Genomic DNA, 123,394 nt, shown 5'->3' with positions numbered 1-123,394 from the left:
ATATTTGTGACACTTACATGTTTTAGAAATTTTAATAGTGGACATAATTTGTATTAGAATTACAATTTTCTTTTTTTTAAAATGATTATCCGTTCCTGTATTAATGAAATAAAAGCTATCCAAACTACCCTGTGTGAAAAAGCAATTGCCCCTTAGAGCTGCGTACCCAATGGAACTGATTTGCAGCAACGTGGCAACCAGAGAACATAGAAAGTGCATGATTTTTGGTGACTTCAAGCAACTACGGAAGTTAACTTTGGATGGAAAGTGTGATGATGAGAGTGAAGAATAATGTTGATTGACATATGACCAACTGATAAATACATTAGCGGGTCATCTTGGGAACCCGAGCCTGTAATGTCATCAAGCAACCAGCTGGTGTGATGCATGATGAGAATTCACTTCCACTGTGTGCAAAGCCTAAACCTAATAACTGGTTGTGCCACTTATTTCAGGTACATTGACACAATGTGCTCTGATGCAACATTTAAAGTTGTGTCAGAGCATCTCAATCTGATGTAAGTCCAGACTTTGACTGGGGCACTGCAAAATATTCATTTTATTTTTTTTAACCAGTCTGAGGTGGACTTACTGGTGTGTTTCGCATCATTGTCCTGCTGCATAGCGCAAGTGCTCTTGAGCTTCACGGCATTAACTAATGTTTTTTCTGCTAGAGAGCACAATTCATGGTTCCATCAATCACAGCAAGTTGTACTGAAGCAGCAGGGCAGCCCCAGACCATCACACTACCACCACCATGTTTAAATGTTAGTATTATGATCTTGTTATGATTTTCTGTTTGATGTCTAACGTAACCAGACTCAAACTTTCCAAAAAGTTCCGCATTTGTCATGTGAGTCCAGCAAATATTTTCCCAAAAGTCTCAGGTATCATCAAGATGTTTTTTCTGGTCAGCAGTGGTTTTCTCCTTGGAAATGGATGCCATTTTGTCCAGTCTCTTTTTTATTGTTGGATCATGAACTTAGACCTTAACTGAGGCAAGTGAGGCCTGCAGTTCATTGGGTGTTTTTCTGGGTTCTTTTGTAATGTCCTGGATGAGTCGACGATGCACTCTTAGAGTACCTTTGGTACGTCGGCCACTCCTGAAGGTTCGCTGTTCCATGTTTTTCCACTTGTGGATAATGGCACTCACCGTGGTTCACTGGAGTCCCAAAGCCTTAGAAATGGTTTTAACCAATACAAGAAGTTGCTGCTGAAAACGGACGACTTGGAGAATCGGGGAAGACGATGCAACTTGCATATATTAGGAATGCCGGAGGGAGCCGAACAAGGGAATCCCACTAAATTTGTTGCTGATCTGTTGCACGTTGTACTGGGTGGTCCCAGCGGTTTGGAGCAGGCTCCGATCCTGGACAGAGCTCACCGGGCGGCGGTTGTGCTGCCCACGGAGGGAGGGCGACCGCGGCCGTTCATTGTTCGCATTCATTACTACCAGGAGAGGGAGCGGATACAGTGCTTAGCCAGACAGAAAGGCCGGCTGGAGTTTCAAGGGAAGCAGATATTCATCTTTCCTGACTACAGCGCCGACCTGGCCAGACGCCGGGCTGCTTTCAGCAAGTTAAAGGAACTACTACGGAAAAAAGATGGAGTTCACTACAGTCTTCTTTATCCTGCCCGGCTTCGGATCTCGTTTCATGGAGAAACACAGGTATTCGACTCTCCTAAAGCAGTGAAAGATTTCATTGACTCCAAGTTTGAGTCGTCTCCTGAATGACATTTCATAAGAACCACCGGGACTTTCATACCATCGTGACTATATTTTTGTCAATCAATAAACGGACGATCTCTGGTTTAGCTTAGTTTCATGTTCGATGTTCATTTAGAAATCTCAGATGTTGGTGAGCTTGCCCTTGTTTCCTGGGAGGTTAACTATATTCCAGTACTTGTCACTTAAAAGGGACTCCAGGGTCAGCTTTGATGAGAAGTGAAACAGGTCCGTTTTTCGGTTACAGGTAAATTTGACGTGGGAGTTTTTCTCTTTCCTTCTCTTTAATTATTTTACTCTATTATGTTGGACTTTGTGACTTTCTAATTTGAATATATTTTGGACTACATGTGTGATACATAGTTCAGATGCTTCTGCTTATGTGGGGCTGTGGTTATGAATAAGGTGAATGGGACTCTTAATAGAAGCAGGGGAGCTTTGGGAAATTGGTGTGTGTCGTTTGGGGACAACACTGAACACGGGGAGGTGGGTGGGAGGGACTTATCTATTCTTTCTTTCTTTTGTTGTTTTTTTTTTCTTTTTTGTTGTATATTATTTGCTCAGACAACAACATTTCAGTGTACACCCATGATAGAATTGGTATTTGCGTTTGGAACCGCCTTTTTCATCATGTACTTATATGGTGATGACTTCTGTTGATGACACTTCAACTGCTGTGAGTAATGGCTGCCATGTTAACTTTATTAGTTGGAATGTGAAGGGACTGAACCACCCAGTGAAACGAAATAAGGTACTCTCTCATCTTCTTTATCTTAAAGTACATGTAGCGTTTCTTCAAGAAACACACCTTAAGAATACAGATCATGCCAGATTAAGACGAAATTGGGTTGGACAAATTTTTCATTCCAAATTCAATGGTAAAGCCAGAGGTGCAGCAATTTTGATTAATAAGAATACTCCATTTATAGTCTCTCACACAATAGCTGACCCAAATGGTCGCTATGTAGTTGTGACAGGGTCCCTGTTTAATACTTCACTTATTTTAGCAAACGTATATGCTCCGAATTGGAATGACTCAACTTTTTTCAATGACTTTCTTAATTCCCTTCCACAGATCAATACACACCAATTGATCCTTGGAGGGGACATGAATACTGTTATGGATCCAGTACTAGATCGCTCCTCAGATAAAAGACTTCCACTCCCTAAATCCTCATTAGTGTTACAGTCATATTTACAAACCTATGGGGCTCTTTCTTTGTCAGATAAGGAGTTTGTGGAATATCTTTCCAAACAAATTGATATCTTTATAAGAACAAACATTACGCCTGGCATGGCCTATAGTACGATTTGGGAAAGCTTAAAAGCATTCTTACGGGGCCATATTATATCATACTGTTCATATACTAGAAAACAGAAAAAGAAACGCCTTTCTGAATTGATACACCTTATTTCGCAATTGGATGAGCAACACTCTACAACCCCCTCTCCAGAACTGTATAAACAAAGACTAACGTTACAAACTGAATTTAATTTAATCTCAACCCGGCAGTCAGAGTCTATGATTCTTAAATCTAGAGGAAGATGGTATGAACACGGAGAAAAAGCATCTAAAATTTTAGCACATCAGCTTCGTAAATCAGAAGCAACTCATATAATCCCTGAAATTAGGACTAAATCTGGACATGTCACCACTACTCCACAAAAAATAAATGAGAGTTTCAGAATATTCTATTCCAGTCTCTATGATTCTGAATCTTTAAACACGCCTGAACTGTTTGAGGCTTTTTTGATGGAATGACAGTTCCGACTTTAACCTCGGCATTCAGAGACCAATTAGAAGAGCAAATTACAGTGGAAGAAATTAAATTGGCAATTAGCTCAATGCAGAATGGGAAATCCCAGGTCCGGATGGGTATCCGGTTGAATTTTTCAAGACCTTTAAAGACAGTTTATCACCTTTATTACGGGACATGTTCATTGAGTCATTGGTTTCAAAATGTCTTCCCCTAACGCTTCGACAAGCAACCATCTCACTCCTATTGAAGCCAAATAAGGATCCATTAGAGTGTTCATCATATTGTCCTATATCACTCTTAAATGTAGATTTAAAAATACTGTCAAAAACACTTGCTCTCAGGCTAGAGCAATATCTACCATTGTTAGTTTTCCCAGATCAGACAGGTTTCGTGAAGGGTAGGCATGGTTTTTTCAACCTGCGCAGGTTTTTAAACATATTACACACCAAGTCAACGACAACCCCTGAAATTGCCTTATTACTCGATGCTGAGAAGGTATTTGACGGGGTGGAGTGGGATTATCTGTTTTATACTCTACATAAATTTGGATTTGGCCCTAATTTCATTTCATGGATTCGGTTACTTTACTCCTGACCTATGGCACGTGTTAGAACAAATTCGTTATTCTCTTCTTATTTCCCACTTCTCCGTGGTACGAGACAAGGTTGTCCCTTATCCCCTCTTCTTTTTGCTTTATCAATTGAACCATTGGCGATTAAACTGCGAGCTGACAGTTGCATTAAGGGCATCTTCAGAGGTGACCAGGAGCACAAAATATCCTTATATGCTGACGACCTCCTGCTGTATATGTCAGAGCCTTTATGCTCTCTTCCCCGTGCTCTTGCCATTTTTGAATGTTTTGGTAATATTTCGGGTTACAAGTTGAACCTACATAAAAGTGAACTTCTCTGTGTCAACTCTATAGCCAGGAAGATTTCATTTTCAGATTTTCAATTTAACGTTAAATCAGGGTATGTGACCTATCTGGGGGTTAAGGTTACCCACTCATACAAAGGTCTTTATGAAAGAAACTTTGTCCTGCTGCTTAAGAATACTGAGGCAGATCATCAGAGATGGAACAATTTACCACTGTCATTAATTAGCCGCATCAATTCTATCAAAATGAACATACTACCCAAGTTCCTTTATTTATTTCAATGTATCCCATGCTACTTACCCAATAAGTATTTTATAACACTGACTAAGCATATCTCTGCATTTATTTGGAATGGAAAAAGTCCACGAATTTGCAAAGATTTCATGCAGAGGACTAGGCCAATGGGTGGATTAGCCTTGCCAAACTTTCAGTCTTATTATTGGGCAGCAAATATTCGAAATATGCTGTACTGGATGAGTAATTTTACTACAGAGACTCCAGCTTGGCTCCAAACTGAGTCATCCAATTGTGGCAAAATTTGCCTATCAGCGTTGTTGAATTCAGCTCTCCCATTAGAACTATACACCCATAAACGTAACCCTTTGTTGTATGACTCGCTCAGAATCTGGGTGCAATGTAGAAAAAGGTTGGGGTTACACTTAATGGGGTGGCTGTAGCTCAGGTGGTAGAGCAGGTCATCTACTGATCGGAAGGTTGGTGGTTCGATCCCTGGCTTCCCCTAGTCTGCATGCCAAATATCCTTGGGCAAGATACTAACCCCAAATTGCTCTCCAATGCATCCATCGGAGTATGAATGTGTGTGTGAATGTTACCTTAGAAAGCACTTAGAAAAATGTGCTTGTGTGAATGGGTGAATGTAAAAGTTGTGTACAGCGCTTTGAGTGATCAGAAAGAGTAGAAAAGCGCTATATAAGAACCAGTCCATTTACCATTTACTTAATGTCAATTAAAGCACCTATCTGCTCAAATCATATGTTCCCACCCTCCATTATGGATTCTGCCTTTAAAATATGGGAAAGTAATGGCCTTAGAAATATCAAAGACCTTTTTGTAGATGGGATTTTTGCCTCATTCACGCAGCTCCTGAAGCAGTTTAATGTTCCTCGGCAACAATTTTTCCACTATCTACAAATTCGCCACTTTGTAAAGAGTCGATTTCCTTCATTTCCGGAACTTCTTTGGATAAAATTATTAATATAAACGTTCATAAGAGAGGGGCGATTAAAGAAATCTATGCTATATTATTAGATCTTCAATCTCCTTCTCTCTCCATCCTTAAAGCACAGTGGGAGAAAGACCTTGGGATGACTATAACAGATGAACTCTGGCAATCTTTTCTCCGGAGGGTACACTCTTCTTCGATATGTGCCAGGCATGGGCTCCTTCAATTCAAGGTCCTACACCGATTACATATCTCCAAGGAAAAGTTAGCCAAGTTCTATCCAGGAGCTGACCCTCTGTGTAACAGATGTAAAGCAGAAACAGGTTCGCTCCTTCATACCTTTTGGACATGCCCCAATCTTCATAACTATTGGGTGTCTATATTTAACACTCTGTCAGAGATGTATAACGTTAAATATGATCCCTCTGCTCTAACGGCTATCTTTGGGGTGATACCTCAAGACATCACTTTGCCAAAATACTATTCGAATTCTATTGCCTTTGCTTCACTTATCGCAAGGCGCCTTATACTTTTAAGATGGAAGCAGGAAGCTCCTCCCACACATGAACAGTGGCTTGCAGAGCTCATGAGGTTTTTACATTTAGAAAAGATGAGATATACACTGGCAGGTTCAACCACCAAATTTCTTAAGGCATGGCAGCCATTTCTGATGTACATGGAAACATTTAAAATGACCACCTTATCATGACCGGATGCCATATCTCTATATCACTATCATAGTTAACTGTACACTGAATGTCCCTTATACATTTTATTTTTATATTTGTTTGTTGTTGTTTGTTTGTTTTTTGTTGTTTTGTAGGGGTTTCTTTGGTTTGTTTGTTTGTTTTCCTTCTCTATTTCTGTTATCTTTTGGGGTATTGTAAATACTGAACAGCAAACTACTGTATGTTCAATGTTTTGTTATTAACATGCTGCTGTGACTGAAAATAAAATTTATAAAAAAAAAGAAAAAAAAAGAAATGGTTTTGATAGGTGTCATTGACTTTGATGCATTAATTTTTGAGAAACTGTAGCCTACTTCATTACCAGTTCTTGTGTGAAATACTAACACTGGCACAGTGCCAGATAGGTGGATACTTATTTTCCCTTAATAAATGAGGACAAATATGTTTTCAAGGTCCTATCTATTTGTAAATTAAATTGAAATGTGGTTAGCCTCTGTGACCAGCAATATTGGCACCTTCAAACCCTTTTATAGAAGAAACACTTAAATATGAAGGCAACCATCTAGATGAACTATACTCATATCATTTCTATACTTTTTAAATCCTCATTAAATTACAGCTTAATGTGAGCTTAGAATCAAAGTACCAACCAAGACAGACTGTTCACCAGAAATGTTGAACTATTGCTTTAAACTTCAGCTCTGCCCAAAGAGGCCCACCACTAACACCCCGCTGTTAGCAAACTACTACACACACACATGCACACACACTCCTGATTCATCTACACCTCTCGCGGCTTAACAGCTGGGTTCGCAGACACCTCCCTTCCCCTGCTGCTTTGACAAGGTTGTTGCGTGCTGATAGCGGGCAGCCAACTTTTGAAGCCCCTGCTTCTGAATCTCTAGCTGCAGAAAAAAAGGCACACTCATGCTCGCAGTATAGTCTGACCAGGGTTGTCGTGGGTTTTGAGGTTATAAGCAGACAAAAGCTTATAAAAGCTTATCTGTTTTGTTGGTTTATCATGTCAAAATTCATTAGCATCCCAAGCCTCCATTCTGCCCTGGGGCGCCTTGATACTTTTCCCTTCTTTCCCTCTGACCAGCCAGCCTATTGTTTTCTTTTTCTCCCCTGGTACTAGGCCACATATACTTTGAACATATACCAGCTCCAGAACACCGCCCAACCTCTGACCACCTCCTGCGGAGATTGCAAGGTAGATGGATCTGTGCCGAGAGCCCACTGACTATCACACTGCAGCAAGATTTTGCCGTACACTACCCCAGCAGCAGCAGCAGCAGCAGCAGCAGCAGCAGCAGCAGCACTCTTATGGCCATTTGCATCTGTTCCATGAGCTTTTAAACCCTTTCATCCCACAACACAAATGAGAGATTTAGTCTTTCATCCCTGCATGTAAGCTTGAAACCAGAAACAGTCAGCCACTTGCTGTCGTATATATATGTCCAGAGGGGAAAAAAAGGAAAGTTACAGCCTTATGCCAAAGCTCCACCAAGGCTTCAGATTCCGTAAATCTCGAGGGCAAACCCACATTTATAATTCCCCCCTCATTGCTTTCCTGTCTCCTGTCTGCAGTTCGAACCAGCCGCATCAGAAGGCTGTGACAGATTACGCTTTGAGAGCGACCTTCTCAAGAATGAAGTAGACCGGGGCAGGGCAATATGAGCCTGCAGTTACGGAGTGCTATTGTGTCCCGATAGGTAAACGGTGTCACTCGCTGTCTGGATCCCTGTGTATTCTGACAGACTTTATCAGCTGGCCTGGAGAGCACTCTGCGGCAAGTGTCAAGATAAAGCTGAGATAGATCAAACAGACAACGGGAAGATTTCAATGGCGGGCTTCAGCAAGGAGTTCAACAGACACACACACATTAACTCCATGGTTGCTTATCAGACCATCTCTGCTCTGAAATATGATGAGAAAAAAATACCCCAAAGCAGGGGTAAACAAACAAAACCCACAGGTGGACTTAATTCACAGATGGACGCACAGCAGCAAGCCTTGGCATAGAGGAGGCGGGTGTGCACACAAGCCTATACGTCCTCCTGTGTATTACTGCACATGTGCAGTTGCCTGTTTACTGCATTTTTGTTTTGCATTCCCATTTGTGGGTGCACGATTAAACGTGGCTTGCATGTTGCCAGTGTTGTGCTATAAATAGCCAAGATTTTATTTAGATGTTAGAGAAAGAGAGAGAGAGGGCTCTCAAATGAGTTGCCATAGCAACAGGCACGTTCAGGGGCCCTGCTTGTGAAGGAGGGCAGGACTGGGGGTGGGGGAGTGGAGGGGTGTGTGTGTGTGTGGGGGGGGGGGGGGGGCTGAAGACATGATAATATTAGTCTGTCTGCAGCCTCGTTTTCTCTCAAAGCAGTGAGCAGAAACCCATAAACTAAGCTTCATAATGTCAGCCCCTAAAAACACAAATTAATGCCTGCCTTTGTTTCTCATGCCCCAACTCAGTCCCTTCCTCATCGTCACCCTGACTCACTTTTATCGACCCCATTCTTTGTCCCTCTTTCCTCTACATCCCTCCATCCTTTTGTCTGCAGACTCTTGACTCTGTCTCGCAGCAGCACCCTCTGCTGTGGAAGAAATCACCTGAAAGATTACTCTTTCGGCTCAAGCACTTTCCCCCCAAGTGTGTGTGTCTGTGTGTGTGTGTGTGAAGCTGGCCATCTGTGACCAGGTTGGTCACAGATACTCACACACAGACAGACACCACAAGACAGGTTGAGGGGCGATCATAATGACCAGTGTAAACACAAAGTAGATAGCACTAGAGTGGTTTCAGTTCATTTTCACTGAGGCCCTCTTTGCATTAGCGGTCAACAGCCCAATCCATTGCAAACACTGCTGTGACAGACGTGGCTCTTGAGATAATAGAGACACTTTTAAGCACGCACGCACGCACACACACACACATATTGTTTCAGTGTGCTTGTTCCTCATTTTTGCGAGGAAAATACAGCTGTTTACTGAACATGAAAATGGAAACACAGTATATGAGGCAAAAACAGAGTTTGTATAATTACTGAATTTGAAAGTCAATATTTGTTCTGACCACCTTTATTCTTCAATACTTCAATACAGTCTGAACTCTCCTAGTCTCCCTAATCAAAATAATATCCAAACTTCCCTCAGATTTTAGTTGATTTTCAGATTTTAAAAGTAGGAATTTGAAATTTCTTAGGATGTCACAAGCCAGCTGCTGGTTACTAATTACTACTAAGTTACTAATTGATGGTAAAGGATCATCATGCTTTCCTGTGAAAATGCCCTAAAATATCTCTCCTTCCCTGAGACATCTTGCTTGTTCCCCATTAAGCTCTTCATATTCAATTCCTGCAGTGAAGACTGTTGAGGTGGATAATCCCACTGCACGGGTCATTGCGCCTGACTCACAAGTATGTATCTGCTGAACCTCGGAACATCCTGAATCGAGTTCCCGAAACACAGTTTCCAGTCCAAAGGCATCAGAGAGACAGGCAATCATGCAAGCAGCCTCAGTGAACAGTGGGAATGTTTTATTGGGAAAGAAACACACATCAATATAGTCTTAATCTATCCATGCTTTGTGGTGTTATTAATGGGGGGGTCTAATATCTCAAACAAATATGTAACATGGCATTAAATAGTAATGAAGCACACGCTCCCTTCGTGTCTGTGTGGCGTTGGCTCAGTAGTATGTCTCTTTCTCCACCCAACCTAGAAAGCAAAGAAGACACAATTAGGGAGTTTTTTATTTATTTTTATTTTTTAATCTTTCTCACGGTTTAGGGCTCAAATTTGTCTAGTTGTCTTTTACAGAGAAAAACAAAGATGGAATACAACACGACAGCCACATCTAAAACGGCTTTGGCCTCAAACCTCGCGCTCAGAAAGATTTCACCCCTCATGCTGGCTGACAGTGATTCGAAGAAATAAGACTTGACTGAGCTTGGGCCGTGTGCGAGAGACTGCATGCTAAATTTAGGGAAAATGCGGCCATTAGAAGATGTACCCTGAAGGGACTGGAGAGGCTGTGTCATTTTTGTTTCATGGTTGTTTATGAGGTTACACAATCAGTGAGGCCATGAATAATCACCCTGGGATAAAATGACTGAAAGAATCACATAAAATGACCCTGTAGCTCAAAAGCTAGATGTTTGGGTTTTATATCATTAGATGGACATAAAATCCAGTAAAAATGAATGGCGAGAGTGGTCCTAATACCAAAATTCTCCAATTTTGACACCAATTTGGTATTTGGTGTCAAACATAAGGCCCCAGGACTGCCAAAGATTCCAATCTGGCCCGCTGGACATCTTTGGACAATGTGAGGGAGGGCATAAATCTTGGATTTTTAACTGTATTTTCATAAATCTTTCAGTTTTACCTACTGATAAAGACCACCCCATGCATACTAATCATCCTACAGTGATAAAGTAAATAATAAAATCATGTCATAGATGACCACCTACTATAGAAATGCCTCTGTTTTGGTTATTATTTCACTTATTTTTCTTATATTATAGATATCAGAGGGATTAAATCTGCACTTAAACTTTGGTACAACGACAGAAAGGGCCCAGTTAAGATCAAAGGGCTGTATGTGGCCCTCGATGTAAAATGAGCTTGACATCCCTGCTCTAAATGCTTGAATTATACCATTTAGCATGTTGGGTTTCACTTTTGGGAGAAACTGTGAGTTAAAAAATAGTTTTAAAAAAGTTAAAAAAATTATCTAAGGGCAGTTCACTTTGGGCTATTTATGGAGGGGAAAAAGTATTTATTTGCTAGCGCTTTCAAAAAAAAAAGAAAGAAAAGGGGAAAAAAAGCTAAAGTTGCTAGAAACCATGTCAGCTCAACTTGTGTTTTTTCCTGTCTGAATGTAACACATTATTCACCATGGATGGGCAGTGGGATGTTCACTGATCTGTGCCGTGGGTCTCAGATGTAGCGCACACGCACTCTCACACAGCTGCTTCAGAGCCAGCCCTTCGTACAGGTTCTGTTCAGCTTTGTGGGTGGAATGATGCATTAACTACACCACGGTTGGGGGTTCAAATCCCACCGGGCTCTGCCATCTGCCTCAGCTCACTGGTCAGTGTAGGGACGCAGTTGTGGCAGCAATACTGGGCACGAGTATCCACGAAAAATAGACTCGCAAGAGGCAGACGCCACTTTTGCTGAGCGCGCATGCACACACACACACACACACCTGTGTCTCATTTTCACACAGTACAGTGGGCACCTTCACAAAGCTGCCGCTGCCTTTGCTCTGTGATGTCAGCCTCAATGAATCAATGAGACTGACATCAGCCGCTGGAGGGAGTTTGTTTGTTTTTGTGGGTTTTTTTAGAAGTTTCAACACCTTTTAAAGCCATCAATATTTCACTACTTTGCAGTCGTGTTTTCAATCCCGTGTGTTTGTCAAAAAATAGCTAAAAACAAGGTCTTGCATTCAGATGTTTGTTTTTTTTTAAACGTGGTTTAATTACGTTAAAGGGACACATTTTTCCTCTGCCTTCAGTGCTTTTCATGCATCGAGATTATTGCAATGTGTGGGGCGAATTTTTGAGAAAATCACCTCCCAAATATGCAAAAATATGATCCTCTTCTTTCCAAATGTGCAAAGAGCACATATTTTAAGCAACGCAGCACATTTTTCTGCATCTGACTTTTTGTCAAGTAAAAAATCGCTCTGTGCCCCACTACATTCAGATTAAAATACTGAGAATACAGGCAAAAATGTGTCCTAGGGGCCTCAGATAATTATATATGTCAAGAGTTAGTGAAGCTCTTACCTCCTGGGTTGCGTCTGAGGATATATCTTCTGGCTTCATCATAAACAAAGATGAGGAGGGAGTAGGGGAAGGCACAGAACCACCACAATGGCCTAAAGGTAAGGATGGACAGACAGGTTGAATTATTAATGGGAATGTGACAAAAAACCCCAACACAAGCAGGCTCTTCTCTTTTGAACAGAAAAGCTTTTGGGGTGAGCATTAGGCTGTGGAGAACCGGCTATTAAATGAATTCAGAAGCCGTTGAAACAAAATGAGGCAGAGAAATCTGACAGCTGGGTTGAGGACATATCCTGTTCATCTCTTTGAGAGTGCTCTCTGGCGACGCTAACGAGGCTGCTAAAAGCCCACTAATGCAAAGCCCTGAAAACAAATCCACAAAACTTCTAGAGGAGGTTTGTGTGATTCTATAAGTGTCTTAGAACTAGAGCAGGGGCCTACACCCCTGTCTTTACCCAATAAAATACCCCAGAAGGGCATAGTGTCAGACAGATATGCTCAGCACCTTTAATCTGCATAAGATATTTACAGAGGTAAAGAGAGAAATAACTTAGAAAGAACAAAACAGAAGCTAGAGTCTGGGACACACATGTAAACACGGAGAATAAAAAGCTGGGATTATTTGAACATCACAAGATACCCAAAGAAACAGGTGAATGAAGAAGGTGAGAAAGGAGAGACAGATCCATGGGAAACCGATGAATAAAGGTGACAGAGGAAAGTAGCGTGTGAACTCATGAGCTAATGAGCCTCAATGCTTTCTATTTTCCTCTTTTGGGCAAAGAAACTCATTAGTATAGCAGCTCTTGTGCTTCGCTCTGCCTCTGAAGTGGAAATTACCAGTGACACTAGATAATAGCCGTCTTATTTTCAACGAGATCATTACCAAACTGAAAACATGAAGCTCTCAAAGGGCTGTCTGCACTAAGTGATGTACGAGAAACCTCCGGAAGGATCCAACAACCAGAGATGTCTGCAAATTTGCAGAAAGAAGGCTTTTCACACTTTAACAAAAGTTGCCTTGTGCTCAGCGAGGTCCTCACATAAACTGAACAGACACACAAAGTGGGATATCAACAAAAGCCAACAGTGAAAAAGGAAACGTTCTGCATGATTATTGGAGCCTACGAAATTATCTTGGAAGCTAATTTTAAAGTCATGAGTCACAGGATGGTTCTGTTTGTGTACTTGACTCACTTCATAGGGTACATTCTGAGGGCAACGTCCATGCCTGGGCAGTATGAAAGGAAGGCAGCCAGAGCCGTCTCCTCAAAGAGCCCAAAGATGAGGATGCGGTTCCTGTGGGGATGAAAAAAAAAAGGTACGGGTCAATACAACAAAAGCTCCTACTCTTAAAATTACCTGACATATTGATGTTCTTGTCATAGGAAAGCATGCGACACAGTACCAAACTGTCATTGTGGCTTGAAGCCATCTCATCAGTAATGTCTTTGATTTTATTTACAGTTACTCAAATATAAAGACCCAGTTGTCATTTGAAGATCTCAAGCATCTCTATGTGTACATACGTCATTCCTTGCTGCACAATGGAGTTCCTCCTGGTCTTACAGATGATCAGATCGGCCCACTGCACGATCACAATACTGGCGAAGAAGGCTGTGTGGCAGCTGTACTCTACAATCTTTCTGCGCTCATATGTCTGGAACAGAATAAAATAAAAAGGAAAAGATTAAAATGTTTTCCTTTTCCTAGACTGAAACTCCAATTAAATTTAAGCATAAGTGTGACTGACCCACTGCTGCCCATAGCTGTCTTCCAGGTCATTTACATATTTGTCATCCCACAGCACTCTGAGTCCTATCAGGTCCATGGGGAGGAAACCATTTTCAGCCAGGATGACAAAATATGTGAAGAAGCCAGCTGTGGCCTGCATCATACCTAACAGGAGAAAAACAACAGGAAACGTCAGGAAATGCAAATCAGAAGCAGAGTTACAGTTTCTCTAGCTTTCATTAACAACTTTCATACTTGTCTCTGGTAATCAAGATGGAGATAAGACAACCAAATATAACATGTAAGTGGCATTCCCTGCAAAGCTAAGCCCCTGGAAAGACATAAAAGTAAGTAAATAAAGTAACATTTTATTTGTATAGCACCTTTCAAGATAAAAACACTGCTTCACAGAGAAGTGAAAACATAGAAACAAAAATCAACCAAAAGCAAGTTTAAAAAGATGAGTTTTTAACAGTATAAAACTATATGTTTGAAATTGTGAAGATATCCTTTAATTTGGTTTTCTTCTTTTTGAGGACTTTTAAAAACATGACTTTAAATGGATTTAGTCTCTAAAAATGTGCTGAACTAAAGCTGGAAGTCTGTGCTACAATCTCATCTTGATCAGTTGATTTAAAATCCAATGGGATTTTGGCGCCAGTGTTGGGGAGTAACGGAATACATGTACCGCCGTTACGTATTTAAAATACAAAATATGAGTAACTGTATTCCGTTACAGTTACCGTTTAAAAAGGTGGTATTTAGAATACAGTTACTTTGTTGAAATAAAGGGATTACACGGCGGTACTTCCCTGTTTCATATTGTGGCGGGTCAGGACTGTTTGGGTTTTGTTTGACAGCTACGTTCTGTTGTTCCAGGCGGCAGCGTTATGGTTGCCATGGTTACAGGGCGACGTGCACGCTCTCTGCAACTGTGTGTTTCCTGGGTGAGAGAGCGCCTTTTTGTTGTTGTTGTTGTTGTTGTGCTAAGCTAATAGGCAGAATGCTACAGGCATAGCCCTAAAGAATGTAGCATCATGGGCAGTGTAGTCCGTGCTGCAGGGAGAATGGACTGCCATACCTGTTATGTGTCTGTGAGCGCGAGGAGGGAGAAAAAGGATAGTGGAAAAGTACGAGTTATCATCGAGCAGAAACGGGAGCTGGAAGCATGTAAATATAATAATAACCACTGCAGCAAAAAAGAGTGCCTGACGAGCCCAGTTGTAAGTAAGCTGTTAAGACTCGACTGTACACCGTGTTCATGTTTTCCTCCGAAACAATAAGTTCCGTTGGAGCAGCCTTTCAACGCCTCTCTCTGTCTCAAATTTGACCCAGACAACAAAGTAAAGCTATTTTTCAGCTACGAGCCCGATATGGAACCCGACGTATTAGCCAGAGGTCCCTTTACGATGGTTCGGAGCCGCCGACCTTCAGTAATAGTTAGGGTTGCCAACCGTCCCTTAATAAACGGAATTGTCCCGTATTTAGAAACAAAAGTACACGTCCCGTATTGAGCTGAAAAGGGACGCACTTTGTCCCGTAATACAGTGAGAATCAAAAGTAGTCTATAAGTTTTAATTTAATTAACGCTTTGTTTGAAAACATAATTCCCAGCCCTGCTCCTGCTTTGTGACCAATGAGCTGACAGCACACTTATGACAATTCGAGTATGACAATTGAGATTACCGCTCATCTCATTGGTTGAGGAAAGGTCGCTTGCGGAGAAAATACCGGAAGACAACAGATGAGCACAACAAAAAGCATGGCCAACAGGGAAACAAACGCCGACACTGCAGTGCAAGTCTCAGACAACAGTACACCTGAAGCTGGGCAAACACTGTGCGATTTTCAAACTGCACGATTGGCTCGCATGGGTTATAAGTTCGTAGGTCACGATGCAGGGTCTCACACTATACCGCCCGATGCTCTGATGCGACCTGAGTGCTCACACTGTGCGTCCATAAAATGAAGGTTATAAGAGAAATTCTGTCGCTCGCTCTCCCTCTCTGTCTTTCACTCACACAGACACACACCACCATCAACTTTGCTAAATCGCTAATGAAAAACACTGATCAGGCAGCTGCGATTGAGCAGCAATGTAAATCCAACTATTTTCACGGTTGTTGTGGTCGTGATAATTTGGTGATGCCACATCGAAAAGGCTCGGATGAGCTTTCCAAAGTTCTACAAGTTGTGCCTCCATCGCTTGTGTCCAGATCACACGCTGCACAGCCGTGCTGCGCCGTCTTTTTCACCGACGTTTACGTGTTTGCGCGTGAGCAGTGTGAGCGGCTGCGGTGACACCCTCACGAGCGATTGATGATCGGGAGCTGGTCGTGAGGTGTTAATCGCTTCTCGTTACCCCACGTATACTACACGATGCACGACGAAGGCCAAAATCGGGCCGATCACCAAATTGGTCGCACGACTCAAAAATCGGCTCAAAATGGGCCACAAATCGCACAGTGTAATCCCAGCATTAGACCAGCAATGTTTGTTCCTCTCACAGAGAGAAAAAAAGACTTCAAAAGTACAGGAAAGAATGGGAAAAGGAAAACACCTAGCTGGAAAAGTGCACGATTACACCTATAAAGCGCACTGCGCTGTGTGCCGGCGCACTTTTTCCATAGGCATGCTTCTAATGGTGGGCACATGAAGAACATGAGGGGCGTGAAAGCTCGGGGAACCCTTAACCAATTTTTGTCCACCAGGCCACGGCAGAAGCAGATATGGTATGTAAACACTGGTTTGTTTGTTTTTAAACCCTCTGGTTAAGGTTAAAATGGGCATGTGCAGTGAATATCAGCGCTACGTGGCCAGAAGTGTGATGATATAATTTATTTTGTGTAATAAACAACTGCAAGGATAGATGATTACAACAAATAGATGAGTAATACATAAAAGTAATACATAGATGAATAATGATGATGAGTTATGATGCGTAATCATGGGAACAAGTGGGTTTACAAACGGGAGCAAAAGCTGAAATAATGCCTCTACTGAAGCCAATTGCACTAAATGCACTAAATGTGCACTGTTACAAGAATATTTTTCTTTCTATTGTTTTCTATTAATTTATATAATTTTAAGTTAAGCAGGACAGAGTTCTTTTAAAGAAAGATTTACTTTTATTCTCAAAAGTTAAGCATGACAGGCTTCTGTTTAAGAAAGAGACCTGTTTTATTGTGTTAATGTTGTCATTTTGAGCTAAAAATAAATGGCTAAATGATTTTTGTTTCCCATGTGTTCATATCACAAAGAATACGCATCTACTTAAATCAAATTCAAGTCAAATGGTTAAAAAAAATAATTTCACACACAAAAAAAAAGAGCTAAAAAATTACCACACTGGGAAGGGTGAAGACAACTGGGTCGCCCGGCCCTGGCCACGAGGTGTCCCTTATTTATTTCTCAGGGAGTTGGCAACCCTAATGATACCTGTGAGACACTACGGGTCGCTAATGAAAAGCTGAAGGCTAAGCTATCGGACATTGAGTTGAGAAACAGACGCTGCAATGCCCGTTATCGGCCTGGAGGAAGGGATTGAGGGTCCACAACCCTCTAAGTTTTTCTCACAATTGTTGCAAGACGTTTTTGGGAGAGACATTTTCCCCTCTCCCCCCGAACAGATCGTGCACACCGTATTTCGACCCCAAACCGGCCCCCGGAGGCAGACTGCGGCCCGTCATTATCTGTTTTCACCGCTACCAAAACAAGGAGCTGCTAATACGAGAGGCTAGGAGGAACGACCTGAAGTATATGGATAAACCATTCCGAGTCTATGAAGACTATAGCCCTGAGGTGGTGAGCCAGCGGGGAGAATACAGGTCGGTGATGTCAAGCTTGTACAAGATGGGCCTGAAACCATCACTGCTATACCCGGCGTGACTACGCATTGTTAAAACAGATGGTGTACGCCTCACATTTGGCTCTGTGGCTGAGGCCGAAAGGTTTGTGCAAGACTCCATGCGGGCTTAAGGAGCTTTAGGTAAGATAGTTATAGAAGTTTTTCAGTTAGATTGGGTAGGTGTGCTGTTTGTTCTGACAGCTTGTGTCACCTGGGGGTTCACGGGGTTTCTGGGAGGGTTTCTGTGTTCGACTGTCCAAGTTAAGAACCAAGTGTTTTATGTTTCTTGTCTGAGCAACCAGCTAAAATTTTTGATATATTTTCAATGGTTACCTCTATTGACTTAGTGACCTGGGATGTTAAAGGCCTGAACCATCCTATTAAAAGAAAGAAGGTTCTCACTCACTTGAAAAATAAGGGTGCTGATATAGCCTTTATCCAAGAAACCCATCTTAAAATGTTAGATAATACTCGTTTAAAATGTAGTTGGGTGGGGCAGCTCTTCCACTCACATTTTACAGCGAAGGGAAGAGGTGTAGCAATATTGGTAAATAAAAGGGTTCCTTTTACCCCTTCTTCGACTCTGGCTGATTCAAATGGACGATACGTTATAGTATCAGATCAATTTTTAATATTAGTGTTACATTAGCAAATATATATGGCTCAAACTATGATGACCCCAATTGTTTTTTCACGCGTCCTCGGCCTCCTGCCTTGTTTGAATACCCATTTACTTATTATGGGTGGTGACTTTAATTTGTGCTTGGACCCTGGGATGGATAGATCGCCTGTAAGAACTGGATACTCGACAACAAAGTCCGCTTCTTATTTACAGTCCTTTTTTTTTTCAACCTACGGCATCTTGGACATTTGGCATTTTTTACACCCACAAGACAGACGATATTCCTTTTTTTCAAATGCTCATCAAATCTACAGTAGAATTGACTTTTACTGATAACAAACTAACCTCTCTTGTTAAGTCATGTGATTATCAGCCTATTGTAATATCTGACCATGCGCCCTTAATATTGACACTGCACATACCCGGTATGGAGTCTCCTAAACGGATGTGGAGATTCAACTCTCTTTTGTTAAGTGATAAAAACTTTATAGAATTTATTTCGGATCAAATTACCTACTTTTTGGAATTTAATTTAACTTCCATCTTAAGGCTTATCTTCGCGGCCAGGTTATATCGTTTACAGCTAATAAGAAATGTACTTCTACTTCTAAACTAAAGGATTTGGAAAAGCAAATAGCAGACTTGGATAATAGGAATTCTCAGAACCCCTCACCAAATTTATATAAAGAACGTTTGACACTGGGTGCAGAATATGATGTGCTCGCCTCACACTCTATAGAATATTTATTGTTAAAGAACCGCAGTGATACCTATGAGCACGGAGATTAGGCGGGAGAGATTCTAGCAAGACAGTTGAAATGTGCAAGAGCCAGGCAAACTATTAATGGGGTCGCAACCCGAGATGGTGGAACTGTTACAGATCAACAGGGGATAAATGATGCTTTTCAGCATTATTATTGTAAGTTGTATAGCTCCGATAATACCAATGTTTCTAACCTCCTCTCTGACATTTTTAGAGACCTAAAGATTCCAGCATTGTCCCCAGACGAGGTTTCCACCCTGGATGCACCTCTGCAGCAGCAGGAGATCATAACGGCAATAAAATCATTACAGTCTCGCCGAACACCAGGCCCTGATGAGTTTTATGCCGCCTTTGCTGGAAAACTAGCCCCTGTGTTAGCTACATTATTATATACTGACTCTCTTGCCAAAGGTGTTTTGCCTGATAGCCTAAATCAAGCTTGTATAACATTACTTCCCAAAAAAGATAAAAACCCTTTGGAATGTGGATCCTACAGGCCGATTTCACTCCTGAATTCAGACTTTACATTGGCTCCCAATAGAGTTTAGAATTCACTTTAAAATTCTTGTTTTAACATACAGAGCACTAAATGGCCAGGCTCCAGATTACTTATCCAAGCTTCTTATAAAATACACTGCTGCTCGTCATCTCCGCTCACAGACTCAGAGTCTCTTAGTTGTTCCCCGTACACGACTGAAGACAAAAGGGGACAGAGCCTTTCAGTCTGTTGCACCAAGGCTGTGGAACAGTTTGCCACTACAATTACGTTTGCTTGACTCTGTGGATTCTTTCAAAAAACAGTTAAAAACTCTTCTGTTCAAACAAGCCTTTTGTTGATCTACATATTTTATATTTTTACATTATTTACATTTGATCTTTTACATTGTATATAATGTTTATTGATTTTACTGTTTATTTTAATATTTGTGTACAGCGCTTTGTGATTGTCTGTCTGTGAAAAGCGCTTAACAAATAAAGTTTACTTACTTACTTACTTACTTACTATAAAATACTAGCAAAGGGTTTGGCCAACCGATTGGAAAAAGTTTTACCCAACATAATCTCTTCAGCTCAGACTGGTTTTATTAAAAACAGGCACTCCTTTTTTTAGTATTTGTCGACTACTTAATATAATGTACACCCCCAGTCAAGCTGCTTCCAAATGCCTTCTCTCCATGGATGCGGAGAAGGCTTTTGATTGAGTAGAATGGGAATATCTATTCGAGGCCTTGCAAAGATTTGCGTTTGGAAGTTCCTTTTTATCCTGGGTGAAATTACTCTATGCCTGTCCTTCAGCTATGGTACTCACTAATAACTATTATTCTAAACCGTTACGCTTACATCGTGGAACCCGTCAGGGCTGTCCCCTCAGCCCTCTCCTTTTTGTATTAGCTATTGAGCCGTTGGCAATAACTATAAGAAGTAATCATGCTATTCAATTCAAATTTCGCGATATGGAACTGAGCTATCAGCACTATCAGCACGATTGCAGTGGACCCGTGTGGGTAGAAATGGAGAAGCTCTCTTCTGGTTCTTTCTTGCTATTGTCTGTCGTAGGTGCATCTATCCCGTTACCCAAAAGCCTGACAATTGAGAATCCTTTAGTTAATAATACTATCCAAATTTACTTTCAGTTTAGAAAATATTTTAATCTTCTGAAGATGTAATGGATGACATTATGTGTTTTAACCCGGTTAAGAAAAAGGCCATATCATCAATGCTTGTTCTGATTTTGCGCCTGGGTTCTTCCTCTATGTCTGCAATTAAGCGATCCTGGGAAGAGGATCTTAAAATCTGTATTACTGAAGCAGACTGGGGCAATGTTTTAAGTAATATTCACTCATCCTCCATGTGTGCAAGACATTGCCTTCTGCAGTTTAAAATAGTGCATAGAATACATCTCAGCAAATCAAAATTGACAAAGATGTATCCTCAGATTGACCCAACGTGCGAAAGATGTAAATTGGCAGAGGCCACCTTGATCCATATGTTTTGGTCCTGTCCCAAAATACAAAAGTTCTGGACGGATGTCTGTGAGGCTTTGTCATGCATATTTGGAATGAGAGTGTCACTCAATCCACTTTTATTTTTATTTGGGGTCAATTCCGATGGTCTGGCACTACCGGCAGGGGGTCAAAGACTTATTGCCTTCTCTACACTATTGGCAAGACGTCTAATACTTTTGAAGTGGAAGGACGCAGCCCCGCGCACGGTTTTTATTTTAATTTTTCTCCCCTCTTTTACTTTTATTTGATGTTTTGTATTTTTGTATTTCATTGAGAAAAATAATAAATATATTAAACACTAAAATAATCAAATTACAGCATTTACATTTATGTTAGACTACTTTTAATTAACTGCTTTATCCCACTTACAATGAAAAATCTTGTTCATGACCTGTTATAACTTGAACTCCAAGTTTGAAAACACAACTGTCTTTCATTTTTTTTTTTTATAAAGCTCTGACGTGTATTATGAGTCTGTGGTCTGGGAGAGAGTCCTGTAACTCTGTCTGCAAAATACAGTATATAATGACCAATGTTGGGCAATTAATTATACAGTTACTTCTTCAAAAAGTAACTGAGTTTTGCAAACAATGTTTTTTGCAGCTGTTTACCTAAAAATGCAGCCAAGGTGTTTTTTTAAAATAAACATTTCAAACTATTTACAGAACAATCAGCTGTTCTGCATCAAATCTGATGCCACACAAATTATTTGTGCCACTCCAAAAAATAATTTCTGTCCACTATAAGATAAAGGAGAACAACAGCCTGATACCTGCAGGCCTGCCAACAGCAGATGTATCACTCCTGTAACACCTGTAACATTCAGCAGTCGCCTCATTGTTCTGACGCACACAACACAACTATTGACTACACTACACACTAACTACACAAGATTTGCGCTAAACGTCGCAAATCTCTCACATCTCAAAACACCGCTGTCAGTCCTAAAACTTCCCCCCGTTTCTTAACAACTAAATGCCATGTTGCCATATCATTTTTTGATTGGTCGACATGGTACATTTTTCCACCAATAGGAAAAGGTGGGGGTCACAGGCAGAGAGTGCTTTCGAGCGTTTTCCTTATAAAACGCCGTTTTTACCATATAAACAACGATAGTATTCAGGAAGAAAACCAAACGTTGCAGATATTTTTATCATAACTCTGGTTTTACGTGGCCGATCAACACAATTTAAAAACTGGTATAAAGTCCACACTTTTTCCGTCAGTTGTTCCGTCTGTCCTGCTCACATCTCCAATGGTTGTACACGTCATTAACGTGGCTTCACTCCACATCAGCCACGCCGCTTTGCTAGCTAAAACACCGGTGTCGGCACATAAGGACGCTGTCGTGTCTGCGTATATACGAATGTGAATCGCATTATTGGCTGGACTGTGGGATAAGGTGGCATCGTTCTAATCCCATACGGGAGCAGCCAGTCACTTACTGACTAACACTGCAAAACAGAATTGTTAAAGTTTTAATTTTATTTAAATGCAGGTTAGATTTTTTTTTCTGTGCGCAACACAGATTTTCTGTGCGCAACACAGATTTTCTGTGCGCAGAGACCGTGCCAGGAGTGCGCAATTGCGCACAAGCGCAGCTTAGAGGGAACATTGGTCACAAGTCATGTATCGATTATAAAAACTGAGATTTATAAATAAATAATGTCTTACCAATTTGTCCGTAGGCTATACTGATGAGCCTTTCATTTACTAGCTTGTCTGTTTTGGGGTTTCTGGGCTGTCTCTTCATGATGTCGCTCTCAGCTTTCTCATAAGCCAGGGAGATGGCAGGGACCTGCAAAACCACAAGTGAATAAATAAATACATGAACTTTCCGCCCAAATTTGAGTTCATTTGAACCTCTCTATAGAACAGGATGAAGAGCCAAACAGCTCACCATGTCAGTTCCCAGATCAATACAGAGGATGGTGACGGTTCCCAGGGGCAGAGGGATGTTGGCGATGATGAAAAGGAGGAAGGGTGAGATCTCGGGGATGTTACTTGTCAGAGTGTAGGCGATGGACTTCTTCAAGTTGTCAAAGATCAGACGGCCTGAACAAAGTAGTTTAGACGTTTCAGTATTGCTTCGTATTTTGTATTTCCAGATTTCTGCAGGTGTAGGTGTTGATATAGATCTTACCTTCTTCCACTCCAGTGACAATGGAGGCAAAGTTATCGTCCAGCAGGATCATGTCAGCAGCCTGTTTGGAGACATCAGATCCAGCGATGCCCATGGCGACACCAATGTCAGCTTTCTTCAGAGCTGGAGAGTCGTTCACACCATCACCTGTCACGGCCACAATGGCTCCCTGGACAAGGAAGAACATGTTTTTACAAGTTCCAAACAAAACATTTGTCAAACTGTGTCTGTGAGAATCCCCCCTGATGCTCACCTGTCTCTGGCATCCTTCCACAATGATCAGTTTCTGTTGAGGGGAGGTCCTGGCAAATACAATTTCAGTGTGGTGCTTCAGCAAATCATCAAGCTCCTCTGAGGTCATGTCTTTAAGTTCACCACCATGGACGACGCAGGCCTTAGCATCCCTGAAGAAATTACAAACGCATTAGTACAACAGTAGGGTATCATCAGGAGATTAGAAAGAAAAAAAAAACAAAAAAATAAAATCAATTTGACCAAAACAAAGACAGCATCACCCTTAGGAAAAACTAGGACTCCCAATTATAGACAATGAGTTCTAGCTCCTCAGCCACACCTACCCTACAGCAACTGCTTTGTTCTAAGGTGGCTGTGGCTGAGGAGGTAGAGCAGGTTGTCTACTAATTGGGAATCCTCCATCTGCATCCAAGTATCTTTGGGCCAGTTACTGAACCCCGAGTTGTCACAAATCCAGAGTAAATGTAAGGTTAAAAGTTAAAATGGAAAGGTTAAAATGGAGTAGAGGTAAGGTTAAAAACACTTTTGGCATAGAAAAGGGTGCTTGTGTGACTGTGTGTTGAAGAGGTAATGAAGCTTGTAGTAGAAAAAGTGCTTTAAATGCTAAGGTAGAGTACAAAAGCACTATTTAAGAACCAGTCCATTCACCAGCTAATGGCCACAGAACATTTTTTACCAGCTGCTCCTTACGCTTGAGAGATACTAGCACAGTGAATCTTTGAAAGAGAACTAACCGAGGGTTGACCTCTGAAACTGGAACATTCAGGCGGGCAGCAATGTCTTCAACAGTCTCATTGCCTTCTGAGATGATACCCACACCTTTAGCAATAGCCTTGGCTGTAATTGGATGGTCACCTGTGACCATGATGACCTGAGAGAGAAGAGATGAGAAAAAATTGGAGTACTTTGTACAAACAAAAAACCAAACATCTGGTCATCCAAAAAGTTATCATACCTTGATTCCAGCACTCCTGCATTTACCAACAGCATCAGGCACAGCAGCACGAGGAGGGTCGATCATGGCCATGAGTCCGACGAAGCACAGGTTCTCAGTGGGGAAGTTCACTTCATCAGTATCAAAAGCAAATCCCTCTGGGAACTGGTCATCAGGCAGGTGACAGTGACAGAAACCTGAATAAGACACAAAGAAAATGCTAGTCAGGACTTTGCAGAACTTTGCCTTGTTTCCACTACCTAATAAAGGATGTAGCTATAGAAGGAATGTTCTGTACCCAAAACTCTCTCTCCAAGACCTCCCAACTCAACATAGGCATTCTGGAAAGCATCTTTCATCTCATCATCCAGAGCCTGCTCTTTGCCCTGAAGCACAATGGAGGAACAGCGGTCCAAAATCCTCTCTGGAGCTCCTTTCATCACCAACAGATGCTTGGTTTCCCCAGGAGTGGTGTTTTTATGGATGGAGAGCTGTGGGACAACAGAAAGACTGGATTTAAATTCAGGTTTTATCTATACTATCAGTGGTTTATGTAATGAAAAAAACTGGTTTACTCTAGACAGCTTTGATAAGAACTTTAGCCAAAAACAGCTTATGATTAACTCAACCACTAGGGGGCACAAATCAGCATTTACTACTAAATATGCTGTGCACTGAGACTATACATAACAGACCAAGATAACCAACAATTTTATTAAAAAGGGCATTCCAGAATGGCCTAAAACCTGCATGCCTTCTAATGTCCAGCAAGTCTGTTTGGATAAAGCAGTCTGTTTGTATTGATGACTGTATGATATTAAACCTGAGTAAATACTTTACTGATTAGTTTATTGTCTAACTCTGTTCAATTTGCAGATGCTCAACTGGCAAACCACAGCGTAATTTAAACTAAAATATATGATAAAGCAGGGTAGTGTTTAGGGGATTGCCAGGCTGTGATTGTCAAGTTGCCTTTGTATTTGGTTGTTGTGCTGTTTGTTTCACAGTCAGAGCCACAAGCCTTCTTGTTCAGGTTAAAAAAGAAATAAGATGGAAACCGCCTAATGCTCAAATCAATGCTTTAAAACAACACTTGAGTGGCTAAACAATCTGTGAATCAGTTTTCTTTTATTTTTGAGCTTTTTCACACTATCTGAATGGTTTACCTGGTATTTGTTTGTGGAATTGAAAGGGATCTCAGCAATTTTGGGGTATTTTTCTCTCATTTCACTGACAGATCCACAGCACAACTCAATACACTTCAGCAAGGCAGCTTCTGAGGCATCACCAGCGACATCTCTCTGTGGATTTTAGAAAAAACAGTCATTAAAATTGGATCAACAATCACATCCCATGCCTTCTTTATTACAATATGTTGCAAATGTAGACTGATGTAAACAGAACTATATATAGATAATTTGTTGTTGAATTACATAAAATATACAGCACCCGGGTCTTGATGAATACCACTCCCTAAACTGGGTAGATGATTTTGAGGACTAGGATTCAGTTTTAATTTAATTCCACAGTACAATATCACTTGTATCAAATGTTGATTTACTCTTACACTCTTATATAAGCTTATATAAACTCTAATATAATTTGCCTGCTATGCATTGCCTACATGATTCCCTCCATAATGAGCAGCACACTTGCCAGGATTCATTATATATATTAACTTATGGGTTTTTTCTGGCCAGCCATCGCTAAAGCACCAGCTGTATATTTAAAACAGCCTTTAATTATCTTGAGTGCTTTTCTAAAGATTTCTAGCGCTGATTGGCCGCATTTGTATTTGCTTGTAACCCAAAAGTTCCAAACCAAGTCATAACACTGCAGCACTTCACACATAGTCACTGCATCCCATGTTCACTGGGTATACTATCAAATTCCTTAAAATATTTAAAGGAATTAGGTCAATACACCACGAGGTAATAAGCTCTGTGCTTGTTTACAACCAGAGCTGTGAGGATTTGCTCCACTGAAACAAAGGTTCTTACAGTGGGGAATTATTTGGAGTCTTTCGTGATGGTCACGATGGATGAACTAGAGTACAACAGGTAGTACTTAGGAAGCTGAGTAGTTTTACAGATGAAGATTTCTCACCTTCAGAATGGGAACGTTGCTCTGGTCAGCCAGGAAAACGGCGCGGTTGCAGAGTCCAGCGATTCTGGACAGATTAGCCCAGGTGGCAGAGCTCCTGTCAAAAGAGGTACCGCTCTGGTTCTCAGTGGTGTCGGCCTCATGGATCTGGTTGTCAAACCACATGTGGGCCACAGTCATTCTGTTCTGGGTCAGGGTGCCGGTCTTGTCAGAACAGATGGTGGAGGTGGAGCCCAGAGTCTCGACAGCTTCCAAGTTCTTCACCAGGCAGTTCTTCTTGGCCATACGCTTAGCAGTCAGAGTCAGACACACCTACAGACAATTTAGGTTTTAAGAACCACAGTCTTTTTGTATCAATAAATATAAGGTATTTAAAAGGAATGCCATTAGACACCAAAACTCACAGTGACAGTAGCCAAAAGACCTTCTGGCACATTGGCGACAATGATACCAATAAGGAAGATGACAGCCTCCAGCCAGTTATATCCAAGGATGAGAGAGAGGATGAAGAAAGAAACACCCAAGAACACGGCCACTCCAGTGATGATGTGGATAAAATGCTCGATCTCAATGGCAATGGGAGTTTTTCCGCCCTCTAGACTGGAAGCCAGGGTGGCGATGCGGCCCATGACGGTATTATCACCAGTGTTGATGACGATTCCTCTGGCTGTGCCTGAAAAGAGAAGACAGACTGAGTCCATGGAAGCTTGGTGATGATTCATGATCTCTATATACATTTTTATGTCAACCACTAATTGTCCATGCTGTACCTTCAATACAGTTGGTGGAGAAGAAAGAAATATTCCTGGTTTCCAGTGGGTTTTCATTGGAGAAGTCTGGAGAACGAGTCTGGGGCTCTGATTCACCAGTCAGGGAGGAGTTGTCCACCTGAGGAATGAAAGCACAGAAGCAGGAATCAGTGACAAAAGACATCATGCTGATCAAGCCAGAAAAAGGATATATTGAGAAGCTGAGATGGAGGTGGGTTGCCAAACAGCTAGCAGGTGAGCAACAAATGTATGTTGGGTAAAGAAACTCAAACACAGTCTAGATAAGATTCCTCGTTAGGAAACATAGAAAGGTTTCTGATAAGCAATCATCCGATGCTGAGATCATGATGTGAGCTTGGCTTTAATGCTTCGTGGACTAACATTCCGCCCAATTACTCAAAAACCATAACACATGAATCAGAAACATTATCACAGGGCAGCTTGAGTGTAAAGAAATAAATTGAACAGCCTAAAAATATATATATTAGCTATCAAACCCACACTCTACAAAAGTATTTGTTGGGATTAACACAAGTAGTTGAGATACAGACCTTGCAGCCATGAGCAGAGATAATTCTCAGATCAGCAGGGATCCTGTCTCCTCCTTTCACCTCCACTAAATCTCCAAGCACCACCTCCTCAGCATTGATGTTCTTCTTCTCTCCATCACGGATAACCAGGGCTTGCTATAAAACCAAAGACTTAAGTTAAACATTATAAAACAATAACTACATTATAAAACATGTCAAAAAGACATGATGAATATTTCTTGTTTTTAATTCCCAGATGATTCACATGAGTGATGGTAAAAATGTATCATCATTGTTGAAATACTGATGACGAAACACTACTCCTTAGAGTTGTGCAACTAGAACTGTTGCTTGTTACCAAAGACTTTAGTTAAACATTATAAAACAATAACTACATTATAAAACATGTCAAAAAGACATGGTGAATATTTCTTGTTTTTAATTCCCAGATGATTCACATGAGTGATGGTAAAAATGTATCATCATTGTTGAAATACTGATGACGAAACACTACTCCTTAGAGTTGTGCAACTAGAACTGTTGCTTGTTACTACAAATCAATTTGAGACAAAAACAGTGTGTATAAATGAGCTGTTACATTAGCTTTTCTTTTTGTTTCTCACCTGTGGGACCAGGTTCTTGAACGACTCCATGATCTTGGAGCTCTTGGCCTCTTGGTAGTAGGAGAAGCAACCGGTGATGATGACGACAGCAGAAAGCACAATACCTAGGTACAACTACATGAAGAGAGACATAACCTTTGTAACTATTAATTCTTTAATTAATATGTCACAATCTATATAAAGAAACTATCATTACGTTATCATTTGTAGGTTCATCTTCTGAGGCAGCCTGGATACCGTAAGCCAAGAAGCAGAGGATAGCACCAATCCACAGCAGCATGGAGAAACCACCAAACAGCTGGGAACAAGAGGAAATAACCATCAGTCTTTGCTGGTTGTACTGGTTTACAGTGACACAGACTTAATTTGCATTTCTACTATTTGAATATTCAAAAACAGGTTTGTGAGGATGTTTGACTCTTACCTGTTTGCAGAACTTGACCCATTCAGGTGTTGTGGGGGGAGGTGTGAGGGCGTTGGGGCCATCTCGGGCCAGGATCTCTTTTGCTCTGGAGGAGGAGAGACCCTAAAAAGAAACACAAAGATAAGAAGAAGCTGTGCAAACTATAATATAATAAAATATTCATCTGTTCTCTAAATCTGTCTAAACCTTCATTTACTGGGTGAGAACCATAATAAAGGACAAGAACAAGAACGGTTTTATTTGGTAAACAGGTTCACTCTATTCCACAAAGACATGGTGGATTAAGATCTGGTTGACACAAAACAAAAGAAAACCCAAACGCAGGAAGAAAATTATCTCCCTAATCTTAAAATAAGAGCTTCCTCTGTTTTATGTGTGACTTGCAGTAAATGAAAACTCAACATACCAGTAGTAATAAAACCAAGACAGAGAAATATACCAGATGATCAAGTTGTATTTCTGTTACTTCATGTATGACTGAAAGTCTCTTTAAACAAATACCAGGATTAACAAGGAGCTTTTTTTCTCTCCTTGTTGGCAGGATCAATAAGTCTGGTGTTCTGGTGTGAATGAAGCCTTTGTTTTAGGGCAAACTCAGACAGATCAGATTTCAGGAGATAACCAGCGTCACTCAGGCATTTGGCCGTGGTGGAATTGTATTGGCTAGTGCAATTGGATTCTGTGTGTATGTAACCTTAGCTTGATGAGGAAAACATGAAGAACAACTATTGTGTAGGAGCTAGCTTTGCTTTCTTTGTACAGTGTGGCGTGCACTGATACCTTAAAGGGCTACTCTTTTTCCTCTTCCTAGAAATTTCTTGTGTCTTCTCTTAATTGTGGGAACATGTAGCATCATTGTAACAATGCAACAGCACGACTACTTTCTAACAAAGTAGTCTTTGACCTGCTTGCAAATCATACTCATAGCCAAGACCATTACAGTACTTTTAAATAACAGGGAAACTTTTTATTTCTTTCCAGTGTTTTGAAAAGTCACTTTTCACCTGCTTTTCATTGGGGGCAAGGAAGGAATGAGGCCAACACCTGTAAAACTAGGCTAAAAACCAAGAAATGAATTTCTTTGCTGCATGACTATCTGTGCCTCCACTTCTTTGCTCTTGGATAGCACACTACACTGCTGGATAAATACAAGAAAAAAGTGAAACTTTGTCCACGTCTTTAGTCCGCTGTTTGACCTCAGCTTGGATTGTGAAATCTTCCCTTACCTTTGTCTTTATCAGCTGAAAGACTCACAAAAACAAAGACACACATACACACATCTGGAATGCTCACCCTGGTTAGGTCAGTTCCATATTTTCTGTGAAGTTCATCCAAGGTTAACTTGTGATCATCCTATGGAGAGAGAAGGAAAGAGACTGAGAGACATTGCATAAGTGAGACATGAAGGCTGCCGTGAGCTCAGTGACATTCGGATTGGCTCAAGCAATCAGTTTGCTGCGAGCAAACACTCCGTCAATCGATGTCACCCAACTGATAGACTGATGTTTGCTCTCAAAAGTTTGTGCTCATTTGTTTGGCATTTCAGCAAAGCTCCCCAAGAACTCTGACTCAGAGGCTAACTCACGTCATTATCAGTGACATCAAAGTGAATTTGGTGCAAGATTTTCATAATGATTTCTTGTAGTGTTTAACCATGAGTGTTTGTAAGCCACCAAAAGTTTTAATCAAGCAATAATTCAGTTAATTCCAAATGCGATAGCGGCAGAAACTAAAGTAGCTCTGCAAATGAACCACCAGAGACGCATGTGTTCATTGATGCCTACAGTGAGATTATCTCATGTCATTCGGATGAGCTGCAGTGATATCTAACTCCCACCTTTCATTGACTGGAAACTGAGAGACAACATAGTCATGCGATCAAGAGTGCACTAAAGCAATTTAATTTCCATTTCCAGACAAAAACGAACAAAAACAAAAATTATTATTTACATAAATAAAGCAAGGATGTTGTTTTATACCCACAAATTTATATGTTAATGGTTTTAAAGATAGCGGCAGATACTCTTCTGGGACTGCTGTGTCACATATCATGAGGTGACGTTGCCTAGCAACCACCTATCAATGGGCTAAGATGACCCATTTCTTTTTTTTTTCTTTTTTTTGGTGTTTATGCACCTACAGCAAACCAGCTCCAGCATCGCTATCACTTTAATTTCACAACAATACCATCTGATTTGTATCCACAAAACCTGGATTGTGTATAACGTGGGTTGTGATGTCATCACATTGCCTAGCAACTGCCTACCAACAGACTAAAAATCATAGCACGTGTACTGTGGCATGGGCATGTGCTGGTGATTCGAGAGTACAGGATCACTTTGATTGTTTAAAGTGTAAAAGCTCCAGTCGTTTACTGCCTGCACTGTGAAAAGAGTGTCAGAGTTGTAGTTGCAGGTAAATGATTGTCACTCGGCTTTCTGCTTTAATAGATTGCAGTATCTTTTTTGGTTAACCTTTATTTAACAGAAAGAGTGCACATCAAGTTTCACTTACTGTGTGCTGGGTTGATCTTACTAGTTATGTTTTTAATTAAAAAAGTTAATTAAACCACTTCTCTTTCTTCACTGTGCTTGATGACATTTCTCTGCACGCTTTCCTGTCACATGGGGAAAGAAATGGGGGTAACCGCATGGTTCAATCAGCATGGCCACCTTTTTGCATTACAATAAGCATGCAAAGTGTTCCATACCAAATGTGCCACAGATACTGTGCTTACATTACATGCTACAGGCTAGCTTTCATATTCTGGTTTATAAAGACCTACACCTGGACCAGCTGAAGAAAGAAAATCTATAACTCAGTAAGACCTATATTTAGGACTTTCTGTTAGACTTTGTCACATTTTATCAAATCACTAGCTGCGTTGTGTTATTGTGGGCCTGTTCCCTTTGTCTTTAGCTGGACTTTGATGCCTCGGTTAATTGTATGATGATGCAATAATCATTAACAGATTGCCAGATCCATGGGTTTCATAGAGAGTCACCTACAGTTTTACTACTGAGCTGATACATTAATCCAATAACTTATTAATATTTAACTAAAGTTCAAATCTGGGGATTATCAATCCAAGCTGCCCTTTGACAGTAAATCTTCTTTTGAAATGCACATTCAATGGTGGCCTGACACATGAAAGACAATGCCTGCTTTTAATAGCAGGTCATGGGAGGTCATGGCACTTAGGTGATAGGGTTGCCATGGCATTGAGATGTCCTTCAGTGACAGCAGGACTTTGAGATGTAGTTAAGATGTACACGGGACAGTAATCATTCATGTGTGTGGAAGATGGGGCTTTTATTACCTAATAACCCTCAGTATTCTGTGACCTGCAGGATGACATTGGGAAGAAGGGACTGTCGCTTGTTTCAAGACAAAATCACAGTAGAAGTGCCAAAGACCACTAATAGCATGTTCTGTCAAAAATGTTGTTTTTAACAAGTTACTTTGGAGCCATGTTGGATATCTGGATATTACCTAACAATATCTCTCTACATGTTTCCTTTGTGACCTTGTGAAAGTCATTGACCAGCAACATTTAAAAAACACCATTCTGCCAAATAACTGATGGTTCCTCATGACAGAAGTGACATTTCAACACAGATCGCTCGCTAATACTTGACTGGTGTTTGGAGATGTTGGTAAACTTGCCTATGTGTCAACTGACCTTGTCAAGGACAAGGACAAGGCTAAAATATTTTCTAGAGTATAGATCTTAAATACACGTGAATATGTACATATATACAAATAAACGGGTAACCAGTGACTTTACGTGGTATTTTTAAAAGCGCACTAGTTTTACCCACTTTATCTGTTTTTGACTGATAACCAACAAAACTATGTTAATCCGAATGGATGGAAAATTTGCCTGGAATTGAAATGCATAATATTAAGTGTCTGAGATAAATGTTGCGCTGAGTTGTATCCAGTGGAGACGTGAGAAGAAAGGTGAATGCCTCCATGTGTCGGATAAAAACCTAAACACTTGAAACTTTTAATAAAAGCATCCCTGGCTTCTAAAATACCAAAACGACCGTTTTAACTGGTCATCGGTGCTCTGCAGTTGACTTTGTCGCAACTCACACCAAGTTCCTTGCTGACCTTGGGAAATGACCTAAGCAAGCTGCAGACTGTGACTGAGAAAAAGCTGACACCAGTGGAAAACATCTCAGTGTTCTGCTTTTTTTCCCCTCCCTCTCTCTCATCTGTCTACGCCAGGATGTTTAAAAACCTGTCTAAACTTTTAAGTGCGAAACTTCACAACTCCACCAGTCTCTACGTCATCAGAGTCCAGTGGAAAGAGTTGAACATTTGAAGCCTAACAATAAAAAAAATGCTGAGTGTTTGTGGAAGTTTATGCATTTGAAACATCCTGGCACTCCCACCCAGCACTGACGTGTTTGGTTGAGATCAGTCTTTATAGACATGGCTTGCAATTTAATTATAGCTGTGAGCTACACTATGCAAGCAGTCCCAATAATGTGTGACTGTACATGCAGCAGTGTAAGCACAGAGCTACGTCTCATGTGACCAGCCGTGAGGCCAAAGCAGAGGTTTGTATCGCTGGCAGTAACTGAGTGTTAACATGAACTGAGTGAATTTTCTAAAATGACTTGACTTTAACTAGTTTAGATGTCATTTTGTAGGCTTTAGTGTCACCATTTCATGCTTAAATCACATCAATCGAACCCTCAAGTGGCAACTAATTACAGACTGGCTTTGCACAAGCTCTGTACTCACAAGGTCGACTTCTTTTTTCAGATCGTCCATATCCTTCTTGGCCTTGGCCTTCTTGTCTTTCTTGCCCCCATCTTCCGAGGTTGCCGCCAGTTTGTATTCATCTTTCCCTTTCTGCAGTGAAGAAAAGGGAAACAAAGTTAGCCTCTGACAAAAAAAAAACTCAGAAAAAGCCTGAGGGAAGAAAGCCCTGGAGCTTCCGATTTTAAGAAGCGGGAAGCTATGTCAACTGTCCTGTTCAAACATGTTGTGAAACTCCTGTAAATTATTGTTAACACAAGTGAGATCTTTGAGTTCTGGAGTTCATAAACTTCCTAAAGCTGTAAAGAAAGACGTAGTAAGTCAATGTAGGAGAATTTGGCACTCACATGCAAAGTTAAGCAACCTTAAGCAAACTTGTGACAGAGTTCCAACACTTACCCCAAGCCCCATGACTGCAGCACGAGTCAGAGAGTGGTCAGTCCAATTGCTTTTTAAAACTGAAACTTCCCACTCCGCCTCTGCCTCTCTCTCTCACGCTCACTCTCTTCCTCGTTTCAGTCCTGCGTCTTCCACTCTCCCCAGAGCAGAGAAGGTAGAGGCGGTTGCAGAAATACACCTTTATACCTGGAGGAATAAGAGGAGGGGCTTGCTGTGTGGGGGAAGGGAGCTAAAACTGGACAGGTAGCTTAGTTGGGGGAAGTTTACTTGCATTGGGAGGAGGCGTGCCCGAGAAAGGGTGGGCTAAATCTTACTCAACTTCTCATTTTTGTTCCCACTGTAGCCGGTCTTCTCCTTCCCTCTCCCTTCCAACTGTCCTAAAATCATTTTTCGGCTTCTGTTTTTGATTAATTTCATCTGCAGTGTTATTCGTGCGAGGGCATTGTCTCAGGTTGTGTGTGCTTACCTCACACAGTGAAAGGCAAGATAGTGAGAGACACAGAGATAAAGCAACAGCTCCAAAGGTCAAAGTACAGCTTTGAAGGTGACTGATTGCCCAAAGCTTGAATAACAAAGACTGAAAGTAAAGTACCAAAAAACGAAAAAAAAAAGTGAGAAGCTGATTAAAACTGACTGACTTTTATCTTGCGAGGGCGCGCGAGATAGAGGGAGAACAAAACTGCTACTCAAAACTACGATAGCATGTGGAATGCAAAGGGAGTAAACCACTGAGCCTGAAGCTCAAAGCAACGCCCCCCCCCCTCCCCCTCTGAAAAAGAATCTAATTTGAAAGTGTTTCGAGATTAAAATTTTTAGCTATCTCTTGCAAACTTGGCCAAAGTTGAATGAAAAAGTGAATTTAATTGGTGCGGTCGATACACTTAACAGGATCCAAAGGGTTTGCAGCTGCCACTGGAATCCCCACCTCAGCATTCCTGAGGTTAGCAAAGTCTAAAGTAAAGCCATAAAGTTTTAACTGACAAGGTTTCAATGAATGATTAAGCAACATAATGTGCTTGCAATACTCCATGCCCTTGAACAGAGCGACCACTGACTGCTGACTTCTTAACTGAATGACAGTCCCTGTGAAGCAAATGCACTGCCCAAAAGTTTTCAGCACTAGCGCTCACAGAGCCACGGTGGAACTGAAGGACACCTGTGACCCCCAATGTCCCTTATGGAACCGACACGTGCCGTTAACGCAACTGAAACTTTAGCTGTGAGGATTAAGGGCTGTCCTTGATGGCTGACTGGTGGGGGTTGTTGGATGTGTTTGTAGTAAACTTACGACTGTTTGTAGTCACTCAACTATTGCAGGGTGGGGGGTTAGCAACGGAGTGGGAGGGAGCTTGCAAAACACTAGGGGGGCGTGGGGGCGGGTGGGGGACACATGGAAAATCTCAGAAATGAACATAAGGGCTTGTAATAAATGATTAGGCAACATGGTGGCCAAGAAATACTCTGTGCCCTTGAGCAGACAAAGTGATCTCTTGACTTGTTGTCAGACTGTTAGAAACAACAGAAAACAGGCTAAAATGACCCTAAATGATGAGATAATCCCACGTTTACCAACAAGGAAAGCCTGGAGAAAATTAACCACTATGCAAGCAGCGTCAGTGCACAGTATTTATGTTTTATTGAAAGCGCCACACATACATCAACATAATCTGACTATGACTTGTGGTGTTAGTGGTCTAACATCTCAAACATAGGTGTAGCATATGAAACACTCCTGTGTCCCATGTATGGCGCTGGCTCAGTAGTATGTCTCTAGCTCCACCCAACCTAGAAACCAAAGGAGACGCAATTAGGAACATCGCTTTTGTCACATCTCGCCTCACATGCACCAGGGTTGACAAACTGGTGCGTTGAAAAAACAAAAGGCATGGTTTCAACAAGCTTGCACTCAATCCGTTAAGTTTGTTGCCAGCAATCAAAAGAAAAGAGACTTGACTTGTGGAAGGGGGGGCGGGGCTTTGAAGATATATGTTGCTGAACTTTGGCCAAATGCCATCATGGCTTTGGTGGCAATGCTATTAGAAGATGTATCCTGCAGGGGCGGGAGAGGCTGTGTCATTTTGGTCTCACAGATGCTGATGAGATGACATCATCAGTGAGGCCATAAATAATCAGCCTGGGATGAAATGACTAAAAGGATCACAAGACACTGAAATGATCCTGTAGCTCAAAAGCTATGAGTGGAGTTTCATGTAAATGCAATTGAGTAAAACTGTCCTAACGAGACATGTTAGGACAGTCATGTTAGTCTAAATGTTAACTAGTTGGACGTCCTAAAAAAATCCAAGTATTTCTGGTGGAAATGCCAGCAACATTGTATGGGATTTGGCATATAGTAAATAATAATAAATTAAAAAGAGTAAATTAAATGAAATAAAAATCTGGAAAATGAAACACATATTTTAATGCACTGTTGTCCCATTTATCCACCCGTGTTGCTTTGGTGTGAACGGCCACTTTTGGAAACATCAGCTTCACAGATGTGTGCCTTGCTTAAATATAATGTAACTATTACCTGTTATTAATTCCACCAACTTTGTTCTGGTCAGAGTATCATAATAAAAATCCTTAAAAATCCTTGATGTGGGCAGTTTAATGCAGGAACAATTCCCATCAACTGTATGACTGTGCAGGAGAAAGAGTACATCTACTGATCACGGAGGGGCTTTTAACTGCAGCAGCTTGAGAGGACGTAAACATAAATGGTTCCCACCCCCTTCCACCCAACCAACAGCTGAGCTTTAATGCCAGCCAGCTGATGGGCTCCTTTGTTTCAGTGGATGTGGTTCAGTAGTATGAAAATAGTTCCCACATGAAACTGTGCAAAACAAGGTTTGTAGAGTTTTTGAGCAACCAGGCCCTGATTACAGGAAGGATACATAGGTGCCACTGGGACTACAAGGAAAATGTTGTTTAGTTTCATGACATTTAAGAGAATGGAGACATTTCCACAGCCTATACTGTATCACCAAATCTGGGCACTACAGGCCCAAGTTAGATTTTGCAGTGAAATATTCCTTTAAGTAGCAGGCTCGTCAAAGCACTTGATTATTTCTCTTCAAATTTGGATGTACAATAGATTTTAATGCAAAACGGCACATTTTGTGCTTCTGATTTCTCATTTGGGTAAAAAGGAGTTGCACGCTACTGCATTCAGATTAAAATGCAGAGACAAAACGGGGGTCCTGGGTGCCTCAGAAATATAACAGAGTTAGTGAAGCTCTTACCTCCTGGGTTTCGTCTGAGGATATATCTTCTGACTTCATCATAAAGGAAGATGACGAGGGAGTAAGGGAAGGCACAGAACCACCACAATGGCCTAAAGGTATGGATGGACAGTCAGGTTGAGTTACATGGCAAAAAAAGCAAAACAAAACACAAACACACTCGTCTTTTTTCTGTCAGGTTCAATAAAGGCACATGAAAAGCTTTTGGAGTGAGCATTAGGCTGCAGAGAACCGGCTATTAGAATGAATTCAGAAGCTGTTAAAGCAAAATGAGGCAGAGAAATCTGAGGACTCTGGGTCGAGGACATATCCTGCTGATGCGTTCATCTCTTTGAGACTGCTCTCTGGTGACTCTAACGAGGTTACTGAAAGACCACTAATGCAAAGCCCTGAAAACCAGCCCACAAAACTCTGGGATCTGTTTGTTATGTTTTTGTGCTTATTTCAGTGTCCTAGATCTAGTGCAGCTGTCTACATCTGAATATATCCACAGGTAAACAAAGAAATTAAAAAAAAATAAAAGAGAGTAAAATAATCAGAAATAGGGACAACAACACAGAGAATAAGAAACTGTGATTATTTAAACACCAGAAGACACCCAAAGAAACAGGGGAGTGGGTAAGTTAGGGAAGAAAAAGGGATAGAAATGCAAGAAAAAGGTTAATATTGAAAAGATGGCAAAGGACAGTAGCATGCAAACTTTTCAGCTAATGAGCCTAAAGTGTCCTCAATGCTTTCTATTGTTCTCTTTTGGGCAAAGAAACTCATTAGTAATGGCAGCTCTTGTGCTTCGCTCTGCCTCTGAAGAGGAAATTACCAGTGACACTAGATAATAGCCGTCTTATTTTCAACAAGAAGGTAAAGCAAGATGACACCACCGAATTAAACACAACAAGATCAACACTTTACCAGGGGATTGTCTTGTGTTCATGAATGTCATTGCATGAATAAAGGTGACAAAGAAGACGGCCACAAGAATAACCGTGGAAGAGCAAAAGTGTGCTTTATGAATAATTATTGAATTCTAAGGGTGTTTTCCTGGTATTACTGGATGATTAAGAAGAGCACAAGTTTGTCTGTGTGCTTGACTCACTTCATAGGGTACATTCTTAGGGCAACATCCATGCCCGGGCAGTATGACAGAAAGGCAGCCAGAGCCGTCTCCTCAACGAGCCCAAAGATAAGGATGCGGTTCCTGCGGGGAAAAAAAGTCAGAATCACCAAAACACTGGTGAATATTCTTAGATGTTCTAAAATCAAGCATCACAACATGGGAGGTCATTAAACTTTAAAGGTGCTCTTAGTTTTGATGTAAGTCCCGCCCTGACATCTCTTGTGTCTCCACATATACGTACGTCATTCCTTGCTTCAAAATGGAGTTCCTCCTGGTCTTACAGATGATTAGATCAGCCCACTGGACGATTACAATGCTTGTGAAGAAAGCTGTGTGGCAGGTGAACTCTACAATCTTTCTGCGCTCATATGTCTAGTGCACAAAAAACAAAATGATAAGCTTAGAAAGCCTTTTCGAGCACTGAAACTCAAGTGAACAACACAATAAAGCTGAATAATTCTCCCAGTTCAGAGTACATGTAGTAGCATTACTGTGACTGACCCATTCCTGTCCATAGCTGTCTTCCAGGTCATTTAGATATTTGTCATCCCACAGCACTCTGAGTCCTATCAGGTCCGTGGGGAGGAAACCGTTTTCAGCCAGGATGACAAAATATGTGAAGAAGCCAGCTGTGGCCTGCATCATACCTAACAGGAGAAAAACAACAGGAAACGTCAGGAAATGCAGATTGTATTGATTTTTCTTTTTGCATTCTGTAGTTTTTGGTGTCTAAATGGTTTCCCAGAGCTTGAAGGTCCACGACTACTTTTGATCATAAGGTGACTGCACAGGTCAGCTGATAGGAGGCAACCTTTCTGAAACCAGTAGTTCAGTCTGACTTGGGCTGACTGCTATGAGGTGCCGTAAGGGACATTATTACTGAAACGCTCTCACACACACTACTGAAATTTTAGCTCTCACACACACTACTGAAACGCTCTCACACACACCACTGAAATTTTAGCTCTCACACACACTACTGAAATTTTAGCTCTCACACACACTACTGAAACGCTCTCACACACACTACTGAAACGCTCTCACACACACTACTGAAATTTTAGCTCTCACACACACTACTGAAACGCTCTCACACACACTACTGAAACGCTCTCACACACACTACTGAAACACTCTCACACACACTACTGAAACGCTCTCACACACACTACTGAAATTTTAGCTCTCACACACACTACTGAAACGCTCTCACACACACTACTGAAACGCTCTCACACACACTACTGAAACGCTCTCACACACACTACTGAAATTTTAGCTCTCACACACACTACTGAAACGCTCTCACACACACTACTGAAACGCTCTCACACACACTACTGAAATTTTAGCTCTCACACACACTACTGAAACGCTCTCACACACACAACTGAAACACTCACACACACTACTGAAATTTTAGCTCTCACACACACTACTGAAATTTTAGCTCTCACACACACTACTGAAACGCTCTCACACACACTACTGAAACGCTCTCACACACACACAACTGAAACGCTCTCACACACACTACTGAAATTTTAGCTCTCACACACACTACTGAAACGCTCTCACACACACTACTGAAACGCTCTCACACACACTACTGAAATTTTAGCTCTCACACACACTACTGAAACGCTCTCACATACACTACTGAAACGCTCTCACACACACTACTGAAACGCTCTCACACACACTACTGAAATTTTAGCTCTCACACACACTACTGAAACGCTCTCACACACACTACTGAAACGCTCTCACACACACTACTGAAACACTCTCACACACACTACTGAAACACTCTCACACACACTACTGAAACGCTCTCACACACACTACTGAAACGCTCTCACACACACTACTGAAAAACTAAGGCATTTCAGTTGAACAGGAAGGCATTTCAGTTGAACAGGAAGGCGTTTCAGTTGAACAGGAAGGCATTTCAGTTAAACAGGAAGGCGTTTCCTTCCTGTTTAACTGGAACAGGAATGTTTAACTGGAACTGGAACAGGAATGCCTTCCTGTTCCAGTTGAACAGGAAGGCATTTCAGTTGAACAGGAAGGCATTTCAGTTGAACAGGAAGGCGTTTCAGTTGAACAGGAAGGCATTTCAGTTAAACAGGAAGGCGTTTCCTTCCTGTTTAACTGGAACAGGAATGTTTAACTGGAACTGGAACAGGAATGCCTTCCTGTTCCAGTTGAACAGGAAGGCATTTCAGTTGAACAGGAAGGCGTTTCAGTTGAACAGGAAGGCATTTCAGTTAAACAGGAAGGCGTTTCAGTTGAACAGGAAGGCATTTCAGTTAAACAGGAAGGCGTTTCAGTTGAACAGGAAGGCATTTCAGTTAAACAGGAAGGCATTTCAGTTGAACAGGAAGGCATTTCAGTTAAACAGGAAGTTAATTCTTGACAAAGAAACTGAAGGAAAAAGTGGTAGATTTCAAACAAACCACTACACAGATGTCTACTCAGCAACCTGCTAGTTAGGGGTGGGTTTTTATAATCGATTTATCAATTAAAATCGATTCTGGCTTGGATAACGTGAAATCGATTCATTAAAATCCTGAATCAATTTTTTAATATAAATTAATTTTGCCCGAAATGCCAGAATCTCAGGTGAAACCGCACAAAATTTCAACAACCACCAAACAGCTAAAACAGTAAATGAGAGCAGGAACAGGGATTCTGCACAAAGACGTAAACACACAGCGCGGACCCGCGGATCAGAATCAATGGGATGTCGCCTTTCTCACCCGACGGCACGTACACGGTCGGGGCTGAAAGCCAACAGCTGGCTGATTCTGATCTGTCGGCGGTCCGCGCTTTGTTTTCACGCCGTTTTTGTGCTGATTCTAAAGCTGTTAGTTTGATCTCTCTCCAAACAATATTGACTGAACCAGCAGCAAAAGAAGATCCAAACTGCGCTTCACATAAACATCGTCATGAATTCCCTCTGACGTTTACTGTTTTGCTTCCACCACGATAAAATCACACGTCATGCACAGCTCTCTCTCTCTCTTTCTCTCTCTCTCTGTACTTCAAGAACTGTTTCCCGTCTAAAAATCTGTTTTCTGCATTATTCACTTGCTTGTTATGCACAAGTCTACTGTTGTTTACAGCGCTGTCGGCCGCTGGTTTTTTTTCGTTTTACATACTTCCGAAAAGAAAATCTTATTTCTGCCGTTCAATACTGAACAAATTTAAACATTTAAAAATTATGCAAAATGCAAAACGCTTAGCCGTGTCTCTAATAAAACCGCTGGAACGTCAGAGGTAACGTTCATATGTTGATTAATGGTTTTCTTTCGTTTTTGATGTACTGCAGAATATTTTTTATAAAATCCCAGGCCAGGAAAAATCACCTTCATGTTTTTCTGTGTTTTATCTTCAGCTACTTTTACACAAAGGCATCTGCTGTGAGCTTACACCTTTGATAAAGTCTTGCGTGTGTCAGCTTCCTTTTTTTAGATACAAAAATATGTAAATGTACTGATCTGAATTATAATATTGCTGACTGTCAAAATTTCCCAGAATCAAATTGAATTGAATTGAATCGAATCGAATTGAATCGAATCATAGAACGATAAGTTAGACAGCTTAGTCTTAGTGAGACAGCTGCATTACTTAAAAATATATTAGCCTCAGCATAAGTCAAAATTTAGAATAGCAGGAGACGGGCATTATCCTGTTTTTTTTTGTTTGTTTTTTTGGCATATGTGCTTTTTGTCTTTTTTAGCAAAGAAAAAAATATCTTAAAATCATCAATAAAACCAGGGAGAGAAGGCTTAGCGTTCCTCCATTTAACACAATGGATATGATATTTACTCAAACGTATGATGATGTTAATAATGTCTGAGACAGATGATCCATATAAAAAAAATTATGATGTAATTCAAATAGTGACACATCATTAATATTTAGGAAAATCCAATTTTTTAAGTTGCACCAAATACATTGTGTGATAGGGCATAGAAAAAAAAAAGATGTTCTAGGGTTTCATTTTCATCAGTACAAAAAGAACACTGATCCACCTCAAAGCCAAATCTCTTTTTTTTAGAAATTCTGCTACAGGATAAATTTTTTTTAAAGTGTGTTTCTTTAACTTTAGGTAGAATAGGCTATTTCATAAATTTTTAGTATGCTTTATCCAGTGTATATGAAATAACTAAATTAGAACCATGCAATGTAACCATTCTGTTGTAACTATGAAATATTTTTGTCTTTGAAGAAACTACTAACAAATTTCTTATTGCATTTTTATCAAACAGCTGACATTGCCCTAGCAATAAATTTGGGAGCACTGATGAGAAATTATTGTATATCATAAAAATTTTAATCAAATGAAGCAGAGGCAGTGGGACCAGTTCACAAAATTTGTTATATTCTCTTTGAGAACAGTTTAGACAATATTTTTCTGAAAAGTCTGGGTAACTTAGAATTACACCGTTATCATCCAACAAATCTGTTATGAATATAATCTTTTTGTTCAAACCAGTCAGTCTTGAAAATTGATTTTTGATTAAGTGTTATTACCCTATTATTCCATAAGGTTGAATTATGGGGAGAAGTTGTGGGTAAATCTCATTTTCCCAAAAATGCACAGTCTGTTTTGGAAAGTTTGATATCTTTATGGGGATTTTATTTACCGCAAAATCACATTTCAAAATAAAGTCTAATCCTGTATACTATTTTATTAAACAAGGATCATAGGATGTGGAGCTAAGTAGAGTCTGGCTGTGACAGACAAGATTTTAACCATTTAATTCTAAGGGTGCCATCCATAAATTCTAATTCTGGAGTTTTGATACCACCTTTATTGTATTCCTTCACAAGCTGATATCTTTCTATGTAATGGGTTTTATTCCTCCACAAAAATTCGAAAATAACTGTGTTAGCCTTATTAATGCTTTTAGAGGAGATATATAGAGAGTGACAAGGATAAATCAATTTGGAGATGCCTTCAGCTTTAGATAGGATGTTTCTGCCAAAAAAAGCGAGGTCTCTGCTTAACCAGTGGCTAAGTGATTTCTTCATCTCGATGATACAGTTAGAAATATTGGTGTCTTTTCTGCTAATTGGGTTTTTTAGATATTATCAGCCCTATATATTTAACTTTAGATTCAACTCTAACCAAAGCTATTGAGGAGTCAGAGCTTGTATGAATCGGGAGAAGTTCACATTTTTTGATACTGAGAGATAAACGAGAAGCTTTAGTTTTCTCTACCATGTATTTATCTTTCAAAAACATAGATGTATCATCTGTGAATTGACTTATTTTGAAGTCTTTATTAAAAATTGATATTCCTTGTATGTCGTTAGAATTTTTGATTAATAGTGTTAACAACTGAGTTGCCAATATAAAAAGCTTAGGGGAAACAGGACATAATTGCCGAATTCCCTGTTGCACCTTGAATCCATTCCTTGATTCAAGGAAGCTAAAATATTGTTAAGTAATGCGGCTGCTTCACTTAGGCTACAAGCACAGCCGTCCCCAACCCCCAGGTCCTGGACCAGTACCGGTCTGTGAGTCGTTTGGTACCGGGTCGCAAGAGTTGAGGCTTGAGTTTAAAATTTATGGTTTTCATGGTATTTATCTTTTTTATTTTATTTTTATATTGTTTACGTGGCACAAAAAAGGTTGGGAACTGCTGTACTAGCAGGTTGCTGAGTAGACATCCTTGTAGTGTTTTGAAATATACCACTTTTTCCATCAGTTTCCTTGTCAGGAAACAACTTCCTGTTCAGCGGAAATGCGTTTCAGTTGTGTGTGTGAGAGCGTTTCAGTTGTGTGTGTGAGAGCATTTCAGTAGTGTGTGTGAGAGCATTTCAGTAGTGTGTGTGAGAGCTAAAATTTCAGTAGTGTGTGTGAGAGCATTTCAGTAGTGTGTGTGAGAGTGTTTCAGTAGTGTGTGTGAGAGCTAAAATTTCAGTAGTGTGTGTGAGAGCGTTTCAATAGTGTGTGTGAGAGCGTTTCAGTAGTGTGTGTGAGAGCGTTTCAATAGTGTGTGTGAGAGCGTTTCAGTAGTGTGTGTGAGAGCTAAAATTTCAGTTGTGTGTGTGAGAGCGTTTCAGTAGTGTGTGTGAAAGCATTTCAGTAGTGTGTGTGAGAACTAAAATTTCAGTAGTGTGTGTGAGAGCATTTCAGTAGTGTGTGTGAGAGCATTTCAGTTGTGTGTGTGAGAGCGTTTCAGTAGTGTGTGTGAGAGCTAAAATTTCAGTAGTGTGTGTGAGAGCGTTTCAGTAGTGTGTGTGAGAGCATTTCAGTTGTGTGTGTGAGAGCGTTTCAGTAGTGTGTGTGAGAGCTAAAATTTCAGTTGTGTGTGTGAGAGCGTTTCAGTAGTGTGTGTGAGAGCGTTTCAGTAGTGTGTGTGAGAGCGTTTCAGTAGTGTGTGTGTGAGAGCTAAAATTTCAGTTGTGTGTGTGAGAGCGTTTCAGTAGTGTGTGTGAGAGCGTTTCAGTAGTGTGTGTGAGAGCGTTTCAGTAGTGTGTGTGAGAGCTAAAATTTCAGTAGTGTGTGTGAGAGCGTTTCAGTAGTGTGTGTGAGAGTGTTTCAGTAGTGTGTGTGAGAGCTAAAATTTCAGTAGTGTGTGTGAGAGCGTTTCAGTAATAATGTCCCTTACGGCACCTCATAGACTGCTGTCACTCTCAGTGGGATTGTTGAAGGTTTGCAAATAACTGCAGCAAGAGATATGTATTTGTAGTGGGGCGTGGTCTGCAATGCCTCTCCTGGTGAGATGGATGAACCTGCGTGGCAACTGCAATCACGCTTCGTCAGCTTAAAAGTCTGTGACTGTTTAATCTTGTAGTTATTGTTGTTGTGGATGTGTGTGGTTGACAGCTGCAGAAATGCAGCCCATTGTGAGTGTACAGCAACTGTGTATGTGTAAAGCAGCTGAATAAAGATGCTGAAAGTATAAGAATATCATCAGGTCTGCCGTGTGTTCTTTAGAGTATTTTTAAGTGATGTATCATGGTTAATTGTCGTCTCATCAGAAACAGATTAGATTTAATTGCCAACTTGTCCCCATTCAATCTCAGACTGATTGCACATTGAATCTGTTTTATGGCTACACTTGTGGCAGGTTTTAGTGATATTGTTGTTATGTTTGACAATCTCATTTTTTCTGTTGTTTTCTGTGTAGTGCAATTTACTGTTTAGAAATGGTAATCACAATACTTAGAATACAGCAACATGTAAAAAAAAAATTATGTTGTATTGTGAGTAAAGTACTGTGATAATATTGGAACGTGGGGTGTGTGGCAATTCCCATCTATCAATAGCTCGCCTTTCATGATTGCAGACATTTTAGATAGACCATTCAAATGCAACTGATGGATATAAATAATGCACAAATGGGCAGAAGAGTTAGAATTAACTTTTTGAGGGTTTTTGGAAAATTATATGTCATATTGAAGGTGCAGAATTCTCAAATACTGCCACAAAAATATGGATACAGTATAGTTAAAGCTGAATAAATAAATAATGTCTTACCAATCTGTCCATAGGATATACTGATGAGCCTTTCATTCACCAGCTTGTCTGTTTTGGGGTTTCTGGGCTGTCTCTTCATGATGTCGCTCTCAGCTTTCTCATAAGCCAGGGAGATGGCAGGGACCTGCAAAACCACAAGTGAATAAATAAATACATGAACTTTCCACCCATATTTGAGTTCATTTGAACCTCTCTATAGAACAGGATGAAGAGCCAAACAGCTCACCATGTCAGTTCCCAGATCAATACAGAGGATGGTGACGGTTCCCAGGGGCAGAGGGATGTTGGCGATGATGAAGAGGAGGAAGGGTGAGATCTCGGGGATGTTACTGGTCAGAGTGTAGGCGATGGACTTCTTCAAGTTATCAAAGATCAGACGGCCTGAACAAAGTAATTTAGTAGATTCAGTGATGCTTTGTATTTTGTATTTCCAGATTTCTGCAGGTGTAGGTGTTGATATAGATCTTACCTTCTTCCACTCCAGTGACAATGGAGGCAAAGTTATCGTCCAGCAGGATCATGTCAGCAGCCTGCTTGGAGACATCAGATCCAGCGATGCCCATAGCAACACCGATGTCAGCTTTCTTCAGAGCTGGAGAGTCATTCACACCATCACCTGTCACGGCCACAATGGCTCCCTGGACAAGGAAGAACATGTTTTTACAAGTTCCAAACAAAACATTTGTCAAACTGTATCTGTGAGAATCCCCAGCGATGCTCACCTGTCTCTGGCATCCTTCCACAATGATCAGTTTCTGTTGAGGGGAGGTCCTGGCAAATACAATTTCAGTGTGGTGCTTCAGTAAATCATCAAGGTGCTCTGAGGTCATGTCTTTAAGCTCACCACCATGGACGACGCAGGCCTTAGCATCCCTGAAGAAATTACAAACGCATTAGTATAACAGTAGGGTATCATCAGGAGATTACATCAGGACATTTCAAAAAGTAAATTATGTGAACTTTGGTACTGTCAGCAAAAAAGTGTTCAATAACACTGTTACCTAATAAAATGTTCGATCCTCAGTGCAGACAGTGAATCCCAACCTTTTGTTTTTAGCATTTATTTAATCCAACAGAATGTTATGTCATATTTTGTAAACAGAGGTTTTATATGAGTTAAAAAGAGCCTAACAATCCTAACCCTGCAAAAGCGCTAAGGAGGATAGTAATTTTAGCGTGCTTTAACGTGAACACACACACACACTATAACTTGTTGATGAATAAAAAGCAAAGCCACCAGCTAAGCATCACTCCAAGATTTAATAGAAGTAAATTAATGGTAAAAGCCTTTTTGGCTGTGTAGCAGTCAGGACCTCTGAAATACAGAGTTAATTTAATTTAGCAGGTTTTGCAATCTCAAGCAAACTTTAAAGCTGTATCATTAAAGAGAGAAACATTTTGAACAGTTCTCACTTGTGGTCAAGAAACTGTCAAAGCTACTTCACTAAATCTTTGAAAGAGAACTAACCTAGGGTTGACCCCTGAAACTGGAATATTTAAGCGGGCAGCAATGTCTTCAACAGTCTCATTGCCTTCTGAGATGATACCCACACCTTTAGCAATAGCCTTGGCTGTAATTGGATGGTCACCTGTGACCATGATGACCTGAGAAAGAAGAGAAAAAATTGGAGTACTTTGTGCAAACAAAAAAACAAACATCTGGTCATCCAAAAAGTTATCATACCTTGATTCCAGCACTCCTGCATTTACCAACAGCATCAGGCACAGCAGCACGAGGAGGGTCTATCATGGCCATGAGTCCGACGAAGCACAGGTTCTCAGTGGGGAAGTTCACATCATCAGTATCAAAAGCAAATCCCTCTGGGAACTGGTCATCAGGCAGGTGACAGTGGCAGAAACCTGAATAAGATACAAAGAAAATACTTGAAAGATTCCCCTTTGCTAGCTAAAATTGAATATACAGATAGCGAAGGAGGCTAGCTGTACCCAGTACTCTCTCTCCAAGACCTCCCAACTCAACATAGGCGTTATTGAAAGAGTCTTTCATCTCATCATCCAGAGCCTGCTCTTTGCCCTGAAGTAAAATGGAGGAACAGCGGTCCAAAATCCTCTCTGGAGCTCCTTTCATCACCAGCAGATGCTTGGTTTCCCCAGGTGTGCTGTTCTTATGGATGGAGAGCTGTGGGGCAGCAGAGAGGCTGGATTTAAATGCAGGTTTAAGTGACTTACATGAAGCAAAATTAAAATATAATTTTACTCTAAACCGTTTGATAAGACCTTTTACTAGATTAATCAAAAACATTTAATAGATTCAGGTAAGGCAAGTTTTATTGCTAAAAATTCTGTTGTTAAAATTAGACTGGAATAAAATATATGTAAAATATAGACATGGCTTAGGGCCCTGAAAAGTAAGTTCATGCAATGTACTCTCACCAGCAGGGGCGACTCCCCTGGTTGAAACAAGTAGTATGATTGCAGAAATGTATAAGGATATTACAGTCATTTTGTTCCGATTTATAACTTCAGTAAATACTAGGGCTGTCAGCATTAATTGCATAAAATGACGTTAACGGCAAAACCGCATTAACGCGGCGCTAACACGTTAATCGAGCTACCCACACTAACGCATTGACGCCGTCCAGCCCCACACAAAGGGTGATCCACATTAACCCGTTAATGGAAATAAGTCGGGTTAATGTGGTTTTGGCATTAATGTCATTTTAACGCGATTAACACTGACAGCCCTAGTAAATACTCAATAGTTTATCATCCAAATCTCTAGTTTAAGTGTTATTTAATTCAATGTGATATTTCTTTTGTAAATCAAGCCCTCATTTATAGTGAAATAGATAATAAAGTGCAAAGGGTAACTAGCCTGAGACTGACAGCTTAGCACTATATTAGTGTGCAGTATCCCCCCAGATCAAATCAAGTTTAAGGAAATCAAGAGGGCGGTTCAAGATGGGATTGCCTTAATTCTAAAGTTAAGACTTTGAAACAAGGCTTTCTGCAACTTTATAGTATGTGTTTTGTCTATAGATGTGCTTTTTTTTTAATCTAAACATTTAAGGTCTTTATCACACTGTGTGGATGGTTTACCTGGTATTTGTTTGTGGAATTGAAGGGGATCTCAGCAATTTTGAAGTATTTTTCTCTCATTTCACTAACAGATCCACAGCACAGCTCAATACACTTTAGCAAGGCAGCTTCTGAGGCATCACCAGCCACATGTCTCTGTGGATTTAATCAAAAAACAGGGTTAGTAAAATAGGTTTATCATCACATCCCATGCCTTCTTTATAACAACATATTGAAAATGAGAATTGATGTGTACACAACTGTATTTAGGTAATCTGTTGCTGAATTACATCAAAAATATGGCAATCACATGGTTGTGGATGTAATTTACTAAATTGGATAGATGATTATGGAGACCATGACTTAGACGAAGTCTATTATACATCTGTATATTTAAAACAGACTTTAATTATCTTGAGTGGTTTCATAAAGATTTGTAGTGCTGTTTGGCTGCATTTGTATCTGGTTGAATCCCAAAAGTTCCAAGCCAAGCGATAATACTTCAGGACTTCCCACATAGTCACTGATTCCCAGTATTCATTGGGTATACTATCAAACTCAGGAAAGAGGGGTAATAAGCATTGTCTTTGTGTACACCCAAGGGTATGAGGACTTGTTACATGGAAAACAAATGTTTCTGATTTGTTCCTTCAGATGGATTATTTGGATGGGAAATTATTTGGAGTCTTTCGTGATGGTCACGATGGATGAACTGGAGTACAACAGGTAGTGCTTAGGAAGCTGAGTAGTTTTACAGATGAAGATTTCTCACCTTCAGAATGGGTACGTTGCTCTGGTCAGCCAGGAAAACGGCGCGGTTGCAGAGTCCAGCGATTCTGGACAGATTAGCCCAGGTGGCAGAGCTCCTGTCAAAAGAGGTACCGCTCTGGTTCTCAGTGGTGTCGGCCTCATGGATCTGGTTGTCAAACCACATGTGGGCCACGGTCATTCTGTTCTGGGTCAGGGTGCCGGTCTTGTCAGAACAGATGGTGGAGGTGGAGCCCAGAGTCTCGACAGCTTCCAAGTTCTTCACCAGGCAGTTCTTCTTGGCCATACGCTTAGCAGTCAGGGTCAGACACACCTACAGACAATTTAGGTTTTAAGAACCACAGTCTTTTTGTATCAATAAATATAAGGTATTTATATTTATAAAAGGAATGCCATTAGACATCAAAACTCACAGTGACAGTAGCCAAAAGACCTTCTGGCACGTTGGCGACGATGATACCAATAAGGAAGATGACAGCCTCCAGCCAGTTATATCCAAGGATGAGAGAAAGGATGAAGAAAGTTACTCCCAGGAAAACGGCCACTCCAGTGATGATGTGGATAAAATGCTCGATCTCAATGGCAATGGGAGTTTTTCCGCCCTCTAGACTGGAAGCCAGGGTGGCGATGCGGCCCATGACGGTATTATCACCAGTGTTGATGACGATTCCTCTGGCTGTGCCTGAAAAGAGAAGACAGACTGATTCCACTGACATTTCATTTGGCTTTGACTTGAGATCATCAAGCTTATGTTTTCTCTAATTAGACAGTAAATCAATTTTTGTGTCTGTACCTTCAACACAGTTGGTGGAGAAGAAAGCAATGTTCCTGGTTTCCAGTGGGTTTTCATGGGAGAATTCTGGAGATCGAGTCTGAGGCTCTGATTCACCAGTCAGGGAGGAGTTGTCCACCTGAGGAATGAAAAAAAGAAACAAACATGTTAACAGGGTCAGCAATAAGCTGTGATTGCTGACCAGTGGTGATGATCAGGTGATGCACAAGGGTGGAGGTTGATTTTGTCCCCCCCCCCCCCCCAAAAAAAAAAAACTATAACACATAAAATAAGATTTATATAAATAAAACCATAGCTGTCAAACCCCCACTCTAGAAAAATGTATGGTGTAATTAACACAAGTATTTGAGTTAAAGAACCTTGCAGCCGTGAGCAGAGACAACTCTCAGATCAGCAGGAATTCGATCTCCTCCTTTCACCTCCACTAAATCTCCGAGCACCACATCCTCAGCATTGATGCTCTTCTTCTCGCCATCACGGATAACCAGGGCTTGCTATAAAAATCAAAGATATTTTAGGAATTTTTAGGGAACACATCAAGCATACCTAGATATGTCAAAAGACACATGAATATGTATTTTCTTTCTTTTCCCATCAACAAAAAGTCAGATGAGTGATGGTAAAAATGTATCATCATTGTTGTAATACTGATGAAGAAACGCTACTCCTTAGAGTTGTGCAACTAGTACTGTTGGGTGTTACCACTGGGAGGCTACCAAGCAAAACAATACAAAAACAGTGTGTATAAATGAGCTGTTACATTAGCTTTTCTTTTTGTGTCTCACCTGTGGGACCAGGTTCTTGAACGACTCCATGATCTTGGAGCTCTTGGCCTCTTGGTAGTAGGAGAAGCAACCGGTGATGATGACGACAGCAGAAAGCACAATACCTAGGTACAACTACATTAACAGAGAAGGCGCAGTTAGGTCGTCTTTTGTGTTATACATTATTTATTTAACACCAGTGTTGGGGAGTAACGGAATACATGAACCGGCGTTACGTATTTACAATACAAAATATGAGTAACTGTATTCCGTTATAGTTACAGTTAAAAAAGGTGGTATTCAGAATACAGTTACTTTGTTAACATAAATGGATTACACGGTGGTCTTTTTCTGTTTCATATGCTAGTCTATGACCTCTTTATTTTTGGTAATTCCACACCGGTGGAAACCCAAACAAAACATGCATTAAGAGGCTCTAATGCCTGTGTCTGAATCTCGCAGCCCATGTCACCCCTACTTGCGGCCCGCATAATAGCATAAAGAAATATTTTTTAAATGATTAAAAAAATTATTTAATATGAAGGCAACAGGCAGAGTGTTACAGGCATAGCCCTAAAGAATGTAGCCTCATGGGCAGTGTAGTCCGTGCTGCAGGGAGAATGGACTGCCATACCTATTATGTGTCTGTGAGCGAGGGAGGGAGAAAAAGAAGAGTGGAAAAGTACGAGTTGTCACCGACCAGAAACAGGAGCTGGAAGCATGTAAATATAATAATAACCACTGCAGCAAAAAAGAGTGCCTGACGAGCCCAGTTGTAAGTAAGCTGTTAAGACTCCACTGTACACCGTGTTCGTGTTTTCCTCCGAAACAATAAGTTCTGTTGGAGCAGCCTTTCAATGCCTCTCTCTGGCTCTCGCTAGCAAAGCTGACCCAGACAACAAAGTAAAGCTAGTTTTTGGCTATGAGCCAGTCACAGAGCCCAATGTATTAGCCAGAGGTCCCTTTACTACGATTTGGAGCCGCGGACCTGTTTTATATAAGCAATATAAGGAATAGTTTTCAATACAAGATCGCTGCAAAAAGTGAAACCTTACATAATGTCCACCCTACTGTTACTCATTTTATGTTAAGATTCAAAAATCTAGTTGATATTGGTATTGGTATAACCAAGTAATAGTCATAAATCACACAGCAATAGTTCATTCATGTAGTTGTAAAAAGCATGATAATATATTAAGTAATCCAAAGTATTCAGAATACGTTACTCTCACTGAGTAACGTAATGGAATATGTTACAAAATACATTTTGGGGCATGTATTCTGTAATCTGTAGTGGAATACATTTTTAAAAGTGACCTTCCCAACACTGTTTAACATACAACAATCTAGTTGAAGACTTTATTTTTACGTTATCATTTGCAGGTTCATCTTCTGAGGCAGCCTGGATACCGTAAGCCAAGAAGCAGAGGATGGCACCAATCCACAGCAGCATGGAGAAACCACCAAACAGCTGGAAACAAGAGGAAATAACAATCAGACTTTGCTGGTTGTACTAGTTTACAGTGACTCATACTAATTTTGCATTTCTACTATTTGGATATTCCACCACAGGTCCGGTTTGCAAGGGGAGGATGTTTGACTCCTACCTGTTTGCAGAACTTGACCCATTCAGGTGTCGTAGGAGGAGGTGTGAGGGCGTTGGGGCCATCTCGGGCCAGGATCTCTTTTGCTCTGGAGGAGGAGAGACCCTAAAAAGAACGATAAAGGTAAGAGGAAAGGTTAAGCTGTGTAAAGCCTGATATGAAAATGTGTGATTCCAGTTTTTCCCTTGTTCCTAAAAAGTTTTTAATCTTTGCTGACTTGAGGACAAACATAATGAAGAACAAGAACATTTCAGTTTAATACGTACAGCATTTAAACCCAAAGAAATGGTGAATTAAGGCCTCATGGAAAACCAAGAAGAAAAAACAACAACCACAAGCCGAAATACCTCAGTAATCTTAAAATTACAGCTTCCTCTCCTTAAGAACAGACAACAAGAGAAATCCATGCTTATGGGAAATCAAGTCTTGTAATTAACAGTGGGCGCGAAGACTACCAAGTGATCAGGTTGTGTCTGTTTCTATGAAATCCTCTGAAGAAATACGGGGAATTTTTTTTACTACTATTTTCTTTGTTGGCATAAAGCCCGTTTCCCCATATGAGTGAAACTGTTCAGACAGGTCAGATTCCAGGAGATAATCAGCCTCAAGCAATCATTAGGTGGGTCCGTATTGGTGTATGAAAGTGCATTCTGTGTGTTTATCTGTAGCTTGATGAAGATCACATGGAGCTACTATTGAATAGTATCCAAGTCTGCCTTTTGTAGTGTGGTATGTATTGATACTTTAAAGGTCCAGTTCACCATCTGTCTAACCTGTTAATGTAACTGCCTGTAACTGTAAACCTGTAACACTTGAGTTGTTTAAAAAAAAATCTTCTTCATTTCTACAAGTAATCTGGGACTGTAAAGACAACGTATTTTGTTTGTGCCACTTGTGGCATTAAAAAGAGTCAAGAAGCAAAGCCTGGGATAGGCTCCAGTCTCCTGACGACTGGTTAAACAGAAAAGAATGGATGGATGTTACTTTACAGAGACAATATTCCTCTACCAGCTTTTATTGGAATGAATGAAGGCAGGAAGCTAATTACAAGTAGGCTAAGGAAACAAATAGCTAAGTGCCACATGACCCATGACTCAATCTCGGGCTCCTTCTGTCCATGTGTCAAAGCATCGTTGGGCAAGATACAGAATCCCAAGTTTACCCCCGATGTACCTATCAGAGCGTGAACATGTTGACATGTTAGATAAAAGTGCTTAGTAAAGATAGAAGCACTGTATTAATGTGTGTGTGACTGGGTGAAAGCAGTTTGAATGCCCATATTAAGTAGAAAGGTGCTAGATAACTGTTTCCCAACCAATGTGCCGCGAGAAATGATCAGGTGTGTCGTGGAATATTACCTGGTTCCACCTGATTAGTACTCTAAGCGTCCGGTGTGAGTAATGGGCAGAACAATTACATTCTCTTCCACTAGAGGGCAGTACAACTACCTGCTCTAATTGAATGGGTTGCCAACAGCCAGTAAAACAGAAGAAGACGAAGAAGAAATTACATAATAGTCATGCTCTGAGTGAAAGAATGCAATGCGTAATAGCAATAGATAAATATTTGAAAAGAAAAAGTACTCAATCTGACCTGGGTCTTGGAGAAAATTCTGACCCAGATGACGCCCCTAGCATGAGTAGTGGTCAGAAGAAAGCAAACTATACTGGGGACAAACTGAGCCAATTCCGCTATACCTGGTGCGCGGGGAAAAATGATCAATATGCTTTTTGTGACATTTTTGTTTGGTGGTGTGCCGTGTGATTTTTCTAATGTGATATATGTCCCGTGGATCCAGAAGGTTGGGAAACACTGCTACATAAGTACCAGTCCATTTGACAAAGTAAACTAAACTGTTGCCTGTCCTGAGTCATGTGCTTATAACTAGGGAAGGATTGATCCGATATACAGTATCCGTATCAGTCTGATCCTGATCTAAATTACTGGATCGGATATTGGGGAGAAAAAAAAAGTTATCCGATACATTAAATATCACAAAAACATCTCACAAAACTTGCAACATGGCGTAACCCACGTAGTGAAATAGCACGTCAGAGCAGTATGCGTCACATGATAGAGTGACTGTTGTGTGCGAGACCTGTTGGCGGTCTGGAGTTCACACTGAAAGCATTTGGAGCCTCGCTACGTGCTGCCAAACCAGGTGTTGTACCAAGGTAGGTATCCCTGACAAAATTCGTACCTCTTGCGTTGCAAGCATTCGCTGGGCACGGCGTGCCGATCCAGTTTTTTCCGCCTCCATTACAGACAATTAGACGTGGAAGTAGTGATGTTTGAGTGAAAAATGAGTGTCTTAACATTACCATTCAGTTTGAGGGTTACAACAGAAAATTATATATTTATTGTTCTCGCGTGGTATCGGATGGGATTATTTTAACAAATAAAGGACATTTTGTCTGATAAATAGATAACGATGATAACGTGATAAAAAAAATAAATAAATGATAAAAAAATAAATGATAACGTAAAAATAAACTTTACTGTATAAAGAGCTAAAACCTTCAAAGTTTTAGGACCAGATAGTCATTTAAGCGTTTGTGAACTAAAAATCAAGACTGTGGGATACTCTTTGTCCATGATTCAGGCAGGGGGGTACATATTGTGGCAGGATCAGCCTGATATTATTTGTATCCCACTATAACTTCACTGTATAAAGAGCTAACATCTCCAAAATTTCAGTATTTAGTCGTTATTAGAAGTGTTTGTGAACTTAAAATCCAGAATGTGGGATAGTGTTTGCCCGTGATTTGGAGAGCCCAGCGAGTGCTCCTGATGCAGGGGAAACAAATTTTGTTAGGGATATCTACTTTGGCACGACGCATGGTTAAACAGTTTCGTGGTTCGAAAACAAAATATGAAAAACACTTTTTTTTCATACTCATGTTTTGTATAGAAATTACACAAAATTCATTAGCTTACACTGACATCCATCTTGATAAAAGATGAGTGTCGTGAGAAGCCGTGTTTGCATTCATTTGCACTGCTTTCCACTCTGGATGTCTATTTATGTTAAGCTTTAAGTATAAAAGGGTCCATTCTTTTTTTCAGAACCAAAGAATTTTTGAAATCTGCATAAAACTGCATTTTAAATTAATTTTTGAATATTACTTTAAATACTTAGATTTAAAGTTCTGCTAAAGGTTTAAATAAAAAGATTAGTATTGCTGAACTGCGAAATATTTTGGGTGTAGTAGAATAGCTTTAGTGTTTTGTTTTTTACAGTTTTTAAAGTTAGCATGAACTTAAAAAAACAGTTTTATTGATTATAAAATAGACTGTATGGGATTCATATCGGTATCTGCAGATATCCAAATTTATGATATCGGTATTGGTATCAGACATTAAAAAGTGGTTTTGTGCCACCTCTACTTATAACCTCATGTTGGACTATGAAATCCTCCTTGACCTGTTGGATTATCTTCTAAAAAAAACACACTTCTAAAAAACTAGACACCCACATGCCCGTCTGAAGTGCTCACCCTGGTTAGGTCAGTTCCATATTTCCTGATAAGTTCTTCCAAGGTTAACCTGTGATCATCCTATCGAGAGTAGGAGAGGAAAAACAAAGAGATTGAGAAACATTGAGTAAAACAAGCCGAAATCCCACAGGCAGGCATGCATTTTATTACATGTGTTTTATTATGTGAATGAGTTGATGTGATCTAAGGAACCACAGAATACAACAACAACAGAGCCTCTCACTCACTCAGCATTAAAAACCAATCTAGATAAACATGACTTAGAAGGTAATTATAGCTGACAGCATCTTAATAACATGGGAGTGTACGACCAGCAATGTAAGCAGCAATCTTCATGAAATATGGCTCAGACACCTACATCTCATGAGACCAGCAATGAGGCCAAAGCAGAGGTTTGCCTCAGCCGTGACTGCATCATTGCTGTGGCCACTGGCAGCAATCGAGTGACTGTCATTAAAGTTCACGAACGTTTATTCAATGCCTTTTTCTTTCTGTGACACAGTCAAACTATTTATCAGTAGTTTTGCTTGCTTAAAATTCTCACTTTTCTTACATGACATCAAGCCAGTCAAGTTACAGATGATCACAGAGTGGCTGCACGTGAGCTGAGTACTCACCAGGTCCACTTCTTTCTTCAGCTCATCCATGTCCTTCTTCTTTCTAGCCTTCTTGCTTTTCTGTCCTCCATTTTCTGACGTTGCTGCCAGTTTGTAGTTATCCTTTCCTTTCTGGAGAGAAGAAAGTGGCACAAAATGTGGCATTAATAAAACTGAACATATGTGGGGGAAATTGCCCTGAAGCTTCCTCTTCTGTTGTGCAAAAGTAAGAGCAGAAAGTCAGGTCAGCCGTCCTGTTCAAACATGCTCTGACACCGGTGTTAATAACTGTTAGAAGAGCGAAATTCTTTAATCTTGATCCAGATAATCTTGGGTTTATAATGCTGCCAAAGCTGTAAAAATAAATTTAAGTTAGAAAAAGGAGAACTGACATTAACACGAAACGATAAATTGAGCCCTGTGAGATCTAGGTTATCACTGATGGTGACTCCAAACCCAGCCCCAAGAATAACCTCATGATTTGGAAAAGACAAGAAGTATTTTTGTTTTATCTCAAAAGAAATTCTATTTCTTAACCAAAATAACCAAAATTGAGCTCAAACCTGAAAAGAAATGCAGAACCTAATCTTAAGCTAAGTTTAAAGGCCAAAATCTGTGAGAAAATTTCAGTACTTACTCCAAATCCCATGATTGTATTTCAAGTCCAACAGCAGTCAATCTTCCTGCCTTACAAGTTAAACGTCCCTCCTCCCCTTCTCTCTCTCACACCTGCACTGTCTCTTTCACTCCCTTGTCTTCCACCCTCTCCAGAGCAGAGACGATGGGTGGCATCAGTTTGGCACACCTTTATACCTGACCTGGTGGAGCCGTGGCTGGGCAGGGCAGGACCATGTTGGGGCTAAAGATCACTCAAACCCTATGTGTTGCACAAACTGCCTCCTGTCTTCCACTTGACTTTCACCCCTCATTCTGCCATTATGAAAACAATTTACATTTTCTTGCTCATTAATTTTACCTGAAGCGTTTATGTGTTTATGATGTCTCCACCCGCTTGAGGTTGAGAAACACTGGAGTGAATCCAGCTATGAAGGTGACTTATTTCCTCAAATCTTCATTAACAATGGCTGAAAGTAGGGACTTGATGCTTAAAATGGACTTTTATCTTGTGAGGGTGCAGGTGAAAGGAGAAGTAAACTGGTGCACATAGCACAGATACAATCTGGATTGCAATGGAAGTAATCCAGTGAGCCTGAAGCTTTCTGAACTTCCCTTATCAAAAAAAGATCGTCCAATTCATTTCAAAGTTGCATTACTTTAAGAAAGGGCTGCTCTACAATGCCTTTTACAATGCTAAACCACTGTGTTTAACATAAAATGCTGAATGCCTTGGTTTGCTGCCTGCTACTCCCTTACATTAACTAAAGCCAAAAACCATTTGAGACTTTTTCTGCTTTCAGCTGTAGCTCACCGCAGTACAATCAAACCCAGGATAGGATATTGGTTTGTGGTGTAGTGATCTGAAAGTCATCGGGATGCTAATGAACAAAATGTGCCCGTCATGTCAACACCCAGAGATACCTTTGTCTTAACGACATATGATCACACCTTCTATCCAAAAACACGAGCACACACATTGGAAATTAGTGTTTAGACTTTCATTTGCAGAGTTTATACATGTGGATGCTTGAGTCTTTGGGATGTTCACCCCCCCACACGGAAATTATGCAATTCTTGCATCAATAAAACCAAAACAGTGAACCATGATTGAGCCTAAGTGGCTCCCTCAGAGATTTTATGGAGATAATGTAGGTTTTAGCTCTGCAATTAAGCATTATAGGCTCTTGTATAACCCTAAACAATCCTCTGTCATACACAAACAACGTGGGAGCTGAAAATGCAAAACATGGCCTTTGGAACGTTACTGTACTACCAACTACACGAGAGTTAACATGAATATTATTAGGGGAAACACCAGCAGCAGAGGCACAGGGTCCAAGCAATTTAAAAGAAACTGAAGTGCTAGATTAGAAAAAAAAGCAGCAATGTGAACAGCCGTACTTATGCTTAAGAAAAGTGATTATAACAGAAGCCAACTTTGCAAAATATACAGTACAATGGGTATAAAGCATTCACGATGCAGATTCACATAACTGTAAAGACACATGTCCAGAAATTAAAAAAAGGATGTGCAAAAATGTACATGCAAATACATAAATATAACCTCTTAAAGTGTTGTAGAGAAACAGGTCAACGTACAGAACTGTGTAAACGTCTTGAACCACCGTTCATTTCCTTATATTTTACTTCCAAGCAGCCAGGCTTGCTTGCTGGAGGTCTTTCAAAATTTGTCTTTGGAGAACTTTTCACTCATTTTGAAACCAGTGAGAAAAGGCCTAATTATGCCACATTCCACAAGAACTGGAAAATCACTGGCAATATGTCTGATGGAGTGATGAATCCAAATTTCACAGTTTTAGTTCAGACTGGAGACAGGTTCAACAGTGAGTGTCTACAGTCTATGAACAATGGTGGAGGCTCTGTCATGGTTTGGGCTGTATTTCAGTCAGTGATGTTGGAGATCTTGATAAAGCTAATGAATTATGAACACAGAAAAGTACCATCAGGCTTTCATTCACCATGCAATACCACCATCTGGAAAGCATCTGATTGGCAATGGCATCATTTTTCAGAAAGACAATGGCCTCTGGAATACTTCCCTAGATTTTTATGTAATGTAACATTTCAATGTAACGATTAATGTAATTATTCAGGATTTGTGAATAGGAGAGCCAAGAATTTAGACTGGCCATTCCAGATTCCTACCATCACCTGGGTTTATTGGCTTAAAGCATCACAATCAGCAGAAATGAGCTTCCTCCAAAGGGTGACTGGTCTTAGGCTAGTGTGAGGAGGTAATCCAGGAGGGGCTCAGAGCAGAGCTGCTGTTTCCCCACATTCGAAAGAGCCAACTGAGGTGGTTTGGTGATCTGACTGCAATCCATCCTGAACTTCTCCCAGTGAGGTGTGAAGCGTCTACCCAGGAGAGCACCAGGGCAGACCCAGGACTCACTGGAGAGATTATATCTCTCAAATGGCGTTGGAATACTTCCTTCAAAAGATGCTTGCCATCAAGCAAGCATTCAGGACTGTGCATTTAAAGAATTTCTTATGTCAGAGGGATTCAACACTGGGCTTGAATACACACTAAAATCTACCTTTGAAAATATAGCAAAAGGGTCTCAAAGTTCCCTAAACTGAGACTAAACCTGGATATGCAACATGTAAATGGGTGCTCTATAAAGTCCTGACTGGGGCAAGAAAGCTGACATTAAGCCGTCTATAGTAGTGCCAACATACTGACTGCCTACATGGACTATAAAAGGTAATTTCAGAATAACTTATCATGGCACACTCAAGTGCAGTACTTGTACAGACCAGTGATTCTTAAGATTTAGATTTTAGTGCTTTGTCCTCCTCATAGCCACTCCTGCAGTGAGGGTGACAGTCAAACCCATGTTGACATGTGAGAACATTTGCCTTGTTGTCATTTCTACTCCTCCAGAGATGCCTGACAAGTAGACATACATCTGTTCTTTACTTGAGAAGCTATCATATGATTACAGCTAAAATGTGTGACTGTTTGCTACATCTTATTCCTACTGTAGGCTTCTTCAAGGTTTCTTCAGGACCCCTTCCCCCGCCCAAGTTCTTGTACAAGACAGCACAAAGCCTACAGATACTTGGAATCAAAAATATCCATTAAATAAATGTGACTTTGTGCCGTTTATTTTTAATTTGATATAAAACATTCACTTGAGGAGTGATGAGAAAAAAGGCACAGATATGTAAAATGCAACCACAGTCGAACCAAATTACAGCCACGGGATAAGAACAGCATGTTTCCCACCCCACTGAGACAGTAAATCCTCGTGCTGTAACAGCACATATCATCATGTATATTTGTTCATCTACAACATGCTCGCAGTCAAATTAACTCTCTATGCATCAAAGGTTAAGGCTTTTAACTTAGCTTTTATTTGCTCTTACATTAATGTGACTTCTATTAATAACGATTTGGAGACATAATATGTTCCTGGATGCTGTGATTTTCCTGTAGTTGGTAAAGTTACCATATAAATATGCTTTTCATCAGCAGATTATATTTATGTGATACAGAATGTGAAGCCATAGCAAAATTCATGAGATACTTAACCTCTGTAGGAATCTGTATTATCTCAAGATGATGAAGATGGGGGCAGACCACCAACTGTATATAAAAGATGGACATAACCAACGTGAGCAATCACAAGTTTGTGAAAAACGCAGTTGACAACTGTAAAACTTTGGATTATAGGTCCGACAACGCTGTTAGAAGCTAATGTTGACATGCTTATTTTAGACCAAAGAAAAGCTGTATATTAATTTTTATTTATTTATGTATAGTAATGTTGATTTCTTCTGCACAGTCAGGGATTTTAACGTGTGAATATATGGTTACTGATGTGTCATGTGGATACCCAACAAAATGCAGTTTTTGATCGCTTGAGTCAATTTTTTTTAGATCGTCCTTAGAGTATCATGGTCTTATATTAAGTATTATTTTGAAAGATTATTTAGACTTTTAAATATTTTTTGAATCAGAATTATTACTTTCAGTTATTTTAAAATAAGTATAGTTTTGATTAATTTTTAAAAAATATTTACATTTTTTTAATGATTTTTTTTATAATGCAAATTTTGATTGGCAACTATCTTACCGTACCTGGTTATGTTTTTCAGGGCAAAAATAATGATGACATGGCAGATTTTCTCTGAGCTTAAGGCTGTTAAAACATGTAATGTGTGCAGAAGCATCTCCCTGCAGTGTACCCAAATATGAAAACACTGGCTGGTAACGCCTTCAATTCCCAAGGGAAAATAAAGGGAAAGCATCAGTATTATCGGCAGTTCCCAAGCTGTGGGGCAGGACAAAGCGGATGTGACATGGATGACCAGGTGAAAAACGATTTAAAATGAAATTAAATGCATCAGATTGTTTTAGGTAAAATAATTAAGAGTTTGCTGATGCTATTGCACCGACTTTTATTTTGTAAGGTAAAGACTGTAAAATAATAAAAGAGATATAATATAGAAAATAGATAGAAAACATGAACAATCACACAACACCAATGAGCAAGCATGCAAAAGTGGGAAGGAAAAACTCCCTTTTAACAGGACGAAACCTCTGTGTCAGGGACAGGCAGTCATCTGCCACGGCCTGTTGAGGGAGACAGGAAAAAAAGACACACTGTGGAAGGCACACAAATACTATCATAAAAACATTCAGGCCTAAACAGAGCAACCACAATATACAACACCAAGACCCAATCAAGCTGCTACCAATACCATTGAAAAATAAGAACTTTACACTGAATGTGAGAAAAGCTAAAATATTTCTTGCTGAAGAAATGAGCTGGAAGTGACAGCCGAGTCTCACTCGTGTCATTACTTAGTACTTCAGAGCACCGCCACCAAAGCACGCATTGCACCTAAAGGAGCCTTGACCAAACAGAAATAACTGACACCCCAGAGATAAGAACTGGCTGTACCTTTATAACAATATTATAAAATTCTAATTAGCTTTTAACATGCACTTCAAAGACAAGTAAAGATACTAAACAACCCAGCTGGATTACAGACTTCAGTAGATTATACCAATAGTTCCCAGAAGGTACGGTGGGAACATTGTGTTGGGACAGCCAGGTGAAAAATGTTGTTAGGTTTAGGTTAGGTTGTGGACAATAACACAGTTTTTATGATTTTGTCTCTGTACATGACATCAAGGTGGACTGCAAATAACACAATCAACATGCGACTAAAGTGCAGGCTTTCAGCTTTAATTCCAGGGCTTTAACCAAACTATTTCAGAGCCCTAAAAGTAATTGCACAAACTATTTTCATAAATATAAGAATTGTTTTTATTCCCTTGCTGCCAACAAACATCATGGTTCCTCTCTTGAGATGCTGTACAGTCACCCATAGTTGCTGCTTGTTTGCCGGTCTTGCTGCATTTAGTTTTGTTTAAAGGAACTGAAAAGCAGCTGCGTTGAGTTCAGATCAGGTGACTGAGTTGCCCATTGAACAATCTCCCCTTTCTTTGCCCTGAGAAAACATTGGGTTGCTTTTGCAGTATGATTTGGGTCATCATCGATTTGCAGACAGTATAGATTGTCTGTCATATCATTTATCAGCACCTTGTTGTAAACCTTGACAAACCTGTAGACCCTGACAGTGATACTTTGTCAGATGTTGTGAAGATGTTTTTCTTCACCATGGCAATACTTCTGTGATCATCCACTTCCTTGACTTCTTCTGTGGTCTTTAAGGCCTTTTGATGTTGCAGAAGGTTGAATTTGGCCGCTTTCACTTCCGCTTACATCACTTTGGAGCGAAGAGCTACCAAATGCAATTTCAACGCTTGGAATCAACTCCAACTCTTTTATCTGTATAATTGGTTCTGGAATAGGCAATAAGTCTCACCTGGCCATGAAACTTCTTATTAGCCAGTTGACTAGTGAAGAAACCATGTCTGTAATTCATAAACAGTTAATGCAAGTTAGATATTTTGAATTAAAGCTGAAAGTCTGCACTTTATTAACATTGTGATTGCTTGAGTTAAAATCCACTGGGGTGGTACACCGAGTCAAAATGAAAAGAAAAAAATTGATAACTGTATTGAGTAAAAGTAAGTTGAATGAAAATATTAGTTTTACTTTGCCAGCATTTAAGAGAAAACTTCATAATGTTAAGACAGCCTGACATACTCCCAGTAGGACTTAATAACTCCTACATAGAGACTTCACACACATACTCAAAATTTCCAACTTAGGTGTTTGTCTAAAGCTTGAAAAAAGGAGGACTGTAATTTATTCTTGGTGTTTAGAATTTAGCTCAGCATGTGCATTTTTAGGTTTCAGTTTTAGCAGTAATTTGGGGTTGCTTTTGATAAAACAGACACAGAATGGCCAATTTTCACAGAAAAAATAAAAATTTAAGTACGGCACAGAAACATGCTATATAGCCTCAGACATAAATGTTTCTTTGCAGAGAGTAATTCCAGATGAAGAAGTCAGAGACTCTGTGGACATGCTGGGATATCTGTGCCAAGGTCAACAAAAGAGAAAACAGACTCTTGTTAAGGCTGCCATGAATGACAAAAACAAAAAACAACTTTTTGTCTCTCTTGGTTTCTACTTCTTCTCCTCTCATACAAATATAGAAAAAAACCCAAATGAGGTCAGAAAAAAATATATGGATATGAAGCTAAATGCTGCATATTTGTTTTCTGTCATCAAACAGAGGACTACTGTTATAAAAAAAAATAACCTTTGCCCTAAATTAGTTGTACTAAATATGATTTTGTTTAAAATTAAAATCCTGCCATTTTAGCAAACTAATAAGTACTCAAAACCGGACTGTACTTGGTCCCATCACCTTAATAATTTTTTTAGTCTTTATCAGAACGTTAAAAAACAAATAAACAGTCAAAGTAGTTTTCTTAATCTTTTTTTAATCCCATCACTTTAGTTGGCAACATTTTACTTTTTAAATATTTTTGTCCATGCATCACAGCTCCCATTTACATGCTAAACACTACTATTTATAAGGCGCTCCTCTGTGAATATTTTACCTGGTAAGTAGTAAATAAATAACTAGAGTTTTTTTCTAGTAAGTCTTTCATCTCTAACTGCAGCTGGTAGTCTTTGGTCTACTTGACATTTTCAGTTAATTTATTACATTGGATCAGTTCTCTACCTCCTACAGGTTCTTGTTGGAGTCCATCAGCAGAACCAGTGCCTCCAGAAGAACACCACAAAAAGGATTATTGCTGCCAGATATAGTCCAAGATGGTGTTGAAGTTTGTCAGACCACATTTGGCACCAATATCAAAGACTGACATAACATCAACATGACTGGCAAAGAAGCCAGTAGGACAAAAACAAGATGGAAAGAAAGGAATCAAATTGATTATATGAATGAGGGGATTTTCTGATCATGAACTGATTGAGGATGGAGTAAACCAGACTCTCAAATATGTAGATGTATCACTGTAAAAGTGAAACATTTTCATCAATGAAGATACAGAGGTTTTAAAACAAGGTGTAAAACCTGGGACAAATGCTAGACCAAGGAGCCTAGGAATGGCTTTTGCAGAAAACCCTAAACCTCTAAAAGAGCCAGAAGGGGAAAAAAGATGCTTGGACAGATGAAACCAAGATAAAGAATGATGGAAAGAGAAAAATATGGAAAAGCAGAGAACAACACAAGATCAAGAAGCATATCACATCATCTATCAAACATGGTGGAAGCAATGTTATGGCATGTATTGATGATGTGACTTCTGATGGATGTATATTCTTCAATGGTTAAGTCAGTCACCTGAATGAGGAAATTCAAAAACCAGGTCAAATTGTGTACGAAAGGAGAAGATAAGGCATAAAACAGAGGGAGTCCACAGCAGTTTCTACACCCAACCATTTACCTGAAGCTTGGTTCCTTGCAGGCCAAGAGAGATGAAAGAATTTCTGAAATCTGTTTGCACCACAACAAAATGCTTGTGCAATTAGTAAACATTCAAATCAGCTGCAGTGTCAGCTAGAAATAGGCCAGCTGACAGATCAAAGTGTAATCAAACTAGGCTACAGCAACGCACATGGCATCCTCTTTGACATGAAGAAAATCCTAAGTGGTTCGGTTTAGCTGCTTTACAAGCTGCCAGATCGTATTCCTGGTACAAGTGGACGTCAGTGGAGAGTAAATTGGATTTGGATTCTCGTCAGTTTCACCCAGGGAGATGATGACAGGGATCATGTAATCTCTGAGAGATCTATGTGTCGTTCATTCAGACCACACAGGCGCACGCACATAGACCCTGCACATCCATTTAATCCGGTTGAGGATTACCCGCTGCAATTAAAGGAATGAAAAAAGGAAGATGGAGGGAGAAAGAGACAGACAGGGCGAGGGATGCATTTTTCCTTTTCAGGTTATTGCTATTGTCAGTATTATTGTATGGCTAAGGTCACTGTCAAATCTGCAAACAGGCAGTTGAAACTGAACCATGTTGGTACAGAAGTAAATAGGGAATCAATACTTGTCTTAATGATTTTGACAGATTTTTTTTCCTTCATGTGCAGTTTTCCTAAAGCTTGTGTTAATATTCTTCACAACTTCATACTCATCAAAGTCACAAATACAAATCCTTTAGCACATCAGATGAAGATTATTTGACACATTCCTTTATGTGCTTATAATGAGCTTGATGCTGAAACACATCCCATCCCTGATCTGAGGCCAATCCAGCACTATCAGTCATGGATTGGCCTCCCCAGAACTTGGACTTCAACATTATTGAAGCAGTGTGGGATCATGTTGACAGAGAACAGAACAAAAGGCAGAAACATCCAAAGAACAGCTTTGAATGTCCTTCAAGAAGCCTGGAGAACTATTCTTGAAGACGACTTAAAGAAATGACAGGAAAGCTGCCTAAAAGAGTTCAGACTGTGTTAAAGAATAAAGGTGGTAACCCAAATATTGACTTTCAAGCTTGTGGATTTTCACGTGTGCTGGCACATGTTTTAATACATTTCTGCACTAATTTTCCATTTTGTAAGAACTCACACCAAAAATTTGATATTTAATTTGGGGTTGATCACAACCGATGACAGAATGTAAAATATCTAATGTACAAATGATTTGAATCTTTTAAAATGTAACCACTGAACAAATAAAATAGAAATTAAAAGCTATGTAAGACTTCTCTTTTCAGCACTGGATGTGACGTTATAGTTTTACATTTCCCAGCACTGTGCACTGTAGTATAGTGGCACAAGGAACTAGTGAGAGAATAAAGGAAGAAAGAGTCACTGTAGGCACTTTCAGCCTGGCTGATCCAAAATCCTGGCAACAGCAACAAAGAGCTACTGTCTGAGCTCACTCTTTCTCACACATTCATGCACACATACTGCAATGTGCAAACCCCAGTGTGGACGCAAACTAGTTTGCTAACAGACACATACCAAAATGACCACCACATGCAAGTAATGTGCTAGTGATTTTCTTCTCACCACAAGTCTTATGGGTTTTCTGAATGATTCCCTAAAGACTGAAAGACTTCTAAATGCAGGCCTTTTTTGATGACAGTTTGGTTAGGTTTGGGTCAACATGGTAACGTGGGTTAAAATAGATTCTTTACATAATCTGAGGACACCTATCTGTCTGAAAGCACTGAACGTCTCTTTGGCAAGCTTTGCCCACATGCCTGCACTTGCAGCTCTAGCTCAACACTTGTCATCTACAGACAAAAAAATAACACCTGGAGTTGTGACACTGATGCATCCTGCAGGTAAAGTATTATACTGTTTTAGTAACTGTTGCATCATGGCAGTCCTTAGGGCTTTCAGTCTGTGGTGGCAACATCAGTCCAATGGCTCCTGGACTCAACCTTCTATTTTGGTCATGACTGGAATTAAAATATTCCAGTCATGACCAAAGTCATGGTGTACAAATAAAACTAATTCAAATCTGTTTTATTTGTACAGCACAACAGCAATCACCTTAAGGCACTTCAAACTGCTACATTTATCACAGGGTTTTTTTTATTTCGTTTTTTAGTCCTCATGAAATGTGGCTCTCTACGTCACATCAAGAACCATCATCAGGTAAACCTGCCAATATGTGTGAAAACAAACAAATACGAGCCAATCTCTGATGTTCTTTGTGTTTAGCAAATTTTAAGCCTTTTGAACACTGCAAACAAGCAAATGTCAGCAAGTGAGGATTGTTATTGTGAGCACGTAGACATGTAGGCATGCTGACGTAAATATTTAGCTCAAAGCACCGCTATTCCAGCGTTTCACCTTCTGCTGCAGAGGGACTAGCACATTTTTCATTACTTTAGTTTGTGTGTTTTAAGGTCTCCCACAATATCTCTGTGGCACCTCTGTCAAAAACTGCTTTTAAAGGTTTGTTTTAAATGCATTGTAGTTAAATGAAGACAGTACATTAGGAATATAAAGTCAAGACTGAGTATTTAATTTATTATATGTGTTATTACAGAATAGCAACATTGCAAATTGTTCAATTAAATTTTTTTCAATTAAATTTTATTTATACAGCTCCAAATCACAACGACAGTCGCCTCAAGCTGCTTTATATTGTAAGTTAGACTCTACGATAATACTACAGAGAAAACCCCAACAATCATATGACCCCTTATGAGCTAGGGATTTGGTGACAGTGGGAAGGAAAAATTCCCTTTTAAGTGGAAGAACCCTCCAGCAGAACCAGGCAAACCAGGCATTTGTTTAAAAAACTGAGTTTTAAAGACACAAATCGTGCTCTGCTTTACTAGACAACCACCCAAAGTGAAGTTTATGCCATTGCTGCCCTAAATTAACAGTACTGGTAATTACCAAAATGGAGAAGTCCAGTGTTTCGGCTCAAATTTGGGTATAAAAATGTGAATTCACTTTTTTGTTTGACCAAAACAAAAACAAAAAAAAAACATAGCAGTATTTCAAAAAGTTGCATCCTGACACCATGGTCTGTTTTTCTCAGCTGTGATGTTTCAGTCATACACGATTCAATCATAGAGTCAATATGCAGTCTGTTTGGGAGTCAAACTAAGGTCAAAAGATCAGGAGATTGGTTTCAGTGAATGTTTTTAAGAAAGACCATCAAATGCTGTTGCTTAACCGTCTGAGCAAATCTTGTGTTTGTCTCAAGAGACTGTTATCAAAAAATAAACATCCAGGGCGCAGGCCTTCAGCCAGCTACCTCTGCTGATTTCAGATATAGCTCTAAGTTGTTATTATGCCTTTCCATAGTTGTAAACATGCACCTACTCACTAATTATGGCTGCAGCTACCAAAATAAAATGACATAATTGTTGTCTTAAAACCAAGATTTTGTTTGTGCCAGCTTTGCTATGACAAAGGTTTTGCCTGAAGCAGAAAATGGCTACGCACTGTTGTATGTGTTTAAAGGCATCTCAGTTGCAACATATTCGAGACTAAATACATATTAGGTAAAAGAAATGTCAAAGTCCTGAACTGGGATGATCACAAAAAGTACAAACTGTGAAAAAGCACATGTTGGAATGCGTAACATAGCACTGAGTCATTGCTATCAGCTTCCTTTCAAAAGTCATACAGCGTTTGTTTCAGCTGTGTGGCAGTGTTTGTTGAGAAAGCCTTTAAAAAAAAATAAAAGGAGATTCTTGTAACTGCCTTCCACAGTAAAACTGCCTTCACTTCCCTGAATGACTCGGTCAGTGGTCACCTTTATGTCTGACATGAAAAGAAAAGTTAGCTTCCTGGTTAGCATGGTGGTATGGAGCTAAACACTGTTATCTCATGGCAGGAAGGTTCTGGGGTTGAACCTTCAGGTCAGTTTGTGGTTTTCTGTGTGTTGCACGTTCTCCCCAGGTATTCTGATTTTCATCACAAAGACATGCATGTAGGGTTAACTGGTGATTCTAAATTAGCAACAGGTTGTCAGTGTATACCCTAATCTCAAATATGTATTTCAGTTTCTTCTATTTTCTTGAAATTTGTTACAATCACCGCACCCACACACAGCGGTGTTTTTCCTGTTATTCTTGAGGTTGATGGAAATATTCTTTTCTACAATGCAATAAGCAGTGGGCATGAAACTGGCAGACCTGTAGTGCATGAGTTAATAATGAGTAAATCCCCACTAATCTTGGTGGTGGATTAGGGCTGATTACCCCTAAAGTGAAATGCTCAGTTTTCCAAACAATGGATTTAACCATATATTCCTGGAACGTTTTTCACTGGAAATCTAGAGTGAATTTACTTATTTATTTATTGGTCTTTAATCAAAGTTAAGGCAAAAAAAAGGTTACTGAGCCTGTATAGAAACCTGCAATAGAAAAGACATTTAAATGAAAGAGAAACATATTGAATGTTTGAACTGAGACATTTTCTTATTTCATGAGAAGTATTGTTTCATCTAAAAATGTGATGGCAGCAACACATCTCATTATGTTGGTAGAAGGACAAAGTAGAGGGACATAAACAGAAACAGCTGAAGGAACACTTTTATCTAATTTGGTTAATTAGCAAAAGGCCAATAACATGATTGGCAGCGTTTCTTAGAAGTAAGGAATAAAGAAAAATGGGTGGAGGATCATAACCAGAAATGTCACCATCTTCTCCGTGGCAAAGGTTGGTTTAAAATGTACACAGGCAAAGTAGAAAACTTCAGTGGTCAGAAAATTAAAATGAGTAAATCTGTCATCAGTTATCAAAAGTCTGACTTGGTGATGGTATGAGACAGCTTTATAGCCATTTTCCACAAGTACCTACTCAGCTCAACTCGACTCGGTTTGGGTCGTTTTCTGTTACAATCGAATACCACCTAATGTACGTAGGGTTGTTATAGCAACGTGGCAAAAAGTCCCAAGACGTCATATATAAGTGACACGAACACCATAACAATGGAGGACGTCAAGGCGATGGTATACCTGCTGCTTGGGCTTTGGCTTTTTATCAGACTCGGGGAACGCAGTGTTGTCTTTTGTGTAGCCATTTTCCTGGTTGCTGAGTTTCAAAAATGGCGGTTTTGATTTTTATAGAGGATGACTCACCGAGTGACGCCACTGACTAGCGAATCGATGGCATGCAGTATGTTGACGTCACATTTTTGGATTGCCTCAGATTGCTTGGAATCCCGGCTGGGATTTTAGGGTTTTCCACCTAACAGAATACCCTAAAAACCAAGTTGAGCCGTGCCGAGCCACCCAAGTAGGTTCTAGTGGAAAAGGGCTTTTAATGTCTATGGAATTGTCAGATTGCACATCTGGAAAGTCACCCTCTGCAGTGATGGTATATCCAGGTTTTAGAGCAACGCATGTTTCCATTCAGACAAAGTCTTTTTCAGGGAAGGGCTTGCACATTTCAGCAAGACAATGCTAAATTGAATCCTGCATCTATTACAACAGCATGACTTGATAGTAGAAAGTGCAGGCTGAACCCAACTCATTCATGAAATGAAAAATACAAGAAAGTAGATCCAGGACTGTTAAGCAGCTAGAATAACATATCAGACAAGAATGAGGGAAAGTGGCAAGCATGGTCCGGTCCTAACTTTTTTGAAATTGCTCCCATAAAATTCAAAATGACCTTTTTTTTTCTTAAAATGACACGTTTTCTATGTTCTGATGTGAATAAAAATGTGGGTTCACAACATTTTTTTAAATCATTAAATTCAGTTTTTATTTGTATTTTACACAGCCTCACAACCTTTCTGGAATCTGCCTTATACACTTAAAAGTTTCTCACCTTCTCATTAACCTCTCCTTCACCACAGTGGACAAAGAAAGGCAACTTGCTGGGAGAAGCTAAGAGCAGAGGAAAATGTCAGGGGAGGGACAAGATAACATCGGAAAGGAGGAGCCGAACAGACAAGAGAGGAGGAGACTTGTCACACGATGGTACTGGAATGTCATCTTGTCCTTGGAAAGGACACAGGCATCTCACAACAAAGGATTTCCTTGTCTTCATTTCTCCACTTTTTCTGTCTTGAGTTCACTCTCCTTCAAGAAGCTCTTATCTGTCTTCCATTTTCTTAAAGTCTCTCCTACCCAGCTGCTACTCACCTTTTGTACAATACCATCTCAGTTCCTGACACTGCACACGAGAAGGACACACACTCAAGATGCCCTTTGTACTCTAGAGCTTTCTTTTTTTCACTCTCCTGCTAGTTAATTCTTAGTAGGAGTTCATTCACACATGCGTGCACACACAACCACACACACACACACACACGTGCATACGCCTGTAACTTCCCCCACATCCCCCATTCCTCTTCATTATCATAATCATTTTACCTCTCTCTCTCTCTCTCTCTCTCTACCACACACACACACACACGCACAGAATTCCTACGCTGACTCCTCCCCTCTGTAAAGACTTTCCCCTGGGGCCCTCACAACCTTCCCTCATGGAAAACTACCAAGGTACACCACACACACACACACACACACACAGACACACACACACACAAACACACAACGAGACCTGTGTTAACAGTGGACCGCAGAGTAACGGGAAAAGAAAGAAGAATAGAGAGAGAGGGTGATGAGCGAGGGGGATGGGGGACGGAGGGCCCGTGACTGATAAAATTTGATGAAAACAAACGTAAATCTGTCCAGCTCTTCCAGTCACCCACACGTGACAACATGAATATTTATACAAGCGCCGTGAAATGCTTACCGATAGCCAAATGGTCACTGAGAAAGAGAAACTGAGCACGCCCACTCCAATCCAAAGCAACACCACCTCCCACTGGACTAATCCCCCATTGACCTAACTACAGCCGGATGGTACTTTGCTATATTATTCACAGGACTTCCATCTATTTAAATCTTAATGTAGCAAACTGCAGGTCAAGGGCAGATGAATTTTAGGTTAAAGTAGGTTTATTTTAGGTTAAGGTTCTATTTCATCAGTTACAGACATTGATTACCTTTGCAGAACATAAAATGAAATGATTATTATCACCTTAAAGATAAACTGTGGACATACCAGACTTATGTATGGCATACAAGAGGCCAGTTTTTACCCTCATTTAACATGTGTGTTAATCCTAAAACCTGTAGGAATGATAAAATGAATCAATGGCAAAATCATCAGGTCATTAAAACATCATTAAAACACTTAAAGGGTACGTAGAGTCCGCATGTTCTCACTACGGTCATCTCAGGGACATAGCACAGAAGCCCCACCCACTTGATGTTCAAACCCAGCCAATCAAAGGAAAGTTGGCTTCCACGGCAAGGTGCCTTTAAAAGAAGGTTAAAAACCTTGTTTCGCTACAGATGATCAAGTGAGGCTTTGTAAAACATAAGTCAAGATAATTTTGAACAGTGATTGATGCAAAGCTACTCTAGTGGATCTCCCCTCAAACAAAATAGAGCTGGAAATGAGCATAATAGGTACTGTTTAAAATTATTTACGTTTTCCTGTGAAAAGTGACCTTTCGCGTGAGTCAGCATGACCAAGTATTATTTTCACCAAACATTTATACTGTTATACAGTTCTGCAGCACTATATGCATATATATACATATAAATGCACATCCCTAAACAGTTAGTATCCTACAAAAACCTTCGTTTTTGCCAAGAACTCCTGGAGATACTTGCTGTTGCAAGTTTTACTTCGTGCACAGATTGGCCGGAGGTTCATGGAAAACATGCAGCACAGAAGAGTCAGAGCCAAGAATCAAGCACGTGCTTCCTCCTCGATTTCTGCTCACTGCAGTCAACCTGTACAATATTTCAGTGTTTGCAGTTCTTTTGTGTTTTGCAGAAAGGTAATCTGATAATTTCCCAACCACTATAAACCACATTCATTTGAATGTGATGGCTTTGTTAGATTTCATGTTCAAATTCAATTCAATCAATATTTTTAAATATAGTGTGAAATCACAACAGCAGTCGCCTTGTGGTCTGCTTATATTATTTGAGATCATTTGTTCTTTTATATCAGGGGTGTCAAACATAAGGCCCAATGGCCAGGATCGCCCCAACCAAGACTCTCATCTGGCTCAGTGGACAGCTTTAGAAAATGTGGAGTGCATAGAGTTTTACTTTTAACTGTATTTTTTATAAATTTTATGTATTATACAAATTTACCCCCTCCCCCTAGTTCCATTCATATTACACCAAAGTAATTAACCAATAGATAAACAATTAAATTACAGAAGATTTCCTGTTTTTTGACTGTGTACTATGAAAAGTCAGATTTTCTTTTTCTTACAGTGAGTCCATAGGAGGGAAAAAGGAGATTTTCTGTGAATTAATGAAAACTTTATAGTTTAAAATTACATGACAGTAAGGGGAATGGACTACCAGAACCTAATTTTAAAATGGTAAATGGCCTGTATTTGTATAGCACTTTACTTAGTCCCTATGGACCCCAAAGTGCTTTACACTACATTCACACACTGGTGATCGCAAGCTACATTGTAGCCACAGCTGCCCTGAGGTGCACTGACAGAGGCGAGGCTGCCGGGCACTGGCGCCACTGGGCCCTCTGACCACCACCAGTAGGCAACGGGTGAAGTGTCTCGCCCAAGGACACAACGACCGAGACTGTCGGAGCCGGGGCTCGAACTGGCAACCTTCCGATTACAAGACGAACTGCCAACTCTTGAGCCACGATCGCCAGATTTAACACATTTATCATGCTTTTTCACTGGTCTGACCAACTTAAGATCAAAGTCAGCTTCGCTCAGGACATCCCTGCATTATTATTAGTGTCAAAATTTTAAAAAATTCATTGTGAACTGTATTTGTTTCAAGCTTTAAAAATATACACTATATAATATATATATATATATATATATATATATATATATATATATATATATATATAAAACATTTTATAAAAGAAATGTTTCTTTTTAGTAATGTTAAAACGTGTTTAACAGTATATTTAGATTTAATACTTTTGATGCTGCAGGTTTAAAGCGTTGATCGTGTCACATAGTGTTGTTTTATTCTAGGGCGTAACATCCAAATGTGAGGACATGTGGTGCTTTGAGTTCAGCTCTGAAGCTTAACATGAGGATTAGATGGACAGTTTTCACTGTTCAAAATATAAACACCACATTGTCCCGCCCCCTGTCACTTCCTTCAGCTTCAAAATTATGTAATGTACAATGAGTCACACACACACACACACACACACACACACACACACACACACACACACACACACACACACACACACACACACACACAGATATCCTCATCTCCACCTTCACATGCCTCTTCTGATAAACCACCAATCAAACTGGTCTGCAAAACTTTTGCAAAAATACTACTTAAAAAAAAAGCACAGTCTGATCTTGCATGTAAAGACATTCTGACATAGGCCAGTGTTGCCTAGCAACAAGGTCTCATGCATAATAGTTGAGGTGTACTGTCCGTAACTCTAGCATGGTTGTGCGAGTGAGATAAAGGGAAACAAAATAAAAATTCTGACTTTGTGAAGACAGCAGGAGGTGTGCAGTGTTGGCGTGGTGAGCTGCATCAAAAAGCTTTAAATAAGAGACTGAAACAGTGCGCAAACTCCAGGTATCTGAACACAGAGTGGTTAAATCCAAGTTTGAGCTGGCATTCGCTGACCAGAAGTTTCTGTTCTTATAGCTCAGCTTCAGCACTGTAAACTTGAGGAATATCCTGACCTGACAGTACAGCAATTTTAGCAAGTAAGATGACAATTACCTCTGAGGTCGGTTTGCCCCAGAAGCGTTCACAGTTCAGGTTTTTACTCACGGAGAACTTCAGATGTAAAAGATAAGGCATACTGCCTCTGTAGCTACAGTCCTGGGAAAAGGAAGGTTTTCATGGGACCCCCATGTTCACTGTTTAGTCCATCCCGTGATTTAGTAGCTTGTAGAGTCACTTTTAGCAGCAGTAATGTGAATTCACTGTTTTCTGTATGTCTTTATCAGTCTCTCATATCATTGCAGAGGAATTCATTGAGGTTTGCACTAATTTGTTTATGCACAGCTCCCTTAAGGTTGCACACCACAGCATTTCACTCAGGCTGAGGTCTGGACTTTGATTGGTTCATTACAACACCTTGATTCTTTTCTTTTTCAGTCATTCTGCTATAGATTTGCTGCTGTGCCTTAGCTGTTAAACTCACATTTGACTCTAGAATACTTTGGTATACAGAGGAGCTCGTGGTGACTCAAGGTGCTAAGAACCCCTGGCTGTAAAACAAGGCCCAATCATCATTCCTCCTCCACTGTGTTGGTATGCTATATTTGGGTTTCTCCATACATGGTGCTGTGCATTATGGCCAAACATTCCACTTTAGTCTCATCTGTTCAAAGGACATTGTTTCCAAAGTCTTGTGGTTTGCTCAGATGCAGCTTTGCAAATTTAAGCTTTGCTGCCATTTCTTTTTTTAGAGTGAGGAGGCTTTCTCCAATTCTTCCAAACAACCCATATTTATTCAGTCTTTTTCTAATTATACTGTTAAGTGCTTTAACATGCTAACTGAGGCCTGTGGAGTCTCAGATGTAGCTCTTGCATCTTTTGTAGTTTCTCTAAGAATTGCACAGTCTGATCATGGCCACCAATTTTTGCACTTGTAAACAGTCTTTCTCGCTGTAGATTGATAGTCTTCAAATTTGGCCTCATAGCCAAACCCTTCCTAGATAGGCAGAAGCAATTGCTTTTCTAAGATCACAGATGATGTCTTTTCACCTTGGAATTGTCTCTCCCTTCTCCCAGTCGTCAGAAGGGAGAGAGGCTGGCAGAGAACGTGGTCATGAAACTGATGGAGCCGTTTTTGGATGATGGGAGAAACGTCACAACGGACAATTTCTTTATTTCACTGTCACTGTCACACAGACTGCTGCAGCGCAAAACAACGTTACTGGGCACGGTGAATAAAGTCCGGCGTGAACTTCCTCAACTTGCGCGGATGTATTCCGTAAGAGCAGCAACACGCAGGTGGCCAGTAGCAGTTTTCTAAAATATGCTGGACCTGGCGGCGGGGGATGCTTACATTTTGTACAAGGCATGTACAGGGTGGACAGGCAAAAGAAGATTGTTTCTGAGTCTTCTAGCTAAGGAACTTCGTTGCCGATTCATGCAGCACAAGGAAATATTAGCACAGGCTGCTGAAGCTGCTGCAGCTGCTGTGCCAGGGACTGGAAAGACAACGCAGTGCCAGGTGCAAGAGAGCTGCAACAGGAATCGCAGCAGGTTTACCTGTGCAACATGTCAGAAATTCACCTGTGCCAAATGCAGGGATAATGAACACTGGGTCTGCAAACGCTGTAAAGTCTGAAACACTTTGAAATAAAACAGACTTGTGTACCCATATATTGTGAATGTGTGTCTTTTGTATCGATATGGCAGGAATTTCTGAAGGTTGTAACACAGAGGTTTGGCTTGGCTTGGATCTGAGCAACTCTGAGTGAGCAAATGCAAATGTGCCAGGCCTCAAGGATAATGGGTGGTTTGCACAACAAAAGCTGGAGGAGAAACGAGCTGACGACCTGTGAAAATCTCAGCAGGGGTGATTAACACCACGGGACATGCACTAGAAAATGAAAAAAGCCAGTAATTCTAGTAGGTGTTGAGTTTAGGGAAGTTACGCAAATTTGCGCAGGTTTAGTAAATCTAGTGTTGCTAAGCTATAACTGGACAATCACTATACATCAGAGGTGTTTTAGAAATCAACTTGTTTTCAGTGTTTTTTTGTGATTTTTCTTTTCTTTTCTTTTTTTTTTTTTTTTTTTACAAATGTAATAACTAAAAAAATATACAGACTGTAAGACATGAGATGGACTCTCATACTGAAGCTGATGTTTCTGAGGCTGATCTTAACAAGGGGAGAGCAGATGGATTTCTTGGACACATGCATTCTGTCATGATCCTGGGTCTTATGACCCAGTGTTTTGAGTTTTAGTTCTTTTGATGTTTATAGTGTTTGTTTAAGCTTATTAGGTTTCTTATGTTCATTTGCTTATTAGCTCCCTCTTGTGTTTTCAACCCCTGTGAAGTCTCCTTTGCCCTTCATGTGTTTCATGTCTGTGTCTTATGTTGTCATGTCTGCCTCTCATGTTTCCTGTTTTATTTTGAAGAGATCTTGTGTTCCTGTGTTCATCGTGTTTAGTTTTACTCTTCCACTGTGACATCGTTATGTTCATGTGTGTCAGCTGTCCCCCATGTGTTCCCACTTCTCTCATTAGCCTCCTGTGTGTATTTAGTCTGTGCGTTCTCATTCAGTCTTTGTCGGATCGTCTGTGTTGTTCCCATGTCAAGTCCTGCGTTCAGGTTTTCATATATATATATATATATATATATATATATATATATATATATATATGCGCTCATCTTCATTGCCATGTTTAGAGTTTTGTTTGTTTTTCTGCCAGGGTTTTTCATAGTTCGTGCTTCCTTTCTAGTTTACCCAGTTTAGGTTATTGCTTAGTTTGCATTGTTTTTGCCCTTTTATTTTGTACTGTTCTGTCTGCCTTAATAAACAGCTCATCAGTTAAGTTTGAGTTTTAGAATGTCTGCACCTGGGTCCACTCTTCACACTCCACGCAGTTTGCCTCGGCAAACTGTGACACATACACACAAGAATTAAAATGGATTGACAACGTGAGCCTCAAGGGAACAAAATGGACTTGGATGCAAAGTAAAATTATTTCAGATTTCCTCTGAGTTTCTGCTGCAACTGAATTTCAGATTTCCACTTCACTTACTGCTCTGCTGGATCATTTCACAGGCCACACGTAAGAAACAGCATGGCCATGAATTTGAATTAGGACAGAGAACAAAAAAGCAGAATACCCATAATGCATGCACACACTGAGGAACGTGGATTTCTTTCTGGGCCCCCGGGGACTGGTCTTAGCCTCTTAATGATGTCAGAGCCAGAGAGCTGGATTTACTGTGGTGGGGAGGGCCGAGGAAGGACAGCCCACTACAATCAGAGACACACACAGACACACTTCTGGCTATTCTACTTATCATTCTATCAATCATGCACATATTCGTGCACAAATTAGCATTCGGAGAGGAGCGTGACACTGTACCACACTCCCAAAGGACGAGACACTCCTGTTGGGGAACAGGTAAGCACTCGCCATGTGAGTAATGACACGGCAAGATGACAGGTGTAAATATGAAGCTAGACAATAGAGTCAGTACAATGAGTTTTCAGAGCAACTTTGAAGCAGTTTGAGTGTATCTGGGATTATTGACATGATGGTGAGATTACAAAAGAACAAAATGTCACCAGCATCTGTCATCACACTGTTTAACTTTTTGTTCACTTTGTTTCTATTCCATCTATCAATGTGTGGATTTAAGGAAGTTAATCTATTACTAACTTATATAGTAAAGTTAATAAATCATTAACTCTGATTAAATAATCATCTGCTGTGCTTTGATCTTCTTTTATGTACCATGTGGTCAAACTTTTCGGCACAATCATGGGATTCATCTGAAGATTGAAACACATAGATCGATCCATTTGCTTGTGTGGTTATCTGAGTCATTTGCTAACATTGTTTTTTGTATTTCTCTCACTTAATAACAGTGACTGTAACTGTTACCCACCCTTTTCTTCATTTCTGCCGCACTCTCGTTTCCCTGCTTCTTTGTAAAGATTTTTTTTCCTTTCCTTCCAGGTTGAAAGCTTTATTGGTAGCCTGGTCCTGCGGCCCATTGTGTGGCATTTCACCTTACACCTTTTTGTTTCTCCTGATGGCAGGAGAGAGGGGCCAATCATCTGATAAGAATTTAGCAGTAACTGAAACACCCACTTTTTACAACCAAGGATGCAGAAGAGCATCTCTGAATGCAGAACTCATCCAGCCTTGAAGCAGATGGGCTATAAAACGAAACACCACAGACTAGATTCCACACCGGCTCACCAAAACTGGAAAAAAACGACCGTAAAAATGTTGCCTGGTCTGCTGCAGTTTTCAAGATGAAATTGTGGATCCATCCTGCCATGTTTTAACAAGCTGGTGTTGGTGGTGAAATGGTGTGGGGATATTTTCTCGGTACACGTTGGTTTTCATGGAACAGGAGATTCTCATCATGGATGAACACCCAAAAATTCTGCACCAACTGTGATGCTGTTATGTCAACATGGATCAAAGTCTCTGAGGAAGTTTTCCAGCACCTTGTTGAATCTGTGCCATGAAGATTTAAAGCAGTTCTGACAGCAGCGGTAGGAAAGTGTAGATATTAGAGTGGCTGATGAGAGTACGTCAATGTATTTTATCAGCCTTGAATATGAAAAAGAAGCATATACATGACTGCAGTGCTGTTGTAGAAAAAAGCAAATTTGTTGTGAGCTCATTCAGTCGATCAGGGCAGGATTTGTAGAAATTTTCAACCCTTTTTTATTATTACAGGCTCTTTGAGTTTAATGAGGAATAGATCTGTGTCATGCATTAATCCATATCGCATCAGGGTATCAGTTAAATATGATGAAAAAGTGAACTTGTTTTGAAATTATGTATTGATTTTTCCCTCCCTACTGTCTCTGCAGCCCTCCTCCCATCTGTCTGTCTGCCTGTCACTCTATCGCGTGCTCTTTGTGAATGAAGCGCTCACACACACGCACACACAGCAGCAGCACAGCATGTTGCATGGTGTGGGCAGCTGACATTTCACTGCAAGCAATCTGCCAGTCAGAGTTGGATGTGCTCGCGTGATCGCACACTAATACACCAAATCATACACACACGAACATGCCAAATCTTCAGTGAATGAATGAGGGATTTTTTCGCCCAGTTTACTTGATCATACACATGTGTGTGCTTGATTCATGTTACGTAACGCTTCATTCCCTGCTCTGACTTGCTGCCATTTAGTTATCCATGTGTGCAATGAATCACCAGGCTGCTTCACTTTAATGTAGCGAGCACGTGCAAGGGGTTACGTAACAATCTACTGTAATCTCATGTACACCGGCATATAAAAAAGGCCGCCTCATTCATATATTAATAATAACCTGAGAAAAATAATGGCAAAAATAGAGACAGCTGACAACTAAATAAATTCAAGTGTAAAAATACTGACTTATGCGTCATCAGGTATGAATAAAATATCAAATGTTAAGTACTAGTGTAGAAGGTTTATAGATGCTCAGAGGAGGGTTTAGGGATCTGTTTATAGTGTATGATGAGATTTAAATTATGTAAAATGTACGATTAAGGTATGTAAACATCATGCAAGATATTAAAAAGATTATTATGACTATTTTGTCTATTTATTTTATGTGATTTCTTTTGTTCTGTTCTCCAATTATTTTTTTGAATTTTATCCCCAGCGTTGAACAATGTTTTTGCTTTTTTTTCACAGTCAAACACCAAACACAGAGCTGCACTTATATAATACCGGACTAGCAGGGAATTTTGTTGGAGGCTATATGTAAAAACTGATTAACGTATACGGTTCTTTCGTTAGTATTCAGTGCAGCTAAATGCTGCATGAAAAAATAAACTACTGTTTACTGAGCTATGCTGCACTTGTCATAATGAAGTCAGAGTTTAACATAAATGAAACACAAAGATAGAATGACGCTTTTAATAGAAAGTAATTCAAATGGAAAAAGAGAGGAGAGTAGATGCAAATGTTACGTGTCTATTTTTGTACATGGTTAATGAAATGCATTCCAGTTTCATTAAAGACTGAAAGACATTAAAGACAATTTTTATTAAATGTAAACTCAATGTGCTTCACACTGAAGAAAAAAACATAAAAACCTGTGCAGGTTTATAATGCCTTAAAGCTTTAAAAACATCCAAATACATTCTGAATAAATAAAGCATCAGATTAGACTGCATGAAAATAAATGTTAAAATTTGTAAAAATATTATTTTTAAGAAAATATTATTGTAATTTTAGAGAAAGAAAAAACAGCATTACAGTGCTAACGTGGCTAAATTCAACAGCGCAATAATCGCATAATGATGTCCCCTGATGAAGCACAACATCAGCAATCCAAACCAGAGATCACGTTACTGCATCTACCCAGCGAAACAACTGCTCTTTTAAAATGCTAACCGTTTAACCCCTGCTATACGCCGCTTTCAAGTCATATAGCAAATACTCAGAGGGAGTACGCATGAATGAGCTTAAACTAGAGCACGAACTAATCCTGTATACTTATCATTACTGTAAAACTTAAAACAAGGATTTTGTGCCTGTCATTATTTAATCTACTTCTGTTGGAACTGTGGGCTTAAGATATTTAATGTAGCTTAGCAAAGGTTCAATCAGGAAGAGTACTTCATTCAGCCTCCCTTATGACTTCATTCATCACTGTGTCACAGCCACACCTCTCTCTCCATTCATAGTTTCAAATGTAAGAAAACATTTGCAGGTTCATTTCATCGAATCAAACAAAGGGAAAGCCAGTTTAAAGTAAACCATGACGAGCAATAATTATTCTGCCTTTGCATTTAGATCTAAGGTTTCTCTGAGAATATGAAGTACATTAAACTCCCTGAATGACTCGTACAGTGGAGATAAGTATGCAGGAGGCTCATCAGCAACAGCCGCTGTTTATAATTTTTAAGAGGGGGTGAGATCAGAGGACAAGATGTCATCACACATGCTATAATTAGCTTTGTGGGTGTGTTTCTTCCTCGCAGTGACAAAATTTAGGTGCGCATTTACAATTCGGAAATTGTCATAATTACACGAAGAAAACAGGATGTTTCTGAAAGTCTAAAAAGAGCGAAAGCTGCTGCTGGAGGAGAAAATCATCCACATGTGCTGTTTTTTGACCAGGAAGGCTTGAACTAATTTGGGGCTGTGACCATGTCAGTGTGCGTGTGTCTGCACATGACAGGTGTAGAGGTTACCATGGCAATCAGACAGCAAGAGTGCCGAAAAATGTTTATGGAAGTAGTGTGATGGCAGCGGAAAACTATCACCAGTTCCTATCTGCTATCTCACACAAGCTGTGGAAACATGGAAACGGTGGATGAGACTTTATTTCTTGTCAGTGCATTTTTTTCTGCTGAATCGACACTTTCAGTTAGATTGCATCAGTTTACCTCATCATGCGTGTGTGTGTGTGTGTTTTCCCTGAAGGGTTGTTAAGAGCAAATATGCCATGTGTGGTTTAGGCACCCAGTGTGTGTATATGTATATGGTTGCACACCATTGCCTAGAGGCAGCCAGAGTTCTGCCATCATTATCTCTCCTCGCTGGGAAGTTTTTGGAGAAGTGGGTCAACTTTGATGAAACGGTGCACAGACAAGTAGCAAGAAGAGAACGTTTGAAATCAAAAGACTAGAAAAGAAAATGTAAGCAATGTACTAGTTGTTGTTGTTTTTTAAAGACAACTAGCGACCGTCATGTAATTCCAATTGTGCATTTTCACTGCAGAAAAAAAGACCAAAACTCTTCATTTGTTCTACTAACAGAAAACATCCAGACTCTGTCTTCCTGCCACTGCAAGTGCATGCACAGTTTTTTTTCTAAGGTTTGCAGGTAAGGCTAAAACGTCATCTGATGGCAGAAATCCCAGATATCAATCTGAAACACCAGTAGCTAATCAAGTGTTCCTTGGCTTGGTGTACCAAGGCCATCTATGCACTGGCAGATATTTGAGATATCCCTCTAACAAACACTGGATTGGGTGGAAAAACAGCATCACATTTCTTGGTATTCTGAAAAAAGACTGGACTACTTTAGTTATCATAGTAATTATAGGTGCCCTATGAAATGTTTCATTAAAAAAAAAAAAAAACACTCCCTACCAGTCTACTCACTCTTTGTCATCAACACAGTGCTGGTACAGAGCCACCTGTTATTTGAAGAACCAGCCAACATTTTAACAGGTTTAGCAGTCGATTTTTACATAGCACCGTTTGCAGAGGTTGGGTCATTTCCATGGGAATAATATCATAATGGACAGAATCTGTGGGCAGCATCTTCCAATTATTTATAAGTTTCTTGCAGTCATATCACATTTGTCTTGCTTCTACTAGTACCTACTCGGCTCTGCTTGACCCGACTTGGTTTTTAGGATTTTACATTAGGTAGTAGAACCTGGTACCAGGTACTTTTTTAGAACCTGCTCGGCCTGGGTTCAAAGCGATCTGAATCAACCTGAAAACGTGATGTCAGCAGACTGCAACATGAAACCTGGCAACATGGTTCCTGCGTTTGACAAAATGTCATAGCAGCAATGTCCTAGCAGTAGATATGCAGTAGATATGCAGCCACCTCAACGTCCTCCATTGTTGTGTTTGTGGCATACAAACAAGTCACTGGACTTTTGGCCATGTTGCTATAACGACCCCGTGCACAATGAAGCTGTGTCCAGATTCATAGGCTGTATCCTCCTGAGGACCCGGCCTTTGTGGTCTACGTGGGCCGGGTCCTCCGAAGGCTGGGTAGGCCAGAATTGAGCGGCTGTGGTGAAATTGGACGGTCAAGCCTTCAGATTTGCATCACCACCTGTCTCAGTGGAGTTTCATAAACTCGGCTGTCTGCTCCTTGCTATCTAAAATATAACAGGACACTGGCGTAAATTCTCGATCACACTTCTGTTTAATCAGTTTTCCATTCGATGTTTATTCAGCTGTAGTCTCAGCCAAACTGATTAACTCATGAACAAATAAAACACTGAAAAAAGCCAAACAATAACATTTTAAAGTTATCTAAGTGACTTGCATATCATGTTTAATCTGAGTAATGGGGGCTTTGAAAACGATGTGCCGGGAGTTTGCCGTTCTCAGCAGCTCTAGTGACCCTCGAGCTCCCTGCTAGCTATCGAGCTGCTGGATAACAGACGTCTCTGAAAATGTCGAAGCACTTTTACAAATATGTGATGTCTTGATAAACTGAGCAGATATTTAAAGTTTACACAGCTACATTCTCGCCTGAAAATATCTTAAAAGTTTATTTTGTGACCCAGAAAAAGTAATAAGAGTAATATTAAAACAAAGTAACTGTTGCTATTGTTGGAATTGGCTGGGCCGCGCTATGAATTATGGGATATGGTGAGCCACGAAGGAGATACCTGACCCATCCTTCAAATCTGGTGAAATGAAAGACGCATTTGTTGGCCGCATTTGAAGGAGTCTACGAATTTGGACAGCCTTCGTCGGGTTGCTGTGATGTAATCGGCCTACAAATGCTGCCTCGGGAGGATAAAACGGCGGATGGCTGAAGTGGGGCGGCTGAAGAGTAAACCTTTAAAAGTAAGCACTGAATATTATGTCACATATTTATGTGCAAATGTTTAATAATGAAAAACATTAAAACATTACTGTTGCCACATGTCTGCAAAGTTATGTGACATTAGTGATGTGAGTACTCTGAGCATCAACTTGGTTTTAAAGTCTTTACTTTATAATATACACGGTTTAATAGTTGACCTTAATCCTACTGAGAATGTGATGATTTTATGGATAATATCCACAAACACAACAGGCTGAAAGTCAGTGATGCTGCTCGGTTTGCAGTCCTGAATATCACGGCACAAGCAGGATTCACTGCACTGTTAATGTTAGCTATGTTACATTGCTGCCTCTGTTCGGTGGTGTCGAGCCAAACGGACCTCAACGTTTGTTTGAACGAGCTGACGGTTCACTCGTTAAGCTGAAAGAAAGATGCCTTAATCACAGGAGTCACACATATGTCAGACTGTTCCCTGTTTGTGAAGGACTGCTACAAAAGTTTAAAATAACTAATTGTCTGTCCTGAATCAGTCTTATTAGGTAATGTTCAAATAATTTCAGTGTGGGAGAAAGTACTCAGGGCCTTCAAGTTCCACACTATGAAAGGCAGAAACAAGTTTAATATTCAGAAACCTAAAGTATGTATCAGCAGCAGAATGGACCTAAAAATAAATGTTTGTTTCAGTTCTATGAAGCTTTGAGTATTTTGGATTAGTAGCACTGCTGTGTTTGTTGCATCATATTGCTGTAATTGTTTATATGCTTTATATATTCTGAGGTAAGTTGATCTATAGTGTTACATCATATTCTATAAGGATGTTATGTGTTTGTATACTTTCTGCCCAGTTTGACCCATTTAGCAGAAGTCAGCCTGTTTAAGGCTCTGATATCTATTCTGTATGACTTAAAGCAGTTATGACATGGTCTGGTTTTCTCACCCAATAAAGGAATATTTAATATATCAGTCTACTCTTCATTCTATCAGAAACAGTTTTCACAGCTCGTACATTTTGTTTTTACACATATCTGTAAGCATTGAGCCAAATCTAGTAATGGCAACATATTAAAAGAACAATATTTGTCTCTTATACATAATATACACTATACTATATATTTACTATATATACACTGTCAAAGATACTTGTCTTTGAGCGAAGATTTAAGGTGACAGGAAATTTAAATAACTCCAAATTGAACCTATACTGAAGCTCAGTATTTGACACCTCTTCAAAATAAAACAGGAAACATAATGAGACGCAGGCATGAAACACATGAAGGACAAGGGAGACTTAAACACAGGGGTTGAAAACACACGGGGAATCTAATAAACAATGAACTGTAACAGCAACCTAGGCATAATAGGAATGAACTTAACCTAAAAAACATAAACATCAATATATATATATATATATATATATATATATATATATATATATATATATATATATATATATATATATATATTAGGGGTGCAACGATACACAAAATTCACGGTTCGGTTCGGTTCGATACTTTGGTGTCACGGTTCGATATTTTTTCGATACAAAAAAAAAAGTTCATGCCTTTTTAATTTGTCATTTATTAAATTTTCACGGCACATTCTGCACCATATCTCTGTGCGTTCATCATTAGTTTGAAGCCAGCTCACCTCCTGCAACCACTTTTCCGAGAATACGCGCTTCTTTTGTGGTTCGGACTCCTTCTGACATTTCTTTGGAGGCGGAGGTACATCACAGTAATTGCTTAAAGGAGCTTCTTCGACATCTTTAAGAGTTCTAAACAAATGTCTGTCCTCCTCCAGAAAATCTTATGTATGCAAACACGCGTTGCAACTTCTTATCTTGTGCACGTTTTTTATTTTGACAGCAAATGCGCACCTGCGGACCACTTATGTGCAGCCCTGGTTATTTAGCTCGTCATATTGCAGCCACAGAAATTCTTTTGTCCATGAAACCATAAAGCTGCACTTTCTTTTTGCCTTATAGTCTGATTTGTCATAACTTTTCCGTTTTGTGGTAAGCTTTTCTTTGGCTGTCACTTCTTCACGCTGACCTGTCTTATTTGGCTCAGCAGAACTAAAATATATATCCTGCTGCTTTTACACACGCACTCACTTAATGCTCAGCGATTCTCTGCGCGATCAACCTCTCACATGTTTAAGCTGCGGGAGATTTCACTTGTCATGTTTGCATAGTAAGCTAACAATTGATAAAACGATGTCAGAGGAATTGGTGCGCAAATTATCATCACTCACCAATCAGTACTGTCGCTCTCTATACACAGTTCACGCGATTGCAAAGTGAAAGCAAAAAACAAGCACAAATTCAAACGCGATTTCAATATGTCACATATTGACAGTGGCTCACCGATGCCAATGACATAATTACCCAGCTACATTTCTGAAAGAATGCAAAAGCATTGACATAGATTTTTCCTTCCTACGATAGGCCGACGGGCAGGGCAGGGCAGCCCGACTGGAAAAATCGCTAGCGATTTTGCGAGCCCTGTATCTGATTGAGGAATCACTCATCTTTGGAAAAGAGAGTTTATTACAGAGAAATGGCTCTTTCCAAAATAAAAGCTATACTATACGCTTCTTCTGGGCTATATTCTCAGCAGCATATTAAACATATCAGGTCCCCATAAGGAGAATCATGTGCTAACGGCTGTCTAAATGACTCGGGTAAAGTTTGTAGCATGCCTGCTTGTTGTTTTTCTCTGCTTCCACTTGTCTTTGCACTAGGATGATGTCGGCATAAATGTGCAGTCATATTCGTTGTGTTCCCACTAGTGCTGTCAGCGTAAATCTCATTGAAATGACGTTAACGCCACAACACGGCAAATCTCCGTTAACGAGCTACCGCGGATCGCCCCGTGCGTGGGGCTGGACAGCCAACACGTTAACGAGCTAACTGCGCTAACACACTAGTTCCCACCCATGTAATTGAGCATTGCTGGCACATCCAACATACTGTTTTACTTTAGTCCATGACGCGCTTACCTTCAGGGTCATACTGCACATGAAAACCAAAATAGTTCCAAACGCCAGATCTGAATGAGGGTGGGGGAGGTTCAATTTGCCATGTTGCAAGGAGAGCTTAACTTCTGTCTGCTAGCTTGCGCTGTGCTCAGTGAATCTGCGTTCGACTACTCCGCCTAGGCTGCACTGTCGAGCGCAGATCCACTGAGCGCTCAACACAGACAGCACCGTCAGAAGGAAAGTTGATAAAATAAATTAAAAATGTTGTATTGTTCGATACATATGCGTACCGAACCGAAAGCACTGTATCGAACGGTTCAATATCGATACGAGTATCGTTGCACCCCTAATATATATATCAAAACACTGGGTCAAAAGACCCAAGATCGTGACAGTGAGATGGTACTCAATTGTAGTGGAAAACTGTTGAAACCGAGTAAAATAGAGTTAAGTACAATCGAGTCGAGTTAAGGCAAGTAGGTGCAAGTGTAAAAGAGGCTATTGTACGTTTCCTGAATGTTGTGGCAACATCAAAAGTGTACAAAGGTGTAGAGCAGGGGTCCCCAATCCCAGTCCATGAGGGCCGGTGTCCCTGCAGGTTTTAGATGTGTCCTTGATCCATCGCAGCTGATTTAAATGGATAAATTACCTTCTCAACATGTCTTGAAGTTCTCCAGAGGCCTGGTAATGAACTAATCATGTGATTCAGGTGTGCTGACCCAGGGTGACATCAAAAACCTACAGGGACATCGGCCCTCGTGGACTGGGATTGGGGACCCCTGGTGTAGAGGATGTGCAGCTATGTACGTGACTTTCTCTACAGTGAGAGTGAAACACGCTCATGTGACTGACAGGTGATCATACTAGACAAACTTGTATATTTTTAGTGTTGTGGGTGTCTCACAGGGCAAGAGAGGCATGTCACCAGTCTGTCACAGGACTAACACAGAAAGCCAGATTCATGCTCAAACCTACAACCAATTTAATATCAGCAGTTAACCTAACCCAAGTCTTTGGAATGTGGGAGGAAGCCAGAGAGAAGCCACAAAGGCATGAGGAGAACATGGAGAACCACCACAGCACCACCATGCACCAACAACGACCTAAAAAAGTCTCTCAACGCCATCCATCCTTCCATCCAATCCATCCTTCTTCCGCTTATTCAATACAGGGTTGTGGGGGGGCTGGAGCCTATACCAGCTACCCCAGGGTGAAAGGTGGGGTTAACCTTGGAAAGGTTGCTCGTCTGTGGCAGAGTAACCAATCCACAAAGCAAATGTTTAAATTTATAGCCATTCATAACTAAATAGAAACCTTTAGTTAAAGTTATGCAAGGTCCCCAGAATGTCCCTTTCCACACTAAAACAATAGCGAACATTTATGAATGGCTAGACTAACCCCATTGCAAGATATTCTCAGTGTGGGGCGTCAACACAAGCTGCAAAAATTCATTAAAAAAAGTTCACAAACAAGAAAAGGTTAATAGTAGAAAGCTTGTCCTGTGTCTATTTTTCCTAATGAGAGCAGCAGAACAGCAACAAGTGAATTAGTGAGACCCAAGAAGCAGTTTTTAGTCTGATCAGCATCCTTTTCAGAAAAGAAAGTAAGTTAGCAGGGTTCATGTGGAGGACACGTGCATACACATGCTCACACAAACAGGTTGTCATGGTAACTGTAGCTCAAGCATCAGGATGTGTGCTTTAAATAACCCTCATCTATATCAGTGTGTCTGACTGTCGGCCTATCAAACTGAGAAGCTTCTTCCATCTAAGCAAGTTTGTGTATGTGTGTGTTTTAATTTAGAGTGGAGTGAAATGTTTTTTTCACACCACTGGAACCAGAAAATTTAGTTACACTATACCAAAGTTTTGTACACGCTCGTGTCATCAATAGGTGTAACAGATGTACTACAATTCGGGAGATCTGTCTATTCAGCAAATACAAACAAATGTCATATAATGTTTCTACAGAGAAAAAACACCTTTTTTTGTTTTTCCTGTTTTGCTACTTTTTGTTTGTTGTAGTGTTTTGCTTCACAGCGCCACTGTGCTAACCTGATGCCAAACAAAGTTTAAAAAAACATACATTAATAATTAGGTGTAAGAAGATCCTAACTGTGACGCTTTCTGCTCCCTCTACTGACCTCTTCCACTTGCTGGTGATATATCTTTTGCCCACAGATGAATTGCCACTGCTCATTAAACAGAAAAACAAGATAAATTATTATTGATTAACAATAATTGGAAGTCATTTTTGTTGATTTAGATTTTCTTTGTAAGAGCTTCAATGGACAGCATATATTCAATATAATTTTTTTTCGTCATAATGCAAGGAATCAGTTTAACTTCCCCAAAACTGCAATAAATAAAAACATATAACTTACAATATGTTATACTAAAGTTAAGTCCTTTTCATCTATTTGTATACGTTCATTTGATAACATCCATCCCTTTCTCTTTTTTACTTGTGTCAAGAATTTGTCTCCAAACTGCTTTGATATGTTGCTCATACCAAGGCCAGTGGTTTATAGCTGGCTCTGACGTCCGGGTAGCTTTAGCTTTTCCTTTTTTAGGTTCTATAATATACTGTAGCAGATGGCTGCCTGCAACCTAGAAGTACGACGGCATGTACTGCTCCTCTCACATCTGTCATAACATCCAAGAGTCATCTTGGATGTGTGTGTGTCATCATATGAAATTTGCATCCACATCTGCCCTTAAAGTCATTTTTTTGTACATTATTTGACTCCAGTAAAATCACTCTTCTACAAGTAACACCTCACATTATCCTCAGAAGTGAAAAACCCAACATCAGCAGACTGTCATGAGTGTAAAATGTACTGCAACATATGGATGGAAGAGAGGATTACTACAATGATGCAAACCAAAGAGATGCATATAAATCTAAATAATTTCATAATATTTAGATTAATGCTGCAATGCTTGAATATAAAGACACTGAACATTTTCTTTCTTCTTACTGTTTGCATAATGTTATTTGTTTCAGTGTTTGAAGCGCCTTGAGGCGACATGAAGCGCCTTGAGGCGACATTTGTTGTGATTTGGCGCTATATAAATAAAATTGAATTGAATTGAATTGAGTGCATCAGTGGGGAGAGTCAGAAACACTGATCATGGTGATGGCACCATGGATGGACCCATTAATGAAGTTAGATATATATATTCCAAATATCTGCTACAAGCTGTAAACCTTATTTTGTAAAGTCAGCAAAATTTGGAAAATCCTTTTAACTAAAGTTTACTGGTTAAAAATGTGCACTCAGATTCACTTCTGAAAAGATTATAAATTATATAAACTTGACTACATTTATTCCACGTTTACTTGTTACTCTGGAGATTTTAATAACCCCAATGCTCTAAAAAAAAAAACATTTAAAAAATATGTTATTCTTGGCACACCTCTAGTCCTTAGCAGCAGCTGAACCTAACTGAGTTTTGTTGCTGACCGTGTCCGTCCCTTTATGACCACAATATACCATCTCACTCATCTCGAACTGGTTTCTAAAACATGACAATGAGTTTACTGTACTCAAATGACCTCCACAGTCACCAGATCTCAATCCAATAAAGCACCTTTGGGAGGAACAGAAACAGGAGATTGGGTGAAACAGGAGATTCACATCAAATCTGCAGCAACTGTGTGATGATGTCATGTCAACATGGACAAAAATCTCAGAGGAATGCGTCCAGCAAATTGTTGAATCTGTGACACGACAAATTAAGAGAGCTCTGAAGACTTTAGGAGGTTTAACCTAGCATTAGCGAGGTGTACCTAAACAATTGGCCGGTGAGTGAATACTGCAAACTTGAAAACTGGCTCATCCACACAGTTTGCAAGGTGGGAAGAGAGTACAGTGCTGTACTTTTCTGCCTTAAGCAGGGATTGTGTGAATGTTCTCCACATCTGCTTCTGATCCCAAAAAGTAATGTAATATGTATCCATGCAACTGACCATCATTATTAAAGTAAGAACAATACGGAGCCAAATCCAGGATTGGACTGTACCAGCTCTATGAAGCAGAACACAAAATACAGGTCTGAGTTTACCTGCACTTCAGAGTTACGCCTATGATGTAGCTGTGAGATATGAACTCTCAAGAGTCCTTTTTGATTAAATGTAAAAAAGACAACAAACGGGATTTTCAAACACAAATCGTCTACAAATCAGACTCAGGAAAATGTAATAATATAACAAGATGATCTTTTACTTCTAAGACAAACTTAACCACTGCAGGCCAAAATGTGGGAAAGGAAAATTCTGCTTGATGCTCAGGTTTGTGGACAGGAATGTGAGAAGTGCTGGTTAATAATAATGGATTGCATTTATATAGCGCTTTTCGAGACCCTCAAAGCACTTTACAATTCCACTATTCATTCACTCTCACACACTGGTGGAGGCAAGCTACAGTTGTAGCCACAGCTGCCCTGGGGCAGACTGACAGGAGCAAGGCTGCCATATTGCACCATCGACCCCTCTGGCCATCACCAGTAGGTGAAGTGTCTTGCCCAAGGACACAACGACTGAGACTGTCCGAGCCGGGGCTTGATCCGGCAACTTTCCGATTACAAGACGAACTGCCAACTCTTGAGCCACGATTGCCCCGGATTTGGTTAGAGGTAGAAGCTGGACAGACTGTTCTATAACTGGAACACTACAAGTTTAAGGCCCACGCAGCAAAAAACATAGACTTCTGTACAAAAGTCTTGAGTCACACCCCATTTCTCTGTATCTTGCTTCCAAGCAGCCAGACTTTCTTGTCACTTTGTCAAGTCCCCTTGAGCAATAGTTCTCCAGGTTTTCTGAGGTCCAATCCAGACTATTACTATATCAGAGGGATTTTTTGTTTGTTTTGTTTGTGAGTTACCTAAGAATTATGCCTAACACTGACCTATGACTCCCTCAAACATCACCTAATGCAACTCTGTGCTGTGTCTAGACATCACAGACAACTTAACAAAGAAAGAACAAATTGTCATCAATATGTTTGAATGAGATTAGGACAAAAATACAACAGTGAGTGTCTACAGCCATCTGTAAAACACGGTGGAGGCTCTGTCATGGCTTGAGCTGTATTCCAGTCAGTGGTGTTGCAGATCTTGTTAAAACTGATAGATTTCTAAATGCAGAAAAGTACCATCAGATTTTGATGCACCATGTAATACTAACTGGAAAGCACCTGATTGGTAACAGCTTTATTTTTCATCATGTCATTGATCGCAATGCAGTAAAATCATACCTGGATAGAAAAACACACAGTGGAACACTATCAGTCATGGATTGGCCTCCCCAGAGCCCGGACCTCAACATTATTGAAGCAGTGTGGGATCATGTGGACAGAGAACAGAACAAAAGGAAGAAACATCCAAAGAAGAGTTTTGAATGTCCTTCAAGAAGCCTGGAGAACTATTCCTGAAGAATACTTAAAGAAATGAGAAGAAAGCTGCTTAAGAGAGTTGAAACTGTGCTGAAGAATAAAGGTGGTCATAACCACTGTTGGGTAAGTTACTTTAAATTAGTAACTTAGTTACATTGCTAGTTACTTCTATCAAAAGTAACTCAGTTACTTCAAGTTACTCGTTACTTTCAAAGTAACTAGTTACTAGGGAAAGTAACTTTGGTTTTACTCAGAATTCTCTTGTTAATGTGTTGCTCCCATAACTTTGCCAGTCTTCTAGCTTGCTTACTTGCAACAAGTGCACTGTGCCACCTACCAATAGAAAAAATAATAATAATGTGCATATTTCCACAAGAGAAATCCCACGCCTGGACCGTCGTTGACTGCTGCCATGATTCTAGCCTACGTCACAGCATCATGTGCGCTTTTTACATCCAACACAAAAACTGCAGTCGTGATGCTTTTGATTGTACTCGGAAATTCTGACTTCCGAGTAGGAAGATGTGGGTAACACCAGACTGCAGATGAGCTGCATACAGGGCTGGACTGGGACAAAAAAAAAATCGTCCCGGGGAATTTGACGCCAAATTTGACCGCCATTATAGGAAAAATCATAAAGCCTTTGAATGAAAACAAACGCTGTTGGGACAGTGATGTACACTGTTCTGATGGTATATATGTATCAATCTATCAATCGTTTGTTGTAAGATTCAGATAATTATATTTTAAAAGCGAGACATTTTAAATGAGAATAAGAAAGAAAAGTATTTCTTTGTGCTCCCCTCTCCCCGTTAATGCCCTACCTGCCCCCTGGCAACACTTTGCTAGACCCGCCCCTGCACAGTTACCAGCTGTCAGCTACTTAGAAAAGGATCCTGGTGTTATTTGTCTCTCAGAAACAGTTCATAACTTCCCGTCAACTCATTCATGTGACCTAAAAGGTAAACCTGTTTCTCCATCACCTGTTCAGCTCTGATGATTCAGTAAGGACATCTCCTGGTTTCATCTGCATGTTTCCCTCTCACCACATACTCAAACCGTCATCATGACCAGCAGCTTTACTGCTGTGGCTCCAGCAAACATCAGCTGATACTAGAAATTAATATTAAATGAATTCTAACAACAGCTGATCAAGCTTACACGTGCTGCTGTTGTTTAGCGCGAACTCCGCTGGTTTCTTTCTGGCACAAAGTGGGCGATAAACAAACAAGAGAGAAAAGCCGATCAGCTGATCATTGATCAGTTTTCATGATTGAAGTAGAAACAGGAGAGAGAGGGGGGAGAATGAGAGAAGAAGAGGCAGCTGTGCAGCAAAGACACAGAATAAATCCAGCTTTGTGTCTTTTTCATTGTAGCTGAAGTCCCGGACAAACTGTTCCTTTTCAGCTCAATACGAAACGCGCAATATTTTCTCTGAATACCAGACGATTCTGTTTTTTACGGGACGGTTGGCAACTCTAATAATTAACCTTATGAACAAAATAAAGTTCAACATCATTAACTTCATAGCACCCACCCAGCTGTATAGAAACTCCGTCATGCTAGCTAGTACGCAGTACGGAAAAAGTCAGAATAACGAAAATAAACTCCACCTAAACTTGGTTTATATCTGACTCAGATAGACTGCAGGTCATAACTTCTTACCTGAAGTTCAGTTCACCTGACACTCGGACCAGCGGCTGCCTCAGGTCTCTGCTCCTCCTCCTGCCTCCCCTTTCCCTCATCCACCTGCTGGCCTCCACCACTTGCTAATGTTACAGAATCTGTGGAAGCTCCGCGATAGCCACCACACGAAGTAACGAGTAACGACCCTATCTAAATCCCAGTAACGACTAACGCGTTCCTGATTTTGGCATAATAACTAGTTACCGTGCTCGTTACCACAATAATAACGTAGTTACTGTAACGCTTTACTTAATAACGCGTCCCAACACTGGTCATAACAAATATTGACTTTCAACTTAATTAGAACTGCACTGACTCTTGTTCTAATAAAATAATATCTGCATACAGACATTACCTCCAAGTGCATTTGACTCTTTCATAGGACTGTCCTCTACCTGTGCAAATGTCCTGGTTTATAATGGCTTTGAGTTGGTTCGCCTTCTTAAATCCACTCTCAGTGGCTCTAAGTGTGTTGAACACTGAGGCACAAACTTTTTGGAATATTCTGGGTAATTAAAATGAACATAATATGACACCAGATGATTAGTTCCTCCTAGCCAAAAACTAAACAGGGTAGAAGAGATAAAGTTTCTGAGTCCAGTAATAACGTTTGCAGGGTAGTTGCATGCTGTAAGGGTTTTTTTGGACAGGCACTACAGTATGTGCTTTTGACTACTTGTTTTCACCAGCCTCCAGTCTTAATGCCCAAATATTACATCGTATCCTGATTTTCACATGAGAAAGGCATTAATCTTTCTAAATTCTCAGGATAAAGGATCCTTTTCCAAAATAAATAAATAATAGCTCCAGTGCTGTCACCAGCCTTTTTCATAACCTTTTCCTCCAGTGAATAAACCAATAAACCAATTATTTTATTGCATTCACACTATCAGTCTCTCGATTGCTTGATTTCACCGAGTGTGTGTGTAACTCAGCCAAGTGTTAGTGCTCTACCCCAAGGACACTGTCAGGAACACCAAACAAGAAAACTACATTTCCAAATCAATCATTTCAGAAAAGCTTCTTTTCCCAGCATAAAAATGATTTCAGTGCCATGACGTGCGCCACAATCTGGGACAATGTTGAATCAGAGCTAAAATTATTCTCAGGAGAAAAAAAAATCAAATAATAATAACAATAAAACTAGTGCTCAAAAACATGTAATCCTCTCTTTGTCTCATACACATACACAGATGTTGTTTATATTGAAAAAAAAAGGGGGGGGGGGGGGGGGAAGCCTCCCAACTGTCTTTCCCAGAATCCTTTGTTGGTTTTCCCAACATGCTTGCTGGTTGCATGGAGAAGAGGGAGGAGCCAAAATGTCAGGGGTCACCTGACAAAGATGTTTGATCTTTCTTTTGGCTCCGCGTGTCTCTATATTAGTTCAGTCGTTCTCAGTATGTGTTTGCTCTTCTTTTTCACAGCAGGTTCAAAATTAGAAGGATGAGGATCCGTCCTCGGGCCTGTACGTGCAGCTGAGCACGCTCCCTCTGGTCTCTGGGGCCATAAATGTTTCATCCTGGGACCACAATGTTTTCACAGATTTCCAATAACATCACCCCTCTTTATTAGACTTTAGCGACACAAGTTACAGCAACGAGACAGTGATTGTAAACTGTAAACTGAGCGATGCTTCTTTTTAGTGCAGTGTTGGTAAAACAAGACTTTTCCTAAAAGATCATCTTTATTTTAGATCAGACAGATTTAATTAATAATTTAAAAAATTGGCAATTTTATTACTATTATTATTATTATTATTTATTTCTAAATGTGGACTAGGGGGATTTGTATGTAGGAAATGAATACTGTTGAACCATGTGTGAAACAAATAAATGAAATGAAATATGTTGTTAATAGAGGATTTTATTATGATGTAATGAGATGCTTTGCTACTTTGTGATACTAATTCTACTATCATTCTGCTCAGGGAGGTCAAAGGTGACAGCTGTGTAGCTTAAATACGTTTAGTTTCTGCATGGCTGTTTTTAACCTTAAACTCACTGGTCGTCAGGGCCAGAGTTCATTTTTTAAAATAACTCTTTAGCCTCATCTAATGGACAGTACTGGAAAAACAAGTAAATCTCTTGTATGCTTTTTATGCCTTTGGACCTTCTGTAATCTAAGAACTCCTGCTCTTAATCAATGCTTGATTAACTTTGACCCTGCAAGGGTTTTAGGTCACATCAGAATATGTATGCTGTGCTGACATCACAAGGTCACATGACCATACAAACAGAGGAAGAAAAAAAAAAACCCACAAGTCACCTTCTCTTCAACCTCCTAGCTCTGCCTGTGAAAGTAAGTAGTGATGATCCACAGATCCAACAACACTATTACATTACAAGGACTTTTCTAGAAGCTATTATTAAAGCAAAAAAACATGTAATGAAACAGAGAGGAAAGCTTGCAGTGTCCCACAGGGCTGATCTTATATACACACAGATGATCATCCTGTTCCTCTGCTGCTCCGCTAAAGGAAACCTCTGTGCATTGTTTATATAGACTGACTATAAGGTACATGAATGTGACGGATTAAAGTCATGTGACATAATTTTATTTTCAGTCCCACCAGCCTGATGGTGAGACTAGGTAATGCAGTGTGATTGTGAAAGTGCTGTCTGGCTCACCGGCTCCTCCTCTAGGTGACACTTATTGCTCTCGTCTAAAACACTGTCTCTGCACTCTTATGTTAAGCACACCAGAGCTGTGCACAGCCTCCCTTCCACAAGCAAAACAAAACACAGCAGACAAATGTGAGGCCTTCTCCTCTTTCCTACAGCAGCTAGCGTCACCTGAGTATCAGAAAGGTGAGCCCTACAGAGTAATCTGTATGCCCATAAACTGAGTCTCGGTGCAGCAGAGGTGGAGTGGACAGCAGCTGCAAAAGCATTTACTGCCCCCCACCCCACCCCACCCCACCCCACACCCTCCACTCCAGCTTTCTCTCTCTCTCACACACTCTTTAGCTATTGGGCAACGGCAGTATCAGAGTTGAGGATAAACCAAGAGCTCGGGTGAAAGGTTGTACTCCTCCTTCCCAACACAAAACTGGAGCTGCACAGCTATTTTTCTTTGTTGCTTTGCTACTCAGTGAACAGTGACCTGCTCTAAACGAGACACGGCAGACAAACCAGGAAGACAAGGAGACGTCCCGACTGTCCGATAGTCTATAAGTCACAGCATAAAGAAGAATCAAAGCTCATCTGAACAAACAGATTTTGCCAGCTTTTATGTTTTCAGTCAGCATCACAAAAGTGGCAAATGCTTTGAAGACAACCTAAACTTGGTAAGTTTATCCTCTAAAATTTAATGTGTGCAATTAGAAATGAGCTATTCTCTGTTGACTTTTACACTGAGCTAATCTCTTTAGCTTTAAGGAGGTGGATCTTTTCCTGTCATGTGCCCACAAAACACTCAAAGTGGATATGTCTCTTTTATGACTTTACTCATCATTTAAATTTTCTACTCATGACTTATGCTCTTCGGATGATTTCTTAGAGTGATGTGTCCCAGAGCACAGATGGCTGAAATTCCTAATGCAAAAAGAAAGGTGGTGACAGGACTGAGGAAACAAATGAGCCATGAAAGAGAAACGAGCGGCTGCTAAACTACAAAAGAACATAAAGCTTCAGATAATGAATGGTGTATGTTGCTGCTAGACTTCACAGCTGGCAACAACACAACAATGATCTAACAAAGAGAAGCCAACATTAAGGCCACAGGAGCTTTTATATATGGAAGAGGTTACTCCCAGATAGTGACTGCAGGTATGTTTGTGTGCTATGTGACACAGAGGCTTTTTTGAACAGACTGCTTTATAAACACACTCTTCACTGAGCTACAGCGCCATCTGTGAGACAACCGAGTGTTTGCTCACAAAACCACATAATCCTGTTTATTGTTTTTGGGTTTTGGGTTTCCGAGCTATAGTCTGTATTTATTTTTTCTGAACTGATTATCTACTACAATAAGCATTTCTTTAGCTTAAAGTGTCTCTCGGATGAAGCTAGAATAAATAAAACCTAAACAAAGGGTGACATCATCATGGATGTTTTGGTGGTACACCTCATGTTTTAGGCCATTGTTAACCTTTTGGAGCCACGGCACATATTTCACATTAGAAAAATCACATGGCACACCACCAAAAAAAATGTCACAAAAAGCATATTGATAAATTTTCCCCGTGAACCAGGTATAGAATTGGCTCAGTTTATCCCCAGTATACCTTTTTTGCTTTCTTCTGACCACTACTCATGCTAGGGCCCTTATCTGGGTCAGAATTTTCTCCAGGAACCAGGTAAGATTGACTACTTTTTCTTTTCAAATATCTTCCTATTGACATTACGCACTGCATTGTCTCACAGCATGACTATTATATAACTTCAACTACCAAATAGAGCAGGTAGTTGTACTGCCCTCTAGTGGAAGAGAATGTAACTGCTCTGTCCGTTACTCACGCCAGTCGCTACGAGTACCAATAAGGTGGAACCAGATAATCTTCCACGGCACACCTGATCATTTCTCACGGCACATCTATGCACAGTGGTTGGGAGACACTGTTTTAGGCTATCCATGTCCTGTAATGGGCCACTGTGGGATAGCTATCTGAGGGACCTTACAAGCTGTCAGGGGAGGGGAAAAGTTACTTGGTGACCATACCAGAGTGACCCAGACCTATCTCAAAGTCGAAGGAGAGACCCAGCCACAACACGAGGATGTGAGGGATCAGTGGTGTGATGTAACATATGCAGGAAAATTGAGACTTTATAGGAAACCACAGTGCAAAATGGTGAACACTGCAAGGAGAATGGGAAGAAGAAACTCACTGAAGATGGTGTTAGACGTGTATACCAGACAAAGGTGTTTACACCTGCAAAGCTATGAATTGCCACAGTGAAGGTCTAGCAATTCTGTCTTTCAAGGATAAATAAGCAAGTATGATACTAGTAGTCCTTTTAACAGTGGTGTTCAAGAAAACCAACAACATGTTTATCTTAGTTTTAAGTGGTGCTTTACTTAGTGTGTATCTACCTTCCTTAGGCTCCTGACAACCTTAAATATTGGAATTAAGTATAGAAAAAGACTGAAAGATGAACAGGAACCACTGCTGTCCTACCAATGCTGATTAAGAATACAACATCATGAAATCCCAGTAAAGACCTTGGTTAACTGGGGTTAATTGGTAAGTGTTTTATCATAATCCTTTGATAATGGTCACATAAACATATACTTTTCATTCTGCACTCTGTCAGCTGCCTCTTCCATAAGAGTCAAATTTGTCATTGAGTTGTCATGCCAGTCCTTAATGTACAAACAATATGCATTATAGTTAGAAGGACTACTTAAATAGGTTGACAGCGGAGAAGAATTAAAATGAAAATGTATGTTCTACAATTTTAAAAAGAAAAAAAAATGTATTTTTAAAGAAAGAGAGGGATGTTGCTTGAGTGTGATGTACCTGATGAGTCGCTCCCAGGCGCCTGGTACTTGGAAGAGCAGAGGCTGATGCACAGCAGTAAAAATAGGATGGAGTAGAAAGGACCCAAATGAAGACTCACTATTCACGATGTTGCCTCAGAGGACCATGGAGACCTCTGTGAGATGCCTGATGGAGCAAAGAGCATTATTGAGGTATCAGATAAAGGTACGCAGAAGTAAATGTGTGTTTGAATTGCTCTCAGAACGACTTCCCCCGGAGGAGGAAGGGTTAGACTAAAACTTTGATGCCTAATGATGTGTTTATTACAACATATCAGCCTGTTATGGTGTCATTGTGACATTGTAGGCATCATACAGGAAAAAAACGTGTTGTATAGCTCTTGCCATGCCCTTTCATATCATATGATCTGGTCTTGAAATGTTTCTTCAAGGTCAACTTTGACCTTCAGTGCTCATATGATGGTGAAGGTCAAATGTTTCGCCAACCTAGGGAGCCATGTCCCTCAGGGCCTAGTATATTGTTTGAATTTTGAACACAATCCATAAAAATGTGTGGGTAATGTATAGTTTTTACTGCTTTTCACAATTTGTGTGAACTTGATGTCATTTTCACCCAAATTAAATAAGCTTGAACTGAAAATGAAAGCTGTGCACCAAAGACTGCTAACAAACAGACAGACGGACAAACTTTGTCTGTTTCTCCTTCGAAGGAAGGACATCAAGTGCGCTAAAATTGAATAATGATTGTGTAGCTTATATTTTAAAACTCCAGCAGGCAAAATATTAATGTACAGTCGGGCTGCTTTTCCACATTGGAAATTTTAGGTCATAGACTTTAAGATCATGTAAAATCACATAACTACTTTTGGTCACACTGATTACATACTTTTCCATTCTGTTTTTTAACTACACGACACTGCCCCTCTATTTGACAGTGGGGATCATGATGGATGTAGACAGACCCAAAAATGCTCTACTTACCTGGGATCCTGCTCCCAACAGCCAGGCATCCACTCGTTCCATGTTTCTGTTGGAAAGGCAAGAAGTTGGTTCTGACTTTCACTCTCAGAGATCTTCATCTCAGCTGATGTCACCAGTGACAGAGTAACATGTGAAGACTTACCCAGTGACTGGGAAAGCATAAGTGAAGTGGTGAGGGTAACTGCCAAGAAGGTACTTACTGTATCCTCTGGATGGAGTAAAGAGGAGATGGTGATGCCATTAGGAGAGGAAAATATTCAAAAGATGTTGGCAAAGAAAGAGTGGAATCATTTGTGTGATGAAGAAAGTGGGGAGGAGTAGTGGGAGGCAAAGAGAAAGAAGTCAAAAAGGCAAAGGGTTACAGTGACTCATACACAAGGCTGGGCACTAAGGAAAAACAAAAACACTATATCGATTGGCTGGACAGAAAGATCATGTCGGAAAGGATGAGCAGTAGAGAATTAGTAAGGAGGAAGTAAGGACAGCTATGAACACACTGAAGAGTGGCAGTGGGTTCATATGACATACTTGTGGAGCTTTGGGGATGTCTGGCAAAGAATGCAGTTGATTTTTTCGACTGTGCTTCTTTGTGGATCTACAGAAAACATATGATAGGGTGCCAAAGGAGGAACTGTGGTACTGCATGAGGAAGTCAGGAGTGGAGAGCTGAAAATGCTTAGATTTTCATTGGGACAGGATTACAAATGAGAACATCAGAGGAAAAGCTCAGCTTGAGTGATTTGAAGATAAAGTGAGGCAAGGCTGACATGGTTTGGACATGTGTAGAGGAGGGTTAATGGATATATTAGAAAAAGGATGGTGAATATGAAGCTGCCAGGCAGGTAGACAAGAGTAAAACCTCAGAGAAGATTAATGAATGTGAAGAATGACCTGTAGATGGTTGGTGTGACAGAAATGAATGCTAGGGATAGGGTGAGATGGAGATAGATGATCCAATGTGGTGGAGGAATAAAACTGCTTTAGTGCTTCGAATTGCTCTGTGCATACTGTTAAAATCCTGGTGCACAGATCTGCACTGTTCTTTTCAGCAACAACCCTTTGTTCTGTATTACTGCACATCTACCTGATAAATCTAACTCCCAGTCCTTTATTGAAACTTCGAGGATGTATTAGTTCATTCAGCTTACAATCCATAGCAGTTTCAAGGTTTTTGAAATGTGTAAAGCTGAGCAGTAGAGTGATGTGCTCTTGACTTACTGTATTACAGAAAATAAAGACAATTAGAATCCTTTGAGGAATCAATGAGGCTTTTAAAGAGTCACATCCAGTAAAAAGTAATCTACTTGACAAAGTTAAAGTTCAGGATGATCAGTGACACATAAATGCATGGAAATATGTGAATTCACCAGCATTTCACTGATGTTAGCATAATGGTGAAAGGAAAGCCCCAACCACGCCTTCCTAATGTGGGAGTCAACCAGTAGGACCACTCCCTCCATGATCATGACCATGAAGATCATGATCATCACCATCTAACAGGATACCAGTCATCAAATTATTTAGTGTTTCACATTTTTTTTGTCATCATTTTTTATCACTTTGCCAGAATTATCAAGAACCTTATGTTAACAACTAATTCGGATTCAATAATGTTCCTACATGAAGAGCAAGGATTTGGTGGAATTTCTGCAGTGTGTGTGAAGGTCAGGCTGTAAAAATGGAAAAATGTCTGTAAAATGACAAATGTGACCTTGACTTTGGGTGAAGTTAAATTTTGAACAATCACGTAAAAGGACTATTCATGCTTTGCTATTTATTGAAGGTTGTATTTAACTAACTTTAAAACCTCGTAACGACCAGATTTTTCTATTATGTACTGATCCTTAAACCCTTAGAAAAGAGGGTGTACTTTCTTTTTACCGTGACTCAGAATCTGGGCAAAGTCAATTTACAAATACGATTTAATTGGTTTCACTGATATGCTATCAGGAACCAAAAGGTTTGGGAACTGGAAGCCCCACCTCAGCACTTCTGCGGACAGCAGAAATCAAAGCAAAGTCATAAAGTTGAACTGAGATGGTTTCAGTGAATAAGTGAGCAACACAGAGTACCTGGAACACACTGTACCCTTGAAGAGACAACAATATCTTTAACTTCTCTAATAAAATGTAAAAAAACGATTACCCTTTAACCAAAGGACTTTGATGTTCCTCACAAAATCAACATGTGCACTTCCTGTTCTTTGGAATCTGCAGTGAGGAGGAAGGCTTGGCTCACTGGCGGGCCTGTGGGGGTTGTTGGAAGTGTTTCTAGTACACTTATGACTCTTTGTAGCTACTCAACCATGTTTAGTAAAGGTGGTGGTAGTGCTGGTGTTGGTGGCAGTTGTAAAAGTACAAAGAAACAAACAGCGAAGGGGAGGGGAAAAATTGAAACACGTTGCCCATTAAAATACTCTGTGCTCTTGAACAAAATGGACTCAAACCTCTCAGCAAATTATTAGAAAAATGTCCCAATATGTTACTTTTTTATTTGTGACACATTGCTTGTACCAAACTAAGGACTGTGGAAAGGTGGAAATGAATCACAGGTCCTATATCTGCTGAAGCTTCAGGGACGCCCCCCCCCCCCCCCCCCCCCCATCCCCCATCCTGAATCAGTATTTTTACTGCTAACACAACAGAGAAACCTACGAGAAAAGTGTGTACAAAAGAAACTAACATGCAGGCAGCCTCAGTGTACAACAGAAGTTCTTTATTGTGACACACGCTGATAAATATATATTTATATTAATAATGTAAGATTGCATAAAATGGTAATGAAAAACGCACATCCTTCAAGCCCATGTCATGTTGGCTCAGTAGTATGTCTCTAACTCCACCCAACCTAGAAATCAAATGAGACACAATTAGTGTGATGTTTCATGTCAAATGTGGTAAATGGTAAATAGACTGGTTCTTATAGCGCTCTTTTCTACTCTTCTGAGCACTCAAAGCACTTTACACAACTTGTGCATTCACACACCCACAAATGTGAGAGTTTAGATGCTTCCTTTTGTCTTTTACAGACAAATCCAACGAAAAATTCTAATAAAAATTATAGAGTGGCCAACTTATCTAATTTTTATCTGTCTTTACTTGATTTTGCTTATGTTTACTGACAGTTATTGGGGAAAAAATGACTTGACTGGGGATTATAAAGAAGATAAACTGCAGCCATGATTTTGGTGATGATGCTATTAGGAGCTCTACCCTTCAGGGACATTTGAGGGTGTCAGTTTGGTCTCAGGGTTGCTTATGAGAAGATATAATGAGCGAGGCCATTAATATTCACCCTGGGATGAAGTCATATGACCCTAGATGAGCTAGATGTTTGTGTATTTGGGTTTTATATTATTAGATTTACATCCTGTACAATTCTGAACTGAAGTCTGATCCTCAGTACACAGTTTATTTTCATTTCTTGGAATAATCAACCTTTTCCAGCTTTCACTCTTAATACTTTTTGCTGTTCTGATGTTCAGTTTGTGGTTTCTCAAACCCTTTAGATAGAATGTAAAAAATTATGACCTTTGCATTCCCCTACACTAATATTTAAATACAGAGTTTACAGGCAAAAATGTGTCCTAGGTGTGTCAGAAAGTAAAACAAAGAGCTGGGAAGCTCTTACCTCCTGGGGTGCGTCTGAGGATATATTTTCTGACTTCATCATAGATGAAGATGAGGAAGGAGTAGGGAACGGAACAGAACCACCACATTGGCCTAAGGTAGACATGGGGAGAAAAAAAAAGCCTTCAGTCATTTTATGACCATTGATGTTGCAAGTTTGCCTACCAGAGGGCACTCTGCAACTTCCCTGTTGGCAACACATATTTGAAACGCCACAAACACAAAACCCAGCTAACCCGAACAAAGTTGGACAGAGCATAAACAAGCAATCCACGACAAAGAAAGACTGTTTTAAAACATCATTGTCACATCAAGGACTCATATATAACTACATATAACAAATAACAGGAAAGCTGTTCATATTTTCTGTCTGAAAGAGAAAAATTGGCCAGTATCAGTTCTGAAATCACCAAATATTTGTGTCAGTATTGATCTTAAAATTCCTGTTACTGGTCACGTCTAGAAGAGACCATATGGACATGATCCCTTTCAATGTCATAATGCACACATAGATATACTGCACAACATTTAAACAACACCCACAGGAAAAGTAAACAAATTAATGCAAATGTTTTATGGTCCTCTTGGATATTCTTTGGCAAGATTGTATGAATTTCTGAGCCGATGAGCCTAAAAGTGTCTTAACTTTTTTCTTTTTAGAGGAGAGCAACCCTTTACTACAAAGTGGAATTGACAGTAATAAACATATTTTATTTTATATTAACAAAGCTAAAACTCCATTTAATAAAATACAAGGACATGATTGTCTTCGCATAAATGAAGATGGCAAACTAGGCAGCCACAAAAACATTGGTGAAATAGCAAAACTTTGCAATATGAATATATAGCGATTTCTCTAAAGTAGCAACTCAGCAGGCATAAAAATCTTCATGCCTGCTGAGTGTTTTGGTTCATTTGTATAATTACAGTGTAGAAAATCATAGTGTAAACCTATCACATTGTTTTTACTCACTTCATAGGGTACATTCTGATGGCAATGTCCATGCCTGGGCAGTATGACAGGAAGGCAGCCAGAGCCATCTCCTCAAAGATGCCAAAGATGAGAACGTAGTTCCTGTGAAATAAATAAATGTAAGAATCAATAAAACAGCGGAGACTAATCTCGTTAAAACTGGACTTATTTGCCGGTTTATTTGGAAAATGGCGGTTCCAAAGTCCCAGTTGTTATTGGAGATCTCATGTATATCTGTGCATACATACTTCATTCCTTGTTTCACAATGGAGTTGGTCCTGGTTTTACAGATGAGCAGATCGGCCACCTGGACGATCACAATACTTGTGAAGAAAGCTGTGTGGCAGGTAAACTCAACGATCTTTCTGCGCTCGTACGTCTGGGGGACAAAAGCTAAATTAAGACTGAATCACTGAAACATACCACTAAAACACACACATCTTACAATTCTCACAGTCCGGAGTAAAGTTAGTAACATTACTGTGACTGACCCACTCCTGTCCATAGCTGTCTTCCAGGTCATTTAGATATCTGTTATCCCAGAACACTCTGATTCCCACCAGGTCTTTGGGGAGGAATCCATTCTCAGACAGGATGACAAAATAAGTGAAAAAGCCACCTAAGGCCTGCATCATACCTAAAAGAAGCAAAAACATCAAAGAACGCTTATCAGACAGGGTTACAACTTTTACTAATGACAAATATAAATAACAACTGTGGCTGTCTCTTCATAAAGAAAGCAGTAGCAAATATGACATGTCAATGTAATACTCTGCAAATCCATGTTAAATGAAAATTAAACACATTAATTGTTTGAAACAATGCCGCACGCTTAACCTATTAACAAATTAAATAATGATCAGATTTGCCTGAAAAAAACTGACAGATTCCATTTTTAATGCCTGCAAACAAAAAATCTTTAAATTTAATAAAGTAATATGCATTTAAATATGATATTTAAAGGTGTTTTAGTGTCTGCAGTACAAACAAAATCCAGCAGGGGGCAATAGAGGAAGGCTTAAAACAGCACAAAAGTATTAAAAACAGATTTGATATAGCTAAAGGTTAAACAGTGAACAATGTGTTACCAATTTGCCCATAGGCCATACTGATGAGTCTCTCATTCACCAGCTTGTCTGTTTGGGCATTTCTAGGCTGCCTCTTCATGATGTCACTTTCAGCTTGTTCATAGGCCAGGGAGATGGCAGGGACCTGTCATGGCACAAGAAAAGAAAAAGAAAAAACTAATTATCCACCCATAAATGCATTATCATCCGCTTGAGCTTCTGTGTAGAACAGATTCAGTAAGCTGGAGAGGAAATGCCCCCTCATTAACAAAGAGATTTGTCTTTTAGCCTTCAAAAAGAGATTGTTGATCTAAGAAAAACCCAGGACATCTTCCTATTCATCTCTGATCAAGGAAAACAGCAAAAATTGCAGGTTTCTTTTCAGCACTGTACCCAACTTACTTAAGTATAAATAACTTTATTAATTTCTTCACAAATAATAATTGAACGATTTAAAAAACAACATTTATAACAATGTCACAAACATATCATTACTCACAGTAAGCTTTAATACTACTGACATTTATTTAGACTCTCTCCCTTGTAGACCACATTACACCACAGAAACAGCTTCAGTGATACTGCTGGTATTAAAGGTACTGTGCTACAGTAGTTTGAATCCTTTCCATCCAATGGACTACAGTTTCTTCATGTAAATGGAGAGTCCTCTTCTCACACTAAGGTTAATTATGGAGTTCCACAGGGTTCCCTGCTAGGACCAATTCTGTTTACATTATACATGCTTCCCTTTTACATCGACTTTTACTGCTGTGTGGATAATACCAAACTTTATTTATCTAAGAGGCCAGATAGCACAACAATTAGTTAAACTCCAGGAATGTGCTAAAGATAAAACAGCGTGGATGATTCTTCCTTCTAAAATCATTGTTGTTGTGACTGTTGTTGTGATTTTGTTCTACATAGATTGAATTAAACTGAATTGAACAGAATCAGGCAAAATCTCACCATGTCAGTTCCCAGGTCAATACAGAGGATGGTGACAGTTCCCAGGGCAAGAGGGATGTCAAAAAGCACGAAGAAGAGGAATGGCGACATCTCGGGGATTTTACTGGTCAGAGTGTAGGCGATAGACTTCTTCAAGTTATCAAAGATCAGACGGCCTGAAAAAGGAATTCAGCAGCTGATGCGAAGCTTTGTATTTTATGGAATTTTACTTTTGTTCCAAGTCTTGATATAGATGTTACCTTCTTCCACTCCAGTTAAAATGGAGGCAAAGTTATCGTCCAGCAGGATCATGTCAGCAGCCTGCTTGGAGACATCAGATCCAGCGATGCCCATGGCAACACCGATGTCAGCTTTCTTCAGAGCTGGAGAGTCGTTCACACCATCACCTGTCACGGCCACAATGGCTCCCTGGAAGAAAGCATTTTTTTATATACATTTTAAACAAAACAATGTTGAAACTGTGTCTGTGAGAATCCCTGCGATGCTCACCTGTCTCTGGCATCCTTCCACGATGATCAGTTTCTGCTGAGGGGAGGTCCTGGCAAATACAATTTCAGTGTGGTGCTTCAGCACATCGTCAAGCTGCTCTGGGGTCATTTCTTTCAGCTCACTACCATGGACGACACAGGCCTTAGCTTCCCTGTAGATTAGATTGCAGCAGTGTTAGTACAGAGGTGTTTCGCTGAATTTTTTTTTTTTTTTTTTTTTTGTGCAATTCTGCATGGTTTTTTTTTTTTTTTTTTTTTTTTTTTTTTTTTTTTTTAATGCGCATTCTATTCTGCGTCCTGATTGGCTGTAGACCATTTTCAATCAATCTTGTGCAGTGTCTCCGGCATAGTACAGATTGCGTTCAACTTGTCAAATTTACATAAATCTTCGATCGCTTGCAGTGTGACTCTGAAGTGCTGCACTGTAAGTTTGTAAGTTTTCTCCCCAACAAACACAACAATGTCGACGAAGCATCATCACCTGTGGGTGCCTTTGGTTTCATTCTATAATACTGCACTTGTTTTTCTACAAGGTTTGACCTTTGAGAGTATTTAAACAAGAGAGAAAAGTGTAAAAATCTTCATGCCTGTCTGAAAAAAGTGTGTAGTGAGGGGTTTTACAGCTTTAAAACATTTATAATAATTGCAAAAAATAAACTTGGCTACTTCGCGGATTTCACTTATCGCAGGTTATTTTTAGAACGTAACTCCCACAATAAATGAGGGACAACTGGATGACAGTAGTGTGTCATTCGCTAACTGGAAGGTTGCTGGCTCGTGTGTGAATGTGCATGAATAAATGGATAAATGTTGCATGTTGTACAAAGTACTTCAAGTACTCAAGTAGAGCAGGAAAGCACTATATAAGAATCATCTATTAACGAACAGCAGCTGTAATCCAACATCCTGTGTCCAAGCACAGACTATGTTAAGGATATTAGAAAACAAAATAACATCAGCTCAGCAAAAGTTGATGATGGAACATTCAGCAAAAAGCTACATTTACAACATATTCTACTTGTTGTCTTCCCACTGCAGATAATGAATCACATGTGTTGCATTTATTATGTATTATTTGCACTTGAGTTACGAGGGTGACTACTGATTCAGGATTATAGTCCAGTATAGTCTTGTATTGCTGATGAAGAAACAGGAAAGCCAGTAGCTAAGAACCATATCAAGATTCTTTTTTCTTGCACGAATTAATGGTAAAAGCGTTTTAGGCTCTGCAGATGTCAAAACCTTCGTTAGCCAAGCTTGATTTAATTTGAACAGCTGCCTCTTATACTCACAAAATGTTCAAAGCTAGCTAAATAAATCTTGATAAGAAAACTAACCTAGGGTTGACCTCTGAAACTGGAATTTTTAAGCGGGCAGCAATGTCTTCAACAGTCTCATTGCCTTCTGAGATGATACCCACACCTCTAGCAATAGCCTTGGCTGTAATTGGATGGTCACCGGTGACCATGATGACCTGAGAGGGAAAAGATAAGAAAAATATTTAACTTAATTTAAGTTTTGACCACAGTTTGAAAAAAGAGAAAGTTTAAAATCTGTTCATTCAAAAAGTTATCATACCTTGATTCCAGCACTCCTGCATTTACTCACAGCATCGGGCACAGCAGCACGAGGAGGGTCAATCATGGACATGAGGCCAATAAAGCACAGGTTCTCAGTGGGGAAGTTCACATCATCAGCATCAAAAGCAAAGCCTTCTGGGAACTGGTCATCAGGCAGGTGATAGTGGCAGAAACCTGAAAAAGACACACAGAAAGTACTTGTTAGATTAAATTTTCTCCAGTAAACAAACAGTTCATAAATGCTGATATAAAAAGAAGTGATGCTGTACCCAAAACTCTCTCTCCAAGGCCTCCCAACTCAAGATAGGCACGATTAAAAGAATCTTTCAGCTGAGCGTCCAGAGGCTGCTCTTTGCCCTGGATCACGATGGTGGAGCAGCGGTCCAAAATCCTCTCTGGAGCTCCTTTCATCACCAGCAAATGCTTGGTTTCGCCAGGGGTGGAGTTTTTATGGACGGAGAGCTGTGGGGCAACAGAAAGCCTTGATTTAAATGCAAGGTTTTCAGGTCTCAAAAATTAGGCCCTCATTAGGCGTTCTACATTTGCAAGGGTGATCTTGAGTGTGACTTGAATTTCACCATCTAGCGGTGAGTGCAAGCATTGGTGGAGATGTCACTGTGCCTGCTGATTATTTGTGACCACATGGAATTGTTCATGGAGACTTTACATTGCAATGTCCCAACTATATATGTGAGCAGGCACTGGACTTCAGAGAAGTATACTACTGTGCATTTCCACAACAACATACCGTCAAGGTTTATTGCCTTAAACTGTACTCCTGCCAGCAAAGAATGACTCCACTGATAACAACAAGAAGTCAGACTGTATATTTATAGAAGTTCACAAACCAAAGCATGATCGTGGTTGCAGTTCCTCCTGCATATATAGTATGTACAATGTATTTTTGACATTTGTCACTCTGTATGGATGATTTACCTGGTATTTGTTTGTGGAATTAAAGGGGATCTCAGCAATTTTGGGGTATTTTTCTCTCATGTCACTAACAGAGCCACAGCACAGCTCGATACACTTCAGCAAGGCAGCTTCTGATGCATCACCAGCCACATGTCTCTGTGGATTTTTAGAAAAAGACAGAGTTGGTGAAATGGATTCATAAGTCACAACATATGCCTTGTTTAAAATACCAAAGCTTTTACTTGCCAACCACAAGAGCCTTAAGAAATGAAAGTTTATCACCTTCAAAACAGGAACTTTGTTCTGTTCAGCCAGGAAGACAGCGCGGTTGCAGAGTCCGGCAGTTCTGGACAGAGCAGCCCAGGTGGCAGAGCTCCTGTCAAAAGAGGTACCGCTCTGGTTCTCAGTGGTGTCGGCCTCATGGATCTGGTTGTCAAACCACATGTGAGCCACGGTCATTCTGTTCTGGGTCAGGGTGCCGGTCTTGTCAGAGCAGATGGTGGAGGTGGAGCCCAGCGTCTCGACAGCTTCCAAGTTCTTCACCAGGCAGTTCTTCTTGGCCATACGCTTAGCAGTCAGAGTCAGACACACCTACAGACAAAACGTATGTTTTCAAAACTATGACAGACAGACAGGACATACTGCAGACAGTAAGACATAAGCTATCTGCAGAGAATGTCATTAGACATTAGACACCAAAACTCACAGTGACAGTAGCCAAGAGACCTTCTGGCACGTTGGCGACGATGATACCAATGAGGAAGATAATACCCTCCAGCCAGTTATATCCGAGGATGACGGAGAGGATGAAGAAAGAAACACCCAAGAACACGGCCACTCCAGTGATGATGTGGATAAAATGCTCGATCTCAATGGCAATGGGAGTTTTTCCAGCTTCAAGACTGGAAGCCAGGGTGGCGATGCGGCCCATGATAGTATTATCTCCAGTGTTGATGACGATTCCTCTGGCTGTGCCTGAAAAGAGAAGAGACACCGAGTCCACAGAACAATGGATGATTTCATTCTTCCTCGTTATCCTTCTTATTTTGTGGATTACCAGCGAGCATCACTAAACTACTGTTTCATCAAATAAAAACCACATTCAAATTGTCAACCACAAGCTGTTCATACTCTACCTTCTACACAGTTGGTGGAGAAGAAAGCAATGTTCCTGGTTTCCAGTGGGTTTTCATTGGAGAAGTCTGGAGAACGAGTCTGGGGCTCTGATTCACCAGTCAGGGAGGAGTTGTCCACCTGAGAGATTACAAACAAAATCAAACGAAGATCAGTGACGGGGTCAGTGACATGAAAACACAGAATTAAATATTTTAAATATTTATAATTAAATAATATAATTATAATATTATATTATTATAATATTATAATATAATATAAAATAATATAATTAAATATTTTTGTAAAAAAACAAACAAAAAAAACTTAAGGAACAAATGGGAACAGTTTATGATATGATCAAAGAAAAGCTACTTAAAATGAAGACCACCACATCCAATCAACATAGCTAGTAACTTCTCAGATTTACTAGTGGGATACATAAAAATGTTGAACAGTTGAACAGTCAGCTTGCATGCAAAAGATTAGCTAACGTAAATGGACTGAGGGCTGAGCTCGACTCTGTCGCCGGCCATAACTAAACTATGTCTAAAACTAACTAAACATCACAGCCTGTCTTCTTCTCATTTAAATAAATAATAGTAGATATCAAACACATGTTCTACAAAAATGTTTGCTGGCATTAAGAGTATTTGAGGCACAGACCTTGCAGCCATGAGCAGAGATGATTCTCAGATCAGCAGGGATCCTGTCTCCTCCTTTCACCTCCACTAAATCTCCAAGCACCACCTCCTCGGTGTTGATGCTTTTCTTCTCTCCGTCACGGATAACCAGGGCTTGCTATGAAATCAAAGATTTTAGGAATTTTTGATTAACTCGGTTTGAATTTAATCCCAGCAGCAAAGTTTCAGATGATAAAATGTATCATCAGTGCAGAACTTTTCCCTTAAGACTGTGCAAAAAATACTGCAGTTTCTAAATTCATATAAGCTGTAAATATGTTGAATTTACATTAGTTTTCCTTTCAGTGTCTCACCTGTGGGACCATGTTCTTAAAGGAATCCATAATCCTGGAGCTCTTGGCCTCTTGGTAGTAGGAGAAGCAAGCCGTGATCATGACCACAACAGAAAGGACGATACCTAGGTACAACTACATGAAGAGACACGAGAGAGTTAGGTGATCCTTAATGGTCACACTAACAATTTAGATAAAGACTCGCTTACGTTATCACTTGCAGGTTCATCTTCTGAGGCAGCCTGGATACTATAAGCCACAAAGCAGAGGAAGGCACCAATCCACAGCAGCATGCAGAAACCACCAAACAGCTGGAAACCAGAGGAAATAACATTTAAGCTTTGGTGGTTGTACTCACTTTTTTGCATTTATAATGTGTGAGTTAAAACACAGGTTTGCTGTTTTCATGGTGAGGATGTTGGACTCCTACCTGTTTGCAGAACTTGACCCATTCGGGTGTTGTGGGAGGAGGTGTGAGGGCGTTGGGGCCATCTCGGGCCAGGATCTCTTTTGCTCTGGAGGAGGAGAGACCCTAAAAACAATGTCTCAGTTACCCCAGAAGTTCAAAAGACTTGTCTGTACATGTCTTGTACAGTATAGTTACATCCTACAACAGTAATATTGTAGTATATTTACTGGTTCCTGTCACCCTCTTAATTTTGCCTTTTGTGGAACATTTAGAGTTACAGAGTATATATAGAGTTATACTTTTTTTTTTGCAAAATATATTTTCACTTGAACTGCTTATAATTCATGTCTATAATGTAGGTTATGACACTGCTTTACATACAAACCAGTTCATTAACTAAAGCACTGACTGCAAATAAAACCTTTTTTCCTTCTTTATGTTTAAAATCTAAATTTTCTGTGTAAAGTTGTCACTGTCTGGTGGTCCAATATGCCCGAGCCGCTCCTTCTTCCCTCTATTGTTCCCTCACTTCTCTCTGGTTGAAAAAAAAACTTTAAACTTGCTCTTTTCTCATTATGTCTGCATCTGTGCTCAAATCTAAGTTTTTTAAATCTTGTATTAGAGAGAAGATTCCAGTGCCATTTTTTTACTTGTTGGGGCAAGGCAGTGGTATTTTCTCTGTAATTTTACAATTTTATGCACAAAATGAGCTAATGTTAAATTTGATGTTTGCTACAGGCCACACAAAAGCTGTCAAGTGGGCAACAAATGGCTGCAAAACAAGAAAGTTCAAAAAGATTCAGCCTGGAGAACATATAGCAAATTATTAAGTTATTATTATTTGATTGCTTTTTAGTTGTTTAACATGCTTACCTATAAAAGAGATGTGAAAAAAATAGTGGCTCGTGTGGATTAAAAGTCTTTTAGTTTTCATTTTGTTCAAATTTGAAAAATTTGGTTTGTAAAACTAGACCAATAAAACAGAACTCCATAACTAGATACTGCTCACAGTGGGTGAGAAACTGAGATCTTGAACATTATATATGCTATTATTTGCATGCACACCATGATGTTCTTCAAGACTGCCTGATCTTTCCTGGCCTCTGTGCTTATCATCTCAAACACTCACAAAAACAAAGACATATATTTGGAGTCCTCACCATGACTAGGTCGGTTCCATATTTTCTGTGAATCTCGTCCACGCTTAATTTGTGATCATCCTAAGGAGAGTGTGGGAGAGAAAAAGATGAAAATGTCATTTGAGGCTTAAAAAAACGTCCCTGTAAATTCCTCCAGAAGGACACAGGGGACAAAATGCATCTGCTCTTTACACATTGCTCCATACAGAGTCATTTTAAGATAAGAATCTTTTTGTGTTTGAACACGAATTTTCACATGTTATAAACTCTTTATACTATATTGGCTTAAATTGTGCCAATCAAACACTTACATGAGAGATTATCCCAGAGTGGCTTCACATAATTTACGTACTCACCAGGTCAACTTCTTTTTTCAGGTCTTCCGTATCCCTATTTTTTCTGCCCTTCTTGCTCCTCTTTTCCTCGTGGTCTGCGGTTTCCGCCAGTTTGTAGTCATCTTTCATTTTCTGTTATGAACAAAGTGTCACAAAATGGAGTTCTGATTAAGACTAAAATCGAAAGTGATTTTAAAGCAGAAAGTTGCATGAAACGAAATGATTAATTATTGTCAACAATTAAAGAATAATATATTGTTAACTGATATGCTGTGAAATATTAGAACAGCAAATTCAAATTCAAATAGATCATTTTAGAATATGTTTTAAGTTTCTAAAGTTGTAAAGAAATTAATGTATGTTTTCACAGGGTCACAAAATAGGGTTTTAAATAAAACTGATACAACATGAAACATCCTGGAAAGTTGCCTTTCAGATTTTACATAATGAACTAAAATGTGTCATTGTTTATATAATTTCGAAAAATGTCTCTTCACAGTTGAAGAGACATTTAACAGAGATGTAAGCTAATGTGTAAGTAAGCTGCAAGAATATTCAACCCTGAGCAATCCAAAACTGTCGAGCTCAGTCCAAACTTACTGTCACTCCCATGGTTGCAGTGCAGTCTGACAGCAGTCAGTTCAGTTAATCAGTCTAACCTCTCTACTCTGCCTCCCTCTTTCAGTCCAGTTGTCTCCTGCGTCTTCCACTCCGCCCTGAACATAGATGGCTTAATTTCAGCTTACTTTTATACCTGTGGAGGAGGAGCTTAGAGGAAGGAAGCGTGGAGGTTAAACTCAATAGGTCATGGGTTGGGTTGATTAAACTGCTCCCACACTCAATTTTTTTGCTTCAGTCACTGCCAAGGGTACCTGTCATCTGTGTCCAGAAGCCCAACAGCTAACCACGCTTGGTCGGACTCCTTCAGCTTGATGGCTCCCTTCAGCGTTGGTGCCACTACTCAGTGCAGATATCTCGGCAATAGAGCTACCACAATTGATCTGTCAACTTCGATAACCCTTCATCCTTCTCACCCTTGCGTTGCTGAAAGGGGAAGTTAAAGATCTAACAAACAAGGATCCTCCGCCAGACATGCACAATGAACCCTCCCTATACATTTGGGCACAGCAAACCTCACCGCGAATCTGGTCATACAATTACAAAACCAATCATCAGTGACCTAGTGTGTTCTAGGTGCCTTGATGAACATAGCTATGCTCAAAAATTGACCCTGATATCCCTCATCAAACCAAGATGTTCTCTTCCTGTTCGCAAAAGAAAGGGCTGCCCTTGATGTCCGGCTGGTCGGAGTACATGGAGTTACAGGATATGTTTGCTGTAAACGTGTGAATCAATGTAAGCATGTTATCATCTCATTAAGCAAGGTTAGGATGGGTGTAAAGATAGAAAGAAAGAAACTGCAAAGAAGAGATATACTGTCAAACAAAAAAAGGTGAGGGAGAAAACCTAGAAAAGAAACATGGAAACTGTCTGAAATAAATGTGAGAGAAGAGATGAAGGAGAGGGTTATTTGCCATTTGCTTTGGGAAACCCCATGAGGCAAAAATATATCTCTAATTGATTAGGATTTTTCACCATTTATGGAAGGAACAGATTTTTAGAAATGAAAAAACATTAAAAAAAAAATTACAACTTGTAATCTTGTAAAATTCATTATGGAAAATCTTTAAGGAGTAGTTTTGTCAACAAAAACCTAGCATGTAATTAAAAAACACTTTTGACCCTGATGTCCCTCATCAAATCAATGTATCCTCTTCTTGTTTAGGAAGGAAGGGCTGTCCTTGAAGTTTTTATGGGTGCAGAGCAGGGAGTTGCTGGATATGTTTGCTGTAAACGTATAACTTTGTGTTATCAACCCACAGAGCAAAGTGAGGATCGTTGTGAAGATGCAAAGAATGGAGCGACAAAGATGAGGTAAAATGTAAAACAAAAGGCGCAGGAGGAAAACATGGAAACTGTCTGAAATAAATACGAGAGAAAAGTAAATGATGAATGAGATGGTTCAAATTTAAGTATGAGGTCCAAAGCACACTTCTGTACATATTAATATATATTTAGAAAAACACAAAATGGTTCAGTCCATCCCACGCTTGACTCACCTTTATAGCACAACCGATTTATTCTGCCTAGGCGAGCGCTAATTCACACTGTGAGTCATGTCTTTCTACAAGAAAGCAAAATCAAATAATTACAAGAAAGAAAAGAGAGGGGCAGAAAGCGGTCCTTAAGAAACGCTTTTTCCATAGAAAGGTGAGCTGAGCACAACAAGCATTTTACGATGTTAACCCAGAGAGTTTGAAAAAGTAGGAGATCTTACTTTACTTGAATTGACACATAGTGAGCTCACATACTGCCAACAGCAGCTATTCTCAGCAATCTTTTATTTCGATGGCAGTATCAACGAAAAGCTCGGCAGTATTAACGCCTGTTCAATTCGAGGGGGTTTTCTTTCTTTTTTAAATTGTAAGATAAAGACCCTACAATAATAGACAGGAGCAACATCAAGAAGCACCTTTTCAGCACTTGTGTTTTCTGGCTTTATATGTTGGACCAATGCGTTTGTGAGGTAAGAAAGCCATGTGGAAGTTGATAAAATAGCATTTTTAACATCACTGTGATTTTTTTTCTTTTGTAAAAATGTAATGTTGCTAAGTGTCAATGAAATACGCCTCCATACACAGGCACATAAACATTTTCAGGCTCACTTCTATGTTTATGTTTGTTAACTGAGGAAAACTGACAGAGATTGTAATGCATTTTGACATTTGCAATTGGAACAACTGGACCAAGATACGGTATTTACTGGGTAAAAAAACAAAAACAAAAAAACAGCTACGTTTGGATACTTATTTAATATTTCAAATTTTCAATCATCTGTATTATTATATAATTTTGTATGTTTTGCCTGATGATCTAGTTTGATCCCCGCCTTATGGGTTGAAAAAGGTATGAGGCTGTGAGTATGGAAAATGAAGGTTATTCTGAGGTCACTGCAGATAAACATTTATTATCTGTGAATAAATCACATATCTAGTGACGTCTTCTGGTGTTTATTGAGCAGTATTGTAGCCTAAGCATTGCAATTTAACATCCTATCCAACACTTCCCGCCCCCCATCCCCCATCCCCCATCCCTCGCCCCCACTCCAACTCAACAACCTGATCATAAAGGAAGGACTGTCCTTGATGAACGGCGGAGCTGGATATGTTTGCTGTAAACGAGCAACCGTGTGTTGTCACCCCATTAAGCTAAGTGAGGAGGGGTATAAAGATGCAAAGAGAGAAAGAGAACAAAGTGAATGGATCCTATAAAACTAAAGAGGCAGGAGAAAAACATGGAAAATCTTGGAAATTAATGTAAAAATATAAATGTAAAAATAAATATATAAATCCCCTTCTGTTTTTCTTTTCCTTCCTCTTTCTTTCTTCCTTTCCTATCCCTCACTCATGTCTGTCCCGTCTGTAACAACTGAAAATAAAATAAAATAAATAATAAAAACAAAGGTTGATCAAATGGACCAATACGACAATGCCATGATGATCCATTTGGCAAAATAAATCCACTGGGTATCCTTGTTGGTCTTCAGACAACAATTCTGACGGTTAAAGAACCAAATGGGACAGGCAAAAAAAAAAAAGATGTAAATGACAGTACACATCATTTCCATTTAAAGAGCATTACTGTTTAACTTGCTGTCTTTTATAAATATACTTGTAGTATAAATGTCTATGATGGGTATTTTGAAGACACAATCGTGGGCGATCATGGCTCAAAGAGTTGGCAGTTTGTCTTGTAACCGGAAGGTTGCCGGTTCGAGCGCCGGCTCGGACAGTCTCGGTCGTTGTGTCCTTGGGCAAGACACTTCACCTCCCGCCTACTGGTGTTGGCCAGAGGGGCCGATGGCGCGATATGGCAGCCTCGCTTCTGTCAGTCTGCCCCAGGGCAGCTGTGGCTACAACTGTAGCTGCCTCCACCAGTGTGTGAATGAATAGTGGAACTGTAAAGCGCTTTGAAAAGTGCTATATAAATGCAATCCATTATTATATTTCCCTGTTCCCTAACACAATAATGACATTATTTAAATCAGTTGTGTGACTAAATTTTGATTTAACCAAAGTGTGCTGAGAAAAGTTTGAATGTGAGATATGCTCTAATGCTTTTAATCTTCTTAATTATTATTATTTTTTACATTTAACATCACTTTTTTTTTAAATAGAGTAATTGTGCAGTAAGGTCAACATATCACTTTATCTCAGAACTGGACAAGTAAGTAGAATTTATTTTTCTTAGCACTCTAGACACTGGCAACAGCAGCAAAGAGACCCTTTTGTTTCTGTTCCATTTATTGCTACAGTAAACAGTGACAAACAGACAAACTGAAAAGTTTCAGATTTAGAAACACACCATTTAGCAGTGAGTCATTCCCGTCAACTTCCTTTCAACAGTCGTGCAGTGTTTAGGTAATTTGAGTCAGGACTTTAAGATAGCAGTGTTTGTTCAGAAAACGTTTCTCAAAAAAAGCCATGCTAGTAACTGCCCTTCACACTAATACGGCCTTTATTTCCCTGAAAGAATGAAACCATCACTGCTCACTGCCTGCATTAAAAGGTCACTTCTAAAAAAAATCCCAGGTGGTGCAGTGTTAACACTATCACCTTACAGCAGGAAAATTGGGCTTTGGTGTGGATCAGTTGATTTCATGGTTTACAAATAAAATGTAGGCTATCTAATGGGCAGTAATAACAAACATTGTAATATTTTTTTTGTTTGTTTTTTAGTGAAGTTGTATTCACTCTATGCACATTTTTTCTTTTAGATTGCAATAAATGCTTACATAGAGTAAAACTGGTTTCCTTGATTTCAAACTACGTTGACTGACATCCTGTTAAGGGCCCCTTGGTCTTATTCAATTTTCTTCAACTAATAAGAATGAAACCCAATCTCAGGACAAACATAAGAACAGTGCTTTTGATTTTTAGTTCATTTAACAGCTGCAAGGAGTTCAATGTCAAAGGCATAAGTAGCCTTAAATGTACTATTGTAAGAGTCTTTCAAAGGACTATCGGGGAAAAAAATGAATAAACTGTTTACTAATCAATGTTTGATGGAGTAAACCTACCTTAAAATTCCCCAAAACATGGATTTCTCATAATTGTACTTCAGAGATGTTTTGTAGTAGAGTCAGTCAGCACCATCACAATGGGATCCCAGCTCTGTGACCTGTAATCAAAGTCAAATATCTGCAATCACAGTTTTGCAAGTTTGGGAGAAACACATCAAATAAAGAGATAGACTAGATACTTGCTGTCAACACCAAATTCAAATATGGCACAGAAGGGGACAATTTATAGCCGCATAATTACTAGCAGTCACAGGGGGAAATAAAAAACTGGCAAGATGGATTTGGTGACTGACTGTTCAACTTGGATTTTTCATATCTTTATGTCTTTTGTTAAGGTGATGAAAGGTCATGGATCAAGTGTAGAAAGCCACTTTGTCTTTCTTTGTCTTTCCAGGAGGAATATCAGCGCACTTCCTCAGGAATCACAAACTTAAAGTGAATTACTGTGAAATGCCAATTATTATTCTTAATTGTGAAACAATACAGTTATACAGGGAGAGAGAGAGAGAGAGAGAGAGATTACGATGACAGTGTTTACTTAAATGGCAGTTTAGTGATAACCTCTGTGCTGCAAGACCTGGCAAATAAAGAAATCACCGAAATAGAACCTATCTGACAAACAGAAGCAGGCAAAAAGATCTCAAAAAACAACCTATAATCTAAAGAAACATCTGAGAAACAAATGAATTGATATCTATTTGCATGGAAAAGATTACAAAGCCATTTCTAAGGCTTTTGGACTTCAGTGAACCACAGTGATAGTCATTATTCAGAAAGGTCACCTCTGAATGGCTAAAGAAAAACAAACTAATCAAAATGAAGGTTCTGGAATGGTCTAGTCAGTCCAGAGTCAATTCCTAATTAGCACTCAGCTTATGTCTGGTGTAGAACTCTCTAATTTTAAAATTTTGTGTCTCAACACACCATTCAGAGCGACCGATCCGATTTCTACATATTTACAAAACAAGACAAGCGTGTATGACTTGTGCTCTTTAAATGATTTCCAAGAGTGAGTGTGTCATAGAGGAGGGATATGTGCTTTACACAGAAATCTTAAAGACAAAAAAGGTGGTGACAACACAGAGTAAACAAATGAGCCATGAAAGAGAGACCTAGAAGGGACTTTTACGTTAACCAAAGCATGAGAACAATGCAACAACGATCTGACAGTTTGTTTCAATCACGCATAAGGTCATTCTTACCAGCAGCTGTCAGACTCTATTACACAGTTTGACATTTTTGGGGGTTATCTTACTCATCAGCTTGTTTGCTACATTGTTACCTATATATACAAACTTCAGCTGCTTTTTGTATATAGGACCACTTTGTGTCTTCCTTCTATATTTTATATTCCCTTGCTATAAGAGCTGTGTAACACCCAAATTTCTCATTCGTGGGATAGTAAAGCTTTATTCTATTCTATTCTATTCTATTCTATTCTATTCCATAACATTAGTCCACTAAACCTGGTTTTCTTACCAGAAATGCAGGTAAAGTATTTAGCATAATAAAAAAATACAACAACATTGATGTGGTTTACTATTTTTTCTGTGTTTTTATTAAATGGTAAATTTGAAAATGAGTGAATACAAACAATTTTTTAAATTTTAGCATTAAAAACAGAATTTTGATTAAAGGCACACATTCAATTGGATAAGCATAAAAATGATTTTCTTAATCACAATTACTGTTAATTTATTTACGTCTGCTATGTTGCGCGCTTCAGGTACCCCTTAAAGGATTAGTAGGTGATTATTGAATCACTGCAAGATAACAGCATTATATCATGTCTAATAAAATGGAATAGCATTTAGCTGCTGCTATATTTTAAAGCTCCAGTAGGCAAAAGTTTAATGTAAAGTACATGTACTTTACCACATGAAAAATCTATTCATTTAATTACATTTTCTAAATGATCTCTGAGTTATGAAGTTCATTGCAACTTGTCAGCTGAACTGCACCTGCTGACACAGTGTGTGGTAAAAAGAAGCAACTCTCTGAAGTGGCTTTTAGGTTTATTTGAAAAGGAATAGCTTAATAAATGTAAATATGCCAATATAGTACATTTATTTTTAAACCTGTAGGTACTATTGTTCATAAGGCCCAACAGGGTGAGAATGCAGCATCGGCATGAAGGGGGAGAACAACGACACTCTACAGACAAGCTGCAGAAAATGCACCAAATGATTCTAAAAACTTTTTTGGCAAACTCATATTCTGGGCATCATCTATGATTCTGGGCCAGTGATTTTTTTTTTTTTTTTTTTGCATCGTATTGCTTGTTTGTTTTCTGCTTGGGATTTAAATAAAAATGTAATGTTTCAGTGTAATTTTGACACGCTGAAGTAAAGACAAGATAATTTCTGTTGATTCAAAATTTAGGAACATCTGTATTATTACTAAAACTATAACTCTTGTAATGCTTTTTTATTTAGTAAATTAACTAGTTGCATGGATCTTTGCAAAGAAAACAAACACTAATCATTTTATAACCACTTATACATTTTAATGAATACAATTAAGATTTTGTGACATTTTTTGTTTGCCACCAGTTTAAAGATTCTGTTAAATTACATTACTACCAGTGGTGCTGTAACAGCACATGTTTCAAGGATTAAGCTGTAACCACACTGTCAATCAGACTTTTCAAGCCACACTTATTACTTTCTTTGTTTTTTCTTCCTTCCAGAGACATAAAAGTGCCCCTATTTGTCCTGTGGAAGTCAAAATACATCCACTTACCCGTGTTCCCACTCCCAACAGCTAGACCTTGGACCACTACATACGATCTCTCGGAGACTTGAGGTCTGGGTAAACAGCACACTGGAAAGTCGAATTGCACTTATAAATAAATAGTTGACATAATTCCTTATTTTTAAAAAACCTGCTAGTTTATGTTGATGTAGCGTTAAAATGATTTCGAAAACAAAGTTTCCGAACGTCACGTAATAGCCATGTAGTTATAAAGTTGTAGGAAAATACTGTCACGAACCACGAGTAATGAATAAACTGCAGCTAAACTGAGCTTGAAGGACAAATACAGTTTTGTATTACAATTTATTTTGTAAATACTGATACACTGATCTGTGCTAATATTTACAATAAGAAACCACAGTTTTGTATTACTAGGAGCACACTGGGAAATAACAGCTTCCATCTCAAAAATCTAGCTTCCAGTGCTTTGCTGTTATTTATAAAATTCATTCATCATTTCTTGCAACATAAAGAAAACATTCTTTCTTAACTCATATTTTTACTTCCCAGGTTGAAGATTCACAGCTGCCTCCAAAGAGGCGAGATTGTCTAAGGAGAAGATGCTCCACTGAGTTGTCTGCGACAATGGTCAGAACCTGGATAGTGCATCATGATGGAGGGTGTTTAATACAACAGAACTGGACATAGCACTGATTGGTGATCCATTAAACTCCATAACATAGGTGGTATTTATTTTTCATTTACCGTGTGTTTCTTTGAAATTTGTTTATTATATCTATCTTCTTTTATGCATTTCTTTTTTACAGCTTATGTCCAAAGATTTAAACAGTTTGTCCTCATTGGCAGTACTTTAGCAAAAGTC

The 123,394-nt window shown here is 39.8% G+C and overlaps 3 protein-coding genes across 6 annotated transcripts; all 3 read right to left on the bottom strand.

The window, feature by feature from the left end:
• Window positions 1–9,753: 9,753 nt before the first annotated feature.
• LOC146491726 (sodium/potassium-transporting ATPase subunit alpha-1) lies at window positions 9,754–34,116 on the bottom strand. The gene is made up of 23 exons (XM_085151807.1): window positions 33,963–34,116; window positions 33,546–33,656; window positions 30,084–30,143; window positions 28,791–28,892; window positions 28,563–28,664; window positions 28,367–28,480; window positions 27,765–27,899; window positions 27,214–27,331; window positions 26,848–27,116; window positions 26,447–26,755; window positions 25,507–25,641; window positions 24,639–24,831; window positions 24,362–24,537; window positions 24,141–24,277; window positions 23,405–23,555; window positions 23,152–23,320; window positions 22,909–23,063; window positions 22,683–22,806; window positions 13,790–13,935; window positions 13,566–13,696; window positions 13,234–13,335; window positions 12,037–12,128; window positions 9,754–9,955 (listed from the first exon to the last, which is right to left on the bottom strand). Exons 1-23 carry the CDS (start codon window positions 33,972–33,974, stop codon window positions 9,927–9,929), a joined length of 3,072 nt encoding a protein of 1,023 aa, XP_085007933.1. The 5' UTR covers window positions 33,975–34,116; the 3' UTR covers window positions 9,754–9,926.
• Window positions 34,117–35,577: 1,461 nt separating this feature from the next.
• On the bottom strand, window positions 35,578–102,495 carry LOC146491725 (sodium/potassium-transporting ATPase subunit alpha-1-like). 4 transcript variants are annotated; one of them, XM_085151809.1, is made up of 24 exons: window positions 101,085–102,495; window positions 100,123–100,269; window positions 56,905–57,015; window positions 56,288–56,347; window positions 52,794–52,895; window positions 52,556–52,657; window positions 51,208–51,321; window positions 50,782–50,916; window positions 50,423–50,540; window positions 50,043–50,311; window positions 49,634–49,942; window positions 48,883–49,017; window positions 47,770–47,962; window positions 47,507–47,682; window positions 47,291–47,427; window positions 46,545–46,695; window positions 46,292–46,460; window positions 46,049–46,203; window positions 45,823–45,946; window positions 38,823–38,968; window positions 38,563–38,693; window positions 38,301–38,402; window positions 37,208–37,299; window positions 35,578–35,747 (listed from the first exon to the last, which is right to left on the bottom strand). In XM_085151809.1, exons 3-24 carry the CDS (start codon window positions 56,932–56,934, stop codon window positions 35,719–35,721), a joined length of 2,979 nt encoding a protein of 992 aa, XP_085007935.1. In that variant the 5' UTR covers window positions 56,935–57,015; window positions 100,123–100,269; window positions 101,085–102,495; the 3' UTR covers window positions 35,578–35,718. The 4 variants fall into 4 exon arrangements, with proteins under 4 accessions (XP_085007935.1, XP_085007936.1, XP_085007937.1 ...); XM_085151810.1 differs by lacking the exon at window positions 101,085–102,495 and having other exon boundaries at window positions 100,123–100,288; XM_085151811.1 differs by lacking the exons at window positions 100,123–100,269; window positions 101,085–102,495 and adding an exon at window positions 65,366–65,384.
• A 1,284-nt stretch (window positions 102,496–103,779) lies between these two features.
• LOC146491724 (sodium/potassium-transporting ATPase subunit alpha-1-like) lies at window positions 103,780–115,561 on the bottom strand. The gene is made up of 23 exons (XM_085151812.1): window positions 115,275–115,561; window positions 114,696–114,806; window positions 114,361–114,420; window positions 113,222–113,323; window positions 113,001–113,102; window positions 112,813–112,926; window positions 112,482–112,616; window positions 111,839–111,956; window positions 111,409–111,677; window positions 110,985–111,293; window positions 110,724–110,858; window positions 110,057–110,249; window positions 109,786–109,961; window positions 109,545–109,681; window positions 108,209–108,359; window positions 107,959–108,127; window positions 107,720–107,874; window positions 106,775–106,898; window positions 106,178–106,323; window positions 105,935–106,065; window positions 105,687–105,788; window positions 104,715–104,806; window positions 103,780–103,931 (listed from the first exon to the last, which is right to left on the bottom strand). Exons 1-23 carry the CDS (start codon window positions 115,284–115,286, stop codon window positions 103,903–103,905), a joined length of 3,072 nt encoding a protein of 1,023 aa, XP_085007938.1. The 5' UTR covers window positions 115,287–115,561; the 3' UTR covers window positions 103,780–103,902.
• Window positions 115,562–123,394: the final 7,833 nt, after the last annotated feature.

The sequence above is a fragment of the Neolamprologus multifasciatus genome, chromosome 23 (assembly GCF_963576455.1).
Source record: "Neolamprologus multifasciatus chromosome 23, fNeoMul1.2, whole genome shotgun sequence".
Taxonomy (NCBI): Eukaryota; Metazoa; Chordata; class Actinopteri; order Cichliformes; family Cichlidae; genus Neolamprologus; species Neolamprologus multifasciatus.
Note: the sequence above shows the minus strand (reverse complement) of the source record. Positions and strands in the feature narration are given on the sequence as shown.

Coding starts and splice junctions, on each gene's coding strand:
- LOC146491726 (XM_085151807.1), bottom strand. Junction 28,893..30,083: donor ATGGAACTGACCTAACCAGG/GTGAGCATTCCA, acceptor GTTTCTTTTTAG/GGTCTCTCCTCCTCCAGAGC. Junction 24,278..24,361: donor GCAGGAGTGCTGGAATCAAG/GTATGATAACTT, acceptor CTTCTCTCTCAG/GTCATCATGGTCACAGGTGA.
- LOC146491725 (XM_085151808.1), bottom strand. Junction 49,943..50,042: donor GTCTTTTGGCTACTGTCACT/GTGAGTTTTGAT, acceptor AATTGTCTGTAG/GTGTGTCTGACCCTGACTGC. Junction 45,947..46,048: donor TTGATCTGGGAACTGACATG/GTGAGCTGTTTG, acceptor GTGGTTTTGCAG/GTCCCTGCCATCTCCCTGGC.
- LOC146491724 (XM_085151812.1), bottom strand. Junction 114,421..114,695: donor TGAAAAAAGAAGTTGACCTG/GTGAGTACGTAA, acceptor CACTCTCCTTAG/GATGATCACAAATTAAGCGT. Junction 108,128..108,208: donor TGGAAGGATGCCAGAGACAG/GTGAGCATCGCA, acceptor GCTTTCTTCCAG/GGAGCCATTGTGGCCGTGAC.